Source organism: Drosophila miranda, chromosome 4, assembly GCF_003369915.1.
Source record: "Drosophila miranda strain MSH22 chromosome 4, D.miranda_PacBio2.1, whole genome shotgun sequence".
NCBI lineage: Eukaryota > Metazoa > Arthropoda > Insecta > Diptera > Drosophilidae > Drosophila > Drosophila miranda.
Window position 1 is genome coordinate 4,615,844 of NC_046677.1, and position 139,672 is coordinate 4,755,515.

Consider the following 139,672-nt stretch of genomic DNA (forward strand, 5'->3'; position numbering starts at 1 on the left):
CAGTGGAAGGAGTTGAAGGAGTAACGTGTAAAGTCCAGGGGTTTAAGTAGAAGAAATGTTGTTGAGGGGTAGTGGAAATATTCTCGAAAGTATAGGAATTTAAATCGATTTTATTTCCCCTCTCACATATTGTAATATGCCCCTACTTTATGTTTCTTAAAAGCATTCTATCCAAAAATAATTAAATAATATTTAAAAAACTTCTTAGTTGTTTTTTTCCTTAATATAATCGATTAAACTCTAGATAAAGATCTTAACGATCGTTTAACTTATTGTTCATTTATCAGAAATATATTTCCAATATATTTCCCATACGAGCATACAAGCCCTTAAACCCAATTGCAAAAGATCAGTCAAGTGTTTACCTTTTATTCAAATATTGCATGTGGGCACCTTGGCTTAGTCGCTGCAAAAATACTTATGACTAATATCTGTTCAAGAAACCTCTGCAAAAAAACTTGGGATACAACAAATGGTATTTCAGCAATGTCCCTACAACTTTTACAAGCCCACAATCAGGTATTAGTATGGAATATCATCCCAATCTACTAGAGAAATCTCTATAAGAAGAGTTGTTAAGAGGTACGAGGTTTTATTGAGAGAATATCCTCAAAAGTAGCATAATTCGAACTCCTTTCATATTTCCTTTTGCATTCTCCACCGAAAAAAACATTTCTAATGATTCACTTTTTCAAATTGTGCCAAAGAAAAGTCCTAGTCTTACAGAATAATAGTTTGGCAACTCTGTAAGCCACTTTAAAAACATTCAGACTACCATATCTTTCCTCTTGCATCTTACACCGAAAACACATTTCCAATGATTCACTTGCTCAAATTTGCCAAGTCTTACAGATAAATGATTTGGCAACTCTGTATACCCCTTTAAAAAACTTCCAGGCTAACATATATTGTTCCTACCTCAAAAGTGATTAAAAATCTATGAAAAATCGCCGTAAAAGAACCTGTACTACTTCCCAACTTTCCACTTTCCCAATTATTACCAGGAACCCCCCCCCCCCCCCCCTAGCAAATCACACACCACAAACAATCTGGCAACCCTGTCAAGCTCTTACGCAAATTTCGCACGTGGGCGTCTCCGCTTACTCACGCGTCAAAAGAAACACAAACGAAGACAAAATGCTGCCTGTTTGCCGCTGCGCTGCTGAGAGCGTTTCTCCCAGAAAACAGCAAAAGCATAAGCCAAGAGCAGCGACAAAAGCAACAAAAGCAACACCAAGAAAGAGCCACACAAAAGCAGCAACAAGTCAACGGCATCTCAACAGCTGAGAACAAAACAAACTGCAATCAGGCAACACGCCAATGGGAAACCGGGCAACAACAAGTTGTTTGTGCCGCTGCCGCTCTGCCACTCTGCCAGTGGCACTGCCTCTGCGGCGACTGCGACTGCGGTGTTCCGTTCCCTTCAGAGTCTCCAGTGCGCGTTTGCACGTTGAACAAGACGGTACGGTACGGATCGAAAAGATCAGCAGGTGAAGAAACGCAACGCATCGGGATCGGCATCGGCATCGGCATCGGCATCGTAATCGCTAATCGAGAAAATGCCCGCTATTTTGGCCCGTGATCTATGACGGCTTTTAAGTGTGTGTTTCTCAAATCATTGGGGTTGGGGCTCTTGTTAAATTGTCGCTGACAAAGTTTTTGACAGTTCCCCAATACCACCCAGAGCCAGAGCCCAGAAGCATCCTCAGCATCGTTCGTTTTCCATTTCCATTCCGCTGTCAAGGTGTCTCGTGTCCCGTGTCCCGTGTCCCCCCCATGTCCGTGTCCGTATCCGCGTCCGCGCCCGTGTCCGCGTTCGCGATGCTTCTGCCTTCTTGTTGTTAATAGCATAAAAGTGTTTTAATTTTTATTAGCACGAACACCACAGCCAGAGCCAGAGCCAGAGCCAGAGCCAGAGAGAGCCAGGCACCAGTCCCACACATCAAGTCAGTTGTGGAGCAGTTGCCGTCACTGGAGGATCGTCTTCTCCAATAGCCACCGATCGCGTCGCTGCGCGTTGCGTGTTGATTTTCGTTCTAATAAAATCAGCTCCCAAAGATCTTCGCGTGTGTCGTCTGGCCTGCCTTTTCTACCTCCATACCCATTCCCCTACCCCATCCAGAGACCCAACTCCATCTCCATCTCCTTCTTTTCGTTTGGAACGGATTTATGTGTGTCGCATTCGGATATTTTGAAAAGGGTTTAATTTATCTAATGCATCCGTTTCCTTATCCGATTCTTATAGTGTGAATTTGTTTGATCTTCGAAAAGAAAAAAAAATAATACAAAATAAAATACAAGTGTGTGTTCGAAAAAGTGTGGAAATAATCGTAAAAATAACTCAAACTCAAGTCCATTCCGTTTACATTCTGCACAACGAGCTGACAGCCGCAAGTGGCTAAGCAGCAAAAGGAGCTGCTGTCTGTCTCACTTCTCGAACGGAGAACGGTGGCCCACCACGGCGTTGGCGTGCAACGTCCTTGACTGAAAGGTGAGTGTGAAGGTTGCCCAGATCTCGCACAGATCTCTGAGCTCTCGGCCGGCAAGGCGCTCAAGAGTGTGCTATAAATAGTAGGTCGGTTGGCCTAGTCTCTGGGAAAGTGGGATAAGTGCCTGCTGCCAAAGAGTGTGGAAGTACGTTCCGATTTAATTGTTGCATGGCATACTGCTTGTGGAAGATTTGTTTGTGGGGTACGGGATAAAAGCGCTGAGAAAATAAGTGCAAAGAATATTGGGGAATATTGGTATTGGGAGTATCTTTTTGAGGTCACTTCGAAAGATTCAGTGCTTCAAACTATACGAAAGGAAACCAGTGTCATTTCGTTGAAATCTAGGGAATGATCTCATGTTTATATCGAAAATTCGGCTTTTAAATAAACAAAATAAGGAAATTAAATAAAAATGCACAATGATTAAAACATAAATGCATTAAAAAGTATTTTTAATACTGACCATATTTAAACTAAACATAAAAAATTTAAAATAAAATTAATGTTTTAAATTTGCTGGAAATATATTTAATTTAAATATGAGATATATATATTTTTTTAAATATATATTTAATCAAAACATAAAAATATTTCATTCTAATATGAAATATATTAAATTTTAAAACTATTTCATTTAAATATGCGAAATATTTGTTTTAAATATCTAAACGTTTTTTAAATATTCAAATGTATTTATTTTATAAATAAAATATATTTAAATCATAGATTTTCATATTAACGTAAAATATAAGTGCAATCATTCTTTTTTTTTAGCAATTTCCACTCTTGGTGCAGAAATAAACAAAAATAAATATCTTAGAGAATAATATTCAAATCCCAGTGCATTTTTTCTCTGAGTGTATGCCGCAGAAGTTGTTCTAACATTTACATAGTAGCAGAAAATAAGTTATAAACAAGTATTTACATCATTAAAATTAATAACTGGTATAGAGGAGGAAAGCAGAGATTTAACGACCCAAGCGCCATCTCCCCATAGGTTCTCAAGAGTCCAAACAGCTAAAATATCTATCAATACAATGAATCCTCTCTATCATATGTTACCCCGTTTATTGTCCAATGTCCAAAACTCTCTTTCATCTGTCTTTATGGCATGATAATCGCTGCGTTATTGATTGGGCCAAATTATGAATAGTTTTTTATAGTGAGCGCCTCATTTCACCGCCATTTCATATCTGATGATAAATCATGCTAATTGTTGTTGTAATTCAAATACTATCCGATACATATTAATTAGCCACACCCAATACGAAAAAAAACCACAGAGCAGCGGAGCGGAGGCCTGTGGCCGACACATTAATCTATTGGTAGATCTCTGGGTCTTATCTGCATTGGCGCCCATAAATACCACAGAGTCCAGTCATAATTTATTAATTACTGGACTTTCCACACATATTTTAGAGGTCCCATTTGGAGGCTGATGTCTCTTTGAGAACTATAATTATCCGAACTTATAGAGCCATGGTTTTTGGGGGAATACAAACAACAGCCGCAATTTGTTTACTGCTTTGCTGTTGACCAAATTCAGTCGGTCGGAGACAATGCCACAGATACGTATTGGTTTTGATTTGGTTTAAATACATTCTGTGGCAATATATTTCATTTGATTTCCCCCATCAAGTGGCCTGCTTCTGCGCAGAGGACGCCGCTCTACTGCTCTATTCCAAAGCGATTCAATTAAAAGACGCCCACAGCCAAAAGATCTCCATAACAATTTATAACTGCCTTTCCAAGAGATGTCTCGCTGGCGGAGACTTGCGGTTATTTTTTTTTTAATATTTGAATATATTACGATAGGCAGCGGCAGTGGCGTCGTGACCTGAGGGGGATCTTCAAGAAGGTACGAGCATCGTAATTTAATTTGAACTTGGAATAGAAAGAGTTACTCAACTGCTGGCTTGATTAAAAAACATCAAAAATTAAATATAAGCTCTGAATATAAGCCCTGAATTTTGGGTCTCACAAAGGAAGAAGATATCAAATATTTACTTTTATTTTTTATATATTATTCAACTAACTGATTACATGAGTTATGATGGAGCTCTTATAATTATTATATATTATTCCACATCATTAAAGATCAAAGGGCATTCCCTGAGCTAGGTTAATCATTCATCTACGTCTAAAAACTCTATAAATAAATGTCAAAAACCTATTTATTCGCCTGCCATTTAATCCATTCAAGTGACTCAAGATCTCTCTCTCTTTTGCTCGTTGTGCTGACCATATATAGATTGTCTCAGTTGATTATTAAAACATAAATAATATTGTTGCTATTGTTGGCATTGGAATTTCCGTTTGGCAGCGAGGCAGCCGAGTTATGGGTTCGTTAACAAATGTAAATCAAGTGGAAAATTGTTGCAGCAGCAAATTAGCGCATCGTCCAGTGGAAAGTCATTCGAACAACAATTTCCGACACAGGGCTAAACAAATTTTATAAATCGAAAATTTGCAATTCAAATAAACCCCGGGCTTAGTCACAATAAAAAGATCAGTCTTGTCTTTGTCTTTTTATTGTTACAATATTTGGACGCGGCGTCAAATGTGATTCAAATGAAAAGATCGCTTTAATGGTTCATCAGCATAAGTTAATGGGATTTCGACTTTTGGACTAATGATGGATTAAACATATTCTAAAGAGTTTTGACAGCCAACTGCCCAACACACACACACACACACACACAGAAAATTAGCGAAAATTTATACGCCTTGGCCAGGCATAAAATATATCATTTATAACCTGTTGATTGGGATTCGAGTGGAGCGGGGAAGATCTCTGGGTGGCTGTTTGGTTTGGCTATAATTTGATATTCTGCACAGATATGCAAATGTCGAGAGGTGTGGTCCGGCAAACACCTGAGACGATATCGCATAATTATATAGCCGCCATATATGTACAGGCATGTGGCATGTGGCAGATGCTTGTTTTATGGCAATATAATATGTTTTGGGACAGATTCTAGCTGCCGGCTACAGTTAATACGTATTTAAAGAAGGTATTTTTGTCTATATCTATCATTTCGTATTAGCATAGGCTGGAATGTATGACTGTTCATATTCTTTGTTTCTTTTTTTTGTAAATTACATCCCTCTATAAATAATTATACCCAACACTTTACACTTGGTTTTCCTTCGATTGAGCAACTCTTGTGGCAGGTGGCAATTACCATACCAGAAATCTCCATCACCCGCCAGCATTTAATTGACAGACCTTTCAATATTATGAAATAGGACTCCAACACCTGAATAACCAACATTTCAAGCTGTCAACTACTGCATTTTTGGGTGGGAAAATAAATGTAGAAAAATCCGACCCCAAAACCGAAACGAAACGCAACTTAAATCGATACAAATACAGAAATCAATGGAACTAGAGGACCGTCAAGTGCCGTTCGAGTGTCGCCATTGAACTCGACTTTGAATCGATGGGTCCCGTGGGTCTTGGTCTTGTCTTAATCTTGTCACTTTCACGCACTCCCCAGACACTCGCGGGCACACTCGACTCGCGCCGGAAGTTATACAAAGTCCCATTATGATGATGAAACCAATTTATCAGGCGGCACAAAATCAATTCAGTTCAGGCTGCAGCTCGTTTTTTTTTTTTTTTGGTCTCCAATTATGATGTGCCTGGAAAAATGTAGACAAAAGCTAAAGAAAGTTTTGCTGCAAATGAAAATCCGCTGAAGAATTTCCCTAAGTGGCTTACGCTCTCTCGCTGAGGCTCTCCCTGTCTGTATCTGTATCTCTTTCTTGATGCCGGGGATGCGTAGGCGCCGTCATAGATTTTTTCCATGTCAAACCAGCATCTGACAGCAGGTTTGCCAGCGGCAGCAGCGGCAGTACCCAGCCCCTCACCGCGACTTCATCTGTGGCTCGAACTGAAGTTTTCGGCTGAGCATTTAAGCGCGGCTGATTTGATTTCAGTGACACGACGCCTGCGGCACCAACGGCCAAAGCTGCGGCTACGGCTGCGGCTGCGGCGAAACTTGTCCTGCCCACACGCGACTGCAGCGAAGCGCAGCGTCAGCGTTAGCGTCGCCGGCAGCTGTGGCAGCAACAGCGGCAGTCGCGCATGCGCAGTAGCTCAGCCCAGCATTTTTTGCTTCTTTTCGTTATATTTTCCGCGCTGTTTTTAAACGCCCTGGGGGGACGTGGTCGCCGCTGAGGCTGCATGCTGCTTGCGACCAGCAAAAAGAGTCAAAATATTTGAATTTCTAATGCCACACGAGGGCCGTCACGAGAGTCCATCAATGAGTCATGTGAGAAGGGATCACTCTGCATTAATGTAGGGTGTTTTAATGGTATATAATTTATGTATATTTTATTTGTGGATTACCTAAGTTTCAAGATATCATGGGGGTGGATTCACGAAGTGTAGCAAAAACTTTAACTAACGAAAAACATTTTTATCAATGCTATTAGATAATTAATTACTTGGGAAATACTATTTTCTTAAGTTTTGGGTGAATATACAGAAGTTTTTAATAGGATTTCTGAAGGCGAAGTGTTTTCTCACTCTAATCTAATATAATTTCAAGAAGAATGTTCCTTTGTACCCAATAATTATTAAAAATCAATATATAAAAACATATCTCAAATTAAAAATAAATACAAAAAATATTAAGAAATTAAGAAACAAAATTAAATAAATAAAAACTAACTAAGATATAGATAAAATATAATTTTGTAAAATATTTCATTTAATTTGTTTTTCTTTTACTTAATTAATTAATTATTCAATATTTTGAATTTCTATTTTTTTTAAATTACTTTTTATATATTTTAAAAAATTTTTTTTTGTGTGTTGATTTATTTTAAACTTATTTTTTTTTTTTTTACGATTCTATTTAATTAAAAAATGCCAAATATTTTGTATACTTAAAAGTATCATATAATTCTATATGCTATTCGATAATATTCTCCAGGGTGTTTAGTGCATTGAAAACAGATTTTTCCTTGTAGTGCTAAAAATTATTCAAAATAAAATATGACAAATGCAAAATATCGCTTCCTCTTAACTGCGATATTTGTATAAGCCTCGACCAACCCTCGCTACCCAGAATACACACTCGTGAAGGTTCTCCAACTGCTGCCTTCCCCCAGGCAGGGGCTACGACTACGACTACGGCTACCCATTCGATCTGATGAAAATGACTTTTCCGATAAGCATCAAATTTCCTTTGATGATAGACCAGAAACGCCTTTTGTCACTGGCTGCAGTCACTCGTCGTCGGGTGATGACGCTAAACTCGTTCAATCGGCTCTGTCGGATCAGTAAGGGGTCCCGGCCGGGCTGGACTGGGTGACTAGTGGGTGAAGATCCCATCTCCTCCGCCTAACCCTCTGGCCTGGCCATCGATGCGGTTTTCGGTCGTCAGTTGTTGGCTTTGCGGCTTCCGTGTGCATTTGCCTTTTGCTTAATTAAATGTCAATCATTGTACGGAGGGTGTACTCCTCTCCACAATACGACTACGAGTGTATGCTCGTAAAGACGGACTTTGTTTTTGATTTGTCCGCTTTATTAACTTGATGTGGCATCGTCGCAGCGGCAGTCATCATCATGTGCTTGTGGTTGTGGATTTGGTTCGGCGTCTCCATGGCGCGAGGGGTCTTATGTTGTTGAATGCGTGGGCGCTGGACAGAGATACAGATACACAATACATATCTGTCTCTGTGTGCCTGATATATGCATGATCTATTCCAAAACCAATGGCATTAAAAAGTATTTAATAAATTTCAGGCCTGAGGATTATGTGTTTCGGTTCTCCATTCTCTGAAGGTGTCTCTCCACTTCTGGTTTTTTTTTTCTATTTTATGGTGTGTGTTGGGGGCGGATTATTCGGTTGACATTTGGTGGGAAATGTTCTGGTTGGTGTGGTTCGCGGTAGCCAGCGGTTGGACAACTTAACTGGCTATTAATAAACGTTTCACTGAATAGATCTTGGCACAGATCCGAGGCCCTGCCTTGGGGGTTAAGTTCTGGGTAACCTTTCACAGTATCGAACGACTTAAGCCTCCAAGAACTTATGGTTAATGGTCGGAAGAAGATGGGATTACTTACGCTTCAGTTTGTCATCTGTTGAGACGATATTTCAAGGGAAGAAGATCTGTGCTGTCTTCCTGATTAATCAAGCACATATAGATTTTGTTTTCAAGTGGAAGAATAATTGAAACGATTTAATTGATCCCTAAGAAGATTATAGGAAATCTGGAAGAGGTTTAAGGTATCTAAGAAGCTGTAGATATTCAGGAATAGCTATAACTCTTTGAATTTATGGATAATTATACTAATACTATCCGCCTATCGTAATCCTTCCGTCATATGGCACATAAAATCCTTAAAATACACCCGCAAACACTCTGCTCTCTTGGCCTCTGTCTTTCTACTTTTACTGCCTCAAGGAGGAAGAACTTGTGGTTATTGTGGTGCTGTGTGATCTCTGGTAATTGCGATTACACCCATAAACGGAATAGATCCTACTGCCCGCCCGACTTGTGACTCAGTGACATTGTAGCCAAGAGAACGAGCAACGAGAGCCAGCCAGCCAGCGGCAGCTGCCAAGAGGGGACTGCCAACTGCCACTATAAATCCATAACTGTCAGTCAACAATTTTTTGGACCAGTATCTGAGAAGTTGTCGTTGGGTTTGTCGGCTTGTATGGCCATAACGACATTTGCTTTTGTGCTTTCTGTGACTCTGTGGACTCTTCTGTGACGACCGTTACTACATTCCTGGGACACCTTTGAGCCGCAGGCCTGAAGCAAACAAAATCTTGGCCACATTTCTTGTGTTTATTTAAGCATGAAAATTGTGTAACTTCTTGAAGATGAGATCTGGGATTTGTATCTCACTTCTTGACGTTTTTGTGGGCTTCTCAAAAGCCTAATTGCAACCGGGTATCTTTTTTTGTGGGATTTTCCAATACATTTTACGATTTCCCCGCTCGTTATGCACTTGTTCCCCCAAGCAATCGTACTAAATTTTATTTTATTTCATAGATCGTTAAATTTGTGTATTACACTGAATTTATGAACACTGAAAAACGGAAAACTGTAGAACTACAGTTCCCCTTTGATCGCTAAAGATTTATGTGAGCGATAGAAAATGGTCGTCAATTGACAGAAGCCGTTGAGGAAGTACTATTACACACAGATTGATGGGGTTTTCCCCAGGGAAAACAGAAGAAGGCTAAACAGTGGTAAAAATTATTTTTGTGGGCAAAACTTGTTTGTGCTTAAAGATAATCTAATCAAAGCCAAGATATTTTAGCTATTCGAATAGTATATGTATCTTTCAACGGGGCTGAAGTAAGTTATTCTGCCATTCATTAGGCGATTACCAAACTGGAAAATGGCAGGCGGCATCTGTTTGAGCAACAGATAGGAAACCCGATCTTTAATTGCTTAATTTAGAGCTGGAAAAACTTTAAAAATTCAACTAAATTTTGAAATAAAATATAGAAGTACTTTTAGGGAACAACTTTGACCCTTCCCAAGGCAAGACATTAATTTCTCTCACTTGAGAGAACTGAGCACCATTCATAAATAAAATTAAAATATGGGACCCCACTCTCGCATTACACTTCCAGGAATTACATTTAAGAAAAGCAGAAAGCTTCCAGCGACCTTTCCAGCGAACTTCCGCTTGGAGGAAACACCTGAAAACACACAGAACAGTCTTAGAGAATTAAACAAACATTTATTTAAGTAAAAAACCAGGCGCACACAAGAGACGAAAGAATGATTGCAAAAATCCAACATAAATCTCGGGCAGCTCAAAGAAAGAATCCAGGCACATGGGGATTACAGAAAGAAATATACAACTTTTGCCCACGAAATGCTTTATTACGGATGACGCCCACAGATGGCCAAACGAGATGAAAGATATGTGGGGGGAGGGAGATATATATAGTCATCTAGGTGATACCCGACCAAGTACTTCCGGCAAAGTGGGGGGAAGGGGTGCTCTTTGAAATATTTCAAATATGCTGCCCAAACATTTCTGTTGGTCTTGGTCGTTTAATTCTTTTCTCGTTATTACATTTTTAATTTGAATTTTATTTATTATTTTATGCGATTTTATATGATGTCTGCTTGCCGTCGCCGCCGCCGTCTCACGATGCATTTTATCGGGGAATTTTATTTTTAAAACGAAAATAAACAACCACCGACCGACCGACTGATCTCTGAATTTCTGCTCGTTTTTCCCCCCGTTTTATTTCATTTCATTTCATGCTTTTATTTATATTACAGCGGACGACGGACAGACTTTTGTGGAGAGAAGAGCCACGGCCGCATCCCATCCAGTGCCGCACGTACAGATATATAGTCGCACCATCCCAGCCCACAGACCTGCCCAGATTGTGACGATGAATTGGACGCGCGTGCTGCTAATCGGGCTGACCGCCTTGGCGCTGACATTCGTGGAGGTTGCATCACTCTCACTGGATCCAGGTAAGTGCCAGAGACTATCCCCATGCTTTCCACTCAACTCTTTTTCCTCACGCAAATACCATTGTGCAAATGCACTGAAAGAAATGCTTTGCAAATAGTTTAAAATTGTTTTGATGGGTTGAAACAAGTTTTGAGCCGTTCTATGCCATAGAAAGTGTAATTTATAGAGAACCCCCACTGGTTCCTCTTTAGATACATAGTTGCAGATGCAGATCTTGTTAGAAAAGATACTGATACAGTACAGATACAGATGCAGATACAGAGGACCCGTTTATGGAACAATCTTTCGCATAACCTTTAGAAAATTAGGAGCGCAAATTTATATTAAATTTTATAATAATATCAAAGTATTCCTAAGATAAAATTTAAATATAATAATATTAATACATAAATTTATACAAAAATAATAAAAAAAAAACTAAATAAACAAAATAAAATAAATAAATGTAAAAAAAATAATAAATAAATATATCGAAGAATTTTTAAGGTTTTAGTAAAAAGTAATGATAATATTAATACATAAATTCATAAAAAAAAACCAAATACAATAGCAAGAAAAAATAAACAAATTAAAAAACTATTTAAATATAAGGGCAAAACATTTAAAAAACAATAATAAAAAATATACATTTAAAAAAAATGATAAAAAATAAACATTTTAAAAAAAAAAAAACCTTTAAAAAAAATAATAAAAAAATTATTTAAAAAAAAATTAAATATAAAAATATGTTAAATTCCAATCAAATTAAAATAACTACAATAATGTAATTTTATCAAAAAAATGTGAAAACAAAAAATTGTAAGTTCTTTCTGTCTTCAATCAATGTACCATACAGTATGTACCCAGTATAATATTCCAGCATAAAACATAGTCTCAAAGATGATCCAATAAAATTTATGGAAAGACATTCCCGCCAGTGTATGCATGTACACATTTTTACCGTTTCTTTTATGGTCACAAACATGCGAATGATCGGCCTGGCTCTGGCTTTGGCCCCAGTGTCAATATTTGCCGTGAACGACCGAAACACCATCCATACTGGTACTGGTGCTGGTATCGTATCCAACTTGGCGATTTATGTAAATCTCGGGCTCGAGCTGGAGCTTAAATCCCAATGAAAACGTCGTCAACTGTCAGATAGGTTCATTGGTTGTTGAGCTGGTGACCTCCCTGAAAGCCGTAGATGGCGTTGGCGGTGCCCGATCACGAGCACGACCAGAGACAGAGACAGAGAGAGAGAGAGAGACTCATTCGCTTTGAGCTCCAGCATGCAGTTGGCCAATGCGATTTCTGTATGTCCATGTCGTGAAGGTCACCCACCCGGCATCATGAGCCTGTCAAAAGTTGGACAAATAACCCAGCAAATGCGTGAAATTCTATATAGAGACGTCTCTTGATAGATTCTTTTGCCTGACAGTCCGCGGACTCGTACTCGTACTCGAAATGCGGATTGTGCAAATACGGACCGGACCCCAGGCCCCAGACCCCCGACTACGAGTATGTCTTTCGTATTTATTTGGGTTAACATGCCGCTGGATTAGAGACAGCAACAACCGCAGCGATCTCTCTCGGGGTGACCAAAATAAACAGTTCATGTTCCATGTTCCAAGTGTCGTAATCTTGTGGCAGGCGCAAAAACGCGATTGCCAATGTTTGGTGGATAAATAGAGCAAGTGGCAAAGTGTTTTGGTTTACTCTCTCGGTGAAGATTTACAAACATGACCCTACCCGATGTTATTTGGTCGAGTTTTTGGTATTTACTTAGCTGTTTATTTGGTAATCGATCTATTTGATTATCTGCTGGAGGAACGGAAGTTGTTCTAAACAGTTTTCTGATAAAAGGAAGTGCGATAAGGTGTGAGGGATTACTCGGGATGACACATAATAAATAAATAAATTTTTAGAAGATTAATATAATTAAATACAAAAAAATTATAAAAAAAGGGAATACAAAATAAATAAGTAAAATAAAAATTTCCGCATTCTTAAATAAATACAAAATAAAAATATAATAAAAATAGTCATAAAAAATAAATTAATTAAATAAAAATAAGACCAAAATATTCACACTAAAATTTGTAATAAAATATATATATTTTTTTATTTTTTTATTTTTTTATTATAATTAGGATTGTATTTTGTATTAATAAATAAATAATTAATTAATTAATAGTAAAATAATATTACTGGTACAAATATATCAATCAGGATTTAATTAAATTTTTAATTTCAAAATTAAATACAATTTATAATAGAATAAAAAATAAATATTTAAATTAATAAATTATAATAATAAATAATTTAATAAAAGAGCCTTAAATATAATTTCATCTTGTAGCACAAGACCAAAAAAAAAGAAAAAATAAATAATAAGAAAAAAAGATATTGCCCAAGGATCTGCTTAAACTAATCAGAACTCACTTAGCCCCTATATATACCCACTCCTATATTCCATATTCCTTGTATCTTCTTTTTCTATCTTTCCATAACAATATATTCCTTTTTTTCTTACCCACAGTTGCCTCCGCCGAACTCGAGCAGTTCATACGAAAAGGCGATGTTGTCATATCCACCAGACACATAAGGTAAACCATCTCTTACGGATCATATACACTTCAGAGTCTACAATATGTTGGCCCTTGCCCATTTAGACCACGTCGGAAGCTGCACATTTCGATAGAAGCTCTCTTCATGATCGATTTCCCCATGCTGAAGCACAAGATGTCCTTCTTTTTGGACCGCAAACAGCAGAGGGTCACCCTGGACATCAGTGCGAATGGAGCCACCGAGTCGCGCAACTTTGAGATACCCAACATCAATGAGACGAGCACCATTCGATCGCTGGCCCTGCAGTTCTCGAAGAATCGCATCACCCTCTATGTGGACTGCAAGGCGAGCACGCATCATGACATCGACATGAATCTGGCCAAACTCTACACACAAATGGACGATCCAGTGATCAAGCTGGTGAGAAGAGACGGGGATCCTTCTACTGTTCGAATGGGTTAGCAATAGCACTGTGCATCTTTCATTGACAGTTCCGTGAGCGAAAGTATCCCCTGCACTTTGATGCGGACATGGAGCACTCCCTGCAGCGGGCCAACTGCCAGAAGGGTCTGCATCGTCGCGGCAATCGGCGCATGCTGCGGAACAAGATCACGGAGCGTGGTAAGTACATCTGAGAGAACTGTCTGCTGCCAGTCAGTCCACCACAACACAACCCACCGATCCATTCCAGAGAAGAACAAGAAGCGCGATGTACGCGGCTGGTACGAGCCAACCATCTCCCGCGAAGGAGTCACAGATCATCGACACCAGGAGGTGCCCACAGACGTTGAGCGCGGCGATATACCCATTCTGCATGGCGATTGTGAAGGTAGGTAGCACCACCCATCGGTTTCCACACACAGTTTTTGTCAGCTGACAGCCGGTAGTCCTAAAGCAGTCAACGACTCTTGGCCCAGACCCAGAGGCGTGCCCTGATCTCTGACAACTCTCCCAAAAGTCTTTGGCTGTGGCTTAGATGCCGCGTTAATGAAATTGTTTGGTGCTTGTCTCTGGGCGTCCGTTGGCGTTCATGTCACTTGTGGAACATAATTCAATTAAGAAAATGTGGCAGAGCCATCGGTACCGAACCACAGAGAGTGTAGGTTGGGGAACTGATTTGAGGGATCGTTTGGTTTTGGTTTTGGCTTTGGTTTGAGTGGGGGCTTGAAATGTCAATGGCATGTGCACGAGACCTTGAAAACCAAGACCAATGAGAATCTAAGAAGGTAAGGTAAGATCTATAATGTACAATACAGGATTGTATTGATTACAGGACTTATTCGTAACAGAAAGCCCTTCAATCAGGACAGCTACCCCTAATGCACGGATAATCTAAAGGCAGAAACATAAGTAGAATCAATATATCCCTCATATATCTACCTCTTAAGCTGTACAACATCATGTAAGACACATGGCAACAACTAAACTAGTCCAACATCGTCGTCTCTGCACATCTGGCCTGCACAAATGTCTGACTTTGTCGGTTGCCTGCCTGCCTCGAGGGCTGCCTCCTGCCTCACTGGCTGGCTGCCTGCCTGCCTCACCGCCTGCCGGAGTGAGTTTTGTCAACATTGAAAACGCCGCCGCCGCCTTAACGCCCAAACGCATCCGTTCCAAGTCACAGATCTCTGGGGTCTCCAAGTCTCTCGATCTCGTTTTGGTTACATTTGGCAACCTTCGCTTCTATCTCTCGTCTGTCGTCGTCGTCGGCGGCACAGCCACGTAATTCATTCATTACGTTTTCTGGCTTTGCGATTTATATGCCGCCCCGTGCTGTACCCATGTCAACGGATAGAGAGGGCGAGTGGGGCACAGATCGTGGGTACAGATCGGAGCCTGCTACCAATTTGGTGTTGTTCTGCACTGCACTGAGCCAGATAAATAATAATTATGCTGGTCCCCAACGAGTGCACAACTTATATGCATGGGCTTTGTCATATCTTGGCGTTCATTAGCCGTCGTATCTACGTGGGCGCCCCACTCTCCCTCTCTCCCTCGCTCTTTCTGTGGAGCACTTAGCGGCGACTTATTGGCAAAGACAGTGAAATGTCTCGATGTGGGTACCACTAGGGTCTACATATAGCTGTCTGCAAGTGTTGTAATTAATTGCTGGCCAGATTTGTAAGGCCTAATGCCAGGTATAGCATTTGGGCCCTAATGAAGATCATAGACAGGCTTAGGCAAATTGGTAATGGCAGATAAGCGGATTGCAAGCATTAATCATAGGAATACTTTGCATATTGGTAATTCAATTAGCGAGTGGGATAGCCTGATCTCTGGTAGACTTACCTGCAGTCACATATGTACTAGGAAAGCCATAACTCTATTAAAATGTGGCCTAGTTACTATATTACTTACCTCTAAGATCTCTAGAATCTAGCAACTATGCCGAATCCCTGTATATTACCGAAACACGACCTGATCCTCTTATGATGTCTCATCTCTGCAGTGAGGTCATGAAATCGGTATTAATCGGCTTTAATTCGCAGTTTAATTAATGCCACAATACAATTTAATAAATCAGCCATATACTACATAAATATATGTACGAGTATGTGTGTTGATCGTGCTCCTTCGACTTCCCATCAGTGACTCAATCAATCAGGGTCCTGACTCATCATCTCTGTTGTAAAAGGGGTCGGGATGCTTGGCTTTTGTTGTCCCATTGCATTAAGCTGCACAAAGCTGTTCAAAGCGCCGAAGGAGTGCATTGGAGTGCGACAAAGCGGATTAGGTTGCAATCAGAGAGAGAGAGAGAGAGAGCAGAGCCTGTACATGCAACATGCGGTACACACGACGATGTGTGCGTTGTTGCATGGTTTAAAATGAGTGCGATTTTTGCATTGGTTAGACCTTAATCTTGTCAGACGCTTGAACGCTTCCCACACACGGGGAACCCAGAGCAACCCAGAGACCCTCTGTGTGTGCCGAGGGTGTTCATGAATTATTGTTGCTTTATTTAAAGCCTCAACGCAACGGAACTCTACCCTCGACTGTTGTTGTAACTCTCTGTTTTTGTCTTTTTGTTTTGTTTTTTGCTCATTGTTCCAACCCAGACGCCCTCGCACGATCACTGAGCGATTTACTGGCTTTGGTTAAGCTGCTCCGTGAAGATGTCGCCCACCAGCGCCAGGAGATTGCCTACCTGCGTATGCTCTTGGAGAACTGTGCCGGCTGCAAGAATCCCCTCTCCGGGGACAATCAGCTGCGACTGGAGCCCACTTGTCGCACGGCGAATCCTTGTTATCGCGGTAAGTGGCGCATTTATCGATAGTTCGATAGCTTAAAAGCTTCAATATTTGTCTACGAAAATTCTTTCAGGTGTCGACTGTCTGGATTCGGCCGCTGGTCCAAGGTGCGGCCGTTGTCCTGCTGGCTTGATTGGCGATGGCAAGATCTGCAAACCGGGCGTCTCCTGCGCCAACTATCAATGCTATCCGTAAGTCTTTACACAGTCCTTTTCCATCCTATCTCTCTCTCTCTCCCGCCCAAACAAAATTAACGCAGCTTGTGGAGCTCTTAATGGCGTCAAGGGCGTGGCCATTGCATTCACGTTAATTGTATTTGTCATGCTGGGAGCTCCAAGGGCTTGAAAAGCGCCGCCGCTTCTCCGATCCGGCCAAAAGGTTCCCTCCTTCGACTCTGACTCTGCAATTATTTGCATTTGGCCTTAATGGCAATTTGATGTTGTTTATGGTTTGATGATCTAGTCAGGCCACAAGCTCAAACAACTCCTTGACTAACACCTCAGTCCTCCACATCCCCATTCACATCCCCATCCATATCTACATGCATATTCTCGTTTATCTATATGTGTGATTGATAAGCAAGTGATGCCCATTGAGAGAGAGGATTCACATTTAGAGGTTTATTTACTTGGTGAATTCTACGAATAAATAAATGCCATAAGCAGGTTACACAGAACTGAACAGAACAGAACAGAACAGAGAGTAAGTGGAGTGGAGTGTGCTTACACGCAGAGAAAATAGGGCGACTTAAAAATACAAAAATGGTTTACTCGGAGAGTGAAAATTGTCAAAATAAAGCCTTTTCACTTAAAATTAAACAATAAAATGAACATATTTGATTTAAATATATTTCATACTTAAAATAATTAAACTTTTAAACTAAATTATATATTTTAATATCTAAAAAATATTTCCAAATTTAAAATAAATATTTTCATATTAAAATGAAATATATTTCATATTTTCATATAAAAATCAAATATATTTTAATTCAATATATATTTCGTATTTAAAATAAATATATTTTCAGTTTTGAAATAAATATATTTCATATTTAAAATAAATATATTTAATACTTAAATTAAATATATTTCTTATTTAAAATAAAATATTTTCCTTTTTGAAATAAATATATATATTTTATATTTAAAATAAATCTATTAAATATTTAAATTAAATATATTTCGTATTTAAAATAAATATATTTTCATTTTTGAAATAAATATATTTAATATTTAAATTAAATATATTTTTTATTTAAATTAAATATATTTCCCACAAATTTAAAATATTATATTTATTTTAAAGTGTTATATATTTGATTAAATATGGGATTTTTAAATACGAATATGAACATAATTCATATCAAAATATATTATATTCAATTTCCCTCTGTTTTTATTTAAAACCCAAACATTTAATTTAAAGGTGGATGTTTTTCTTTTTTCTTTGCCAATTTTTCTCCGCGTGTAAAAGTTGTGTGAGTCATTTGAGTGATTCCGAAACCAGTTTCCTCTCGCCTTTTCCATCTGATAAGCTCCGTAGATCGTAGATATGTCAATCCGAAGGCGAAGAAGACTTCCTAATCCCTTGTCGCTTCGAGACAGTTTAGTCCAATCAACCCGGAGCCGGGGACTACTATATTCAAATGATCTTTATGAAGCACATTTGCTATCTGGCAAAAGATCTCTTTGATATGTTTGCGATACCAAAATGGGAGTAAGTCCTATCTTGACGGCATATTTGTGGGCCCAGACAGGGAAAACCTTTCACTGCTCATAAGATAGACATCAAGCCACCCACAGCCCCCATATTAAGTTATCATTTTGAACAACCGGAAGTGTTCCCCACAGTCGGAAATCCATAAACTACTTAAAGATTGTTCTGGCTCTGTTCCAATGCCAAATTTGTGTCAATCTCAATCATCGAATTATGCAAAAGACCCACAGCGCTGGCGTCGGACCCTAATAAAAACATAAATTCCGGCACTGTACAATATCCATAAATATGTTAAACAAAACTATAACAAGCTATGCGATGTAACGGTGATGGAACCTCAAAGAATATTTGGTAGACACTATTGTCGAACAAAATGCAACAAAACCTTTGCAATACACAGACCTGCGACCCCAGATGTGAGGAGGTCTGGACCACAAATGGCACTTGAAACAGCCGCATAAATTAGTTTAAAAGAACCCGCAGCTATGCCATAAGAACCACAGACCCAGAGCCAACTCTCAAACCAAACTGAGGACTGACTGACTTCATTGTGTCAAAACACTTAAACTGATTTCTGTTATTTTTTCCCTTGGACTCGAACTCGGACTCGGGGGCCCTTTGGAAATGCGAGAAGTAAGCGCCTGGGCCACGCGCATAGGAAGCATTCGACCATAAATTTGTGTAAATTATTGAAAAGAGCCCCCACAGACCCTGGCCAGGGCCCAAAGAACCAGCCAGCGAGTGTTGTAGGTGTCTAGGGATCGGTTCGGATGGTTTGTTTGGGTAAGGTGCGCCTCTGGCCCGGGGCTGACCGTATTTTAATTTGCATAAAATTGTTTTAAATGTTGTCACGATGCGTCGGTCGCGGCCGCCGACTCTCGTTACTGTCATCTTTCATTATCGATGAAATGTGGCCCAATGCGTGTGGCAGCCCCATTCCCCTCCAATCATTTTAATTTAGAACCCACCAAATGTCATCCGAATCAAATGCGGCGGCGTCAGGCCTGGGCTGAGAACATGGTCAACGCTTTGTTTGTTTCCTCCCTTGATTCTAGAGACCATTCTTTATGGAATGGTCTTTTGGAGACCATCGATTCTATTAAAAGGCCATAAAACTTGTGCTAATGACATGCACACCTGTTGTTGCTGGATCCTTTTGTTGCGCAGGTTATCTACAATGTTGTTGTCTTTTTTTTATAGGGGTCACCATAGCCCATGTCACATAAAATATCCACACGGCCTCTCCTTTGTGTAGAAGCGCTCTATATTGATTGAAAATGGTACTCAGAACTTATTCCAAGAACTGGGAAGCAGAGATTTAGGGATCCTCTATCTGATCCTCTTTTTTAAACACGTTTATCTCTTCACACATTTCCCTCATCTTCCATTCGCATATTCTCCCAGCACTTTCCATTTCCAAGATTCCGAGAGAGCTGCTCAGGTGCTCCAACGATTGACCACCTGAAAGCCCAATCATAACTTGGCCCCAGGCCGATGACAGTCCGCAGAGGCGCCTCCGCCCCAAAAAAATCAGTCTTCGCTGCACACACTTCCACTTCTGTGGCTTACAAAATTATGCAGATGATGAAATAATCAGCAGTGCAATCAAGACCCACAGAGAGATTATATTACCTATCTAGGGAGATAGTAGATAGCAGAGAGATTCCGATTTGAAGACCGATTGCAGGCTGCAACATGTGTACGGGGCATGTTGAACACTTTTCGAGACAGAATTCCATTTGATTGTAGGCAACTTTCCCACAGAATCTCTCGAATATCTATGCATATTCCCCTACCCCCTCTAGTTTTTCTCTCTGGCCCAAACAAAACGTTTACGGCCATGGCTCGAACCAGGAAAAAGCAGAAAAAGAGGAAGCAACTGGAGAGGCTGGTTCACAGCTTCGAAAAAAACATCAAAGTTCGGTGGAACGGTGGAACGCATATCTCAGTGGGAATCAAGTTCGCCTACGCATCGGGGAAAAAGTGGATCCATTGATTCCAAGTCGTTGTCGTTGTTGTCGTTGTCGTTGCCGTCGTTGTTGGTGGGTTCGGTTCGGTTCGCTTTGTTGTTGTTGTTTTTGTTGTTGCTGTGGCTCTTGACTCTCTGGGGCCTGTGTCTGTGGCAGCGTTTGACTGCTTGGATTCAAATTAATAGTTGACTGGCAGCGAATCCAGCTCGGGCCACGTTTATACGTTCCGCATATCATGATATTCAGGGTGTGAATACATTAAATTTGTACTTACTTGGAGTTCCGCATAGTTTGGAATTTATAAGTGTTTTTTATTATATTTATTACTATTTATAATTATATAATATAATAATATTTATATTTCCAATATTTCTTCCCAGAAATATATTCTTTTTAATTTTTTTTTTTTTTGGTATTTTGTAATTTTTTCATGGAATAAAATCGTGAACAAATTTAAAATTTTTAATTTTCAAAATCGTGTTAAATCAAAACCGTGGAAAAAAATACCGTGTATTAGGTGTATAAATATTTCACAGCTAAATACTCATTAATATTAATTATTTTGTATTGTAATTTTTGCTACATAACTTGGAAATTCATAACTGTTTGGATAAGGCCATAAGGACCCATTTTATAAGGTTTTTCCTTATATTTTATATATTATATTTTATATATATTATATATATTTATTTTTACTTATTTTATATGGTTTTTCCAGTATAAGATTTTATCGTTACATTTCCAGAAAATCTGTTTATAATTAATTCTAAAATTATTTGGATAATTACCAGTATTTCGAATATTCAACATTTCAATGGAATTTTCTTGTTCCTTATTTATTTTTTATTTATTTATTACACATATGAATTTTTTAAAGCTATAGCCGAGACCTAAAGCTATACTTTTTTTCCCTAAATTTTCGCACCGCATAAACCCTATATCTTGGCACATTGCCGTTGTCTCTGCGGCTGTCTTGGCCATGCGCAGGCGCAGCCGCAGCAATGAAAACAAAAACAAGCCCAAGCCCAAGCCCGGGCCCGGGCCAAGTCGAGATCAGGCCCGAGCCATTGGAGGCAGATCCGAAGCCACAGCTGAAGTCGTAGCGTAGTCGTAGTCGGAGCCAGAGTCAAGCAACCTCACAGATAAGTGGCCTGTGGCAAAATAAACGCCGCTTTATGGCAGTTAGCTGCAGTTTGTCTAAAGCGTGCGCCACTTGGGAGGAGAGAGGAGGCTTCGGAGGAGTGTATGGAGATTGAGGATGGTGGCACATGGACGGATCCCCCTGCCTGCCTGCTCTGTCAAAAGGGAGCCCCAGATTGTACGAGTGGTGGCAGCCAAGTGTGTTTCTTTGGCTCTTTTGTTGTTAGAAGTAAGTGCTGGGGCATTTGCATGGCATGCGCGCTACCATTAGAAGCTATTTGGGTGGAGGGTTAATGGAAGCCACGTAGCGAAGTAGAGTTAGGGTTACGATCGATGATAGACCATTGAAAGAACTTAAAGAAGGACTCTTAGTGGCAAAATGAGTGGCTAAAATCAGTGATTAGTTGTCTGCCAAAAGCCCTGACAAATCTTGAATGTCTATCATATGTTAATTCCTTCCAGTGTAATCCCCCAACTGTAGCTCGACCAGAGCCCAGGCAGCCTAAAAGCCTTTGCATGCTTCAGAACCATGTTCACACATTACTCAGGTCCGGGCCCTGCTCCATGCTGGTGGAGCTCCCTTCTAAGGCTCCTTTGGGTGGTGTTTGAACTGGTCTCGAAAGGGAACCACAAGAAGAGCAGGGGCCAGGGCCGCAAGGAGGCAAGCCAGCAAATTGGAATTATGAATTATGAATGCGTGGTTAATAAAAAGAACGGCCAAGAAGCAGGCAGTCAAGACAGGGCCCAGGTCCAGCTCCAGCTCCAAAACTCCGAGTGGGTTCGTCATGCTAACTATGGGATAACCATAGGATAGAATGGGGGATAGCTGGACATTGGGCGGGGTCAGTGGCAGAAATGCTAATGCGTTCCTCGTTGCGCTCGACTGGATATTTTCCCAGCACTCAAACGATGCCGCACAGACACACAGACAATATGGTCGAATGAACTGAAACAAAGCAGAAAAGCGCAAAGTGTCAGTGCCAGTGCCAGTACCAGTGCCAGGAGGAGGCGTCTGGGAACGTAGCTAGAAAGCGAAAACCCCTACGCAATATCCAACATGGATATGGCCATGGCAGTGGACGGACAGCAGCGCGCCTTGACTTAGACCGCTTGCCACTTAAGTACTTAACACTTTTTGCTAATTGCGCGTTGCCGGTTGGAGGCAAGGTAGGCCTTTGGTCGAGTCGTCCCCCGTTGTGGCAGCCACAGCCGAATCCCCAAAATGCCTACGCACACACCCCGCGCACCCCGTACACCCAACAAGTGTGTTGTTGCCCGCCATGGGATATGCCAAAGTCAAGAGCGGAGCCCGCGGGCTGATGAGTCTCATCCACTGACAGCGCCAAAGAATAGAAAAAACAAAATTTGAATCTTTTTTTTTTTGCTACCTCAGGTTTGTTTTTTGTTGAGCCAACGAAAGAAAATGTTGTTATAATACTCTGCCTGAAAGGGGAGTAGGGCATGGGATATAAGACTTGGTTTAGAGGGCAATATTAATAATAATAATGAAGGAATTTATATGGTTTTTCAGTGCCTTGCCTTATTATTAATATATGTATGCATTCACGGTACACGTTGTCCGTTGTTGTTGCAGCCGCATGAGTTCTCAATGAAAAGAGAAGAGTACGTATGGATAAAGCACAAGGATAAAGCTATCTATAGTGGAATGCTATCCTAAATATTCATATGATCGTCCGCCTTCAGTGAAAGTTTATTTGGGTGGACAAATCCCTTGATTGGGTAAAGAAATAGAGATATTGAGCTATAAAAACACACATAAATTGCACTCACCATTTCGTCAAAAGTTCTTGAAAGAGAGAGAGCTCGGCTCTCTTCATTCTTCCCGCGCAACAATTAAGACGGACGAAGACGGACGCGTGAGAGCGCGAAAATTTCAAGGCTATGACGGACGAACGACGGACTCCGCATACGGGATATTACTTTCACACACATTTCTCATTTGTGTACATTCCTCTCTTCGATCTCCTTTTGTACGCACGATTGTTTTACATTGTTTACATTGGATTTGCACTTGGAATGAGTATATTTTGAGTGCATTAATAAAAGCTGAGGCGTTAGAGAATCCAATCCCACGATACTCGCATATTTTGGCGAAGTGTGTGTGTACAAGAGAGAATGCCTCACCTTTAATTGTGACACTTGGAACGAGAGCGGCGTCAAGACGGCAGCACTCGCTCTTTCCCTCTTGCTCTTCTCCATTTATGCACACACACACACACAAAAAAAAGACCGCGTGACCGAAAAAAAACAAAATGCAAGACACCCAGGCTTACTTGCCAAAAGTTAATCAATCAATTAAATAATTCCTCTGTACTTTCACATATTAATGAACATTTTTAGCAGTGATCTGCCATATTTCATTCCTTCGCCCCCGCACACGCACATTTTCTTAGATTTATATACTTCAAAGTCAGGATTATTGATATTTTTCACTGCACTGGACAAACACACCCTGCACGTAAATGTTTTCCGCATGATTTTCACAATTTTCCCGCTTTTCACGACCCGAAACCGGCAAAAGAACGCGGAGCGGACTCTAAACGCGTGCAAATGGAAGCTGGAAATGGAAGAGTGAAGAGAGGAGAGCGGTGTAAATGCGTATGCAGCTTAGTACTCTCTCATCTCGTTCCATGCTCTCTCCATCCCCCGCTCATTCCATGCTTTGCTTGTGTGTGTATAAAAGCATAATTTTTGTCTCTTTTTGCCCACACAAAGCCATTCATGGGTACCCGCAATTACAAATTAATTTATTTCTCAAAGATAATGTTGGGAAGCTTTTAATAATAACTACTTTCTATTTTAGAGTATTCACACTGTGACTATACCCCCCTTAGTGGCTTAAGCTTCCCTCCATGATTACTATTTACTCCCGGGCTATTGGCAAGCTGGGAAGCTGGGGCCAGGTCTAAGGGTCGTCTGACGGAGACTTCCGGCAAGCGAAAAAAGCCATTGTGTGCATAGTCGTAAAATATGGGAAACTATGGCTTCTGGGTCAGTTGGGCACGGTAGTTCTTGCTGATGGCTGATGCCCGATGGGTGATCTTCCTAGAAAATTGGACTGCTGTGAGTTATGGTCAGGCAAAGCGGGCCTGAAAATTAAGTTTCAACTGAGGAGACGAGGATGCAGATGAAGCATTGCCCAATGGGCAGGGGATAGCATGTAACGGGTAACTGTAACCTCCCAACAGAACTGAACCGAAGCGAACCGCAGAGACGATGCGAACTAATGACCATGTCATGATATGTAAATATTTTGCAAAGCCATAAGCAATCCCACACTCTTGAGCATAAATAAGGGGCAACAGGCCCCGGTCTTTTGGTGAAATTTACATGCAATGGAGCCTGGATTTACTTTTTTGCCATGGGCCATCATATCATATCATATCTCCCATCCTACACAACCTACACACAGTCGAAGTCTCTTGCCTCTTGCTCTCTCTCCTTTTTTTCCTTTATTTATTTGTGTTTCTCTGGGTTTTAATAAGATTTTCTTGTAATTGTAATTTGTTTTCTTTTGGGGAACCTGAACCGGCGTCGGCTCTTCCTGTACGGTTCCGAAAACAAACTGGGAAGGAGAGTAAGAGGAAGAGGGTACCGTTTACCCCCTGGCACATGTCTTGTCGCTTGTCGAACTCTGGGCTTTGTCGGTCCCATCAATGTTCCTCTCTGGAGGGGTAACCTTTTCTCTTTTCACAGATCTTTCTCTCCGCTGGTCAAGCACGGCCTTTTGTGTAGCCCTGTTTCCACTAAACATCATTAATAAATTTGCCTTTGTATGGGGTTTACCTTGCCGTGTCCCTCCATTAACATTAACAGTCTTTTGTTGCTGTTTGTTCCTGACTGTCAGTATTAATAATAATAAACAATATGTGGGTACCCATCCACACACAACACAACACAACACAACACATCCTCTGCCCGATCCACCATTAACCAACCGAATCTCTGTCTCTGTCTCTTTTCTGTTTCTGTTTCTTTTCTCTCTTGCAGAGGCGTTCAGTGTCACGATACCGTGAACGGAGCCCAGTGTGACTCCTGTCCGGTTGGCTACGAAGGTGATGGACGCACATGTTCTCTACGTAATCCTTGCCTGGACACACCATGCCCCTCAGGTAAGTCCCAGCACCCAGCCCGAGCCCAACCCAATCGAATCGAATGGAAGGGGAAATGGAATGGAAATGGGTTCTTTTCCTCTCTACTGTTTTTTCTCTCCCCACCACACCACCAGATCAGTGCTCAAGTGGAGTTTTGTTTGTGGCTAGAACTGTTTGGACATTTTGTTGATTTTATGGCTAATTTGAGACTGTCGTGCCACTATTCCGGATCGTGTTCTTGTGTGGGTTGATATAGGATCGTATAACTGGGAACTAAAAAAAGTCTCAGGTCTAATTTGATTAGAAGTTTTTGGTACTCAAGAAATTGAATGTGAAAATGCATCAATCAATCGATCGAGTTCTGGCAACAACTAGGGAAAATTGGGGTTAGGATATTTTATATTAACAACTTTAACAATTAACACTCTATTTTTGTAGCTAGATCATACAAATTTAAGTAAAAAAAGAAATTCCGTGAATTTTTAAAAGATTTACTTCTGAATTTTCTATTTAAAATATATTTATAATTAGTTTAAATTCAAATTAAATTCATTTAAAGTTTTCCGCAATAATATCATAAATTGCTTTAAAAATCCATAGAGATTTAGTTCTTTAAGTCTTTAAAGGTCTCAAAATGTCTTTTATTCTGTTTTATTAAGCCCAAATTCGCTGAACTTTCAGTCCATAATTTTCCATCCGTTGATATACCCCTTGAACCCGACTGTAGCGCACTCAATTCACACGACTATTTGATTTATTAAGAGCCCCACTTCGCCTGAACGAACCCTGGGACCGAGGAGACCGAGGACTCGCTCTGAACCCTTTTGATTGAATTAAAGACGAAAACCTTCGACAAATTATATGGTATGAAGGGGTAATTTCTGGCTTCCCGCGAATGTGTGAAACGAGGCAGCTAATTAGAGCTCAGTCCGAGACAGAGAGTCATCGGCGTGCTGGAATGTTGTGGGGGGGGCCCTTATATGTCAGGTTTTGCTTTGCTAATTGATTTTGGGCGGTAAATCTTCAAAGTAAATTCTTTTGGCATTCGGCAGTAGGTGGAATATATTATTACATATGCGATTAACTAATAAACAATTCTCATTTGTATTAGGCAACATTCACTATCAGAGGCAGAGCCAGTACACGGCCCGCAAATACTCGGTCATAACGAACTAATCCACAGAGCGGGAGAGCAGCGTTTCGACTAAGATATACGAGATATACATACAAATATGATTACAAGCAAAAACAGAACAAAGTGTGCACATAATGAATTACTACCTACCATAAAATAGTCATAAGTTGTAAGCTCTATTGATTGGCAAAACGGAGGAATTTTCAAGTATTAGCAAGCCCCTAAATCTTCAAAATAAAAAAAATAAACAATGATGCAAAAATATACCATGTACCGCTCCCTGTCCCCTCCCCCCATCCACCCCCTCTTGATAGAATGCCCAGAAAGTGGAGTCTATAAACGTGTAACGAGATCTGTTTAGCCCCTTCTACCGGCCCCGCCCTACTACTGTAATAAAATACGAATAGAATCTAATGAACAAACAAAAAATGTATGCTGTAATGTTTTGGTATTTAATAAATAAACTCAATCATTGGCTATATAATGTACATATGTATCTTTGAAACATCATCTTCCACCACATTCCCACATCTCAATGAATCGCATCATGTTTATACACTATCATTTTCTGGTCATGCTATGTGGACTTTTCGCAGAGGGTAAGTGAGAGTTGCAAGTGTAAATGGAGTTGCATTTTTAGAGGACTATCATATCGTAGTATCACACATGTACGGGCAAAGACAAAGAAAAAATCGTGTACCATTGAAATTTATGTTTTTTAATAGATTCCTGATGCCCTAACCTTAGTTTAAAACTCACTCTTCATCCAGATAACAAATACTTTCCATCACATCTTCAATCTTTAAACTATCTCAGCTCTCATCTCATCTCTCTCCCTCTCTCTCTCTCTTGATCGACTCAGGTGCCCAGTGCCTGCGTCTGGGCTTTCCGCCCTACTTCCAATGCATCTCCTGTCCGAAGGGTCACCAGATCAACGGCACCAGCTGCAGAGACGTGGACGAGTGTGCCATCTATCAGCCCTGCGATGATCTGACTGTCTGCACCAATCTCAATCCGGGCTTCAAGTGTGCGCCCTGTCCGTCCGGCTTTGATGGCATCCATGCTCATGGCTATTTTGCGGACCATCTATCGGTGGACTACAGGAAGCAGACCTGCCTGGACACCGACGAGTGCCAGTCGGGCTACTTTAGTTGTCCGCTTCATGCCACCTGCATCAATGAGATTGTAAGTGATGGACAGGTTTTTGGGAGTATTTTGTCATCCACAGTATCCTCTTTCTCCAGGGCTCGTACAGATGCCAATGCAATGATGGTTTTGTGACCAATGGCACCTACAGCTGTCTGGACAGATCCTCGGTGGCTGTCTGTCCGGATGGACGCATCTGTGACAGGAACGCCGTCTGCGTGTACTCCGACAGCGTGCACAATCAGTGCCGCTGCACCGTTGGCTGGGCGGGCAATGGCCTAGTCTGCGGCCAGGATCGGGATCTGGATGGCTGGCCCGACCAATCGCTGGCCTGTCCCGAGCTCCACTGCCAGCGCGACAATTGCCCGGATCTGCCGAATTCCGGACAGGAGGATGCCGATCTGGATGGCCATGGCGATGGCTGCGACGACGATGCCGACGGGGATCAGGTGCAGAACAACAAGGACAATTGTCCGCTGGCCTACAACACCGAGCAGCTGGACGCGGACGGGGATGGGGTGGGCGATGTGTGCGACAATTGTGGACACAAGTTCAATCCCCGGCAACTGGACGCCGATGGGGATGGAGTGGGCAATGCCTGCGACGAGGACATAGACAACGATTCCATACCGAACGAGGTGGACAACTGTCCGCTGCTGCTGAATCCCAATCAGTCGGATGTGGACAACGACGGGGTGGGCGATGTCTGCGACAATTGCCCCACTATACCCAATCCCATGCAGGAGGATCGCGACATGGATCTGGTGGGCGATGCCTGCGACAGTGGCATCGATGGCGACGACGATGGCATCCAGGACTCGGAGGACAACTGCCCCATGGTGAGCAACTCCGATCAGCTGGACACGGATGGCGATGGCAAGGGCGATGCCTGCGACGATGACATCGATGGCGACGGCATACCCAACTACAGGGACAACTGTCCCCTGGCCAAGAATCCCAAGCAGCTGGACTTCAACCGGAACGGCAAGGGCGACATCTGCGAGGAGGATGAGGACGTGGATGGTATACCAAACATCATTGACAATTGCCCCAACAATTCGATGATCCATCACACGGACTTTCGATCCATACGTGCCGTGCGCCTGGATCCCGATGGCGAGTCCCAGCTGGATCCCAATTGGGTGGTCCATGCCAATGGCACAGAGATTGTCCAGACCCTCAACTCCGATCCGGGTCTTGTCGTGGGCGACGATGCCTTTGGTGGCGTCGACTTTGAGGGCACTTTCTATGTGAACGATGACACGGACGACGACTATGCGGGCTTCATCTTCAGCTACCAGAGCAATCACAAGTTCTATGTGGTCCAGTGGAAGAAGGGCTCGCAGACATATTGGGAGTCCAAGCCATTCATTGCCTCTGCGGAGCCGGGCATTCAGATCAAGCTCATTGATAGCCACACGGGCCCTGGTTCCATGATGAGAAATAGTTTGTGGCGCGACAGTGACACTCCAGGGCAGGCGCGTCTGCTGTGGAAGGATCCCAGGAATGTGGCCTGGAAGGAGAAGACCTCCTATCGCTGGTCCCTGGTCCATCGTCCAGCGATTGGTCTGATACGATTGCAGTGAGTGATTGCCTCCAGGCCTGCAGCATTGCCTTTCCGGCTAATTCATCTTTTCTTCCCACAGAATGTACGAGGGCCAGAGTTTGGTCATCGACTCGGGCAACGTCTACGATTCCACGCTCAAGGGCGGACGTCTGGGCGTGTTCTGCTTCTCCCAGGAGATGATTATATGGTCGAATCTCAAGTACAAATGCAACAGTGAGTAGTAGGCCCTCAAAATGTTCTGTCATGGCATCATTTGACTTTGGCTTGTGTTTCGTTTCTCGTTTCTCGCTTCCATCAACAACAGACCACGTTGACCCTTTGATATACAAGGATCTGTCCGACCATCTTAAGCTGAAAGTGGAGTTGCAGAACTAATGGACTTTCACCAGCCATAAACAAAGCTTATCTGCCATGAATTTTAACCAAATTACAAATTAACTACGTAAAATCTATGTAAAACCTAATGCAATCTATGCTTAATAAAAGAGTGTTCGACAGAGTCGAAAGTTAATAACTAGATGCCCGTTTTTTATTGAATTTTTTACAATAATTCCAGAAGACAGATCTAAAAATTCCCATATCATTTTAGAACACTAAAACCAGTGTCAGACAACAAGGAAATAGCGTTGTGAAACACTAGAATGGACAAAACATTAAAAAGCCACAATTTCAATTAATTTAAAGGAACTAAAAGCTAAGATTAAGTTAAATATTTAAATACTACGGCTATAAAAACTATTAATTAAATAATTTATAATAAAATCAAATTTTATATTAAAAAAACGATTGTATTCTGCAGCCCTGAACAAATTGGCAAATATTCTCCTGCCAAGTAGGCCATGAGAATTATTCTTTGAAGTGGCAAGAATTTTTCTTGGAAGTGGCATACAACATTCAAAGTCCAGCCACACAACAGCTCGGGTAATTTTTCACAAAAATTAGTTTCTAAAACAAAAAAAAACCAGAAAAAATCACAGGGAAACTACGGTGTCAAAAAGAATTCAATTCGATTTAGTTGGGCTAGCAAAATACACTCTCTTACCCGTCCGGTCGTTTCGCGTAAGTCAGTCCCAAAATCAAATGTGCTAAAACTTAAAGTCCAAATTTATAGATTACCACGATGGGAGTGATCAATAGTAAACTGAGAGTGACTCCTCCAGCCGAGCAGGCCAAGGAGGAAGTAGACGCCAATACCATGGATGCAGTGATATCTAAGGCCATCGGTGCTTCCGTACGCAAGTCCAGTCGTATTCCTGTGTTGAGTGCCAGCTATAGCTACACCTATGCGAAGCCACGCAAGTATAAGAGGACACCCTTGAAGAAAGAGGCCTCGACTGAGAACTGCAGCAAGGACAACATCGGCCTCAGTTCCGGCCCACTCGCCTATGATTCTGGCCTTGGCTTGAATAAATCAACGGAAAACAGTGTGCTCTCGTTGGTTCGCTGATCATCTAAAGCTAAAAATTGTGTTGCAGAATTTACAGACTTTTCCGCCATCAATTTTAACAAAATAAACTACGTAAAATCTATGTAAAACCTAATTGAATCGGAGTTTAATAAATAAAAACCGATTTTATTGCATTTTTTTGACAATTTTCATAAAAGATAGATCAAATCATGATGCAATTATACAAGGTGGTCTCGTCGGCAAAAGTTAGTCCCTTAACGTATGCTAGCAATAAGTGCGAGTGAAGGGCACATAGTATAGTGAGTGTGAGTGAGACGGTATATGTTGATGTTGATTAACCCTTAACAGGCCCGTGGGTTTTAAATTTTTAAAATAAAATGATTTTACTGATATTTTAATATTTAAATTTTATGCAGCCATTAATAATTTTTCTTCAACATTTTTAGTTATATTAAAATGTTCTTTTACATAATATATAAAGATTACTTCTAATTCTGTGGTATTTTTTTTATATGCTTTTTATAATTTTGTTGTTGTCGGGACATAAGGGTTAAGAATATATCAAAAAATTCGTCCGTGAACAACCTTCATCATCAACAAGCAAGCATGCACTGACGATAAGGGACAACACGAAGGAACTTCGGCTCCCGACGAGACCACCTTGTATAATTGCATCATGGATCAAATGGCAGCCAAAACGAAAAATTTAATTAAATTTGACTCCATTATCGTTTTGCAGCACTGAACACAGGGTCAGGCAATATGGAATACACGTTGCGCAACACTGAAAAGGCAAAAATCTTAAAACCACCTTAATTGTATAATATATGACTGAACTAGTGGCTAAGATTAAGCTCTAAATTTAATAAATTCTAATAAAATTCAATTTATATAAAAAAAAAAAACCAACCATGAAGCAATTTTGTAAAATATTCTTTCGGCAGGGTAGGCCATGAGAATGATTGTCATTCACTTACATCGTTTGAACCCAGTCGACAGTGGGATTTAACATTCAAAGCCCACACAGCAGTACTGAAAATTTTCGACACAAAATAATTCCTAAAACAAAATAAGCAAAAAAAACAGAGCAACTGCGGTGTAAAAAATATTTCCATTCCATCTATTTGGGCTAGTAAAATTCATTGCCTTCAATCGACCCCAGGCGGCCATAAAAAAGTAGTCTCGTTCCATGTAAGTCAGTCAAACCTAAAATGAATATTAAATATTAATTAAATCAAAAATAGTTAGCGACAATGGCTAATGTCGCACAGAACGCGACTTCATCCGTGGAGGTCAAGGAGGAAGTAGCTGCCAATGCGTTGGGTGCCATTAAAGATGCGGGCAAGGGTGCTTCATCATCTATACTTAAGTCCAGTCGTATTCCTGTGCCCAGAGCCAGCTATAGCTTTAGCTATTCGAAGCCACGCCAGTATAAGAGGACATCCTTGAATAAGGAGGCTCCGGCCGGGAACTGTAGCAAGGAAAGCATTGGACCCAGTCCCGGCCCACCGACCGACGATTCCGGCATTGGAATAGACAACTCAATGGAGGACAGTGTGCCCTCGTTGGTTGGCTCGTCGAGTGGTCTGGCCGGGATTGGCCAAGCGGAGTCCCTGAGAGCTCTCCAGAATGCTGTGGCCGAGATGGAGGCGGATCTAAGCATCTTCGACAGTGATGGGGATACCACCATCAATACCAGTGATGATGCCGAGTTGACTTTCACGGAACTCGAGAAGGAGGTGGAGACCGCTGTAATAGAAAAGGTGCACCAACTGCTTCCAGAGTCATTGTCGCCGCTACAAGAATTGCTCGTGGCACCCGTGGGGCAAATGGTTCAGGAAAATCTAAAAGAACTCCAAGAGGAACCCCAGAACTCGCACAATCAAAAGGTGGAAGCTATGAAGGTAAAGGTGTACGGACAGCTCCAAGAACTGGCCATTGGATCATCGGAAGAGCAGGAACCAAAAAAGCTCCAAGCCGCAACTAATCCAGTCTCCGAAACTGAGGATCAACGTTATGTGAGAGAGAATTTTGAAAAAATATCAAGTATCTTAATTCCTACATCTCCCAAGAAGATAATGGAAGAACAGACCACGGCACAGCAATCTCATCAAAATGAAGATGGTGAACAGACCACGTCTAAGCCATTGGAAGGCAATATAGAGGAGCTACAGGAACCAGAATCTACCGAAAGGCCAGCTGAAGAACTGCAAGAAAAGACAGCAGTCGATATGCATCCATCAATATCAGTGCCAGTCGAAGAAACATCGGAAAAGCAGGAGCCGAAAGAGCTCAAAACCGAAACAAGTCCAGTCTCAGAAACTGAAGATCAACGATATGTGAGGGAGAATATTGAACAAATCGCAAGTGTCCTACTTTCGTCTACTTCTCCCAAGAAGACAATGCAAGAACAGGCCACGGCAAAGCAATCTGATCAAAATGAAGATGGTCTGCAGCCCACGTCTAAGCCAAAAGACAAAGTGGTGGACAAAGTGGTGGACAAAGTGCCATCATTGATGTCAATGCCAGTCAAAGAGAAGCTACAGGAACCACAGGAGCTGGAATCCACCGAAAAGCCAGTGGAAGAACTGCCAGAAGAGATAGTAGAGCCAGTCGAAGAACTGGCCATTGAAGCACCGGAAGACCAGCTTAAAACTGAAACGAATCCAGTCTCAGAAACTGACGATGAACGATTTTTAAGAGAAAATTTTGAAAGAATCGAAAGAATCCTACGTTCTACTCCTCTTACTTTGACAATGAAAGAACAGACCATGGAACAGCAATCTCATCAAAATGAAGATGGTCTACAGTCCACGTCTAAGCCATTGGAAGATATAGAAGACAAAGTGCTACCTTCGATGTCGGTGCCACTCAAAGAGAAGCTACAGGAGCCACAGGAGCTGGAATCCACCGAAAAGCCAGTTGAAGATATAATGACAGAGGAGCTGCCGGAAAAGATAGCGGTCGATGTGCTAGAGGAGCCACATGACCAGACTCTAGCAGTATCTGTACAGTCAGTGGAACAGAAGCAACATGAGGAGATTCTACAATACCTACCTACCTACAATACAGTGGAAAATATTATAGAGGCACCACAAAAAGAGCAGGACAAGTCAGTAGAGGACACAATGCCACAGGAGCTGCCAGAAGAGATAGCGGTCGAGGTGGTGCCATCGATATCCGGAGCAATAGGGGAAATTCAAGAGAAGCAACAAGAGGACCAGGATCTAACCGTCACGTTGCAGGTAGCAGAAGAAGGTAAGCAACATGAGGTGAAACACCAGCAGTTTGATGAGCCATACCATCTTCTCCTTCCAATACAGCAGAAGAGCTTGCACTCGCGTCGGAGACCGCGGAAGCCAACCAGGAACCTCTGGCGGAGGAGGGGCAGTCTGCTCTGCCTCCTACAAATGTTCTTTCTACAGCAGAAGAGGAGATGCATGAAGCGCCACTTGAGGATTCACAGGCGACGTTGGTGGAAGATACCAAAGAGCTGGAACAGAATCAGCCCAACCACGCCCAACTGCAGTTCAATGCGAATGCAGTGGAAGGATCTCCTCGGGCAGAACTAGAACAGGAGAAAATTGAAGTTCTACCAAGTACTTCCACGTCTAGATCAGGGCTGCTTGAAGATTTCATGCAGACGCTGGATGATGAGAAAAATGGCGAGCAAATCAAGAAGCTAGTAGAAGAGATCATGAAGCTGCAAAACGAGCAACCCGACGAGACACTACCCAACACGATCCACCAAGAAAAAGAGATCCCAGACAACCAGGAAGAACAGCAAGACAAGGATGAGGATCTACTATCTACTACGTTCCATGAGATGGAAACTGGGAGTCGTAGCCACAGCCCCTTGTTGGGGATGGCTGGGCTTAGAGCTTTGGAAGGATATATGGAGCACGGTATACTGCGCCATCTGATGCCCAGAGATGTAAGCCCAGACGAAGTAGTTCCGGTTGAGCAGGAGGATGATACCCACCGCAGCGCCTTGGAGATGGAGGAAGCACCGGCTGAACAGGTGGAAAATGTCGTGGATGAGGAGACGAACCAGCCATTCAGCAAGACGTTGAATCGCTTTCGCCAGCTCCTGATTCAGCTGCGGGCTTACACGAATCCGATGGACTGTATACCACTTGCGCTGGTCGGCACGGCATTTTTGTTGATCTATTTCCGCAAGTTTTAGGCGCACAATAATTGAAAATGAAAAAAGACAATAATCCAAAAAGTGCAAATACAATATTCCCAGATCGAGCGTTACAAAATCGCACAACGCATTGTTGTTGAGTTGCTAAATTAAATTACATTTCAAAATAAATATTCATTCAAATACAACCCATTGCAAGTATCAATTTTTAATTTGAAATGATCGCGCCAAACTATAGCAGTGTTGCATTGAGACCTTGTATTACGCTAGAAGGCGCCAAAATGAATCTAAAACGAGGGGGAACGTTGTGAGTTGCTGCGGACACCGCAACTCTACGGTTATACCCGATACTAAGTCAGTATAACTCTCCTCCGGCAGACGCCGCTAATATTAAACGACACGACAAAGAGTGCGTGCGAGAGAGACAGAAAATCAGTATGAGCGTGACGGCGGGCGCTGCGTAGCCACTGAAAATTGATTTCTTGCTTTTGGCTACAAAAATAATCCGATCTGATCCAGATTCAGCAATCTGATAGATATGGTCATTATCTATGATTCTGCGTTTTTAGTTTTCTCGAATGTGCAATATTGTGGATGCAACAGATTTTCGTTTTTTGTGGGGGCGGAAGGGGGTGGGGCGAAATTCTGAGATATACGTTTTATAGTGAGATCTAACAGAAGTGCGGATACCAAATTTGGTTACTCTAGCCTTAATAGTCTCTGAGATTTGTGGATGCCCCAGATTTTCGTCCTTTGCGGGTGCGGAAGGGGGTGTGGCGAAATTTGGGCACGAAACGGTCAAGGTCCGATATCACAGGAGTGTGGATACCAAATTTGGTTGCTCTGGCTCTTATAGGTTCTGAGATCCTTGAACTCATATTTTGCAATTGACAAAACCGACCATGAAACCTGTGTGTTAGAGAGAGACAGAGCGAGAAAGAATGAAATTGTTTTCTTGATTCTGGCTATAATCATTATTCGATCTGGTTCAGATTTTGCACTGTAGAAGATATGGTCATTCTGACCGATTCTGCGTTTTTGAATTTATCGTATCTTTAAAAATGTGGATGCCACAGATTTTCGTCTTTTGTGGGGGCGGAAGTGGGCGGGGCGAAGTTTTGAAATATTTTTGTAGCAGTGACATATCACAGAAGTCTGGATCCAAAACATCGTTGCTCTAGCTCTTATAGTCTTTGAGCACTAGGCGCTGAAGGGGACGGACGGACGGACGGACGGACGGACGGACGGACGGACGGACAGACGGACAGACAGACAGGGCTAAATCGACTCGGCTATTGATGCTGATCAAGAATATATATACTTTATGGGGTCGGAAACGATTCCTTCTGGACGTTACACACATCCACTTTTACCACAAATCTAATATACCCCAATACTCATTTTGAGTATCGGCTATAAAAAGGACGAAAAATCAGAAACTGCTGATAAATAAAAACACCACAAATTAACCCGCCTTAAAACCGCTCAAGAAGCGATAAAACAAAAAATAAAATAAAAAAAACAGAAGCCTATTTATATTTACAATCAATGCCGGCATTTTCATGTTGCATCCCGTCATCAAAATGTTATTTACAATATTGGTATAGGCTCGAGGACTTGTTGAAATTATTCCTGGAGCTAGTGTAATGTGGAATTTTCACAATTTTACGCTTACTTTTATAGCAGATGCGGTGCGGGTCCATCGATTTTGGCTGCTCAATAAACTTAAATCAAATTAAGGGGGGAGAGAGCACATATTTGGAGTGTATTAATAATAGGCGGGGCGTTAGAGGATAAACTCCCACAATACTCGCATAATTTGCTCACGTGATTGGCACATACTTAACGAGAGAGAATCACACACCTTCACAAACATTTGGAATGCCCCACCCCACTTGAAACTTGGTACAAGAGCGAATGCGCGGGAAGCTTAGAACCCGCTCTTTCCTCTTCGCTCTCTCCTTTAGGGACAGCGACTTTGCGCCATTTACGCTTTTTTCGCACACACACATACATACATACATATACAAACAAAAAGACCGCGGGGCCGAAAGAAAACAAAATGCAAGACACCTGTGACACGCATGCGACCCAGGGCTTATTTATGTACATACGAAAAATTAATAAATTAATCAAATAAAAATGCTTACACATAGTAATTAGCTACGCTACATATATCGCGATATGCAATTTTTCTGCCATTCCATTGTTTACATTCTCACGCTCTCAATAGACGCACGCTTATTTTCATAAATTTAACACTTTAAAGCCAGGATTTTTTATATTTTTCAGCGCCCTACACTAAAACTTATTACACAATTTTTCCGCTTTTCGCGACACGAAACCGGGTAAAAGAACGCGGAGCTGATTGTGAACGCGTGCAAATGGAAGCTAGAACTGGGAGAGAGGAGAATGGGAAATTGTATTCTTTTCTGCTCCTCTTCCACGCTCTCTCCTAATGCATAAGACATTGGATTGGCAATTCTTATTCCAAATGAAATTCCAATGTAATTCTCACGTTCCCGAGTCTTCGTCCGTCGTAATCTTTCAATATTGTCGGAATTGTGTTTAGTAAACACTCTGTACATATGTAGATATGCATGTACATACATATGTATGTATATGTAGTATGTATACATATATGCAAATCAGCTTTACAAGTGAAACCGTTGGTTTAGTTTTTGAGGCAGGAGCACCGATTTTCGATTTGGACACTGGGCACTGGATTTTCCGTCAGAATCAATCAAACAAATAGTGAATTATCATAGCTCTTCAGGCATATAAATTGTAAGTCTATAATCCCCCCCAATTCTCTATGAAATAAGTTGACAATCAACTTGTTTTTGGTATAAAAATATATAATTATTAGTATCAAAATATAGTATAGTACAGTTTTTCACTCGTGCTCGTGCTTGATCGCGTATATGTATATCCGTTGGACTCCGAGGACGACCTCCTGCCAGCTGATGGGCGCAACCCTATAGAGTCTGTTGGATCGGTAGATATTGTTAACTGGACTAATAAATAGTTTCGTACCAAACAAACCTTTTTCGCAGTTTTTTCTTTGATTGTTGTTTAATGCTGTAAGAGCGTAGGTGTTGATTGGTTGTTGTATTATTCGTCTATGATACAGCATCCGTAGGACCCCGAGGAAGAGCGCCTGCCAGCTAAAGTGAGACCCCAATAGCGTCTGTTGGATCGGTAGATATTGTTAACTGGACCAATAAATAGTTTCGTACCAAACAAACCTTTTTCGCAGTTTTTTCTTTGGTTGTTGTTTAATGCTGTAAGAGCGTAGGTGTTGATTGGTTGTTGTATTATTCGTCTATGATACAGCATCCGTAGGACCCCGAGGAAGAGCGCCTGCCAGCTAAAGTGAGACCCCAATAGTGTCTGTTGGATCGGTAGATATTGTTAACTGGACCAATAAATAGTTTCGTACCAAACAAACCTTTTTCGCAGTTTTTTCTTTGATTGTTGTTTAATGCTGTAAGAGCGTAGGTGTTGATTGGTTGTTGTATTATTCGTCTATGATACAGCATCCGTAGGACCCCGAGGAAGAGCGCCTGCCAGCTAAAGTGAGACCCTAATAGCGTCTGTTGGATCGGTAGATATTGTTAACTGGACCAATAAATAGTTTCGTACCAAACAAACCTTTTTCGCAGTTTTTTTTTGTTGATTATTGTTTAAAGTAGTAATGGAGTAGAAGGTGTTGATTGGCTGTTGTATTATTCTTCTAAGGAAGATAGGTAGATAGAGTGAACTTATTACTCGAACCGGAACTAAATACTTTCTTACGAAACGAACATTTTTGTTTTGTTTGTTTTGTTTTACTGTCTTTTGTTTGTTGGTTGTGTTTTTCACTTTTTGCTTAAATTAGTTTAAAAAAAATATCACTTTATTCTTAATATCTAGTCAAAAAATATTGCCGAAAAAAAAAACTACAAAATTTAGAATTTATTTTGCTCCCGAGCTGTGAACTCTCTGCCACTCCGAATAACACTGATACTTTTTCAGTATTCTCACACGTTCACGAATTTGACAACTGGGGTTTCGATGGGCTTGGATTGCTTGTTTCTGTTTTTTTGGGGATACATATATTTAAAAAATAAAAAACAAAGTATTCGGGTAGAAAGTTGTGTGTTACTAATCGATTTATATCATATAATTACGGCGATATAGCATCCATAGGGCTTATACTCCCGAAATTTGGTGCGAAATAAAAGCACTGACTTCAAATAGTTTCATTTGTTTTCATGTTGTTTTTATTTTATACAAGAGAATTTCATAAAATTAATTGTCATACATACATACATAATATTTAAATAGATTTTTGTTTTTATTAAATTACAAAATAACGACTATATTTGATTTGCTTTTTACAGCACTCGCGGAATTTGTTCAACAAGTTTTGGACACACAATCCTATATTGGTTGGAAAAATCTATATTTAAATGTATATAGTATAGCATATAAGTATAGTAAGTATGTATTGCAATTTGGTGGCTTGTCTGTCAAGCAAAGATGGTTTTCGATCCGAGTTGTATTTTGTTGTGTTGTTTTGTGGTATAGGTAAATAATACTTAAGATTAAAACAATATAATTTCTTTATTATATTATGTTAAGTTATGCATATAAGTTCGACTTAATTTAATTTAGTTTGCATACCTAAAGAGCACATATTGGAGTTTTACTTATTTAAGATTTCAGATTTCTCTTTGCGTTTCGTTTCGAGCAGCTCTCTCTCTCGCTTAAAGCCTGGCATTAAGCCTCGTAATTGCTGCTGTAATTGGCTGACATTTGGACTCGGATTCGATAGATGATTTTGTTCACAGCAATTACGTTGATTCAATGCAAGGCTCTCCCTCCAATGAGTATTTTGGGGGGCAGTTTTGGAACATTCCCTTGATCTGTCTGTGTGTGTGTGTGTGTGTGTATTTTTTGTTATATTTTTTTATGACCACATTTTACATTAAAGCAGCTTTTAATTACATATTCTTCTCGTTGTTTATTGTTTACTGCACTTCGCTATCACTATCACTCTTTTCTGGAAAAAAAAACAAAACAAAATAAATATTTAAAGATAATAAATAAGGAAATAAGTACATACCCTTCTTGCCCGTGTAGGCATGACGTTTCAGTCGATCGTATAAGTCTTCTTTAGTTCTATAAAGCGAGGCATTCGACCTGGCCAATGTGCTCATCTTGCCCCCATGCAAAGCTGCACAAAATCAATTTTATTTTAAGGAAAAATGTGATGAAAAACAATTCTATCGCATACCATCCTTCATATACGTTTCGTTGTAGAAATTGGGCATCTCCCAGCCATCCTCCTCGTCGTCGTAGTAGTGCGCATAGGTGCTGTGGTGCGAGGGCGCTATGGACTCCGCGTAGGGTGTGTGGGCGCCATAGTAGAAGTTCACCTGCGAGCCCGTTTGATCGATGGCAGGAGTTAGCATCTTCTTGGGATCGCGGCGCTTCGTCGAGCGCACGCATATCATCCAAATGAGCAGTACAATGATGATAATGAAGATCACTGCACCGGCAATGCCGCCCGCGATGTACGCAAACTCCGAACGCTCGGCGCAATGGGGTCCGGTGAAGGAGCCGACGCAACGGCAAGAGGGTGTACCCTTCAGATCCTTGACACAGGCGCCCGAGTTCTCGCAGAAGCCGTCGCACACATCCGTGCAGGCCATGTGGGGTTTGCCCTCGGCTATGTGCTCGCAGGGATTGGTGCATTCGCTCTTGGAGGTGCTGCCGGTGATCTTGGTGCTGTGATTGTGCGGGCACTGGATGCAGGCGGTCTGCTGCGACTCGAACTGATAGAAGCCCTTTCTGCACTCAATGCACATATTGAGGGTGGCATTCAGATAGGTTCCGGGCGAGCAAACAGGCAGGGTGCACGCCTCCACGGAACTGGCACCCACCTTGGGTGTGGTGCGTCCCAGGGGACAGGCGGCGCACGAGGGCTGTACGCCCTGCAGGCGGTAGGTTCCACGCGGGCAGGGCTCGCAGCGACCATCGGCGCCGAGCTGCTGGCCAGAGCTGCACTCGTCGCGGCACTCCTTGCGCGAGTTCGCCTCCGTGGAGCGGGTGGTCTGACCGAGGCCGCACAGATCGCAGCCAAAGGCTCCCTCGTTCGACTGATAGAATCCATGGCCACAGGAGCGGCACAGACCCGTCTCCGCATCGAAATACTTGCCAGCCGGACAGCGTTCCTTGCAGTCGGCCGCCGACCGGGCTCCAGGTCCAGCCGTGACTCCAGGACGTCCTGCAATCACCGGACACTTGCTGCACTGCTGCTGGCCCGCCTCCGACTGATAGGTGCCGCGCGCACAGGCAATACACGTCTTGTTGGCACTGTCGTAGTAGGTGCCAATGGCACAGGGCACACAGTCGGGTATCATCACCACCTGACCCACGGGACAGGCGTACTCCGAGCCGAGCTCCAGGGAGGCCGGATCGGGCACTGTGTTGGGCAGGATCTCCTGCACGGCAAACTGATCGTCCTCGAGGATGAGTTTCTCCAACAGCTGCTTGACACTCGAGCGTTCGCCCGTCGATGTATGGACCACAGGATCGCTAAAGAGGCAGCAGGAAAATTACAAGTTACTACGTGGGTTTTTAATGGATTTTCATTTGTATATTAATACAATTAATCTTAATGGTGGATTTCTCGGACTCTAGTTAAAGTTCATGAGATAAATATTACTTGATTTGAGCAACAGATAGATAAACCTTCAGATATCCATGGTATTCTATTGAAATATCTTTGTGCAAGTAATATTTTTCGTCTATTCTTTAAATAAACCAAGAGAAACCCACATCGAGTGGTGTTAGCACGCATAGACATGTAGTATGGTATTAGAAAAAGCATTAGAAAGTGTTTTTGCATGGCGATTGGTTTGGTTTCTTTGGTGGATTGGTGCTGGGCAGATATATCGGGGTGCATGAACCGCAAAACGAATGGAATGCTAAGGACATGGACATACTTTACAGCCGGGAAGGCTATCTCCAGGGTGTATGTATCACCGCCAGTTTGTTGGCGTCCCTGGCGACCCGTCAATGCCAGATCGTCATCCTCATCGCTGTAAGTTTTTGTGGGTTAACGAACAAATACAATACATAAAACATATAACATATACACAGGAAGTACACACAAAATATATATATAATACACGACATGCTGGACCACTGAGGGTCCAGACATCGGTCTGAATGTCCTTGCACTCTCTATCCGAAAACAAAGATTAATTGGATATCAAAGCTTTCTTTCATGCAAAAACAAACCTCGTTCCCTCGATGGCATACGAGCAGAAGTTCCAGTCCCTGTTCAATCCATTCACAGAGTTCGTCACCTTCTGCCGCAGCACTGCCTGTCCCGCCTTGTTGCACAGCACATCCGAGGGGAAGAGCATCTTGATGCGGAACACACGCTGCGCGGGCTTCGAGGGCGAGCAGGATGGATAGACCAGAGGCATCGAGGGTTCGCGCGTGGGACGCCAGAAGCCCTCGGCTCCGCAGGTGTAGAATTCGGGCACTTTTTCGGAGAAGCGTAGACCAGCATTGCAGGCAATCTCACACACCTTGAACTGTCCGCCTGCGCCCCAGTCCTTGCAGACCTGCGAGCCACCCACGGGATCAGCCAAGGCAGGGCAGAAGTCAGCTAAAGAAATACATTTCAGATGTAAATAAATGATATTCAATAGCAGGATATTTTGTGGTGGATACTTACTCAACAGCGAAACCTTAAAGCTGCAGGAAGCCGTATTGCCAGCCGCATCGGAGGCAATGTAGGTGATATCGTAGGTGCCCCAGAGGAGGGTCGTGCCCGAGCGATGTCCATTGCGTTCGTAGATCTTCGTGACGCCAATATTGTCGCTGAAGTGTGGCTCATCCCAGGTGACGACGGCCGAACCGTTCTTGGCTATGACCCAAAGATCGCCAGGGCAGTGCTCGACGACTGGTGGCTCCTTGTCCACAACCAGCTGCTGGCAATTGCCGCCGGTATAGCCCACAGGACACTTGCGTTGTCCGCACAGCGAGGGTACATTCCGCTCCACGCCCCCGGAGGTGACCTCATAGCCGGCCCAGTTGAGAATAAGACCGGGATAGAGTACTGGTTCCGAGCGACAGTCGCGCACTTGCTTCTGGATCTCGGAGGTGATGTCGAGGGCGCGGGCCCACACCTGGGTCTTGGTCACGGTGCCCTGGAAGCCGGCATCTGAGTAGGCCAACTCATGGCTGACGCCGCCATAGGGCTGTGGACGACACAGCACCGACCAGAGATACCCAGGGAGGGCTCCTCCAGCGCCGTACTCCATTTTGCTGGCAATCAATCCTTCGGTGATGAGCTGCAGCTGTCCGCTGACGCCGTCCCAGACGACAGCCACATGATGCCACTGTCCATCGTTGACGGAGGTGTACTCGCCGAAGCTCAGGAAGGCATCGGATTGGTCCTCAAACAGCGAGACCTGCACGCCACTGGAGTGGGCCTGCAGCAGGAGGCGACGGTGTTGCGTCATGCGTGCGGATTCCACTCCGTACAGCGAAAAGAAGATGCCGGGATCGTCCTTCTGGGCGAATTGCACCCACATGGCCACCGTCAAGCTGTTGGCTCCGCCCGTGGCGAAGGGCACCACTTGGGCGGCCGTAGACCTCGAGGGATCGCTGAAGTACAGATCGTAGTCCACTTGGATGGCCTTGCGGCAATCATCGCCGGTCATGTTGAAGGGGCACTGGCAGTAGAAGCCGTTGGTGAGGTCCACACAGCTAGCCCCAGGCGGACACGAGTTGTCCTTGCAGTCGGCAATGTCCTGTTCGCAATCGCGGCCCGTAGCCCGCGGGACACTAGCAGCTGTAGCCAGCGCCATTGTCCACACATTGTCGTACTCGTACTGGCAGCCAATGCCGGAGTAATCCGCCGGACAGCTGCAGTTCAGGCCGGAGCCAAAGTCCTGGCACTTGCCGCCGTGCATGCACGGATCGCCGATGCAGCGTTCGGGTGCGGTCTCGCAGTTCTTGCCATCGGTGCCGCTGGGGCACACACAGAAGTAGTCCTGGAACAGGTCAATGCAGCTGGCATCGTTCTGGCATGGCGCCTGGAGGCTGCAGGTCGTAACCTGCTGCTCGCAGCGCATGCCGCTCCATCCGGGCTCACAGCCGCACTCGAAGCCACCGACACGATCGCGACAGATGCCGTTGTTAAGGCAGGGCTGCGCCTCGCAGTCATCGATATCCGTCTCGCAGAGGATGCCCTTGAAGCCATCGCGGCAGACGCACTCGTACTTGTTGTCCAGATCCAGGCAGCGTTCGGTGCCCACGGGATTGCACGGATCGCTGAGGCACTCATCGATCTCCGCCTCGCAGCTGAGGCCCGGGACGGCACTTGCACGTAAAGCCATCGATCTGATCCACACAGGTGGCGCAGGGTCGGTTCTCGCAGTCGTCGATATTCACCTCGCAGGCGGCACCCGTCCAGCCGGGATGGCAGACGCACTCGTGATCGAACAGTCGGTCCACGCAGGTGCCATGTTTGCAGGGTTCCGACAGGCACAGGTCGATCTTCTGCTCGCAGCGTTTGCCCGTAAAGCCGGGCGGACAGGCGCACTGGAAGTCATCGACCAGGTCCGTGCAGTTGGCGCCCAGCAGGCAGAACTCGCTCTTTCCTCTTCGCTCTCTCCTTTAGGGACAGCGACTTTGCGCCATTTACGCTTTTTTCGCACACACACATACATACATACATATGTAACCTTTGGAGGTTCGGCCACGAGAACTCGCCGAACTGCTCGTGGTGCGGCGACGCCACTGAAGACGCTGAGCACATCATTTTTCAATGCGGGCGCTTCTCACTTATTAGGGAGGAGTTGTGGCGAGCCGCCGGCGGGCAGCTCACGCCGAACAACCTGATCGAGAAGATTGTGGAAGACCCCATGGTATGGTCGGCCTGGAGCAACTTTGCAGCCGGCGCCATGAAGGAGCTGCGTAGGTGCGAGCGCCGTAGGAACGAGAGTGGCTAGGAGGAACCATGGTCCCTGCGAAGCAATGCTTTGCGGCCGTCCCGCAGAGACCCGGAACTTCCTGCCGGTCTCTCCAACTCAATACAGCTCCCTGTCTAGCTTTAGTTAAGTCCCAGGCTTATAAAATTTAATAAAATTAAGAGTTATAGCATCAAAAAAAAAAAAAAATATGTACATATACAAACAAAAAGACCGCGTGGCCGAAAGAAAAAAAAATGCAAGACACCTGTGACACACATGCGACCCAGGGCTTATTTATGTACATACGAAAAATTAATAAATTAATCTAATAAAAATGCTTACACATAGTAATTAGCTACGCTATATCGCGATATGCAATTTTTCTGCCATTCCATTGTTTACATTCTCACGCTCTCAATAGACGCACGCTTATTTTCATAAATTTAACACTTTAAAGCCAGGATTTTTTATATTTTTCAGCGCCCTACACTAAAACTTATTACGTGACAATATATTCTGAATTATTTACACAATTTTTCCGCTTTTCGCGACCCGAAACCGGGTAAAAGAACGCGGAGCTGATTGTGAACGCGTGCAAATGGAAGCTGGAACTGGGAGAGAGGAGAGTGGGAAATTGTATTCTTTTCTGCTCCTCTTCCACGCTCTCTCCTAATGCATAAGACATTGGATTGGCAATTCTTATTCCAAATGAAATTCCAATGTAATTCTCACGTTCCCGAGTCTTCGTCCGTCGTAATCTTTCAATATTGTCGGAATTGTGTTTAGTAAACACTCTGTACATACCCTCTAGTACCAGGCAACTAGTTCCGCACTGGTGCCGCACTAGCTACCATTCTCACCTCCCTGGTTCCAGATCGATTACCCGCAATGTATTTCAGCGGAGAATTTAACACATGCATGTCCTAGGGCGGAACCACCCCTGGTTCCCGCTCGATTACCCTTCGATTACCCGTAGCTAGTTGCTCAGGAGGTAGTTCCGAACCAGTTCTACCAGTAGAAAGCCAGCAACTAGTTCTCCACTCGACTACCCTTCGATTACCTGTAGCTAGCTCTGACCTAGTTACCAGTAACTAGTTCCGAACTGACTATTGGTAGTAGTCAATCTGGCAGTCTGGAATAATACAAAAATAAAAACACAATGTCTTTCATTATAACGAATAATTTTTAATTATATGATGCTTAGCCTACTCCTGGTTTTTGGCGAGACACTTCTTCTTTAACACCCTTTTCTTCATCCTTTGCATTGCCTTCCGCACAGTGTTTTCGGGGGGCTCATCGCCAGGCGGAATACATTCTGTAATTAATATTTGTTTTAATTTATATGAAAAATTTTTAAATCTCTAGAAGTGTAAATGGTATTTTACCTAGCAAAGCTGCAAAAAATTCTTTGTGGGTCCTAAGGGCCTTCTTCCCTTACGTTATAGGGTAGAACAATTTCCTCACTCAAAATAAAGTTTAAGCCGCTCAAAACGCCAGCTGGCTGGAGAATCGATTTCATTGCTGTTATCTGTTATCTTTCCTGCACAACGCTAACTTTGCAATGTTAGCTTCCCTTTCACTCTTACGGAGTCTACGCAAATGCCTTTTGCTCATCATTTTATTTGAAATATATAATATATATTTGCACGTACCTGTTTATATTAATTTGATTTATTTATTAATTCTTTTCCACTTTTTTAATAAATGTTTACACAAAAGACTCTTCCAGCGATTAGATGTTGTACAGAAGTGAACAAAATCAACGCATAAAGCAAACGAGGAAAACAAATTAATTTTGTTTGTGTAAATTCTTGTCTCTTTCATTCCACGAGCGCAACTACAGTAAAATATCACGATTAACTTACCATTTCGATGCTTATTGCATGTCGTGGCTCGGTAAAAACTAGCTGAGTGGGCACTGTAACTCCACGGAATTGCGGTTATTTGCCGCCTTCAAAAACAAACCGAAGGCGGCTTCGTTTTTCGTTTCTTTTTCGACTGGTCCGCGTTCGCTTCCCGCGTAACTAGTTGCAGAACTAGTACATTGTAGTCGACGAAGACCTGGTCCGCGTTCACTTCCCGCGTAACTAGTTGCGTAGCTAGTTGCGCGGTAAACAGCGCAGAACTAGTTCGAGAGGGGTCAATTGACCCCTTTGGTTCTACAGGGTATGTAGATATGCATGTACATACATATGTATGTATATGTAGTATGTATACATATATGCAAATCAGCTTTACAAGTGAAACCGTTGGTTTAGTTTTTGAGGCAGGAGCACCGATTTTCGATTTGGACACTGGGCACTCGATTTTCCGTCAGAATCAATCAAACAAATAGTGAATTATCATAGCTCTTCAGGCATATATAAATATAAGTCTATAATCAATCAATCAATCAATCTGACAATCATTTGTTTTTGGTATAAAAATATACAATTATTAGTATCAAAATATAGTATAGTACAGTTTTTCACTCGTGCTCGTGCTTGATCGCGTATATGTATATCCGTTGGACTCCGAGGACGACCTCCTGCCAGCTGATGGGCGCAACCCTATAGAGTCTGTTGGATCGGTAGATATTGTTAACTGGACTAATAAATAGTTTCGTACCAAACAAACCTTTTTCGCAGTTTTTTCTTTGATTGTTGTTTAATGCTGTAAGAGCGTAGGTGTTGATTGGTTGTTGTATTCTTCGTCTATGATACAGCATCCGTAGGACCCCGAGGAAGAGCGCCTGCCAGCTAAAGTGAGACCCCAATACCGTCTATTGGATCGGTAGATATTGTTAACTGGACTAATAGTTTCGTACCAAACAAACCTTTTTCGCAGTTTTTTCTTTGATTGTTGTTTAATGCTGTAAGAGCGTAGGTGTTGATTGGTTGTTGTATTATTCGTCTAAGATACAGCATCCGTTGGACCCCGAGGAAGAGATCCTGCCAGCTAAAGTGAGACCCCAATGGCGTCTGTTGGATCGGTAGATATTGTTAACTGGACCAATAAATAGTTTCGTACAAAACAAACCTTTTTCGCAGTTTTTTTTTGTTGATTATTGTTTAAAGCAGTAATGGAGTAGAAGGTGTTGATTGGCTGTTGTATTATTCTTCTAAGGAAGATAGGTAGATAGAGTGAACTTATTACTCGAACCGGAACTAAATACTTTCTTACGAAACGAACATTTTTGTTTTGTTTGTTTTGTTTCACTGTCTTTTGTTTGTTGGTTGTGTTTTTCACTTTTTGCTTAAATTAGTTTAAAAAAAATATCACTTTATTCTTAATATCTAGTCAAAAAATATTGCGGAAAAAAAAAACTACAAAATTTAGAATTTATTTTGCTCCCGAGCTGTGAACTCTCTGCCACTCCGAATAACACTGATACTTTTTCAGTATTCTCACACGTTCACGAATTTGACAACTGGGGTTTCGTTGGGCTTGGATTGCTTGTTTCTGTTTTTTTGGGGATACATATATTTAAAAAAAAAAAAAACAAAGTATTCGGGTAGAAAGTTGTGTGTTACTAATCGATTTATATCATATAATTACGGCGATATAGCATCCATAGGGCTTATACTCCCGAAATTTGGTGCGAAATAAAAGCACTGACTTCAAATAGTTTCATTTGTTTTCATGTTGTTTTTATTTTATACAAGAGAATTTCATAAAATAATTGTCATACATACATACATAATAATTAAATTGATTTTTGTTTTTATTAAATTACAAAATAACGACTATATTTGATTTGCTTTTTACAGCACTCGCGGAATTTGTTCAACAAGTTTTGGACACACAATCCTATATTGGTTGGAAAAATCTATATTTAAATGTATATAGTATAGCATATAAGTATATAGTAAGTATGTATTGCAATTTGGTGGCTTGTCTGTCAAGCAAAGATGGTTTTCGATCCGAGTTGTGTTTTGTTGTGTTGTTTTGTGTTATAGGTAAATAATACTTAAGATTCAAACAATATTATTTCTTTATTATATTATGTTAAGTTATGCATATAAGTTCGACTTAATTTAATTTAGTTTGCATACCTAAAGAGCACATATTGGAGTTTTACTTATTTAAGATTTCAGATTTCTCTTTGCGTTTCGTTTCGAGCAGCTCTCTCTCTCGCTTAAAGCCTGGCATTAAGCCACGTAATTGCTGCTGTAATTGGCTGACATTTGGACTCGGATTCGATAGATGATTTTGTTCACAGCAATTACGTTGATTCAATGCAAGGCTCTCCCTCCAATGAGTATTTTGGGGGGCAGTGTTGGAACATTCCCTTGATCTGTCTGTGTGTGTGTTTGTGTGTGTATTTTTTGTTATATTTTTTTATGACCACATTTTACATTAAAGCAGCTTTTAATTACATATTCTTCTCGTTGTTTATTGTTTACTGCACTTCGCTATCACTATCACTCTTTTCTGGAAAAAAAAACAAAACAAAATAAATATTTAAAGATAATAAATAAGGAAATAAGTACATACCCTTCTTGCCCGTGTAGGCATGACGTTTCAGTCGATCGTATAAGTCTTCTTTAGTTCTATAAAGCGAGGCATTCGACCTGGCCAATGTGCTCATCTTGCCCCCATGCAAAGCTGCACAAAATCAATTTTATTTTAAGGAAAAATGTGATGAAAAACAATTCTATCGCATACCATCCTTCATATACGTTTCGTTGTAGAAATTGGGCATCTCCCAGCCATCCTCCTCGTCGTCGTAGTAGTGCGCATAGGTGCTGTGGTGCGAGGGCGCTATGGACTCCGCGTAGGGTGTGTGGGCGCCATAGTAGAAGTTCACCTGCGAGCCCGTTTGATCGATGGCAGGAGTTAGCATCTTCTTGGGATCGCGGCGCTTCGTCGAGCGCACGCATATCATCCAAATGAGCAGTACAATGATGATAATGAAGATCACTGCACCGGCAATGCCGCCCGCGATGTACGCAAACTCCGAACGCTCGGCGCAATGGGGTCCGGTGAAGGAGCCGACGCAACGGCAAGAGGGTGTACCCTTCAGATCCTTGACACAGGCGCCCGAGTTCTCGCAGAAGCCGTCGCACACATCCGTGCAGGCCATGTGGGGTTTGCCCTCGGCTATGTGCTCGCAGGGATTGGTGCATTCGCTCTTGGAGGTGGCGCCGGTGATCTTGGTGCTGTGATTGGGCGGGCACTGGATGCAGGCGGTCTGCTGCGACTCGGACTGATAGAAGCCCTTTCTGCACTCAATGCACATATTGAGGGTGGCATTCAGATAGGTTCCGGGCGAGCAAACAGGCAGGGTGCACGCCTCCACGGAACTGGCACCCACCTTGGGTGTGGTGCGTCCCAGGGGACAGGCGGCGCACGACGGCTGTACGCCCTGCAGGCGGTAGGTTCCACGCGGGCAGGGCTCGCAGCGACCATCGGCGCCGAGCTGCTGGCCAGAGCTGCACTCGTCGCGGCACTCCTTGCGCGAGTTCGCCTCCGTGGAGCGGGTGGTCTGACCGAGGCCGCACAGATCGCAGCCAAAGGCTCCCTCGTTCGACTGATAGAATCCATGGCCGCAGGAGCGGCACAGACCCGTCTCCGCATCGAAATACTTGCCAGCCGGACAGCGTTCCTTGCAGTCGGCCGCCGACCGGGCTCCAGGTCCAGCCGTGACTCCAGGACGTCCTGCAATCACCGGACACTTGCTGCACTGCTGCTGGCCCGCCTCCGACTGATAGGTGCCGCGCGCACAGGCAATACACGTCTTGTTGGCACTGTCGTAGTAGGTGCCAATGGCACAGGGCACACAGTCGGGTATCATCACCACCTGACCCACGGGACAGGCGTACTCCGAGCCGAGCTCCAGGGAGGCCGGATCGGGCACTGTGTTGGGCAGGATCTCCTGCACGGCAAACTGATCGTCCTCGAGGATGAGTTTCTCCAACAGCTGCTTGACACTCGAGCGTTCGCCCGTCGATGTATGGACCACAGGATCGCTAAAGAGGCAGCAGGAAAATTACAAGTTACTACGTGGGTTTTTAATGGATTTTCATTTGTATATTAATACAATTAATCTTAATGGTGGATTTCTCGGACTCTAGTTAAAGTTCATGAGATAAATATTACTTGATTTGAGCAACAGATAGATAAACCTTCAGATATCCATGGTATTCTATTGAAATATCTTTGTGCAAGTAATATTTTTCGTCTATTCTTTAAATAAACCAAGAGAAACCCACATCGAGTGGTGTAAGCACGCATAGACATGTAGTATGGTATTAGAAAAAGCATTAGAAAGTGTTTTTGCATGGCGATTGGTTGGTTTCTTTGGTGGATTGGTGCTGGGCAGATATATCGGGGTGCATGAACCGCAAAACGAATGGAATGCTAAGGACATGGACATACTTTACAGCCGGGAAGGCTATCTCCAGGGTGTATGTATCACCGCCAGTTTGTTGGCGTCCCTGGCGACCCGTCAATGCCAGATCGTCATCCTCATCGCTGTAAGTTTTTGTGGGTTAACGAACAAATACAATACATAAAACATATAACATATACACAGGAAGTACACACAAAATATATATATAATACACGACATGCTGGACCACTGAGGGTCCAGACATCGGTCTGAATGTCCTTGCACTCTCTATCCGAAAACAAATATTAATTGGATATCAAAGCTTTCTTTCATGCAAAAACAAACCTCGTTCCCTCGATGGCATACGAGCAGAAGTTCCAGTCCCTGTTCAATCCATTCACAGAGTTCGTCACCTTCTGCCGCAGCACTGCCTGTCCCGCCTTGTTGCACAGCACATCCGAGGGGAAGAGCATCTTGATGCGGAACACACGCTGCGCGGGCTTCGAGGGCGAGCAGGATGGATAGACCAGAGGCATCGAGGGTTCGCGCGTGGGACGCCAGAAGCCCTCGGCTCCGCAGGTGTAGAATTCGGGCACTTGTTCGGAGAAGCGTAGACCAGCATTGCAGGCAATCTCACACACCTTGAACTGTCCGCCTGCGCACCAGTCCTTGCAGACCTGCGAGCCACCCACGGGATCAGCCAAGGCAGGGCAGAAGTCAGCTAAAGAAATACATTTCAGATGTAAATAAATGATATTCAATAGCAGGATATTTTGTGGTGGATACTTACTCAACAGCGAAACCTTAAAGCTGCAGGAAGCCGTATTGCCAGCCGCATCGGAGGCAATGTAGGTGATATCGTAGGTTGCCCAGAGAAGGGTCGTGCCCGAGCGATGTCCATTGCGTTCGTAGATCTTCGTGACGCCAATATTGTCGCTGAAGTGTGGCTCATCCCAGGTGACGACGGCCGAACCGTTCTTTGCTATGACCCACAGATCTCCAGGGCAGTGCTCGACGACTGGTGGCTCCTTGTCCACAACCAGCTGCTGGCAATTGCCGCCGGTATAGCCCACAGGACACTTGCGTTGTCCGCACAGCGAGGGTACATTCCGCTCCACGCCCCCGGAGGTGACCTCATAGCCGGCCCAGTTGAGAATAAGACCGGGATAGAGTACTGGTTCCGAGCGACAGTCGCGCACTTGCTTCTGGATCTCGGAGGTGATGTCGAGGGCGCGGGCCCACACCTGGGTCTTGGTCACGGTGCCCTGGAAGCCGGCATCTGAGTAGGCCAACTCATGGCTGACGCCGCCATAGGGCTGTGGACGACCCAGCACCGACCAGAGATACCCAGGGAGGGCTCCTCCAGCGCCGTACTCCATTTTGCTGGCAATCAATCCTTCGGTGATGAGCTGCAGCTGTCCGCTGACGCCGTCCCAGACGACAGCCACATGATGCCACTGTCCATCGTTGACGGAGGTGTACTCGCCGAAGCTCAGGAAGGCATCGGATTGGTCCTCAAACAGCGAGACCTGCACGCCACTGGAGTGGGCCTGCAGCAGGAGGCGACGGTGTTGCGTCATGCGTGCGGATTCCACTCCGTACAGCGAAAAGAAGATGCCGGGATCGTCCTTCTGGGCGAATTGCACCCACATGGCCACCGTCAAGCTGTTGGCTCCGCCCGTGGCGAAGGGCACCACCTGGGCGGCCGTAGACCTCGAGGGGTCGCTGAAGTACAGATCGTAGTCCACTTGGATGGCCTTGCGGCAATCATCGCCGGTCATGTTGAAGGGGCAGTAGAAGCCGTTGGTGAGGTACACACAGCTAGCCCCAGGCGGACACGAGTTGTCCTTGCAGTCGGCAATGTCCTGTTCGCAATCGCGGCCCGTAAAGCCCGCGGGACACTGGCAGCTGTAGCCAGCGCCATTGTCCACACAGGTGGCACCGTTCTGGCAGACATGCTCCTCGCAGGCATCGTACTCGTACTGGCAGCCAATGCCGGAGTAATCCGCCGGACAGCTGCAGTTCAGGCCGGAGCCAAAGTCCTGGCACTTGCCGCCGTGCATGCACGGATCGCCGATGCAGCGTTCGGGTGCCGTCTCGCAGTTCTTGCCATCGGTGCCGCTGGGGCACACACAGAAGTAGTCCTGGAACAGGTCAATGCAGCTGGCATCGTTCTGGCATGGCGCCTGGAGGCTGCAGGTCGTAACCTGCTGCTCGCAGCGCATGCCGCTCCATCCGGGCTCACAGCCGCACTCGAAGCCACCGACACGATCGCGACAGATGCCGTTGTTAAGGCAGGGCTGCGCCTCGCAGTCATCGATATCCGTCTCGCAGAGGATGCCCTTGAAGCCATCGCGGCAGACGCACTCGTACTTGTTGTCCAGATCCAGGCAGCGTTCGGTGCCCACGGGATTGCACGGATCGCTGAGGCACTCATCGATCTCCGCCTCGCAGCTGAGACCCACGTAGCCGGGACGGCACTTGCACGTAAAGCCATCGATCTGATCCACACAGGTGGCTCAGGGTCGGTTCTCGCAGTCGTCGATATTCACCTCGCAGGCGGCACCCGTCCAGCCGGGATGGCAGACGCACTCGTGATCGAACAGTCGGTCCACGCAGGTGCCATGTTTGCAGGGTTCCGACAGGCACAGGTCGATCTTCTGCTCGCAGCGTTTGCCCGTAAAGCCGGGCGGACAGGCGCACTAGAAGTCATTGACCAGGTCCGTGCAGTTGGCGCCCAGCAGGCAGAACTCGCTCTTTCCTCTTCGCTCTCTCCTTTAGGGACAGCGACTTTGCGCCATTTACGCTTTTTTCGCACACACACATACATACATACATACATATACAAACAAAAAGACCGCGTGGCCGAAAGAAAAAAAATGCAAGACACCTGTGACACACATGCGACCCAGGGCTTATTTATGTACATACGAAAAATTAATAAATTAATCTAATAAAAATGCTTACACATAGTAATTAGCTACGCTATATCGCGATATGCAATTTTTCTGCCATTCCATTGTTTACATTCTCACGCTCTCAATAGACGCACGCTTATTTTCATAAATTTAACACTTTAAAGCCAGGATTTTTTATATTTTTCAGCGCCCTACACTAAAACTTATTACGTGACAATATATTCTGAATTATTTACACAATTTTTCCGCTTTTCGCGACCCGAAACCGGGTAAAAGAACGCGGAGCTGATTGTGAACGCGTGCAAATGGAAGCTAGAACTGGGAGAGAGGAGAATGGGAAATTGTATTCTTTTCTGCTCCTCTTCCACGCTCTCTCCTAATGCATAAGACATTGGATTGGCAATTCTTATTCCAAATGAAATTCCAATGTAATTCTCACGTTCCCGAGTCTTCGTCCGTCGTAATCTTTCAATATTGTCGGAATTGTGTTTAGTAAACACTCTGTACATATGTAGATATGCATGTACATACATATGTATGTATATGTAGTATGTATACATATATGCAAATCAGCTTTACAAGTGAAACCGTTGGTTTAGTTTTTGAGGCAGGAGCACCGATTTTCGATTTGGACACTGGGCACTGGATTTTCCGTCAGAATCAATCAAACAAATAGTGAATTATCATAGCTCTTCAGGCATATAAATTGTAAGTCTATAATCCCCCCCAATTCTCTATGAAATAAGTTGACAATCAATTTTTTTTTGGTATAAAAATATATAATTATTAGTATCAAAATATAGTATTGTACAGTTTTTCACTCGTGCTCGTGCTTGATCGCGTATATGTATATCCGTTGGACTCCGAGGACGCCCTCCTGCCAGCTGATGGGCGCAACCCTATAGAGTCTGTTGGATCGGTAGATATTGTTAACTGGACTAATAAATAGTTTCGTACCAAACAAACCTTTTTCGCAGTTTTTTCTTTGATTGTTGTTTAATGCTGTAAGAGCGTAGGTGTTGATTGGTTGTTGTATTCTTCGTCTATGATCCAGCATCCGTAGGACCCCGAGGAAGAGCGCCTGCCAGCTAAAGTGAGACCCCAATACCGTCTATTGGATCGGTAACTGGACTAATAAATAGTTTCGTACCAAACAAACCTTTTTCGCAGTTTTTTCTTTGATTGTTGTTTAATGCTGTAAGAGCGTAGGTGTTGATTGGTTGTTGTATTATTCGTCTATGATACAGCATCCGTAGGACCCCGAGGAAGAGCGCCTGCCAGCTAAAGTGAGACCCTAATAGCGTCTGTTGGATCGGTAGATATTGTTAACTGGACCAATAAATAGTTTCGTACCAAACAAACCTTTTTCGCAGTTTTTTTTTGTTGATTATTGTTTAAAGTAGTAATGGAGTAGGTGTTGATTGGCTGTTGTATTATTCTTCTAAGGAAGATAGGTAGATAGAGTGAACTTATTACTCGAACCGGAACTAAATACTTTCTTACGAAACGAACATTTTTGCTTTGTTTGTTTTGTTTCACTGTCTTTTGTTTGTTGGTTGTGTTTTTCACTTTTTGCTTAAATTAGTTTAAAAAAAATATCACTTTATTCTTAATATCTAGTCAAAAAATATTGCCGAAAAAAAAAACTACAAAATTTAGAATTTATTTTGCTCCCGAGCTGTGAACTCTCTGCCACTCCGAATAACACTGATACTTTTTCAGTATTCTCACACGTTCACGAATTTGACAACTGGGGTTTCGTTGGGCTTGGATTGCTTGTTTCTGTTTTTTTGGGGATACATATATTTAAAAAAAAAAAAAACAAAGTATTCGGGTAGAAAGTTGTGTGTTACTAATCGATTTATATCATATAATTACGGCGATATAGCATCCATAGGGCTTATACTCCCGAAATTTGGTGCGAAATAAAAGCACTGACTTCAAATAGTTTCATTTGTTTTCATGTTGTTTTTATTTTATACAAGAGAATTTCATAAAATTAATTGTCATACATACATACATAATATTTAAATAGATTTTTGTTTTTATTAAATTACAAAATAACGACTATATTTGATTTGCTTTTTACAGCACTCGCGGAATTTGTTCAACAAGTTTTGGACACACAATCCTATATTGGTTGGAAAAATCTATATTTAAATGTATATAGTATAGCATATAAGTATAGTAAGTATGTATTGCAATTTGGTGGCTTGTCTGTCAAGCAAAGATGGTTTTCGATCCGAGTTGTGTTTTGTTGTGTTGTTTTGTGGTATAGGTAAATAATACTTAAGATTAAAACAATATAATTTCTTTATTATATTATGTTAAGTTATGCATATAAGTTCGACTTAATTTAATTTAGTTTGCATACCTAAAGAGCACATATTGGAGTTTTACTTATTTAAGATTTCAGATTTCTCTTTGCGTTTCGTTTTGAGCAGCTCTCTCTCTCGCTTAAAGCCTGGCATTAAGCCTCGTAATTGCTGCTGTAATTGGCTGACATTTGGACTCGGATTCGATAGATGATTTTGTTCACAGCAATTACGTTGATTCAATGCAAGGCTCTCCCTCCAATGAGTATTTTGGGGGGCAGTGTTGGAACATTCCCTTGATCTGTCTGTGTGTGTGTATTTTTTGTTATATTTTTGTATGACCACATTTTACATTAAAGCAGCTTTTAATTACATATTCTTCTCGTTGTTTATTGTTTACTGCACTTCGCTATCACTATCACTCTTCTCTGGAAAAAAAAACAAAAACAAAATAAATATTTAAAGATAATAAATAAGGAAATAAGTACATACCCTTCTTGCCCGTGTAGGCATGACGTTTCAGTCGATCGTATAAGTCTTCTTTAGTTCTATAAAGCGAGGCATTCGACCTGGCCAATGTGCTCATCTTGCCCCCATGCAAACCTGCACAAAATCAATTTTATTTTAAGGAAAAATGTGATGGAAAACAATTCTATCGCATACCATCCTTCATATACGTTTCGTTGTAGAAATTGGGCATCTCCCAGCCATCCTCCTCGTCGTCGTAGTAGTGCGCATAGGTGCTGTGGTGCGAGGGCGCTATGGACTCCGCGTAGGGTGTGTGGGCGCCATAGTAGAAGTTCACCTGCGAGCCCGTTTGATCGATGGCAGGAGTTAGCATCTTCTTGGGATCGCGGCGCTTCGTCGAGCGCACGCATATCATCCAAATGAGCAGTACAGTGATGATAATGAAGATCACTGCACCGGCAATGCCGCCCGCGATGTACGCAAACTCCGAACGCTCGGCGCAATGGGGTCCGGTGAAGGAGCCGACGCAACGGCAAGAGGGTGTACCCTTCAGATCCTTGACACAGGTGCCCGAGTTCTCGCAGAAGCCGTCGCAGACATCCGTGCAGGCCATGCCAGTGCCATTGAAGCCCGGTTTGCACTCGCACTTAAAGTCCGAGGTCTCTGGTACCATGATGCAGTAGGCATTCGCATCGCAGTGGGGTTTGCCCTCGGCTATGTGCTCGCAGGGATTGGTGCATTCGCTCTTGGAGGTGGCGCCGGTGATCTTGGTGCTGTGATTGGGCGGGCACTGGATGCAGGCGGTCTGCTGCGACTCGGACTGATAGAAGCCCTTTCTGCACTCAATGCACATATTGAGGGTGGCATTCAGATAGGTTCCGGGCGAGCAAACAGGCAGGGTGCATTCCTCCACGGAACTGGCACCCACCTTGGGTGTGGTGCGTCCCAGGGGACAGGCGGCGCACGAGGGCTGTACGCCCTGCAGGCGGTAGGTTCCACGCGGGCAGGGCTCGCAGCGACCATCGGCGCCGAGCTGCTGGCCAGAGCTGCACTCGTCGCGGCACTCCTTGCGCGAGTTCGCCTCCGTGGAGCGGGTGGTCTGACCGAGGCCGCACAGATCGCAGCCAAAGGCTCCCTCGTTCGACTGATAGAATCCATGGCCGCAGGAGCGGCACAGACCCGTCTCCGCATCGAAATACTTGCCAGCCGGACAGCGTTCCTTGCAGTCGGCCGCCGACCGGACTCCAGGTCCAGCCGTGACTCTAGGACGTCCTGCAATCACCGGACACTTGCTGCACTGCTGCTGGCCCGCCTCCGACTGATAGGTGCCGCGCGCACAGGCAATACACGTCTTGTTGGCACTGTCGTAGTAGGTGCCAATGGCACAGGGCACACAGTCGGGTATCATCACCACCTGACCCACGGGACAGGCGTACTCCGAGCCGAGCTCCAGGGAGGCCGGATCGGGCACTGTGTTGGGCAGGATCTCCTGCACGGCAAACTGATCGTCCTCGAGGATGAGTTTCTCCAACAGCTGCTTGACACTCGAGCGTTCGCCCGTCGATGTATGGACCACAGGATCGCTAAAGAGGCAGCAGGAAAATTACAAGTTACTACGTGGGTTTTTAATGGATTTGTAACATTTCCACGATATATTTCTATCCGTGAGTAGGGGATGGATTGGAGGGGATGTCGAGGTCACGGCCGGGGGGGATTCTTTGGTTCCGTGCTCATTCGGTAACTTGGGGGGGGTTCGTTTGACCGCGTCTCGACTCCTACTACATAAACTTTAAATTTTTTAGAATCCCGTGACTCTACCGGGAGCGAACTCCGAAAACAACACTATGCCTATTCCGAGCATAACGGACATTAAATGGCACAATCATAGGGCTTACCCGAAAAGTACTAGTGGCTTTCGTCGGCGTGTTCCAAACTCTCGCGGGCGTGAGGTCTTGCGATGGAAGTCGACCCACACGATTCTATACCCACCCTTCCATGATTTCCAGTGGTGCGAAGGTTCTGGAAATCCCTAAAATTCTTACCCTACTCCATTACGTCACCCTGTCCCTTGGAAATTATAAGTCTACTCCATGTTCATTGCTAATAACATTCAATATATTTCGTTGTACTTCATCATAGACATGTTGCTTCAATCAAAATCTAGCAAACCAAGTTTCACTTCCAAAAATAACACAAGTATTAAACTACAATCAGCAGGCAACTCAAAAAAAAAATTTTTAGTTATAGGTATATATAAACGGTGGAGTATAAATAGAAAAGATAGGAATATAATATAGGATATTCGAAATAAGTAAACTAGGTATGTATAAAGGAAAAAAAATAAAAATCAAAAAAATTTTCAAAAGCAGCGGGGGTCATACCAGCGATCAGCAATGGTGAGCCAAAACGAAATTTAATTAAACATTATAAATTTATTTTTTTTTTTTTTTTCTGGGTTGAGGAGATGTTTTTTTCTATGTTGGTTAGTGTATAGCTTGGCTACGTTTCCATGCATTAAAAGAATGCAGGGAATGCGAGCAAGGCAAGCTTAGCAGAATGACACCGAAGAGACCGAAAAGCTTCGAGCGTGTGGAACGCAAGCGTTGCGCTCTCTTATCAGCAGCGGCTGGCCGCTGCTCATGCGTTTTAGGTTTTGACGAAGACAGGCGCAAAGGAGAAAATTAAAATTGGGTCACTTACGGCTTTAATACAGTGGTCCCTCGCTGAAAGGCGCCTTTCGTTGTGGAGCTGTGGAAACCATGTTAATGTGTGCCCAGGGCGAAGGGGGATCGGTAAATAGGGGGGGTATGAAAAAGGTTTTTTTTTTGTTTTTTTTTTTGTTTTTTGTAGTCTGTTACTTTATGATTAAGTTTTTCGGTCCCCAACCCGAAAAAATAAATTCCGCTTTGAGAACTTTCACATTCCCGCCTATCGAGGTAGGACTGTGACGCAGAGTTAAGGAAAGTTACATAGTCAAATAAGTGCTCAGAAGGAACCAAAAAAATTACAATTAAAACTACACTATGCTACGAAATCTGGGTCCGGATCCGTGGCGGCGTCTTCTAGGCCGTCGCAGACAGCGAGTTAGCGGCGCATAGGGGGGGGGTGATCTCTATGCCCTCTATGCGCGTACGTTAGATATGGCGCCAGGGTGATGGCCGGTGGAGGTTATGTCGCCGGGCAGGTGGATGCTTCAACGACTCCAAAAGGGACAAAAAATCTCCGCCCCACACCAAGGTCGACTCCGAAGAGTACTCCCGTCAAGGGTGGGAGTTTGGTGTGGGTGGGGCAGAACTTTGGGGAGAGCCGGGTGGCTACCGCTCGGGGCCAGGGCCCTATGGGCGAAACAGAACCAAAACCACGAGGGCTAAGAAAAAAATCTAACTTTTCCCTACAGGGCACTGTAACATACCAGTTTTTCGGACTTTTCCACGGAGACACGAGCGTTGGGTTCTCCTGGCAGAGCTGCGGGACGCACGGGTTTGCAACAAGAACAACACTTGCTGGCGAGGCGAGGCAAATATGCACTTTTCGCCAGGGTAGTTTCTTGCCAGTTTTCTCGGCGCACGATTATTAATTTTCGACCGATTTTTGCGGCGCGCCCACCGTGTGGGATTTTCCCCGTTCCGTTTTATTTCTTTTCGGTTTGTCTTTGTGGCACTTATTTGGGTTACTTTTCTTTTCTTTTGGGCTTACACGTGGTCGATTTAGTTATATATTTGCTACCGACGCGGAGATAGCCACCGGCTGCACAGATTCAAATTTTCGAAAGAGAACGTTCTGGTGCTTTTGCACTGCTTAAATAAGAGCTTACCGATCTTAAAGCTCGGCTTCGAAAGCTCCGTTGCGATGCTCTGCACAGCACTTACGGCAGCTCAGCTCAGCTGTTCCCTACCTCGAGCTTGCTTGCACCCACCCCAACTATACTATGCCCTGCAGCGATAATTGGCCCAAGGTTATTGCATGCGATATCCGAGCACCATAGCGATAACCTATTTTGAATCGGTATTGTCCAACCGCAACCGTTACACCACCCGATAATATGCCACCGTTAGACGGAATATTAGCGGGAATCAGGATCGAATGTCTTTCGCATGAAAGGTTCCTATTTCTCGGCCCTGCAGATTTTCCAGGAGGTAGAAACAATTACCCAGTTTTTTCCGCACGCGACATTTCAGAAATTTAGGAGCCAATTTGGCATTCAAATTTTGCGTGAATTTGCTCAAGGAAAAATTTCGGTGAAATACTTCCTGACCTTCTCGGAACGACACAGGCTTGGCTCGTAAATTGTATTGAGCAACGTTGCGCTCATACGCTTTCTTAATATTGCCCTGTATATCTTTTCGTATTAGAGCTAAATTGTCTGACCTAGCTACCGGGACAACGGGTTCTTCCAGCAAGTCTAAATCCTTCAGAAGCTTATAATCCGTCCCATGAGTGAGCATATCTAAGCCAAACAGGGCTCGATATGGTGAACAACCTAAGGACTGATGTAGTGACGATCGCAGCGAACAAGATATACTTGAGAGATGCTGATCCCAGTATGTCTGATCCTGCTGAAGATATGCTCGCACGGCAGCTAACAATGAACGATTTACTCGTTCCGCCGCATTACTTTGGGGAGAGTATAGTGCCGTGTACATATGTTTAATTCCCAGCTGTGTCAAGAATGCGTTGAATTCTGTAGCTTTGAATTGTTTTCCATTGTCGCTTACAATAGTTTCAGGCACCCCATATGCATGAAAGATATGCTTTAGCAGAAATTCTTGGATTACTACGGAAGTAAATTTCTTCAGGGGGTGTAGCCAATGGTATTTACTAAAGTGATCCAAGACAATTAGCAAACCAACATGTCCATTTTTGCTGCGTGGATAAGGTCCAAGCAGATCTATGTATAATCGTTGAAATGGTCGACAAGTTGGTATGTGGTTTCCCATGGGTGGCCGCAGAGTATAATTAGGAGCTTTGCATGCTTTGCACACCTCACAACTACGAGTATACTCTCGAACATCTTTAGCTAAGCCGGGCCAAAACAGACTTCTTCGAACTTTTTCTATGGTCTTTTGCATGCCGGCATGCGCTGAAGTAGGATTGTCATGAGCTTGTTTAAGAACGTCGGTCTTCAATCGCTCGGGAACCCATAACTTCCAAGTTCGACTGTCTTGCTCCGCCTTTCCATCTGCGTGTTCGGTTCGAATGTACAGAAATTGGTCGATAATCTTCAGATCGGGCAGTTGAGAGGAATTTTTCTGATACTGTTCTTTTAACTGTTGGTAGCTCTCATCCTGAAAGGCATCGGATTCGAGATCTATCACAGGACTCATCACTACTGCGGATACTTTAGGTTCATGTAATCGGGAAAGAGCATCGGGGACAATGTGATCTTTTCCTTTTCGGTGCGATATCGAGAATTTAAATTGCTGCAATCTAAAAATCCATCGAGCTAACCTCCCCGACACGTTTTGCTGGCGCATTAGCCACAACAAACTGGAATGATCAGTAACCACTTCGAATTCCTGCAGTTCCAGATAGCAACGGAACTTTTCGATGGCCAGAATTACGGCCAAGCACTCGCGCTCCGTAACGCTATAGTTACGTTGCGCACGACTTAGTTTTTTCGACATAAACGCTATTGGCTTTTCCTGCAGATCCACCAATTGCACGAGCACGGCTCCTATACCAAAATCACTAGCATCACAGTGGAGGAAAAATTTCTGTTCGAAGTCTGGGTTTTCAAGCACTGGAGCAGAAGTCAACACGGTTTTTAAAGAGTCCATTGCGACTTGTGCTTCCGGGGTCCAAATAAATTTCTTTTTGTTGGAAAGAAGCTCGGTGATAGGACAGGATAGCTCAGAGAAATTCTGGATGAATCTCCGGTACCAGCCACAGACCCCAAGAAAACCGCGAACCTGTTTTAGATTCCTTGGCGGTGGCCAGTTCACTATACAAGCTACTTTGGAGGGATCAGTGCAAATACCTCCATTACTGATGACGTATCCAAGATAATTTACGCTGGTGACACAGAACTGACTCTTCTTAATATTCAGAGTCAGGTTGGCTTTTCTGAACTGTTCAGCAAGTCGTAACAGCACGGCTAGATGGGAAGAGAAATCTGCTGATACGATGCAGAGATCGTCCAAGTATCCAAAGACGCAGTAACGCAAATCCGGGGAATGATCTCATCCATCAAACGACACATAGTGGATGGAGCGTTACACAGGCCAAAAGGCATAACCTTAAACTGATATAAAGGCCTTCCCGGGACCGTAAAAGCAGTTAGTGACTTGGAATCCTCAGAGAGTTCGATCTGCCAATATGCATCTTTTAGGTCCAGCTTGGTTATGATATTTGCCTTGGGCAACCGGGCAAAAATACCATCGATACTTGGTAATGGGTAGGCATCCTTACGGGTGACTTCATTCAGTCTTCGAGCATCGAGACACAGACGGACTTTGTTGGGCTTGAGAACCAGTCGCATTGGCGAACTCCAAGCACTGGATGACGGTTCGATAACGCCTAGTTGGAGCATGCGATCTACCTCAGCATAAAGCAACTTTTCCACCGCTGGGCTAACCGGGTAAAAGCGTTGTTTTACGGGGGCGGCCTGACCTACATCGATATGATGCTTAAGCAAGGCCGTACGCCCTAGTCCCTCCGTCGCGTTGGGAAATAACTGTTTAACTACCTCGAGTTGTTGGTTTTGCTGCCTAGTTAAGGGATACCGTAAGGGATCTGGTTCGGCTGCCTCATCGTCTTTCGAACTTATCTCGACAGCTGCAATGATGTCTGGGGCCAGCGAAAAGGATCTCCAAAAATCGTGACCTAGGATTAGATTTTGTGTCAGGGATGGAATTATATATAACTTCATGGGTTTCTCGATAGTTCGATAACGCATGATGACATTTAATACCCCCAGTATCTGTTGACTTTGGCCATCTGCAGTTTTTGCAGTGGCTTTTATTAGTTTATATTCAGAAAAGGATGAAAAATCAGTCTGAGCTACTTCAGCACCTATACAGCTGATACTTGCGCCGGTGTCTAACAGCCCCTGTTCTGTTCGACCCAGAAAGGATACTTCGGCATAACTGCGCATATCCTTGGGACTATTAATAATAGCGGAAACTAACAGTCTACGGTTATTTTTGACATTATCATAATATTTTCTTAAACGCTGGATTCGTTTTGGGGCTTCATGTGGTTTTTCATTAAAAATTCTGTTTCGAACCTCTAAATATTTATGAATCCGTTCGGGATAGGGTAAAAACCGACAACCTCTCTTTACGATCGTATTCGTTTCCTTTCTTTTCTCACAACAAGAAGCCAAACTCTTCTTGTCTCGCTCTAAGTCAACGGGCAAGATTAATGGTGGTTTTTTGGGGGCATCCGGCTGTTGTTGGATGCACCCTTCTGACGGTTTTCCGAAGCTCTACGAATGCATGTTTGGCACTGCGGCTTATAGACATTCGGAGCTCCACAGCCGTAACAAAATATCCGCCTATCTGCCATACAATTTTCCCACACATGTCCAAGCTCCTCACAATTCCAACAAGAACGCTTAGCCGTCGAACTTTGAATGGCCTCTACGCTGATATCCTCATACTCTTCTTGATCGCTTTCAGGGCGCGATTCCTCCAGACTATGTATCGAACGACGGCCGACCGGTGGCCGAGACTTGTCAGATTTCTGTAACTCCTGCACTAGATTTTCATGCATCTGTACTAATCTTCTCAATTGACCAACTGAGCTAATGGACTGATATAAGATTTTGTGACGGGTTTCGGGAAGCAAATTTGCTTTTAATATTTCTATTAATTCCTCTTCCGCCATTTTAATGCCAAATTTATCTATAAGACCAGCCACGGCGTCGTGAAAAGCGACGAAGGGTTCTCCGACGTGTTGCTTTCGAGCTCGAATCAATTCCTTGCTCATAAACTCCGAACGATAGTCTTTATATTGTTGTCTAAGAGCTGCACAAAATTCTGTCCAAACGATGCGATCTACCTGCTTGTGGTATCTCCAATACCAATCGCGCGCTTTGCCAACCAGCAAGATGTGCAAATGTTTGCAAAGGCCGAGAAAATCGCGATCCAAGGTTTCATCGGTTAATGTTTTGACTCGGTAAATGAATTCTTCTACCCCTAAACCTTCGGTAGAACCATCAAAAGGAACATTCCACTTTTGCATAATGTTGGCCGTCTTGGCCGTTCGCAGGCTAGTCATGCTGTTTATACATGAAACTGGTGTTGGGATATTTGGCCTCGCATACCCTTCCTGCGGACTCGCTGGCGGCTGAATCTGCAAAGTGGATATGGCTCTGGCCACAGTGCGCTCAATTATCTGTTGGAGGACATCCAAGTCCAACCCCTGGCTTAGAGGGGCTGTCCGTGCGTTGGTTGCTTCCCAAGGGCTAGAGTGAGTGGCGACATTAGCTGCCGGAGCTTCAGTCTGGTTGGAGCTACGGCTAGCATCCAATCCCGACAAACACACTACTTCCGGACCGGAAGATCGACCTGGCGGGAACTTCGGGACCTGCTTTTTGGCTGATGCTCGAGTTCTTTTGGAACGAGTTGGCCTAGTGGTTCGTTCTACCGGGACTGAACCTACAGTTGGAAGTTGGCTCAATTGGGTATTCTTGCCATTTCCCTCGGATATCTTTCCCGTCTCTGGCTGACAATGTCCATTTGCCGGGGTCTGTACGACCTCCAAAGCTTTGGCAAGACTTCGAGTAGTAATTCCCGAGGGACCGGGTAATTCTGTTGGTTCCGGCTGCGGCTTGTTTGGAGAACAATTGCCAACAACTAGTTTTGCTTGAGATAACGTACATACTCGGCTACAGTTCGGACAATCATCGTGATGAGGGAACCATTCTTCCAGACATGCTTTATGGAAAACGTGATTGCACGGAGTACAAAAACACGGCTGAGTATTGGACATTTCGGAGCAACAAATGCCGCAAAAGTTTTCCGAACTCAGCGGATTGTTTTGCTGAGGACTATGTCGCAGCGGCATTTTTATTAAGTTTTTTTTTTTTTTATTTTTTTTTTTCTATATTCTACCAAATTTTTCCTAGGGTGACATTTAATGGGTGACATAATAAGATAGGGATAGGAGTTGCGAATCTTTGGAACAGCGACAAAAGAATTGATTTTGTTTGGGCTATGGTTTCTAATTTGCATTGTCTTAGTATCAGTGCACTGGTTTAAGTTTCCACATATGATTCGGCAAGGATACGCAAGCAGCATACGCGCTAGTTCCAGACAACCATATGCAGCCACCGCTGCCGCTGGAATAATACCCGCCAATGGTAAGGGTATGAGTGAAGACCAAATCTGGGACCGCCATCTCTGTGCTCCCATCACCCGTACAGGGACAATCAGTACTGATATCCGGCCGAAACCAAATATGCAATATTCTGCAATTGTATGCAACCGTATGCTATGCGCAAAGAGTAACAATACCAAATCCGAATCAACCGCACAGTTCAATCTATTGAAACTAATATCCGCTGAATTAACTGTAGCTTGGAGGACGCGACCTAAACCAATCTCGCTTGTTCGGTATGAATACGCAAGCAGCATATATACACATTCCAGACAACAAGTTTGACTAGCCCGACAGGATGCGTCAACATGGGAAGTACTTTCTCCATTCCGGATGATCACTTAAGCTTCCCTTCGTCGTAGACTCGACAACTTCCCCATAAAACTCAGAGGAACAACCAGTATTAGGATCCAAGCAGAATCCGCAATATTCTGAAATTGTATCGGAGCAATGACCAGATCGTTTAGAGAAAACTAAAGTCAGCATTAAGCATATGAATACAAACGAGCAATAGGTGGGACGAGCCAATAGCTGATTTTGTTGCTAAAGTTACCAATACTTTTTACTGTCACTATAACTTTGGCTAGGGACCCACGTTGGGCGCCAAAAAATTTATGTAACAACGTTACACCCTCGCGTCCAACTGGGTATAGACAGTAGCTAGCATTGAAAAAAAACCTGCCCCACGTTGGGCGCCAAATATTTATGTAAAACTTCCACGGTTTGTCTTTGTGGCACTTATTTGGGTTACTTTTCTTTTCTTTTGGGCTTACACGTGGTCGATTTAGTTATATATTTGCTACCGACGCGGAGATAGCCACCGGCTGCACAGATTCAAATTTTCGAAAGAGAACGTTCTGGTGCTTTTGCACTGCTTAAATAAGAGCTTACCGATCTTAAAGCTCGGCTTCGAAAGCTCCGTTGCGATGCTCTGCACAGCACTTACGGCAGCTCAGCTCAGCTGTTCCCTACCTCGAGCTTGCTTGCACCCACCCCAACTATACTATGCCCTGCAGCGATAATTGGCCCAAGGTTATTGCATGCGATATCCGAGCACCATAGCGATAACCTATTTTGAATCGGTATTGTCCAACCGCAACCGTTACACCACCCGATAATATGCCACCGTTAGACGGAATATTAGCGGGAATCAGGATCGAATGTCTTTCGCATGAAAGGTTCCTATTTCTCGGCCCTGCAGATTTTCCAGGAGGTAGAAACAATTACCCAGTTTTTTCCGCACGCGACATTTCAGAAATTTAGGAGCCAATTTGGCATTCAAATTTTGCGTGAATTTGCTCAAGGAAAAATTTCGGTGAAATACTTCCTGACCTTCTCGGAACGACACAGGCTTGGCTCGTAAATTGTATTGAGCAACGTTGCGCTCATACGCTTTCTTAATATTGCCCTGTATATCTTTTCGTATTAGAGCTAAATTGTCTGACCTAGCTACCGGGACAACGGGTTCTTCCAGCAAGTCTAAATCCTTCAGAAGCTTATAATCCGTCCCATGAGTGAGCATATCTAAGCCAAACAGGGCTCGATATGGTGAACAACCTAAGGACTGATGTAGTGACGATCGCAGCGAACAAGATATACTTGAGAGATGCTGATCCCAGTATGTCTGATCCTGCTGAAGATATGCTCGCACGGCAGCTAACAATGAACGATTTACTCGTTCCGCCGCATTACTTTGGGGAGAGTATAGTGCCGTGTACATATGTTTAATTCCCAGCTGTGTCAAGAATGCGTTGAATTCTGTAGCTTTGAATTGTTTTCCATTGTCGCTTACAATAGTTTCAGGCACCCCATATGCATGAAAGATATGCTTTAGCAGAAATTCTTGGATTACTACGGAAGTAAATTTCTTCAGGGGGTGTAGCCAATGGTATTTACTAAAGTGATCCAAGACAATTAGCAAACCAACATGTCCATTTTTGCTGCGTGGATAAGGTCCAAGCAGATCTATGTATAATCGTTGAAATGGTCGACAAGTTGGTATGTGGTTTCCCATGGGTGGCCGCAGAGTATAATTAGGAGCTTTGCATGCTTTGCACACCTCACAACTACGAGTATACTCTCGAACATCTTTAGCTAAGCCGGGCCAAAACAGACTTCTTCGAACTTTTTCTATGGTCTTTTGCATGCCGGCATGCGCTGAAGTAGGATTGTCATGAGCTTGTTTAAGAACGTCGGTCTTCAATCGCTCGGGAACCCATAACTTCCAAGTTCGACTGTCTTGCTCCGCCTTTCCATCTGCGTGTTCGGTTCGAATGTACAGAAATTGGTCGATAATCTTCAGATCGGGCAGTTGAGAGGAATTTTTCTGATACTGTTCTTTTAACTGTTGGTAGCTCTCATCCTGAAAGGCATCGGATTCGAGATCTATCACAGGACTCATCACTACTGCGGATACTTTAGGTTCATGTAATCGGGAAAGAGCATCGGGGACAATGTGATCTTTTCCTTTTCGGTGCGATATCGAGAATTTAAATTGCTGCAATCTAAAAATCCATCGAGCTAACCTCCCCGACACGTTTTGCTGGCGCATTAGCCACAACAAACTGGAATGATCAGTAACCACTTCGAATTCCTGCAGTTCCAGATAGCAACGGAACTTTTCGATGGCCAGAATTACGGCCAAGCACTCGCGCTCCGTAACGCTATAGTTACGTTGCGCACGACTTAGTTTTTTCGACATAAACGCTATTGGCTTTTCCTGCAGATCCACCAATTGCACGAGCACGGCTCCTATACCAAAATCACTAGCATCACAGTGGAGGAAAAATTTCTGTTCGAAGTCTGGGTTTTCAAGCACTGGAGCAGAAGTCAACACGGTTTTTAAAGAGTCCATTGCGACTTGTGCTTCCGGGGTCCAAATAAATTTCTTTTTGTTGGAAAGAAGCTCGGTGATAGGACAGGATAGCTCAGAGAAATTCTGGATGAATCTCCGGTACCAGCCACAGACCCCAAGAAAACCGCGAACCTGTTTTAGATTCCTTGGCGGTGGCCAGTTCACTATACAAGCTACTTTGGAGGGATCAGTGCAAATACCTCCATTACTGATGACGTATCCAAGATAATTTACGCTGGTGACACAGAACTGACTCTTCTTAATATTCAGAGTCAGGTTGGCTTTTCTGAACTGTTCAGCAAGTCGTAACAGCACGGCTAGATGGGAAGAGAAATCTGCTGATACGATGCAGAGATCGTCCAAGTATCCAAAGACGCAGTAACGCAAATCCGGGGAATGATCTCATCCATCAAACGACACATAGTGGATGGAGCGTTACACAGGCCAAAAGGCATAACCTTAAACTGATATAAAGGCCTTCCCGGGACCGTAAAAGCAGTTAGTGACTTGGAATCCTCAGAGAGTTCGATCTGCCAATATGCATCTTTTAGGTCCAGCTTGGTTATGATATTTGCCTTGGGCAACCGGGCAAAAATACCATCGATACTTGGTAATGGGTAGGCATCCTTACGGGTGACTTCATTCAGTCTTCGAGCATCGAGACACAGACGGACTTTGTTGGGCTTGAGAACCAGTCGCATTGGCGAACTCCAAGCACTGGATGACGGTTCGATAACGCCTAGTTGGAGCATGCGATCTACCTCAGCATAAAGCAACTTTTCCACCGCTGGGCTAACCGGGTAAAAGCGTTGTTTTACGGGGGCGGCCTGACCTACATCGATATGATGCTTAAGCAAGGCCGTACGCCCTAGTCCCTCCGTCGCGTTGGGAAATAACTGTTTAACTACCTCGAGTTGTTGGTTTTGCTGCCTAGTTAAGGGATACCGTAAGGGATCTGGTTCGGCTGCCTCATCGTCTTTCGAACTTATCTCGACAGCTGCAATGATGTCTGGGGCCAGCGAAAAGGATCTCCAAAAATCGTGACCTAGGATTAGATTTTGTGTCAGGGATGGAATTATATATAACTTCATGGGTTTCTCGATAGTTCGATAACGCATGATGACATTTAATACCCCCAGTATCTGTTGACTTTGGCCATCTGCAGTTTTTGCAGTGGCTTTTATTAGTTTATATTCAGAAAAGGATGAAAAATCAGTCTGAGCTACTTCAGCACCTATACAGCTGATACTTGCGCCGGTGTCTAACAGCCCCTGTTCTGTTCGACCCAGAAAGGATACTTCGGCATAACTGCGCATATCCTTGGGACTATTAATAATAGCGGAAACTAACAGTCTACGGTTATTTTTGACATTATCATAATATTTTCTTAAACGCTGGATTCGTTTTGGGGCTTCATGTGGTTTTTCATTAAAAATTCTGTTTCGAACCTCTAAATATTTATGAATCCGTTCGGGATAGGGTAAAAACCGACAACCTCTCTTTACGATCGTATTCGTTTCCTTTCTTTTCTCACAACAAGAAGCCAAACTCTTCTTGTCTCGCTCTAAGTCAACGGGCAAGATTAATGGTGGTTTTTTGGGGGCATCCGGCTGTTGTTGGATGCACCCTTCTGACGGTTTTCCGAAGCTCTACGAATGCATGTTTGGCACTGCGGCTTATAGACATTCGGAGCTCCACAGCCGTAACAAAATATCCGCCTATCTGCCATACAATTTTCCCACACATGTCCAAGCTCCTCACAATTCCAACAAGAACGCTTAGCCGTCGAACTTTGAATGGCCTCTACGCTGATATCCTCATACTCTTCTTGATCGCTTTCAGGGCGCGATTCCTCCAGACTATGTATCGAACGACGGCCGACCGGTGGCCGAGACTTGTCAGATTTCTGTAACTCCTGCACTAGATTTTCATGCATCTGTACTAATCTTCTCAATTGACCAACTGAGCTAATGGACTGATATAAGATTTTGTGACGGGTTTCGGGAAGCAAATTTGCTTTTAATATTTCTATTAATTCCTCTTCCGCCATTTTAATGCCAAATTTATCTATAAGACCAGCCACGGCGTCGTGAAAAGCGACGAAGGGTTCTCCGACGTGTTGCTTTCGAGCTCGAATCAATTCCTTGCTCATAAACTCCGAACGATAGTCTTTATATTGTTGTCTAAGAGCTGCACAAAATTCTGTCCAAACGATGCGATCTACCTGCTTGTGGTATCTCCAATACCAATCGCGCGCTTTGCCAACCAGCAAGATGTGCAAATGTTTGCAAAGGCCGAGAAAATCGCGATCCAAGGTTTCATCGGTTAATGTTTTGACTCGGTAAATGAATTCTTCTACCCCTAAACCTTCGGTAGAACCATCAAAAGGAACATTCCACTTTTGCATAATGTTGGCCGTCTTGGCCGTTCGCAGGCTAGTCATGCTGTTTATACATGAAACTGGTGTTGGGATATTTGGCCTCGCATACCCTTCCTGCGGACTCGCTGGCGGCTGAATCTGCAAAGTGGATATGGCTCTGGCCACAGTGCGCTCAATTATCTGTTGGAGGACATCCAAGTCCAACCCCTGGCTTAGAGGGGCTGTCCGTGCGTTGGTTGCTTCCCAAGGGCTAGAGTGAGTGGCGACATTAGCTGCCGGAGCTTCAGTCTGGTTGGAGCTACGGCTAGCATCCAATCCCGACAAACACACTACTTCCGGACCGGAAGATCGACCTGGCGGGAACTTCGGGACCTGCTTTTTGGCTGATGCTCGAGTTCTTTTGGAACGAGTTGGCCTAGTGGTTCGTTCTACCGGGACTGAACCTACAGTTGGAAGTTGGCTCAATTGGGTATTCTTGCCATTTCCCTCGGATATCTTTCCCGTCTCTGGCTGACAATGTCCATTTGCCGGGGTCTGTACGACCTCCAAAGCTTTGGCAAGACTTCGAGTAGTAATTCCCGAGGGACCGGGTAATTCTGTTGGTTCCGGCTGCGGCTTGTTTGGAGAACAATTGCCAACAACTAGTTTTGCTTGAGATAACGTACATACTCGGCTACAGTTCGGACAATCATCGTGATGAGGGAACCATTCTTCCAGACATGCTTTATGGAAAACGTGATTGCACGGAGTACAAAAACACGGCTGAGTATTGGACATTTCGGAGCAACAAATGCCGCAAAAGTTTTCCGAACTCAGCGGATTGTTTTGCTGAGGACTATGTCGCAGCGGCATTTTTATTAAGTTTTTTTTTTTTTTATTTTTTTTTTTCTATATTCTACCAAATTTTTCCTAGGGTGACATTTAATGGGTGACATAATAAGATAGGGATAGGAGTTGCGAATCTTTGGAACAGCGACAAAAGAATTGATTTTGTTTGGGCTATGGTTTCTAATTTGCATTGTCTTAGTATCAGTGCACTGGTTTAAGTTTCCACATATGATTCGGCAAGGATACGCAAGCAGCATACGCGCTAGTTCCAGACAACCATATGCAGCCACCGCTGCCGCTGGAATAATACCCGCCAATGGTAAGGGTATGAGTGAAGACCAAATCTGGGACCGCCATCTCTGTGCTCCCATCACCCGTACAGGGACAATCAGTACTGATATCCGGCCGAAACCAAATATGCAATATTCTGCAATTGTATGCAACCGTATGCTATGCGCAAAGAGTAACAATACCAAATCCGAATCAACCGCACAGTTCAATCTATTGAAACTAATATCCGCTGAATTAACTGTAGCTTGGAGGACGCGACCTAAACCAATCTCGCTTGTTCGGTATGAATACGCAAGCAGCATATATACACATTCCAGACAACAAGTTTGACTAGCCCGACAGGATGCGTCAACATGGGAAGTACTTTCTCCATTCCGGATGATCACTTAAGCTTCCCTTCGTCGTAGACTCGACAACTTCCCCATAAAACTCAGAGGAACAACCAGTATTAGGATCCAAGCAGAATCCGCAATATTCTGAAATTGTATCGGAGCAATGACCAGATCGTTTAGAGAAAACTAAAGTCAGCATTAAGCATATGAATACAAACGAGCAATAGGTGGGACGAGCCAATAGCTGATTTTGTTGCTAAAGTTACCAATACTTTTTACTGTCACTATAACTTTGGCTAGGGACCCACGTTGGGCGCCAAAAAATTTATGTAACAACGTTACACCCTCGCGTCCAACTGGGTATAGACAGTAGCTAGCATTGAAAAAAAACCTGCCCCACGTTGGGCGCCAAATATTTATGTAAAACTTCCACGATATATTTCTATCCGTGAGTAGGGGATGGATTGGAGGGGATGTCGAGGTCACGGCCGGGGGGGATTCTTTGGTTCCGTGCTCATTCGGTAACTTGGGGGGGGGTTCGTTTGACCGCGTCTCGACTCCTACTACATAAACTTTAAATTTTTTAGAATCCCGTGACTCTACCGGGAGCGAACTCCGAAAACAACACTATGCCTATTCCGAGCATAACGGACATTAAATGGCACAATCATAGGGCTTACCCGAAAAGTACTAGTGGCTTTCGTCGGCGTGTTCCAAACTCTCGCGGGCGTGAGGTCTTGCGATGGAAGTCGACCCACACGATTCTATACCCACCCTTCCATGATTTCCAGTGGTGCGAAGGTTCTGGAAATCCCTAAAATTCTTACCCTACTCCATTACGTCACCCTGTCCCTTGGAAATTATAAGTCTACTCCATGTTCATTGCTAATAACATTCAATATATTTCGTTGTACTTCATCATAGACATGTTGCTTCAATCAAAATCTAGCAAACCAAGTTTCACTTCCAAAAATAACACAAGTATTAAACTACAATCAGCAGGCAACTCAAAAAAAAAAATTTTTAGTTATAGGTATATATAAACGGTGGAGTATAAATAGAAAAGATAGGAATATAATATAGGATATTCGAAATAAGTAAACTAGGTATGTATAAAGGAAAAAAAATAAAAATCAAAAAAATTTTCAAAAGCAGCGGGGGTCATACCAGCGATCAGCAATGGTGAGCCAAAACGAAATTTAATTAAACATTATAAATTTATTTTTTTTTTTTTTCTGGGTTGAGGAGATGTTTTTTTCTATGTTGGTTAGTGTATAGCTTGGCTACGTTTCCATGCATTAAAAGAATGCAGGGAATGCGAGCAAGGCAAGCTTAGCAGAATGACACCGAAGAGACCGAAAAGCTTCGAGCGTGTGGAACGCAAGCGTTGCGCTCTCTTATCAGCAGCGGCTGGCCGCTGCTCATGCGTTTTAGGTTTTGACGAAGACAGGCGCAAAGGAGAAAATTAAAATTGGGTCACTTACGGCTTTAATACAGTGGTCCCTCGCTGAAAGGCGCCTTTCGTTGTGGAGCTGTGGAAACCATGTTAATGTGTGCCCAGGGCGAAGGGGGATTGGTAAATAGGGGGGGTATGGAAAAGGTTTTTTTTTTTGTTTTTTTTTTTGTTTTTTGTAGTCTGTTACTTTATGATTAAGTTTTTCGGTCCCCAACCCGAAAAAATAAATTCCGCTTTGAGAACTTTCACATTCCCGCCTATCGAGGTAGGACTGTGACGCAGAGTTAAGGAAAGTTACATAGTCATATAAGTGCTCAGAAGGAACCAAAAAAATTACAATTAAAACTACACTATGCTACGAAATCTGGGTCCGGATCCGTGGCGGCGTCTTCTAGGCCGCCGCAGACAGCGAGTTAGCGGCGCATAGGGGGGGGTGATCTCTATGCCCTCTATGCGCGTACGTTAGATATGGCGCCAGGGTGATGGCCGGTGGAGGTTATGTCGCCGGGCAGGTGGATGCTTCAACGACTCCAAAAGGGACAAAAAATCTCCGCCCCACACCAAGGTCGACTCCGAAGAGTACTCCCGTCAAGGGTGGGAGTTTGGTGTGGGTGGGGCAGAACTTTGGGGAGAGCCGGGTGGCTACCGCTCGGGGCCAGGGCCCTATGGGCGAAACAGAACCAAAACCACGAGGGCTAAGAAAAAAATCTAACTTTTCCCTACAGGGCACTGTAACATACCAGTTTTTCGGACTTTTCCACGGAGACACGAGCGTTGGGTTCTCCTGGCAGAGCTGCGGGACGCACGGGTTTGCAACAAGAACAACACTTGCTGGCGAGGCGAGGCAAATATGCACTTTTCGCCAGGGTAGTTTCTTGCCAGTTTTCTCGGCGCACGATTATTAATTTTCGACCGATTTTTGCGGCGCGCCCACCGTGTGGGATTTTCCCCGTTCCGTTTTATTTCTTTTCGGTTTGTCTTTGTGGCACTTATTTGGGTTACTTTTCTTTTCTTTTGGGCTTACACGTGGTCGATTTAGTTATATATTTGCTACCGACGCGGAGATAGCCACCGGCTGCACAGATTCAAATTTTCGAAAGAGAACGTTCTGGTGCTTTTGCACTGCTTAAATAAGAGCTTACCGATCTTAAAGCTCGGCTTCGAAAGCTCCGTTGCGATGCTCTGCACAGCACTTACGGCAGCTCAGCTCAGCTGTTCCCTACCTCGAGCTTGCTTGCACCCACCCCAACTATACTATGCCCTGCAGCGATAATTGGCCCAAGGTTATTGCATGCGATATCCGAGCACCATAGCGATAACCTATTTTGAATCGGTATTGTCCAACCGCAACCGTTACAGATTTTCATTTGTATATTAATACAATTAATCTTAATGGTGGATTTCTCGGACTCTAGTTAAAGTTCATGAGATAAATATTACTTGATTTGAGCAACAGATAGATAAACCTTCAGATATCCATGGTATTCTATTGAAATATCTTTGTGCAAGTAATATTTTTCGTCTATTCTTTAAATAAACCAAGAGAAACCCACATCGAGTGGTGTTAGCACGCATAGACATGTAGTATGGTATTAGAAAAAGCATTAGAAAGTGTTTTTGCATGGCGATTGGTTTGGTTTTTTTGGTGGATTGGTGCTGGGCAGATATATCGGGGTGCATGAACCGCAAAACGAATGGAATGCTAAGGACATGGACATACTTTACAGCCGGGAAGGCTATCTCCAGGGTGTATGTATCACCGCCAGTTTGTTGGCGTCCCTGGCGACCCGTCAATGCCAGATCGTCATCCTCATCGCTGTAAGTTTTTGTGGGTTAACGAACAAATACAATACATAAAACATATAACATATACACAGGAAGTACACACAAAATATATATATAATACACGACATGCTGGACCACTGAGGGTCTCTCCTTAGGGGCTCTACTTACTTGACCACCGGCAGTTCCGCCTCCATCACATAGACACCACCGTCCTTGGCCTGGCGACGCACGCGATTGTTCTGCGCCCCTCTATAATGATCGCACTTGACATCGATCTGAATGTCCTTGCACTCTCTATCCGAAAACAAAGATTAATTGGATATCAAAGCTTTCTTTCATGCAAAAACAAACCTCGTTCCCTCGATGGCATACGAGCAGAAGTTCCAGTCCCTGTTCAATCCATTCACAGAGTTCGTCACCTTCTGCCGCAGCACTGCCTGTCCCGCCTTGTTGCACAGCACATCCGAGGGGAAGAGCATCTTGATGCGGAACACACGCTGCGCGGGCTTCGAGGGCGAGCAGGATGGATAGACCAGAGGCATCGAGGGTTCGCGCGTGGGACGCCAGAAGCCCTCGGCTCCGCAGGTGTAGAATTCGGGCACTTGTTCGGAGAAGCGTAGACCAGCATTGCAGGCAATCTCACACACCTTGAACTGTCCGCCTGCGCCCCAGTCCTTGCAGACCTGCGAGCCACCCACGGGATCAGCCAAGGCAGGGCAGAAGTCAGCTAAAGAAATACATTTCAGATGAAAATAAATGATATTCAATAGCAGGATATTTTGTGGTGGATACTTACTCAACAGCGAAACCTTAAAGCTGCAGGAAGCCGTATTGCCAGCCGCATCGGAGGCAATGTAGGTGATATCGTAGGTGCCCCAGAGGAGGGTCGTGCCCGAGCGATGTCCATTGCGTTCGTAGATCTTCGTGACGCCAATATTGTCGCTGAAGTGTGGCTCATCCCAGGTGACGACGGCCGAACCGTTCTTGGCTATGACCCAAAGATCGCCAGGGCAGTGCTCGACGACTGGTGGCTCCTTGTCCACAACCAGCTGCTGGCAATTGCCGCCGGTATAGCCCACAGGACACTTGCGTTGTCCGCACAGCGAGGGTACATTCCGCTCCACGCCCCCGGAGGTGACCTCATAGCCGGCCCAGTTGAGAATAAGACCGGGATAGAGTACTGGTTCCGAGCGACAGTCGCGCACTTGCTTCTGGATCTCGGAGGTGATGTCGAGGGCGCGGGCCCACACCTGGGTCTTGGTCACGGTGCCCTGGAAGCCGGCATCTGAGTAGGCCAACTCATGGCTGACGCCGCCATAGGGCTGTGGACGACCCAGCACCGACCAGAGATACCCAGGGAGGGCTCCTCCAGCGCCGTACTCCATTTTGCTGGCAATCAATCCTTCGGTGATGAGCTGCAGCTGTCCGCTGACGCCGTCCCAGACGACAGCCACATGATGCCACTGTCCATCGTTGACGGAGGTGTACTCGCCGAAGCTCAGGAAGGCATCGGATTGGTCCTCAAACAGCGAGACCTGCACGCCACTGGAGTGGGCCTGCAGCAGGAGGCGACGGTGTTGCGTCATGCGTGCGGATTCCACTCCGTACAGCGAAAAGAAGATGCCGGGATCGTCCTTCTGGGCGAATTGCACCCACATGGCCACCGTCAAGCTGTTGGCTCCGCCCGTGGCGAAGGGCACCACCTGGGCGGCCGTAGACCTCGAGGGATCGCTGAAGTACAGATCGTAGTCCACTTGGATGGCCTTGCGGCAATCATCGCCGGTCATGTTGAAGGGGCACTGGCAGTAGAAGCCGTTGGTGAGGTCCACACAGCTAGCCCCAGGCGGACACGAGTTGTCCTTGCAGTCGGCAATGTCCTGTTCGCAATTGCGGCCCGTAAAGCCCGCGGGACACTGGCAGCTGTAGCCAGCACCATTGTCCACACAGGTGGCACCGTTCTGGCAGACATGCTCCTCGCAGGCATCGTACTCGTACTGGCAGCCAATGCCGGAGTAATCCGCCGGACAGCTGCAGTTCAGGCCGGAGCCAAAGTCCTGGCACTTGCCGCCGTGCATGCACGGATCGCCGATGCAGCGTTCGGGTGCCGTCTCGCAGTTCTTGCCATCGGTGCCGCTGGGGCACACACAGAAGTAGTCCTGGAACAGGTCAATGCAGCTGGCATCGTTCTGGCATGGCGCCTGGAGGCTGCAGGTCGTAACCTGCTGCTCGCAGCGCATGCCGCTCCATCCGGGCTCACAGCCGCACTCGAAGCCACCGACACGATCGCGACAGATGCCGTTGTTAAGGCAGGGCTGCGCCTCGCAGTCATCGATATCCGTCTCGCAGAGGATGCCCTTGAAGCCATCGCGGCAGACGCACTCGTACTTGTTGTCCAGATCCAGGCAGCGTTCGGTGCCCACGGGATTGCACGGATCGCTGAGGCACTCATCGATCTCCGCCTCGCAGCTGAGACCCACGTAGCCGGGACGGCACTTGCACGTAAAGCCATCGATCTGATCCACACAGGTGGCTCAGGGTCGGTTCTCGCAGTCGTCGATATTCACCTCGCAGGCGGCACCCGTCCAGCCGGGATGGCAGACGCACTCGTGATCGAACAGTCGGTCCACGCAGGTGCCATGTTTGCAGGGTTCCGACAGGCACAGGTCGATCTTCTGCTCGCAGCGTTTGCCCGTAAAGCCGGGCGGACAGGCGCACTGGAAGTCATTGACCAGGTCCGTGCAGTTGGCGCCCAGCAGGCAGAACTCGCTCTTTCCTCTTCGCTCTCTCCTTTAGGGACAGCGACTTTGCGCCATTTACGCTTTTTTCGCACACACACATACATACATACATACATATACAAACAAAAAGACCGCGTGGCCGAAAGAAAAAAAAATGCAAGACACCTGTGACACACATGCGACCCAGGGCTTATTTATGTACATACGAAAAATTAATAAATTAATCTAATAAAAATGCTTACACATAGTAATTAGCTACGCTATATCGCGATATGCAATTTTTCTGCCATTCCATTGTTTACATTCTCACGCTCTCAATAGACGCACGCTTATTTTCATAAATTTAACACTTTAAAGCCAGGATTTTTTATATTTTTCAGCGCCCTACACTAAAACTTATTACGTGACAATATATTCTGAATTATTTACACAATTTTTCCGCTTTTCGCGACCCGAAACCGGGTAAAAGAACGCGGAGCTGATTGTGAACGCGTGCAAATGGAAGCTAGAACTGGGAGAGAGGAGAATGGGAAATTGTATTCTTTTCTGCTCCTCTTCCACGCTCTCTCCTAATGCATAAGACATTGGATTGGCAATTCTTATTCCAAATGAAATTCCAATGTAATTCTCACGTTCCCGAGTCTTCGTCCGTCGTAATCTTTCAATATTGTCGGAATTGTGTTTAGTAAACACTCTGTACATATGTAGATATGCATGTACATACATATGTATGTATATGTAGTATGTATACATATATGCAAATCAGCTTTACAAGTGAAACCGTTGGTTTAGTTTTTGAGGCAGGAGCACCGATTTTCGATTTGGACACTGGGCACTGGATTTTCCGTCAGAATCAATCAAACAAATAGTGAATTATCATAGCTCTTCAGGCATATATAAATATAAGTCTATAATCAATCAATCAATCAATCAATCTGACAATCAATTTGTTTTTGGTATAAAAATATACAATTATTAGTATCAAAATATAGTATTGTACAGTTTTTCACTCGTGCTCGTGCTTGATCGCGTATATGTATATCCGTTGGACTCCGAGGACGACCTCCTGCCAGCTGATGGGCGCAACCCTATAGAGTCTGTTGGATCGGTAGATATTGTTAACTGGACTAATAGTTTCGTACCAAACAAACCTTTTTCGCAGTTTTTTTTTTTTTAATTGTTGTTTAATGCTGTAAGAGCGTAGGTGTTGATTGGTTGTTGTATTATTCGTCTATGATACAGCATCCGTAGGACCCCGAGGAAGAGCGCCTGCCAGCTAAAGTGAGACCCCAATAGCGTCTGTTGGATCGGTAGATATTGTTAACTGGACCAATAAATAGTTTCGTACCAAACAAACCTTTTTCGCAGTTTTTTTTTGTTGATTATTGTTTAAAGCAGTAATGGAGTAGAAGGTGTTGATTGGCTGTTGTATTATTCTTCTAAGGAAGATAGGTAGATAGAGTGAACTTATTACTCGAACCGGAACTAAATACTTTCTTACGAAACGAACATTTTTGTTTTGTTTGTTTTGTTTCACTGTCTTTTGTTTGTTGGTTGTGTTTTTCACTTTTTGCTTAAATTAGTTTAAAAAAAATATCACTTTATTCTTAATATCTAGTCAAAAAATATTGCCGAAAAAAAAAACTACAAAATTTAGAATTTATTTTGCTCCCGAGCTGTGAACTCTCTGCCACTCCGAATAACACTGATACTTTTTCAGTATTCTCACACGTTCACGAATTTGACAACTGGGGTTTCGTTGGGCTTGGATTGCTTGTTTCTGTTTTTTTGGGGATACATATATTTAATAAAAAAAAAAAACAAAGTATTCGGGTAGAAAGTTGTGTGTTACTAATCGATTTATATCATATAATTACGGCGATATAGCATCCATAGGGCTTATACTCCCGAAATTTGGTGCGAAATAAAAGCACTGACTTCAAATAGTTTCATTTGTTATCATGGCATTAAGCCACGTAATTGCTGCTGTAATTGGCTGACATTTGGACTCGGATTCGATAGATGATTTTGTTCACAGCAATTACGTTGATTCAATGCAAGGCTCTCCCTCCAATGAGTATTTTGGGGGGCAGTGTTGGAACATTCCCTTGATCTGTCTGTGTGTGTGTGTGTATTTTTTGTTATATTTTTGTATGACCACATTTTACATTAAAGCAGATTTTAATTACATATGCTTCTCGTTGTTTATTGTTTACTGCACTTCGCTATCACTATCACTCTTTTCTGGAAAAAAAAAACAAAACAAAATAAATATTTAAAGATAATAAATAAGGAAATAAGTACATACCCTTCTTGCCCGTGTAGGCATGACGTTTCAGTCGATCGTATAAGTCTTCTTTAGTTCCATAAAGCGAGGCATTCGACCTGGCCAATGTGCTCATCTTGCCCCCATGCAAAGCTGCACAAAATCAATTTTATTTTAAGGAAAAATGTGATGGAAAACCATTCTATCGCATACCATCCTTCATATACGTTTCGTTGTAGAAATTGGGCATCTCCCAGCCATCCTCCTCGTCGTCGTAGTAGTGCGCATAGGTGCTGTGGTGCGAGGGCGCTATGGACTCCGCGTAGGGTGTGTGGGCGCCATAGTAGAAGTTCACCTGCGAGCCCGTTTGATCGATGGCAGGAGTTAGCATCTTCTTGGGATCGCGGCGCTTCGTCGAGCGCACGCATATCATCCAAATGAGCAGTACAATGATGATAATGAAGATCACTGCACCGGCAATGCCGCCCGCGATGTACGCAAACTCCGAACGCTCGGCGCAATGGGGTCCGGTGAGGGAGCCGACGCAACGGCAAGAGGGTGTACCCTTCAGATCCTTGACACAGGCGCCCGAGTTCTCGCAGAAGCCGTCGCACACATCCGTGCAGGCCATGCCAGTGCCATTGAAGCCCGGTTTGCACTCGCACTTAAAGTCAGAGGTCTCTGGTACCATGATGCAGTAGGCATTCGCATCGCAGTGGGGTTTGCCCTCGGCTATGTGCTCGCAGGGATTGGTGCATTCGCTCTTGGAGGTGGCGCCGGTGATCTTGGTGCTGTGATTGGGCGGGCACTGGATGCAGGCGGTCTGCTGCGACTCGGACTGATAGAAGCCCTTTCTGCACTCAATGCACATATTGAGGGTGGCATTCAGATAGGTTCCGGGCGAGCAAACAGGCAGGGTGCACTCCTCCACGGAACTGGCACCCACCTTGGGTGTGGTGCGTCCCAGGGGACAGGCGGCGCACGACGGCTGTACGCCCTGCAGGCGGTAGGTTCCACGCGGGCAGGGCTCGCAGCGACCATCGGCGCCGAGCTGCTGGCCAGAGCTGCACTCGTCGCGGCACTCCTTGCGCGAGTTCGCCTCCGTGGAGCGGGTGGTCTGACCGAGGCCGCACAGATCGCAGCCAAAGGCTCCCTCGTTCGACTGATAGAATCCATGGCCGCAGGAGCGGCACAGACCTGTCTCCGCATCGAAATACTTGCCAGCCGGACAGCGTTCCTTGCAGTCGGCCGCCGACCGGGCTCCAGGTCCAGCCGTGACTCCAGGACGTCCTGCAATCACCGGACACTTGCTGCACTGCTGCTGGCCCGCCTCCGACTGATAGGTGCCGCGCGCACAGGCAATACACGTCTTGTTGGCACTGTCGTAGTAGGTGCCAATGGCACAGGGCACACAGTCGGGTATCATCACCACCTGACCCACGGGACAGGCGTACTCCGAGCCGAGCTCCAGGGAGGCCGGATCGGGCACTGTGTTGGGCAGGATCTCCTGCACGGCAAACTGATCGTCCTCGAGGATGAGTTTCTCCAACAGCTGCTTTACACTCGAGCGTTCGCCCGTCGATGTATGGACCACAGGATCGCTAAAGAGGCAGCAGGAAAATTACAAGTTACTACGTGGGTTTTTAATGGATTTTCATTTGTATATTAATACAATTAATCTTAATGGTGGATTTCTCGGACTCTAGTTAAAGTTCATGAGATAAATATTACTTGATTTGAGCAACAGATAGATAAACCTTCAGATATCCATGGTATTCTATTGAAATATCTTTGTGCAAGTAATATTTTTCGTCTATTCTTTAAATAAACCAAGAGAAACCCACATCGAGTGGTGTTAGCACGCATAGACATGTAGTATGGTATTAGAAAAAGCATTAGAAAGTGTTTTTGCATGGCGATTGGTTTGGTTTTTTTGGTGGATTGGTGCTGGGCAGATATATCGGGGTGCATGAACCGCAAAACGAATGGAATGCTAAGGACATGGACATACTTTACAGCCGGGAAGGCTATCTCCAGGGTGTATGTATCACCGCCAGTTTGTTGGCGTCCCTGGCGACCCGTCAATGCCAGATCGTCATCCTCATCGCTGTAAGTTTTTGTGGGTTAACGAACAAATACAATACATAAAACATATAACATATACACAGGAAGTACACACAAAATATATATATAATACACGACATGCTGGACCACTGAGGGTCCAGACATCGGTCTGAATGTCCTTGCACTCTCTATCCGAAAACAAAGATTAATTGGATATCAAAGCTTTCTTTCATGCAAAAACAAACCTCGTTCCCTCGATGGCATACGAGCAGAAGTTCCAGTCCCTGTTCAATCCATTCACAGAGTTCGTCACCTTCTGCCGCAGCACTGCCTGTCCCGCCTTGTTGCACAGCACATCCGAGGGGAAGAGCATCTTGATGCGGAACACACGCTGCGCGGGCTTCGAGGGCGAGCAGGATGGATAGACCAGAGGCATCGAGGGTTCGCGCGTGGGACGCCAGAAGCCCTCGGCTCCGCAGGTGTAGAATTCGGGCACTTGTTCGGAGAAGCGTAGACCAGCATTGCAGGCAATCTCACACACCTTGAACTGTCCGCCTGCGCCCCAGTCCTTGCAGACCTGCGAGCCACCCACGGGATCAGCCAAGGCAGGGCAGAAGTCAGCTAAAGAAATACATTTCAGATGAAAATAAATGATATTCAATAGCAGGATATTTTGTGGTGGATACTTACTCAACAGCGAAACCTTAAAGCTGCAGGAAGCCGTATTGCCAGCCGCATCGGAGGCAATGTAGGTGATATCGTAGGTGCCCCAGAGGAGGGTCGTGCCCGAGCGATGTCCATTGCGTTCGTAGATCTTCGTGACGCCAATATTGTCGCTGAAGTGTGGCTCATCCCAGGTGACGACGGCCGAACCGTTCTTGGCTATGACCCAAAGATCGCCAGGGCAGTGCTCGACGACTGGTGGCTCCTTGTCCACAACCAGCTGCTGGCAATTGCCGCCGGTATAGCCCACAGGACACTTGCGTTGTCCGCACAGCGAGGGTACATTCCGCTCCACGCCCCCGGAGGTGACCTCATAGCCGGCCCAGTTGAGAATAAGACCGGGATAGAGTACTGGTTCCGAGCGACAGTCGCGCACTTGCTTCTGGATCTCGGAGGTGATGTCGAGGGCGCGGGCCCACACCTGGGTCTTGGTCACGGTGCCCTGGAAGCCGGCATCTGAGTAGGCCAACTCATGGCTGACGCCGCCATAGGGCTGTGGACGACCCAGCACCGACCAGAGATACCCAGGGAGGGCTCCTCCAGCGCCGTACTCCATTTTGCTGGCAATCAATCCTTCAGTGATGAGCTGCAGCTGTCCGCTGACGCCGTCCCAGACGACAGCCACATGATGCCACTGTCCATCGTTGACGGAGGTGTACTCGCCGAAGCTCAGGAAGGCATCGGATTGGTCCTCAAACAGCGAGACCTGCACGCCACTGGAGTGGGCCTGCAGCAGGAGGCGACGGTGTTGCGTCATGCGTGCGGATTCCACTCCGTACAGCGAAAAGAAGATGCCGGGATCGTCCTTCTGGGCGAATTGCACCCACATGGCCACCGTCAAGCTGTTGGCTCCGCCCGTGGCGAAGGGCACCACCTGGGCGGCCGTAGACCTCGAGGGATCGCTGAAGTACAGATCGTAGTCCACTTGGATGGCCTTGCGGCAATCATCGCCGGTCATGTTGAAGGGGCACTGGCAGTAGAAGCCGTTGGTGAGGTCCACACAGCTAGCCCCAGGCGGACACGAGTTGTCCTTGCAGTCGGCAATGTCCTGTTCGCAATTGCGGCCCGTAAAGCCCGCGGGACACTGGCAGCTGTAGCCAGCACCATTGTCCACACAGGTGGCACCGTTCTGGCAGACATGCTCCTCGCAGGCATCGTACTCGTACTGGCAGCCAATGCCGGAGTAATCCGCCGGACAGCTGCAGTTCAGGCCGGAGCCAAAGTCCTGGCACTTGCCGCCGTGCATGCACGGATCGCCGATGCAGCGTTCGGGTGCGGTCTCGCAGTTCTTGCCATCGGTGCCGCTGGGGCACACACAGAAGTAGTCCTGGAACAGGTCAATGCAGCTGGCATCGTTCTGGCATGGCGCCTGGAGGCTGCAGGTCGTAACCTGCTGCTCGCAGCGCATGCCGCTCCATCCGGGCTCACAGCCGCACTCGAAGCCACCGACACGATCGCGACAGATGCCGTTGTTAAGGCAGGGCTGCGCCTCGCAGTCATCGATATCCGTCTCGCAGAGGATGCCCTTGAAGCCATCGCGGCAGACGCACTCGTACTTGTTGTCCAGATCCAGGCAGCGTTCGGTGCCCACGGGATTGCACGGATCGCTGAGGCACTCATCGATCTCCGCCTCGCAGCTGACCCCCACGTAGCCGGGACGGCACTTGCACGTAAAGCCATCGATCTGATCCACACAGGTGGCGCAGGGTCGGTTCTCGCAGTCGTCGATATTCACCTCGCAGGCGGCACCCGTCCAGCCGGGATGGCAGACGCACTCGTGATCGAACAGTCGGTCCACGCAGGTGCCATGTTTGCAGGGTTCCGACAGGCACAGGTCGATCTTCTGCTCGCAGCGTTTGCCCGTAAAGCCGGGCGGACAGGCGCACTGGAAGTCATTGACCAGGTCCGTGCAGTTGGCGCCCAGCAGGCAGAACTCGCTCTTTCCTCTTCGCTCTCTCCTTTAGGGACAGCGACTTTGCGCCATTTACGCTTTTTTCGCACACACACATACATACATACATACATATACAAACAAAAAGACCGCGTGGCCGAAAGAAAAAAAAATGCAAGACACCTGTGACACACATGCGACCCAGGGCTTATTTATGTACATACGAAAAATTAATAAATTAATCTAATAAAAATGCTTACACATAGTAATTAGCTACGCTATATCGCGATATGCAATTTTTCTGCCATTCCATTGTTTACATTCTCACGCTCTCAATAGACGCACGCTTATTTTCATAAATTTAACACTTTAAAGCCAGGATTTTTTATATTTTTCAGCGCCCTACACTAAAACTTATTACGTGACAATATATTCTGAATTATTTACACAATTTTTCCGCTTTTCGCGACCCGAAACCGGGTAAAAGAACGCGGAGCTGATTGTGAACGCGTGCAAATGGAAGCTAGAACTGGGAGAGAGGAGAATGGGAAATTGTATTCTTTTCTGCTCCTCTTCCACGCTCTCTCCTAATGCATAAGACATTGGATTGGCAATTCTTATTCCAAATGAAATTCCAATGTAATTCTCACGTTCCCGAGTCTTCGTCCGTCGTAATCTTTCAATATTGTCGGAATTGTGTTTAGTAAACACTCTGTACATATGTAGATATGCATGTACATACATATGTATGTATATGTAGTATGTATACATATATGCAAATCAGCTTTACAAGTGAAACCGTTGGTTTAGTTTTTGAGGCAGGAGCACCGATTTTCGATTTGGACACTGGGCACTGGATTTTCCGTCAGAATCAATCAAACAAATAGTGAATTATCATAGCTCTTCAGGCATATATAAATATAAGTCTATAATCAATCAATCAATCAATCAATCAATCAATCAATCTGACAATCAATTTGTTTTTGGTATAAAAATATACAATTATTAGTATCAAAATATAGTATTGTACAGTTTTTCACTCGTGCTCGTGCTTGATCGCGTATATGTATATCCGTTGGACTCCGAGGACGACCTCCTGCCAGCTGATGGGCGCAACCCTATAGAGTCTGTTGGATCGGTAGATATTGTTAACTGGACTAATAGTTTCGTACCAAACAAACCTTTTTCGCAGTTTTTTCTTTGATTGTTGTTTAATGCTGTAAGAGCGTAGGTGTTGATTGGTTGTTGTATTATTCGTCTATGATACAGCATCCGTAGGACCCCGAGGAAGAGCGCCTGCCAGCTAAAGTGAGACCCCAATAGCGTCTGTTGGATCGGTAGATATTGTTAACTGGACCAATAAATAGTTTCGTACCAAACAAACCTTTTTCGCAGTTTTTTTTTGTTGATTATTGTTTAAAGCAGTAATGGAGTAGAAGGTGTTGATTGGCTGTTGTATTATTCTTCTAAGGAAGATAGGTAGATAGAGTGAACTTATTACTCGAACCGGAACTAAATACTTTCTTACGAAACGAACATTTTTGTTTTGTTTGTTTTGTTTCACTGTCTTTTGTTTGTTGGTTGTGTTTTTCACTTTTTGCTTAAATTAGTTTAAAAAAAATATCACTTTATTCTTAATATCTAGTCAAAAAATATTGCCGAAAAAAAAAACTACAAAATTTAGAATTTATTTTGCTCCCGAGCTGTGAACTCTCTGCCACTCCGAATAACACTGATACTTTTTCAGTATTCTCACACGTTCACGAATTTGACAACTGGGGTTTCGTTGGGCTTGGATTGCTTGTTTCTGTTTTTTTGGGGATACATATGTATATTTAATAAAAAAAAAAACAAAGTATTCGGGTAGAAAGTTGTGTGTTACTAATCGATTTATATCATATAATTACGGCGATATAGCATCCATAGGGCTTATACTCCCGAAATTTGGTGCGAAATAAAAGCACTGACTTCAAATAGTTTCATTTGTTTTCATGTTGTTTTTATTTTATACAAGAGAATTTCATAAAATTAATTGTCATACATACATACATAATAATTAAATTGATTTTTGTTTTTATTAAATTACAAAATAACGACTATATTTGATTTGCTTTTTACAGCACTCGCGGAATTTGTTCAACAAGTTTTGGACACACAATCCTATATTGGTTGGAAAAATCTATATTTAAATGTATATAGTATAGCATATAAGTATATAGTAAGTATGTATTGCAATTTGGTGGCTTGTCTGTCAAGCAAAGATGGTTTTCGATCCGAGTTGTGTTTTGTTGTGTTGTTTTGTGGTATAGGTAAATAATACTTAAGATTAAAACAATATAATTTCTTTATTATATTATGTTAAGTTATGCATATAAGTTCGACTTAATTTCATTTAGTTTGCATACCTAAAGAGCACATATTGGAGTTTTACTTATTTAAGATTTCAGATTTCTCTTTGCGTTTCGTTTCGAGCAGCTCTCTCTCTCGCTTAAAGCCTGGCATTAAGCCACGTAATTGCTGCTGTAATTGGCTGACATTTGGACTCGGATTCGATAGATGATTTTGTTCACAGCAATTACGTTGATTCAATGCAAGGCTCTCCCTCCAATGAGTATTTTGGGGGGCAGTGTTGGAACATTCCCTTGATCTGTCTGTGTGTGTGTTTGTGTGTGTATTTTTTGTTATATTTTTGTATGACCACATTTTACATTAAAGCAGATTTTAATTACATATGCTTCTCGTTGTTTATTGTTTACTGCACTTCGCTATCACTATCACTCTTTTCTGGAAAAAAAAAACAAAACAAAATAAATATTTAAAGATAATAAATAAGGAAATAAGTACATACCCTTCTTGCCCGTGTAGGCATGACGTTTCAGTCGATCGTATAAGTCTTCTTTAGTTCCATAAAGCGAGGCATTCGACCTGGCCAATGTGCTCATCTTGCCCCCATGCAAACCTGCACAAAATCAATTTTATTTTAAGAAAAAATGTGATGGAAAACAATTCTATCGCATACCATCCTTCATATACGTTTCGTTGTAGAAATTGGGCATCTCCCAGCCATCCTCCTCGTCGTCGTAGTAGTGCGCATAGGTGCTGTGGTGCGAGGGCGCTATGGACTCCGCGTAGGGTGTGTGGGCGCCATAGTAGAAGTTCACCTGCGAGCCCGTTTGATCGATGGCAGGAGTTAGCATCTTCTTGGGATCGCGGCGCTTCGTCGAGCGCACGCATATCATCCAAATGAGCAGTACAATGATGATAATGAAGATCACTGCACCGGCAATGCCGCCCGCGATGTACGCAAACTCCGAACGCTCGGCGCAATGGGGTCCGGTGAAGGAGCCGACGCAACGGCAAGAGGGTGTACCCTTCAGATCCTTGACACAGGTGCCCGAGTTCTCGCAGAAGCCGTCGCACACATCCGTGCAGGCCATGCCAGTGCCATTGAAGCCCGGTTTGCACTCGCACTTAAAGTCCGAGGTCTCTGGTACCATGATGCAGTAGGCATTCGCATCGCAGTGGGGTTTGCCCTCGGCTATGTGCTCGCAGGGATTGGTGCATTCGCTCTTGGAGGTGGCGCCGGTGATCTTGGTGCTGTGATTGGGCGGGCACTGGATGCAGGCGGTCTGCTGCGACTCGGACTGATAGAAGCCCTTTCTGCACTCAATGCACATATTGAGGGTGGCATTCAGATAGGTTCCGGGCGAGCAAACAGGCAGGGTGCACTCCTCCACGGAACTGGCACCCACCTTGGGTGTGGTGCGTCCCAGGGGACAGGCGGCGCACGAGGGCTGTACGCCCTGCAGGCGGTAGGTTCCACGCGGGCAGGGCTCGCAGCGACCATCGGCGCCGAGCTGCTGGCCAGAGCTGCACTCGTCGCGGCACTCCTTGCGCGAGTTCGCCTCCGTGGAGCGGGTGGTCTGACCGAGGCCGCACAGATCGCAGCCAAAGGCTCCCTCGTTCGACTGATAGAATCCATGGCCGCAGGAGCGGCACAGACCCGTCTCCGCATCGAAATACTTGCCAGCCGGACAGCGTTCCTTGCAGTCGGCCGCCGACCGGGCTCCAGGTCCAGCCGTGACTCCAGGACGTCCTGCAATCACCGGACACTTGCTGCACTGCTGCTGGCCCGCCTCCGACTGATAGGTGCCGCGCGCACAGGCAATACACGTCTTGTTGGCACTGTCGTAGTAGGTGCCAATGGCACAGGGCACACAGTCGGGTATCATCACCACCTGACCCACGGGACAGGCGTACTCCGAGCCGAGCTCCAGGGAGGCCGGATCGGGCACTGTGTTGGGCAGGATCTCCTGCACGGCAAACTGATCGTCCTCGAGGATGAGTTTCTCCAACAGCTGCTTGACACTCGAGCGTTCGCCCGTCGATGTATGGACCACAGGATCGCTAAAGAGGCAGCAGGAAAATTACAAGTTACTACGTGGGTTTTTAATGGATTTTCATTTGTATATTAATACAATTAATCTTAATGGTGGATTTCTCGGACTCTAGTTAAAGTTCATGAGATAAATATTACTTGATTTGAGCAACAGATAGATAAACCTTCAGATATCCATGGTATTCTATTGAAATATCTTTGTGCAAGTAATATTTTTCGTCTATTCTTTAAATAAACCAAGAGAAACCCACATCGAGTGGTGTTAGCACGCATAGACATGTAGTATGGTATTAGAAAAAGCATTAGAAAGTGTTTTTGCATGGCGATTGGTTTGGTTTTTTTGGTGGATTGGTGCTGGGCAGATATATCGGGGTGCATGAACCGCAAAACGAATGGAATGCTAAGGACATGGACATACTTTACAGCCGGGAAGGCTATCTCCAGGGTGTATGTATCACCGCCAGTTTGTTGGCGTCCCTGGCGACCCGTCAATGCCAGATCGTCATCCTCATCGCTGTAAGTTTTTGTGGGTTAACGAACAAATACAATACATAAAACATATAACATATACACAGGAAGTACACACAAAATATATATATAATACACGACATGCTGGACCACTGAGGGTCTCTCCTTAGGGGCTCTACTTACTTGACCACCGGCAGTTCCGCCTCCATCACATAGACACCACCGTCCTTGGCCTGGCGACGCACGCGATTGTTCTGCGCCCCTCTATAATGATCGCACTTGACATCGATCTGAATGTCCTTGCACTCTCTATCCGAAAACAAAGATTAATTGGATATCAAAGCTTTCTTTCATGCAAAAACAAACCTCGTTCCCTCGATGGCATACGAGCAGAAGTTCCAGTCCCTGTTCAATCCATTCACAGAGTTCGTCACCTTCTGCCGCAGCACTGCCTGTCCCGCCTTGTTGCACAGCACATCCGAGGGGAAGAGCATCTTGATGCGGAACACACGCTGCGCGGGCTTCGAGGGCGAGCAGGATGGATAGACCAGAGGCATCGAGGGTTCGCGCGTGGGACGCCAGAAGCCCTCGGCTCCGCAGGTGTAGAATTCGGGCACTTGTTCGGAGAAGCGTAGACCAGCATTGCAGGCAATCTCACACACCTTGAACTGTCCGCCTGCGCCCCAGTCCTTGCAGACCTGCGAGCCACCCACGGGATCAGCCAAGGCAGGGCAGAAGTCAGCTAAAGAAATACATTTCAGATGAAAATAAATGATATTCAATAGCAGGATATTTTGTGGTGGATACTTACTCAACAGCGAAACCTTAAAGCTGCAGGAAGCCGTATTGCCAGCCGCATCGGAGGCAATGTAGGTGATATCGTAGGTGCCCCAGAGGAGGGTCGTGCCCGAGCGATGTCCATTGCGTTCGTAGATCTTCGTGACGCCAATATTGTCGCTGAAGTGTGGCTCATCCCAGGTGACGACGGCCGAACCGTTCTTTGCTATGACCCACAGATCTCCAGGGCAGTGCTCGACGACTGGTGGCTCCTTGTCCACAACCAGCTGCTGGCAATTGCCGCCGGTATAGCCCACAGGACACTTGCGTTGTCCGCACAGCGAGGGTACATTCCGCTCCACGCCCCCGGAGGTGACCTCATAGCCGGCCCAGTTGAGAATAAGACCGGGATAGAGTACTGGTTCCGAGCGACAGTCGCGCACTTGCTTCTGGATCTCGGAGGTGATGTCGAGGGCGCGGGCCCACACCTGGGTCTTGGTCACGGTGCCCTGGAAGCCGGCATCTGAGTAGGCCAATTCATGGCTGACGCCGCCATAGGGCTGTGGACGACCCAGCACCGACCAGAGATACCCAGGGAGGGCTCCTCCAGCGCCGTACTCCATTTTGCTGGCAATCAATCCTTCGGTGATGAGCTGCAGCTGTCCGCTGACGCCGTCCCAGACGACAGCCACATGATGCCACTGTCCATCGTTGACGGAGGTGTACTCGCCGAAGCTCAGGAAGGCATCGGATTGGTCCTCAAACAGCGAGACCTGCACGCCACTGGAGTGGGCCTGCAGCAGGAGGCGACGGTGTTGCGTCATGCGTGCGGATTCCACTCCGTACAGCGAAAAGAAGATGCCGGGATCGTCCTTCTGGGCGAATTGCACCCACATGGCCACCGTCAAGCTGTTGGCTCCGCCCGTGGCGAAGGGCACCACCTGGGCGGCCGTAGACCTCGAGGGATCGCTGAAGTACAGATCGTAGTCCACTTGGATGGCCTTGCGGCAATCATCGCCGGTCATGTTGAAGGGGCACTGGCAGTAGAAGCCGTTGGTGAGGTCCACACAGCTAGCCCCAGGCGGACACGAGTTGTCCTTGCAGTCGGCAATGTCCTGTTCGCAATTGCGGCCCGTAAAGCCCGCGGGACACTGGCAGCTGTAGCCAGCACCATTGTCCACACAGGTGGCACCGTTCTGGCAGACATGCTCCTCGCAGGCATCGTACTCGTACTGGCAGCCAATGCCGGAGTAATCCGCCGGACAGCTGCAGTTCAGGCCGGAGCCAAAGTCCTGGCACTTGCCGCCGTGCATGCACGGATCGCCGATGCAGCGTTCGGGTGCCGTCTCGCAGTTCTTGCCATCGGTGCCGCTGGGGCACACACAGAAGTAGTCCTGGAACAGGTCAATGCAGCTGGCATCGTTCTGGCATGGCGCCTGGAGGCTGCAGGTCGTAACCTGCTGCTCGCAGCGCATGCCGCTCCATCCGGGCTCACAGCCGCACTCGAAGCCACCGACACGATCGCGACAGATGCCGTTGTTGAGGCAGGGCTGCGCCTCGCAGTCATCGATATCCGTCTCGCAGAGGATGCCCTTGAAGCCATCGCGGCAGACGCACTCGTACTTGTTGTCCAGATCCAGGCAGCGTTCGGTGCCCACGGGATTGCACGGATCGCTGAGGCACTCATCGATCTCCGCCTCGCAGCTGAGACCCACGTAGCCGGGACGGCACTTGCACGTAAAGCCATCGATCTGATCCACACAGGTGGCTCCATGCTGGCACGGATTCGAAGCGCAATCGTCGATCGTGTGCTGGCAGTTCTTGCCAGTGTATCCAGGCTCGCAGTTGCAGCTGTAGCCATCCACGAGGTCCACACAGATGCCGTCGTTGGCGCAGGGTCGGTTCTCGCAGTCGTCGATATTCACCTCGCAGGCGGCACCCGTCCAGCCGGGATGGCAGACGCACTCGTGATCGAACAGTCGGTCCACGCAGGTGCCATGTTTGCAGGGTTCCGACAGGCACAGGTCGATCTTCTGCTCGCAGCGTTTGCCCGTAAAGCCGGGCGGACAGGCGCACTGGAAGTCATTGACCAGGTCCGTGCAGTTGGCGCCCAGCAGACAGGGATTCTCCGCACAATCGTTGATGTTCTGCTCGCAGTGGAGTCCCTCCCAGCCCGGCAGACACTCGCACTTATAGCGTCCCTGCTGCAGTGCCTGGCAGCTGGCTCCGTTCCCACAGGGATTGCCGTTGGCCGTACAAGGATCGATGGTGACGTCGCACTGGTCGCCCGTGTAGCCGCTGCGGCACAGGCAGGTCACATTCTTGAAGCCGGGCTCGTTCTTGCACATGGCACGGGCGGGGCAGGTGTCGTTGCCGCAGTCGCTGGCCTCCTCCTGGCAATTGATGCCCGAATATCCGGCGGGGCACTCGCACCGATAGCCCTGTGGTAGGTCCTTGCACTGGCCGCCATTGAAGCAGGGCTGCGAGGCGCACTCGTCAATGTCCTGTTCGCAGCGACGTCCCGAGAATCCAGCTGGGCAGAAGCACTGGATGTCGTGGCCCATGGGCACACACAATCCTCCGTGCTGGCAGGCTCCCTCTCCACAGACCACGGGCTTGCACTGCTCCCTTCCCTTGGAGCCGGCGGCATCCGTTCTCATGTTGCTGGGACACTCGTTGCAGCTCTGGGATCCGGCGGCGCTCTGGTAATGATGCAGGGGACAGGGCGAGCATGGCGCCAGTCCCGTCGCGGAGTAGGTGCCGGCTGCACACTTGGCGCGGCACAGATCCTTGTTCGAGGCGGCTGGCTGGTACGTGAAGGTCTGTGCCGCACAGGCCTGACAATCCTTGAAGCCACCCGTTGGGGGTTCGGCGGTGAAAGAGTTGCGCGGGCACTCCAGACACGGCACGAGGCCAGTGGGCGAGTAGGTGCCATATCCACAGACGGGTATGCAATCATTTAAGGACTTGGAGCCCTCCTCCTTGGTGTAGGTTCCGGCCGGACAGCGCAGACACGTGCCCTGGCGATCGCGATTCTGGTAGTAGCCTCGGGGGCAGTAGGTGCAGCTGTTCTGACCCTCGGACACATAGGTGCCGGCAGGACAGTGCAGACAGCGTGGCACATCGCTGGTGTCCATATTCAGGACCTCTCCCACATTGCAGTTGAATCCTCGCGAAATCTGCGACTTCAGGGCACGCAGCGGTGGACATTGATTGCCAATGTTGGAGATGTTCAGCAGGGAATCGATTACGGCACTGGCATACGGCACACTCAGGTCAAAGATTAGGTTCAGGGTGGATCCGCACAGGTCGTACAGCTGGGGCTGTCGCACCGCTGGCAGGATGGATAGGATGAAGTCCATCTTGACCACGTTCTCCTCCAGCAGCATGGGCACCGACTTGATGAACGTCACGTTCATGTTCACATTCACCGCCGAACAGCGCTGCGAGAGCAGAGCATTCAGTCCCGTGTAGTGCTGCGAGAGCACATCCTGGTACTGTCCAAGACAGGACTGGGCCACGGCACCGTTGGCGCGATAGGTAATAGTGGCCGTCACATGATAGGCAGCCTGCTCGGTGTTCTCGGAGACACAATCGGGCACCACCGAAGTGGGCCGCCAGAGGCGTGAGGTCTCACAGGAGAACGTCTTCAGGGGTTCGCCGTCTGTGAAGCGGAAGCCGGGCTTGCAGGTGGCTATGCACTCGAGTCCCCGGTCTCCGGGCAAACAATTGATGGCTCCGTTGGCTGGCGGCTGCAGCTCCCAGTCCACACAGGGTGAGGCCTGCACAGAGACCTGGAAGTGACAGCTGGCACGATTGTTGAACTTATCCGTGGCCGTCACTGTGACGTTCTCGAAGTTTCCTATTTTGATCACGGCCCGCTCTGGCGTAAACTGCAGACGCACCTCTCCTGTTTCGTCCGACACCTTGATCCGCTTGCGCGTGTCGTTGAAGTTCACATTGTAGCTATCCTGACGGTCCACCAGTTCGATGACATAGCTCTGCGGGCACTGCAGCAATGGAGGCGTCACGTCCGGGACTGTGATGTTGATCTCACAGATGGCCACGTTGCCATCGTAATCAAAGGCCACATACTTGACCACCGTATCCTTGAAGATATAGCTGGGCGAGCGGAAGTTCTGTGGCTTGATCTCCAGCCTGGCTATCGACCCGGAGTTATCCACGGCCGTGGGCTCGGTAAAGTTCACGGGCAGCACACCGCCGTTCTCGTCGCGACGCACCACAATCGGCTGCTGGGGGCAGTTCTGGAAGATCGGTGGCTCATTGTCCACACAGGGCGAGTATCCATAGTCGTAGCCCAACAAGGGCTCGTTCTTTGGCTCCTCGCAGCCCATCAGCTCGAACTTCAGGCACGCGTTGTCCATGTAGCTGACGATTCCGAGGATCACAAAGCGCGCCTGGACGTACTTGGGCAGCGTGATCATGGCCAGTTCTCCGTAGTTTCCTGGGTCGCGCATCGTTAGGTTAAAGTTGGGGAAATACACCACGTAATTCTCGCTCTCCGACTGCTTGTAGAAGAAACGGATCTCCGTGGGGCGACCCACAATGTCGTTGGTCACCACGCCCTTCACTAGGATGGCCTTGACGCGATAGATCTGACCCAGATCGACGCTCACGTACGTGAAGGCCTCCTGCTTGCCGCACCATCCGGTGGCAGAGTTCAGGCGTATATTCTTGGCCTCGTAGTTGGGGCGCTCCGATGTGGCATTGATGGCCGAATCGGGTATCCTGCCAGAGCTCAATCCCAGAGGTTTGATGACCTTGCACTCTGGCTCGCGTATGCACGTGATGGGCCGTGGGTTAATCAGGATATAACCAGGACGATTGCAGCCAAAGTAGACCTCCGAGGACTGCTCGTAGCTGCGTGCAATCTGTCGACCATCGGCCGGTCTGCCTGGGTCCTCGCACACGGGTCCCTCGCACCGGAGATCGCCAAAGTCCCAGATGCCCTCGGCACCGCAGCGCACGACATTGTCGTGACGGCCCGTCTGTCCGGCCAGCTTGAAGGTGTTCTGGCAGCCAAAGAAGAAGCTGCTCTGGAAACGGGTGTCCACAAACTGTCCGTATTCCGCTCCGGGCGTGGGCATGGGCGGATAGCAGTCGACGCGCGGGCAAGAGGGCTGCATGCCCGACAGCCAGTAGTCGGGCAGACCCGGTTTGGGATCGTACACGCACTGCCTGAAGCCCGAGGAGGCGGTGGCACGCAACTGACGTCCCGCCGAGCCACACGTAATGGTCACGTTATCGCGGAAGGGCACCAGCACAGACTCGGGATCAGGACGGGCCACAGTCAGACCCTCCAGCTTATCATCGGGCAGGGACACGCATTTGGCATCTGTAAAAAAAGGGAAATTCGTTTAATAAGTGTCAAAATATCTTCTGTTTTCCGGGGACTTACAATTGCACTCGGGCACACTGGCATTCCATTGACCGCTGGACAGGCACAGGGCCGCCGAGCTGCCGCTCATTATGTATCCGAAATGGCACTGGAAACGCACCACATCTCCAAAGTGATACTCGTTCCGTTCGCTCAGCAGTTGACCATTTTCCGGGGCCTCTAGGTCGGGGCACATCAGAGGCACACAAGTCTTGTTCCTTTGATAGGAATCGCCATCCCGTTCGCCCGTTTCCGAGCGTTCAATGTGGTAGCCGGCCGTGCCGTTCGAGGTGTACAGCTGGTAGCCCGTGTTGCAGCCACAGGCATAGCCTCCAGGGGAATTGATGCACTTCTGGTCGCAGCCGCCGTTGTTCTTGCTGCACTCGTTGATGTCCACGCAGTCGAGGCGCGTGCAGCCCATCAGTTCCATGCGCAGACAAGGCGCACCCACATAGTCCTGTATACGGAAGCGTATATAACGCGCCTCGATCGGGAGCGGGAGGTTCAGTATGGACAGAGTGGGCTCTAGGATCCTGAACTCCACGGCTGTGCCGTCGGGATTGGCATAGTCCTTGAACACATCCGTCAGATCGTTGGTATACTGCAGACGCACAGCCGAGCTGAAGGCCACATTGCCATCGGGCCGTTGCACGGACATGGTGCGGAATCCCCGCAGAATGGTGGGTGCCTTCAGGTCAATCAGTATCCAGTTGGCACCGGGCTCCGAGGAGCCACCGCACCAGCCCATCGTGTTCAATCTCAATTGGGTTTTGCTGTAGCCTGGCTCGCTGATTGAAGTCGTGATGCTGTCATCGGGTATGCCGCCATTTCCCAGACCCAAATCGGCCACAGGACGGCACTCCGTGGTGGCTGTGAATCCGCTGCGGCACTGGCAATGGAAGGAGCCATTGGTGTTCAAGCACTCGGTGGTGGTCAGATCACATTGCGAGGAGCTGCACTCGTTGATGTCCTCACAGGTGGGGGGCTGCTCAAAACGCTGGGCCTCGCTGCAGCGCATGATATTGCTGCCGATCAGCTTGTATCCCTTGTAGCACTGCACCCTGGCCTCGTCTCCGTACAGATATGCACGCGACGCATCCACCACAAAGCCATTTTCGATCTCTGGGAACTCGTGGCAACGCTTGCGCGTGCACTTAGGCACATCCCCGCTCCAGGTGCCATTCGACATGCACGTAAGCACTGGATGGCCATTCCTCTCGTAGCCCGGTTCGCATTCGTATTGGACAATGGTGCCGTAGCTGCGTCCGCCTCCGTTCAGTAGCGTGACATTGGCATGAGCTACTTCTGTGAGTGGAGCGCACTGCGAGGCCATGCAATGGGGCTGGCGCTCCCAGCGGCCATCGGGCAGGCAGGAGATCTTCTCAATGGGTGCGCTGGAGGCAAAGGCAAAGCCCGCATAGCACTGGTACATGGCAATGCCGCGATACGTCACATTCGAGGAGCCAATGGAGAAGCCATTATCGATTTGTGGCACAGGACCGCAGTAGACCTCTGCAAGAAGGGATAAAACAAACATTAGTACACCGTTTAAACCATTTTCCGGGGTTCTTTGATGGACTCACCCTGACACTTTGGTATGTAGGAGACACTCCAGTTGCCACCGCGCAAACATTCCGTTACCAGGCGCGTCTTGCCGGTGGCAAACTCCTGTCCAATGGGACATGTAAAGCTGACCAGCGTACCGAAAGCGGTGTCGCGACTGGAGGCCAAGGCCCCAATGCCTGGCTGCAGTTCAGGGCAATCTGCCGAGAATGTAGCCGACCATCTGGCAAAGGAAAGAGCAAAGATTAATGGAGGATTCGATTGGTTTAAGGCTCAGGAGCTTACCCCGCAGCATTGTGCAATGCATCCGATGTAAATTTGATGAGCATCTCACCCGATGACGCTGTCAGGGTCAATTTGGGAGCCGCTGTGCCCGTAAAGCCGTTGCCCGAATGCAGGCGCAAACCAGACGTGGAGGAACCATCAAACACCTGCACATTGTCGCTCTTGTGGACCGTAAACTTGTCAAACTTCAGGGACAGTGGTGCACGAGCACTGTTGCGGATGGTGAAGTAGCACTCCTGATTCTTTGGGTAGTCGGCCAGGCCGAAGGCGGGCGAGGTGACAGTTCCATTCCTTGCCGAGATGGTGGCCTTGCAGCCCTGAATATAGCGCAGACTGAAGCCCTTGCCTGCCTCTCCCAAACTGGACTTGAAATACAGATACAAAGCATTTCCCGTGGAGATGATAACGCGCTCGTTTTGGACTGTCTTGCCCGTCAGCTTGGCAATGGTGCGGCTCATGGGTGTGTCGCCATCGCGTATCAATAGGTAGTCCCGTCCCTCGGCCACATCCAGATCGTCCACTTCAATGGAGATGATGCGTCCCGGCTGGGCCTTGATCACATACAGACACTCCAGACCGCCAGGGTATTGCTTCGGATAGTTGGGGCTCGTGAGGATCTGGCGCTGGAGCGTGGCCTTCAGCGTGCCGCCACAGTTCTTGGCCTCCGTTTTCCAGGTGGCACGGAAACCCTTACGCTCCACACTGCCATCGGTGGTGAATTTGACAATCATGAAGTTCGAGGCAGACACAAAAGGCTGCGTGGTCAGATCCTGCTTGCCACTGAGCGTGGCCAGGGACACGGACTTATCCTCTGTGCGTCCTCCCACCAAGATCTGAACGGTGTCGAAGGTCTTCTCCGTCTCAAAGTCCTGGAACTGCAGGATGATGTTGCTGCCCAGCGGTCCCTCCAGCGTCCACTTGCACTTGCTCAGGGCTCCGTATTTGTGCGGATAGTTGGGCGTCTCGATCACATCTCCACCGGACTGCATGTGGAAGTGGCATTGTGCTGGGCAATCCAGCTCATCCGTACCATCGCCACAATCATCGCTGCCATCGCACTTGAAGGCCTGATTGACGCACTTGCCATTCGCGCAATGCAGGGCTCCCTGGGGACACGCGGGCGAGCGACACATGAAGGGAAGCAGCGACTCGCAGGTGCCCAGATCCCAGCTCTGCGATTTGCCAGCAAAACCAGCGGCCACACACTCTCCGGAATCGGCACTGGGCTGATGCAACGACCAGAAACCCGAGTACTGGGAGATCAAGGCCCCGGAAGCAGACTCCAGAGTGTTTGTTCTCAAATCATCGAGGGAGGCCAGGCCCAGCCAGTACTTGTCGGAGGCCCTTTGGTTGGGATCACTGGCCCGCGCAATAGACAGGGTGTCGTTGTTCTCCGCATAGCTATCGATGGCCACCAGCTCGGCGCCATATCTGCAATGAAACACAGAGAAAAGAGAGGATATAGACGATTAACACAATTGCTTATGCAGCTCTTGGCCAACGATTGCTTCCGTTTTGTTAATGCAATTTCCATTATTATGCAGCTGCGCTTTACTTTCTATTTTTCATATGTTTCTACCCCAATTACACGACTAAGTAACCCGGGGATTAGTGGGGAATCCAGTGGCACCAGAAAAAAACTTTCATTTCCAATCGCTAAGCTCTCTTTGATTTCCAATCTCATGTTTCCCACATAATTTGGAGTTCTGCCATTATTTCAGTTGGGGGAAAAGAAAAGAAAAACAAGTTTTTCCCTTGCAGCCATTGCCACATTACGCATACGACGCGTGGGCCCTGGCTGTCTTTGGCAATTTCTCGCAGCTGTGGCATATGCCAAAAAATGCATGCAATATATGTAAAAATTATATATGAAAGACACACCCTTGTGAGTATCCGCCTTGCCCCCTGCTGTAACGACAATTGCCCCCCACGTGTGCGGCATGCCACACACAAGAGTGAAAACTACAGACGCAACGCCAAAAAGAAATATCTTTTTTTTTTCGTTTTTTTTTGGGTTTATGTAAAAGTCTGGGGCGGGTTTATGTGATGCAATGCTTCAATACGTTAGAGATTTCACTTCACATTTTAGATTTACTGATTTGTAAATTTATAGCTCTTAATTAGATTTTTAATTTAATTTTTTTTTAATTTGAAATAAATATTTTTTAAATTTGATACGTGCAACTTTTTTAATTTTGCATGTAAAAATTGTATATGTTTAAAATGTAAATGTAAAAATTGTTTATTTTAAAATGTAAATGTAAAATTTAGTTTAACATAAATTAAAATCCTTTTTTTTTTAAATTTAATTGTAGTCTTTTTTTTTTAAATGTTACATATTATTATTTTTTTTTATTATACATTTTTTAGGTTTTATTTTATTAAGACTTTTTTAAATGTTTTTTTTTTTATTTTTTTTCTTTAGTTTATGAGGTATTTATCTTATTAGTGGGCGAATTTTCAGTCACATTTTTGAACGAGTACTTTCGGTATTGGTATAAAAAAAAGTGATCAAATATTTCACTGAAGCAGAAAATCGGGCAAATGAAACCCCTCAAAAAATATATTTCCAAGACAGTGCTTCAATTGCTTTACTTTTCTGCCAGCCAAAAATGTAAACATGTTTTTTCTTTTTTTAATTTTGTTTTTGGTAACAACTCCGTTAACTCGAAATGTTAACGCCTTGTCAGGGAGGCTCTCCTTCATTCTACCGCATTTCGCATGCTGCACACGCCAAAAAGAAATTTCACCAACAAAAAAATAAATAAAAAAGAAAAAAGAAAGAGGGGAAACAAATAAAATCGAGAGATATTTCACAAATGAATGGAGTGGAGTCTCTGTGGGTCTCTGTCTGTCCCTGACGGGCAACGACACCTGTCAACGCATGTGTGTAACGTTATTTTTGGCAAAGAAAAATAGTGAAACAATTGTTGCCGTCGCCAGAAGCTAACGTTTGTTGAACTTCTCTCCTCTGCCCATCGAAAGCCACGTTACAGGCATTCAAATGGGCCTGAGACTGGCTCTGGGGCGAGGCGAGGTCTATGGCATGTAAATTACTTGGACGCACATTAGGAGCAGGCAGACAGGTAGTCCGTAGTCTTCGTGGAGCAGTAGTTGATAGTTGACCATGTGCCGGGCATATTTAAGTGGCATTTAACGCCGCCGCCGATGGCAAAGAGAAATTGCTGCGTAGGGCATTGACATTCAGCGTTCAGTTCATTCAGGAGTTAATCATCCCGCCAATAACATTATTAATATTTTCAGCTCAACCCAAACCGAAAAAATACACAAAACCGAAAAGAAACTTTCACCTGACATGCCCTATGGGTCAGCGGGGCTCTTCACAAGCTCGTGATTCTCACGTTCATTAAAACAGAGAGACGCAAAGAAGAAGAGGGGGTCTCTATCTGGAGAGTCTCTTATCAAAACACTCTCAATTTTCCCAAAGATATTCCTGCTTTGGTCAGGTGATTGCTATACAAAATATTTGGGTCATCGGCACAGGTTAACACCCAGAAAAAAAACAAGTCGAGTCGGGAATAACTCTGCCGGAAGCGTTTCAGCGCGACTTTCTTTTCGCTTCGAACAGAAGAAGAAGGTGGAGCCACAAGAAATTATGTATGAATCATTCACGTATCGATTCGGCTTGATACGGGCCCTGCCCTGCCCTGCCCCATCCAGTCGGCGACTGCAAAAGTAATTTCAAACTTGGACAGTACCACCCATAGCCATAAGTCCATAGCCGGCAACTTGTTTTCTTTTCTTCGGTATTCAGTTTTTGGCTTGGGGTTCGAGACCACTTTGGCATTGACAGTTAACTGTCGGCGAGCGGAAATGCAATGCGGTGCTGTAACGGCAATCGATGGAATCAGTACATATACATCTCTCTAGCAGCAAACCAACCAACCATCCGTTCATCCGTTCATCCATCAATCTATCAATACCTCTCCCTGCATCTCTCTCTATCAAGAACAACAGGTAGCACATTCGCTCAAGCGTAAAGCTGGCAAAAAACTTGATTAGCTTCTCCGCTCAATCGTCGACAGGAGAGAGAAGTCTCTCTCCCAAAAACTACACCATCTCGGAGTGAAAGAGAGGGGATCTAGATATTATCATATATATATATGCAGTTATGGTTATATGATTCCACTCACCTTCGACACAGTTCCGCGCTTTTCTCCCACGAATGTTTGATATTGAAATATTTATAACAATTTAAGCCGCGCAGTTCCCAGCCTGGAAAAATAAAAGAACAAAAAATTACATCAGATTAGACAAGGTCATAAATGGTTTAGATTTAAATTTGAATTTAATTTGTACTTTTTGGAGTGTAAAAAAAAAGTCTTAGAATTCTGAAACGTAAAAATTACAAGCAAAATAATTAAGTGCTACGAGTGTACAAATAGGAAATATTTTAACATTATTTGAGTAGATATTGGACTTAAAATTTACCCCGCAATCTATCGGAATGGTTAATAATGGTTATAATCACAGAAAAGGAGAGTACACGATAGATTTGTACCAGATCGAAGTGCATATATGCAAATGTACCTCTAAAAACATTTATATCGCCAAAAATTACTTTAATACATTTTTTATTCATTGATATTTAAAATTATATGCTGCCAGAAATGTCCCTCAGCCCTCAGATGATCGTTGAAGATCGTTGATTACTAATCCTCGTCATCCTTCTCCTCCGAAGACGAATCACTCATTGCTGAAACAGAATCTGCCTCTGAAAAGGACTCATCTGAGTCCCAGTCCAGTTCTGTCGCGATGTCTTTGTAATGAGTGGCAGCATAATAATGGCCATGGCATTTTTTAACAAATCCCCATTTCACAGCCATTGCCAGGACGTTCTTTATATTTTTGTGGGCATCACGTAGCTCCTGCTTAGTGAGCTCGGTGATCTGATTGTTCACTAAAAGCTGCACCAATACGTTCAACTTGATGGGTTGGTTTACAGACTTTAGAGTCTTGATTAGCTCGGTACCGGTGAATGTTGTTTTTGCCATATTTTCAAAAATTCCTAATACAAATTAAGGGACAGTGACAGCGCAACAAATTGAGGGATGTAAATCTGTATAAAACAATTAACTTTTTACAAATGTACACCCTTTTTTTGGTGAGGAAAAACTAAAATTTACTCGTGGAATGTTTAGACGAAACTGAATCTTTTACAAATAAAAGTATGCTTACTTTGATCAATCACTGCGATCTTTATAAGAACCTAAGAACCACCTTAAAAATAATTTAAATATTATTATTCAATAAACATTTAGGACACAGTTTTCTCTAGGTAAGAATCTTACTAAATTAATTCCTTGAATTTCTTTCGCTTTTTCTCATAATTTAATTCAACATATAAAAGATTGATCATCAGAAAAATTTGTTGTAATTCTTTAAACATTTCTTTTAAATATTAATTTTTTATAAACATTTAAGTAAGACACAATTTTCTCTAGATAAGTGACCTCTATTAATCGCTTGAATTTCTTCCGCTTTTTGTCATAATTTAATTTAACATTGCGGAGATTGCTCTTCAGAAAAATCTTTTTTCAATTTTCTTTTAATTCTTGTAAAAATGTCTTTTTAATATTATAATTCTGTAAACGTTTAAGAATTTCTTCCGCTTTTACCCATAATTTAAATACACCTTTCAAAGATTGCTCACCACAAAAATCTTTTTGTAATTCTTTAAACATTTCTTTTAAATATTATTATGCTCTAATCATTTAAGACACAGTTCTCTCTAGACAAGAGTCTTACTGTATTAATCCACTGAATTTCTTCCGCTTTTTTCCATAATTTAATTAAACATTTCGAAGATTGCTCACCACAAAAATCTTAATACCAGCTTCTTAATATGTAAATGCGTTGCTCTAAAGCTTAAAGCCGCTTACAAATAAAAGAGATACCCAACCAAAAAACCCCTCGACATGGAAATTTCATGGAAATTAATTTTTGAATGGTCTTAAGCTGTAAATATCCCCCCGGCGACCGGCAGCGGACTCTGGGATGTGTGACCCCAATCGACGGAGTTTAACTCGTTTTGCATAATTTATGGCCCAACATCTTGACAAACTTTCTGAAGAACAAGAATATCAAGAGTATCTAAGCTAATTGCGTTGTCTTACAGATACATAGATACATTGCATGGAAAGAAATGTGACTGTGACTGTGACTGCGACTGGTCTTTAGAGATGATCCGTGTTTGGGTCTGGGGCCTGTGACGCTTTCATTTTCCGCCGCATGCTAAAAGTTTTCCTGGTAAAATGGGAAAGTTGCCGGGCTAAAAAAAGCACCGCCTTGCGCATTGCGCCTTGCGCCTCGTGGCAGCTTGATTGACAGCTTTCATTTAAAATCAAATCGACTGAAATATGCTGCTGCCACATGCTGCACTCTTTCCGTAGGTGTGTGTGTGTGTGTGTGTGTGTGTTCGAAGCAAACCGAAGCCGAAACAAAAAGCAAAAGCATTTCAACCATTTTTCTGTTCGAAGCACGCGCAAACATTTAAAATTCAGAGACACACAAATGCGCTGTCTCTGTGGTCGGTACAGTTGCTACAGATTTTCCAAAAAAACAACAACAGCACAAAATAAAATAAAAGCCACCCGATAAGTATGGGTGTTGCATGGTCATGGACTTTCACGATTTCCGTGTCCAATTGAGTCGCAAATTCGATTGAAAGACAACTGCAATTATGGTCGGGGTTTTCTCATAGATGACACACTGCATCCTGTCGATAAGGCTTTTGGGAGACAGCCAATTGCTTTCATTATTCAGTCGGGGGGGAAATTAGAGATGAAAAGTTCAAGATTACTATTCAATTAAAGTCTCATAGGTGGGGGGCGGGGGGGGGGCAAGGCTTGTCATAAGACTCTCCCCATAGGATGTTGAAGTCAAACCTTGTACTGTCTGCTGCATTCTCCTTGAACGTTCAACTCTTTTTGGCGACCTGCGGTTGTCTTTTGAGCCCTCATATACAGCGACTTGAACCACAAACTTTTGTAACCTTTCGCTCTGTTGCTGCATCAAAATTTGAAAAAGTTATATAATCATGACACAAGACTCTCATAAAATGTATATAATAAGATCAAGTGCATAAAAAACCATCAAAATGTCATTTAAGATTATTATTGTTTAACATTTTACCATAATTTTTTACCAAAAAATATTAAAATATTTTTTTAATTTTTCTTTGAAAAAAATAAAATAAAAATGTTAATTAAAATATTTTCCTACACAATGAATCTTTTTTTAATTCGCATATCCTTTTATAAAACTTGAATAAAGCAAAACTTGAATAAAGTAAAACGTAAATAAACAAGAAGATTAAAATATATTTTTTAATAATTAAGAAAGATATTAATTACGAATATTTCTTAATCGAAAAAGATAGATAGAACTCAGATCAATAATATGTGTTTCGAATAGAACAAAAATGAATGGAAAAACATTGGAATCCATAGAGAATATAAAGGATTTTCTGAAAGGTGTTTTTTTACATTAAGGAACACTTTTTGGTAGCCCAATCGATCACGCAGTTGGTAATATTTTCTCTGAGTTTCCCTGGGGTTTTTCCTCTCAAACATAGCCCCCCATTCGAGTTTTGCCCAGTCTTGTTATTTTCTTTTAACCCAATTCTTAGACCGGAACCCAATCTGTAATTGCATCTTTCAATCCATGGCAATCCATGGCCAGTCTTGTGGTCAAATGTAGCCCCATTCCATTTCATAGAACGAAGAACCCACCGACCAGCAAAAATAAAAATAAAACCCCACCCAATCTACAGGTACAGTTAGCTAACGTTCTTTTCGCGGCTTATTTGCTTACCTTACTGCTGGACTGGTAGACTGATAGACTGTGGCTAAGTGAACCGCTATTTGCCACACAATTTGTTCGAATTTATTTATTGTTTGCACATTTACCGCACAATTTATGCTTCAATGCCCCGAAATACACACCCCGCCTCCCCCCGTGACAGACTCGGTTAACTGTAAGATGTTCCACTTTAGCAGGGAGATGGATACTACAGAAAGAGACAGATTCTTGGAGTTACCCAACATACACACATGCAACAATTGAAATTGGAGTTGCTCCGAATGGCCATTCGGTTAGAAGAAGTCTCAAGTAATTGATTTTAATGGTTGGTGATTTATTCCATCGGTTTTTTTTCGTCGTTTTCCTACACCACCTTCTACCGTTGGCCATGTCACCATGACAGTCAAAGAGCGCCTCAGACCCAGCCTCAGCCTCAGTCTCAGCCCCTGCCTCAGAGCATTCAATTCGCTGGGAGAGCGACAGCAATTAAAGCCACGTAACTGCCAATTGGCTTTGGAAATTCTTTTGCTCTTCGACTTGGGTGCAGTCACAATCCGACAAGGTTAGCCGGTTTCTGGTCTCTGGTCTCCGGCTTAAGCTTAAGCTTTACTTTTTATTCTCTGTGTCTTCCATTCGAGTCGCAGCGAGTCTTGTTCCTCGACTTTTATTGAATTTGTGTGCCAGATTTTTGAAATTCTTGCCAGGAAGTTTTTTTTTTTTGCTCTCTGTTTTCTTGTCTCCTATGCAAATGCTTTTGCTGCGTGACTTGGCCAAGTGTTGCTCCGTATCGTATCTCCGTATCTGCAGCTGCAGAGCTTTTGCCTGCCCGATCATTGTCTATATAATTTGCAGGGCGAAGCGCACTCAAGGCGATTGCAGCATACTCACAAACGAAAAGATCTTGTGTGTGAATACAATACATTAATTAATTAATAATGTGAGAATTTCTTACGTAAAGAAAACCATGTAGTAGGGCAGTCTTTAGCTATATGAAAGATATATACCTATTTTGCATATGGGATATATGTATTTCTGTGCATTTTTAACACTTTGTCAAAGTTAATGGCTGTGAAGAGTGCCAGCAAATGGCTTGAACTAGATTTTTGAAATGTCAAGTTGAGATGTGGGAACTTTTAATTGGTTTATTAGTTTTAACGACAATCTGTACTTGTTGAAGAGTCTCTTGGGACATGGGAATATAATTTGTAGTGGAAAAATGCTTGAAAGATTATGGGGATTATATTTACGGGGATTTTGGATTGGGAAATCCCATTTAAAAGCTTATTAGACAACAGATTTACACTATTCGAAGAACTTTTATATGAAAATAAAGTATAAATGTTAAAAAGATACATCTATAAATCAAGATACATATTTCCTTCAATTTATTCCCTTCTTAAATCGCTTACCTTCTCCTTCCCAAAGAAACGCAAACGATAACAAGTCACGTATTAGATTGTGGTTAAGCCACTAGCCCAATTTTTGTAGCCCAATTTCGTAACACTCTTGGCACACAATTATCTTGATCTCATACTTTTGCTTTGCTCAACCTCAAAAAATGTACCCACTTCCCTGCCCAGGCCCTGTTTCAAAAACTTCTTTTATTATTATTTCCCTTGGTTCTTTGAAGAGAGAAAAAGTGAAAACTTGGTTGCGGTTTGCCATAAATCTTCTTTACTTTTGTGCTCATTTCATTAACCCCATTCTGTGTGCATTTCCAGCGATGTTTTACTCGTATCTTGAGCATAAAATCTTTTCGAAAAACGAAGCTGAAAGAAGAGACAGACCTTCGAGGAGAACTCAATCTCCGGCGAGTGCGTAGAAAGCTTGAAGAAAAAAACCAGCAAGTTCTTGTGGGGTTCTCGGAATAACTGGTTGTTTGTTTAATACTTGTATTAGCCTTTGATTGGAGTTTAATCTGCAACTAAATCCAGCTCTTTTTTCTAGGTTTTTTCGAGTTCCCACAGAAATCAGTCAAGTGAAAAAGTGTTGACTTCCCTCAACCATCACATGAGTCCACCGGAAAATGTACAAAAATTTGTTTAATTCGTTATAAACACACGCGCATTTCACGCTTTGTGATTCACTAAAGGCTTCAAATATCATAAATAATATCTACCAAAAATACACAATATAAAGTGGTGGATCCATAAATCACTTGAGTTGCTCCACTCCATGTGTGATATGTGTGTCTGTGGTGCTTGACGACCCAGAAAGTTTGATCTAATCTTTATATCTAATAGCTGAACTTTTCTTGCAGTGTATGCTTGAGTGGCAGCCGAAGAACTGTCCAAGAGAACAGCCAGGGGAGATGCTCATTTAATTAGCAGTAGCCTCCTCTTCGACAGACGGCCTTTACTCAAGCGTGCCCAAAAATGTGGAAGTTGCTGTTCTAGGTCTTCTCTACTCTACTCTCAGCTCTCAGATCTCGGCGCTCGGCTCTCTGTGTTTGTCAGTCTGTCAATGTCGGGGTTTGTTTGTTCATCGTTTGGTTCATCAATTTGAGACATTTACAGTTAGGCACAGTCTCAGGCGCGTGATTCTTAAGTGGCCGCCAATGGCGGTACAACTTTTGACGGACTTTTGGTCTGCCTTTTCTCTGTAGCTCTGGCTCTAGCTTTGGGCATGGGTTGTGGCTGTAGTTTTTGGAAATGTTCCATAACACGCAAGGAAAATTGATTCTTTTGGTCTAGTATTTTGGGTCTTGAAGAATGTGGTTCTTAAAGAAAATTATTATATTTACATAAACTGTTCTCCAAAATTGCATTTATGTAAGAAAAAGTATAAGCTTTCAATTGATTAGAGGCCCCATATACCTGATGATTGAGGAATAGGGAAAATTCACAAAATATCCTTCATGTTTGTAATCCTTCAGATTTCGCTTTATGGTCCAAGCATTCCAGGAATACACTGAAACCACTGTCTTAAGCTATTTGAATATTGTAGAGATCTTTTTTTGAGTCCTAATTGTATTAACCGGATATTTATCATACATTACTTGTACATCAGGATCGTACATCACGGACCGTAAAGTTCCATTGAGGAATCCATGTTAATTAAAAATTTACTACTTATATTATGACCAACCTCTAATTCTAATTAATCAATAAACTATACGTAGAGTAAAGAAACATTTTATAAAAAAAGACAATCAATTTTATTCTTTATTCTTCTGTACAGTTCTCTTAACGAAAACATCAATAGAATCAGTAAAAAATCCCCATCCTCCGACTCCACTTTAATTAAAACAACTTGTAACGCTATCTAGCCTTGGCTTAACCCCATATCGTCATCATCTTCATCATCATTTGGTTTGACACCAAAAAATACTTGCTTCTAAGATCTCTGACATCTCCGTCCGACAGCTAAACTAATGGCTGAGCATCATTGAGCCATTAGTTGAGTCATAAAATCCCAAACAAAATAAAAAAATAAAAAAGATATCTAAAAATTTTAGCCCATATCTGTGTCGTGGTTTTGGGTTTATTAACAACCATCAATAGCCACGAAAGGAGGGAAAACGGAGCGGGAAAAGCGGGAAAAACTGCAATAACTGGCAATAGTTTGGCCTATTTTTTAGGCCCGACTGTGTGTGTGTGTGTGTGTGTGTAACCAAACCCAAGCGAACGACTGCACCTAAAACAAGTCATCGACACACCGACAGACACCTGCATATGGAAAAAGCCTTAATGCAATGCACAGAAAAAAAAGAGCATATTTATTTATGGAAAAATAAACGAAAGGAAGGCGCACTGAAGTAAACGAAGTGGAAGATACCCTTCCTAAACGGAATTTATAAGAGATATGCCGATTTCGATGAAAATATATAAAACTACAATTTCTAATGTTTGTTTCTAAGAAGTTCAGATTCTAGATAAAGGAAATAGCACCTAAAAGACTCTGTACCATAATTACACCTTGAATATCTAAAAAAGTAACTATAAAAAACAATATTTTATTTAACAACTATCTTCAAAACCATTAGAGTACTTTTCCAAGGAAAAAACACACAGATATGGCTATATAGCATATGTATGCTGATCCAAGACTTAATCCCACCTTTTCTATATTCCAAACACCTACAAATCCCCACGTAACCCCCTTCTAGGGTATCAAAATAAAAGACTTAGGCAACGAACTTGTTTGGCAGCCATGGTCTCAGTGTGTGTGTGTGTGTGTCTGCGCCCAGGCAGCCACAAGTGTTAATCAGCACAGCACACACGCTGCAGCTAGTTAGGAGATGGACGCATGGAATCCGCGCCAGCCAGTGGCACAAGTGGCACAACAGGTAGAGCTACTACTGCCAGAGCTGTAGGCAGGAGCTCGTCAGTCATTCAGTTAGTCAGTCAGTCAGTCGCTCAGTCAGTCAGTCAGTTAGCGCAACAAATACAGCAGCGAAAATAACCGTTAAGAAATCTCGTTTCCAAAGCCCAAGTCTGGAGTTGGAAATTCTTTTTATGGAGTACCCCCCATACCCAGATTGTATTCTATATGCTGTCATGGCATGGCATTCTATGGAGCGGGACAGCCGGGAGAATGGTAATGGAGGAAGGCTTAAACAAGTTTTGGCATATGTAATAACCGTTATCGGTCTCCGGCTCTCTGGCTCTCCGCCAGCCATATAGATCTGGTTGTAGGTGGCAAAAAAATAACTCAAGTGAAAGGCCTGCATATCTGTGTATATATTACTCATCTCTATGAGATGATTGATTAACTTTTGTCATAACTTCCGTCATATTCTCCAGTTTCTGCACACTTTTCTTCAGCCTTCCCTGAATTGTATTTCATTTCAGATTGCGTCTCTTTTTTGAGTGCTGTGTGTCTCTTTTTTGTCGTGTGTTAACTCGTTTAGCAGGTTGCTTATTGGCTTTTGTGGATTTTGTCATTAGCTAAAGAATTTTTATAGCACAAAAAATGTATTGCCATGTCTATGACACAAGTCTTAACGACTGGCGGAACAGGGAGTGAGAATATGGACATGAAATATGCATTTTACTTAGGCTGAAAGCTTGATAAATGATGCAAGTATTTCATATCTACATAGATAATCGAAATTCTTGGCTTGGCAATAGGAATGCTTTTCTATTTCCCTAATGATCCCATTTTGATTGATCTCATGGGCTTTTTCTTGGCTTATCATCCAGGAAATAGTCTTATTTATAGAGCAAACGGTGAAAAAAAACGCCCAGTCATCATCTTTCATTTAAGCGCCTGTTAAGCAGCATGAAATCCACATTAATTGGATGAAAAATGGTTCACAAAGATGAAAGACTTTTCATTAATTTGATTCTAAATTTGGGTCAAACAACGAGATTTGGTTGCATGTTTTTAAGTGTTTTTTTGTCTATGAGTCTTGAGTCTGTTTTACCGACACTTTAACAACCGGAAATCATTAAACGGCGATCAAAGACAATTAATTATATAATTAGAAACTCTTAGAGTTGCCAAGACAGAGAATTCTTAAAGAAATAATTGGCAGGCCAGTAAATATTTCCAGCTTCAAGCACACCTAAACAGCAAAAAACGAGTAAGAACGATAGGATTATACTCTGAGAATATCGCCTAAAAGATGCCTCGTATATGGGGTATGGAATGGATTTGGGATACAGGCTTCGGCTTGGCCACATAATGGTGCAGTCATTGCATAATGCATATCTTTGTGCGTTTAGATACCTTTCTTTTTAAGTGAATTTATGAGTAATACAGCTCTAGCAACTGAAACCTCTGGGACCTTATGGCGTAAGAACCCCCTCATTCTATCAGTAGCATTCCATGAATGAATATTTATCGAATTGCGTTCTTATATTCTGGAAACTATGGCTAAAACAGATTCTTAATCCGTTTTATATACCGAAAACATTTTCGTCTACCTCTTACATATTTCTTTTAAAATACCTTACACCCCTATAATCCACTAGAACCAATTATAATCGCAGAAACACCCAAAACCAATTGGTACCCACTTGCCATTTGGTACACTCGTACACTCGTATAATTATATGCGCTTTTGATTTATGCGCTAAGCTCTTGTTTTGGCTTGGTTTCTGTGCCACACCTGCGTCCGCATATAACCACGCACACGTGTTCCCAATGTTTATCCCCCATGCAATACGGAATTCAAGTTTAATTTTTGGGCTTGGGATCGGGCTTGGGGTTTGCTTACCATTTGGGCAGGAGAACGCCTCGTCGGCGGTGATTGTGTGCAGCAATTGGCACAGCAGCAACGACGACAGCAAAGCGGCCAGCCAATGCGAATTGGCTGCCGTCGAATGGTTCATGTTGGCCCGATTAAATGACCAATTGGGCGCAAAGTCGTCTGGTCAACAATCTGCAATGAAAAAAAGTAAAAAGTAATGTCAGTAGGGTTCACATTTTTCTCCTTATTTGGTCTACGAATATTCTCTACGCTCTCAAATCGAACATACAATAATCGAGTGGAAATTGGTTTATGGCCTCGCCTAAATACAAAACTGGTTGCCTCATTCACACCTCTCTTGCACATACATGCTCTTGGACTATGATACAAAATAAATGATTAGCAAATTTATTCCCCCCCACTGACTCAGACTCTGCTCGGAGCACGTGTTTCTCTGCGCCTGAATGCGGTTTTAGAAAGTCTTAGACCGCAGTGTGGCAAAAGAATTTGCATACTATATTTGGCGTCCCAGTCCCCTCATTGCCTCTTTGCTCTCCGGTTGAAGGTGAGCCATTAATTTAACTAATGTTCGCTTTAATGCATTTGCTATATAAAATTTGGAATTTCTGAGAGATGACTTTCAGACAAGAGAAAATCAGTTATTGGGGGGAACTTTTAACAGTGGAATTTCTGAGAATAGCTTATACACAGAGCTTTTATGTGGTTTGCTTTGGAAACTGATTCATTTCATTCAGAGATATACTGAAAATTGTTACAGATGTATTTGTATTAAGCCAGACAGAGCTCTTGAACGATGGAGGCACAATAAACAGGCAGAGAGACTCATCTTTCTTTTGTCCACAGATCTTTCCTTGGAATTGTAGCTATCTAGTCCTATTTTAAGTGATCCTCTCATAGAGGTTCAAATCTGTTATATGTATTTAATTTTTCTTTGAATTCTAAAAAATTCGCAAAAATATTTAGGTTTAAATTTTGTATAGAGTTAATTTTTTTACTCATTTGTATTATTTATTCTACCTCAAATTTCTACCTCATTTATAGGTTTTATTCCACTTTACAAACCGCCTAATAAATATTTCTTTGAATAATAATGACTCATAATGAATTAATTCAATTGCCAGCTTGAATGTTCAACCGAAAAATACTTCATCATGAACTTGTTTAACATTTTTAACACTCGACACACACAAATACTCGTATGTTACCAACAAAAGTCAAGAGTCGAAATGTTTAAGGTTTTTCTTCTACGATATATGCATATTTCACGATTGCGTTTCTCTGTCTTTGCGTCTGAACTTGTTTGCAGGCACTGTGTCTGTGTGGGACTTTTCATTCATATCTAAAGCTAAACTAAATACAGTCTGTCTGTGTCTGGGGCGGGGTCTGTTCGTGCGGCTTGCCCCTGGCACCTTCTACCGTTTTGTAAACGGAGATCGAGGCGCAAGGTTGCCGTTATTGTCAAGTAATTACAGCCTGGCCAACACGAGATTCACTGTTACGGGTGCATTTGAATTTGTTTGTATTTGTTTGCTAAATTAACTTGTTTTTTTTTTTTGGGGTGGAGGCTACTTGAAGTCAAGTATTTTTGGGGGTTTAGACGCTAAAGATAAGGTCAAGTTTTCTACCCTTTAATAAACATTTTTTTTGGGATTTACTGAATTTTTCAGAAACTTTCGCACTTCATTTTGTCCCAAAATTTTGACATTAATCAATTTATATTTTTTGGGAATTTTTTGATAGGCTTTCTATTACCAAAATTACGTTGCGATTTTTGACATGAATGAGTTAACAATTTTGTGAGATTTACTGAGCTAATTAATAGTCATTTTTTTAACCACAATTTTTTAAATGAAAGGGTTTGTAATTTTGTGAAATTTCTGTGCCATTTCTTTCTCTATTTTTGTGTGCATTTTTTTTTGTGAATTTTCTGAATTAAATTGATTAATGTTTTGTTCACTTTTTGGCTGGAGATTTCAATATAAAAGATAACTTCTATTGAGATTTGGTTATTTGCCATAGATATAAAGGCGCTCTAAATTTAAGAAATTTTTTAATTATTTTTAGTCATATTTTTCACCAATTGTAGATTTACCCTTTTTGGGGATATTTAAGAAATTTAAAACGGTTTCAGTCCCTTGTTTTAGTTTAATTACCGCAAGACAAGGTTCGATTCGTTGGAGGTATTGAATGAGAATTTTTATTTAAATTGTTTTGAATCTTATCCTAGGGTACAATTGTTTTTATGTTTATCGGAGAGCGAGATTTCTCCCATGCATATTATGAAGAGAGTACCCCTGGATTAGTATTAGAGCTAGCGGTCTCCGCCTGAGTCTATGGAAATGCATGATCAGCATTAAGTGGCTTGTGGAAAGAGGCCCACAGAATCATCATGAGTGCGTTTGGGTTCTGCCTGAGTTTTGGAGAAATGACTGATCAGCAGTTAGCTGATCCGCGCTCAGAGGCCGATCATGTTGTTGTGCAAAAGGAATGTGCAACATAAGCAATAGACGCACTTATAGATGTATTTATGTATAAAACAGACTGTTACATATGTATGTGCACGCAAGGATTCACTACATTAGGTACATTTTTACCACACAAAAAACCCTGTTAAAAAAGCATTGAAATATTATCAATGATAGTCCCAATGTTTTTCCATTTTTATACAATTTTCATAAAATTATTTTGCTTACATCAGACATTTTAAATATTTCCCTCCCCAGAAAATTTCTTATATAAAATTTCGTTTCCATTGGACTTTTTTCATATTTAAATATCATTACTTTTCTTACAAGTTTGCTTTTGTATGCCCGGGTCCAGAGCCAAAGCTGACATCATGTACGATTTTTCTTTTCCACTTTATTTGTAATGCAAAACCTTCAAAGAAATCCCAACAGAGGGACAGACAGCAAATCAGACTCCGACCAGTTTCAAAAACCCTGTCCATTACCAACTTCCGCAAATTGTGTTTGAAAGAAATCTCAATCCCAGCTTAAAATTTAGTCAAACGCGAAGGCAAACGCCCTGCCTGCCACTTGTTTCATTTGCAATGGGATACCTCTCGTACCTACTCTCAAGAAATATTAGATAACTTTGTTGCATGCGAACACCGAACACCAAAGGCTTAAGACCGAAAAAAACATACACATACAATATGTATATAAAAATAAATGAATAAAAGCCATTCAAAAGCGGCTTTGGCCCGGGGACTGAATCTGGTCTTGGCGGCTTTTTATTGAGGGAAAAAAAGAGACGGGTGAAAATAATTTGCAAGTAAGCCCAGCCAGCGCATGCACGCACGCACCAGCAGCACCAGCACCAGGCCCAGCCCCACTCAACGCTAATTAAGAAAAATAGAGAGATGCCTGACGATGCCAGAGAGCTCTTGTCTACGTTTGGAATACCCTTTAAGGGGGCATGAGGTTTAGAAGGAGAAGTTTGGAAGGCAGGAAAGGCGGTAGCATTGATCAGCAGTCAAACATGTTGCTATGAAGAGTCTAGGGAATAAATCTTTGAAAAGAACCTTCTTTTAAATGGATGCATATTTCATACAGCTTATATTGGAAAAATTGGTCCAAGACTATCAAAGATTGCATTATAATAAAATTGTAAACAATTTATCCAAGTTTTATTGAATTTTCCCTCGTGTGCCTCGACAAAAACCGCGCCTCCAACTGCTTAAATATAATATTACACAACACAAAGGAAAATCGAAAATTCTATCTGTTAGAGCATCTTAGTCTTCGACTACCCCTTCTTTTTATTCAATTTTATATTTGTAATTAAAAAATCTTAATATAAGCAAAAAGGGCATTGAATTATGCAATGCGTTTGCTATGTTGTTATTTTCTTTGGCGTGGAATTTTCTCAGTTTAAAGTTTGAAACTCTTGTTGCAGCTGCTGCTGCCACAAGTTGCAAGCCGCAGGCTTTGAGCCAGCCGCATTTTCTGTGCAATTAGCTGGCTATGCGGTTTGGCCCAGAAAGCAACTTGCAGCAGCCGCCACAGCCGCTGTAAAACAACAAACTTGTTCGATACCTAACTGTTTTCCCCCTGTCCTACCTGTGTGTGTGTATGCATTGTTTATCTACCTGTCCGACCGCGTAAATATTGGTGTGGCATGTGTGGGTGTACTAGCCAAAGCATTGTTTGGCCAAAACGCAAAGCAAAGTCTGGTATAAAGTCGGATAAACTAAAATAAACTCAAGTCAAACCTAAAGTCAAGTCTAAACTCTTGACAGTAGTCGGCGGAAAGGCGCCAAAAAGTATATACATTTTGCAGGCAAATGTCGTATTTACTTTGCTGTTTAATGAAGCGCCGCCGTCGCTCACAGCGCACCGGAAAAAGGGGGGCGTGGATGTGGGCGATGTGGAGGCTATGACCTACCCATACCCGTGCCCATACCCATACCCACAGACCCGTAGACAGCATTGTCATTAGCCCATAAGCTGACTGTGAAATCTGTGAATTTGTGAATTCATTGAAGGTTAGATGGCATCTGTATTCACATTAAAATTTTTGGTTTATGATGAATTTAAATTGATTTTTTAACTAAATTAAAAACACAGCAACTTGAGTTTTGAAATGGGACAGGTGGTAATTTATAGAAATGTACTATGTATCTACGAGTTAAATGTTGTAATATATATAAGTAATATTTTTGCCACTTAAAACAATTAAAGAACAAACATTTACTGCATACAAAAATTAAACAAACATCAAAATCACAAAAACACACACTAATAATTTAACTTAAGAAAATGTGCTGGATTCATACAAAAATGATTTAAAAAAAAATTTTTTTCATGAGAAAAAATAATTAAATATATTTAAAACTTTGTATTCAAATAAATATTTAATAAAAGAACAAATAATAAAAAAATAATACTATTAAATAAAAATAATAAATAATATAATAATAAATAATATAATAAAAAATAATATAATAATAAATAAAACAATAACAATTCTTAGTATTTTATTTATTTTTATTTTGTTTATTATTATTTTATTTATTATTGTTTTATTTATTATTATTTTATTTATTATTATTTTATTTATTATTATTATTATTTATTATTTCCTTTATTATTTTATTTCTACTTAACAATTGTTCTTCATCAAAATTATACGTTTTTTTTCTTTTAAAAAGTATTAATATTAATACAAATATTAATAGATTTATATCAAAATGATTACTTTCAATAAACAAAATTTTGTTTCATAGAAGAAAATAACATTTGTAACATTTTTCACTCTTTTTTTAATTCCGAAGGAAAGACCACATTTTGTTATATATTAAATGTAGACACATGATTTATAAATTGTACTCCAACTAATATATACCGCTTCCCTTTTTCATTAAAACCCCCCTTCAAGTGCTTTAACTGTCTAATAACGGGTAATATCTGAGAATTTTCATTCATTCAGGGGACTAATTTCTTGATTGATAGCCGCCAGCGCAGCAATATTAATTTAGCCAAAAACAGTTAGAAGTCAACACCCTGGCGAATATTCGGCTGACAGGGCATTATATAATCACGGCTAATGAGCATTTGGACAGACTGACAGCCGACAGCAGCACGACAAACCATCCAAAACCGATTCGAGCAGCACGAACTAAGCCAAGAGGCTTAAAACTCAAAAATAGACAAATTGGCCAACAAAACATTTTCGAATTCTCTCCTGAAAGCCGAGAAATGCAAAACTTGCAGCCGATGGATGCACGCTGCATACCGCGCAAATATGCAAATATGTTTGCGCGTTGGCCAATAAATAAATATACAAAATGGTAGGAGGAAAAAAAAAGGAAAATTAAAAGCTATTTAGCATGTAAATAAAAAGTAAGCCACCGATCGACGAGAGTGAAAGGTCCAACCCCGTCCTCGTCCCGTACCGTCTCTGGGTGTGTGTTGATTTAGTGGCTTCGGTTTATTGGCCATTGATTCGGCTTTGATTATGCATCATGATTATGCAGACACCCATCGAATGGTTAAACAATCATTTCGAAAGATTCACAAAACTAATTTGCATGAAAATGGGCGGCATGGGAAGTCGCCAACGGCAGAAAGGCGCAGTGGATTTTCGTAATTCCCATGACTGACACCGATTAAACGTTGATTAGGGTTTCATTTATGGATCTAAAGCTAGATTTAAATGCATGGAAAATGATTGAGCAAGGTGTTTATTATAGGGTAACATAGTCTAGGGTGTTAGGTGCTTCGTATAAAGGTGCTTGCCTCAAAACTATCTATCCATACTAAATCCATGGAAATGCATTCAAAAAGCTGGCAGGAGTATCCCAAAATGGAATCAAAAGGCAGTTTCAATCATCTTGAAGGTTGCAATAAAATGACGAATGCTAAGGCTAAGGTTCCTAAACAGATGATAGCCTATGGATATTGATTAAGCAATTGATTAAATCTCATTTTAATCATCTTCCTAATGGATTTCTTTCATATCCATCATCGTTTGATACAAATGGCATCATTAATGGACCTTAAACTTGATATATAATATGAAAATTGATGGCTTAGGTTCGTTAAAGCATCTGAAACCTATTCAATAATCATTCGACTCCAGATTGAACCAATTTACACCCCAAATATAAATCCAATAGACCTTCTACTATTAAAAGATCACTTAACATTTAAAGGTTAATTATGCCTTCATTTAGGTACCTCTAAATGGCTAGAACTCGTGCTAAATTATGGCTCAAGTTTATTTTATTATCCCCATTCTAATGCCAATAAATCTTTCAATCACAAACCAACAACTTGTGGCACATTCAACACTTTGCACTCCAACAGAAACACAAATGAAAGACTTGAGCAACGAACTTGACAGCCGCCAGACAAGAGAACGAACCACTCATCATCATCATCATCAGCAGCAGCAGAGGCATCGGCACCATCTGCATAATGATCAGAGCCTTCAAACAGAACAAAAGACTTGTGCAACTAACACAGCAGCCGCAAAACGAGAAAAACCTTTTCCATTTGCATCGGAGGCTGAAAGTTTCGCAATCGGAATTGAAAAACTGCAATCAAAATTCAAATATTTTCCTGTATGCAAAGCGGAACGTGGATCTCTGTCGTCTCGGCGGCGTCGAACCGGTTTCCCCTCTATGGATCCCAAAGAGCTCGCCGTTATTGATGACACCTTCGACATTTAGCCAGCAGCAAAGCAGCACAGCACAGCACAGCAGAGCAAAGAAAATCAAAACCAAAATCAAAATCAAAACCTTATAGAGAGATGACTAACCCGGCCGCACAAAATGGTAAAAGTCAAACGGGGTATATAATTTCTGTTGAACTTTTTGTTGCTTCGACTTCTGCTGCTGGTTTTTGGTGATTGGAAATGCAGCTGGCTGCTGGCTGCCGGCTTGCCTTTTACGGACTGCGTTTAGTTTTCCATTTTCATTCCATCCCGCAGTGTTTTCCACCAAAAGCCCAAGACGGCAGGCAGGCAGGCCAGGCAGAGACTTTCACTTGCGCACTTGTCTGGGGAGCATTTGCAGTGCTTGTTTTTCCCTCCAGCCTTTGGTGTTTTCCTTTTGGCGTGTTTTCTTTTTGCCTCTCTGTCAATATTGGCCACACAACCAACACACTGCAGCAGCGGCAATCCAACACGTTTCCACTTTTTTGTTTAGTGTCTGCCCAACTAATGACCAAATATTATTTTACTTTGATTTTTCTGTTGTTGTTTTTCTTGACTTGAAGGTCAATTGGTTTTTATGGGATTTCTTACAAATTGAGTTAGTTTTTTGGTGTCGATTGGTGGATCGAGTCGTAAGAGAGGAAGAGTGGAGCATGCAGAGGAAGTTGTTATTGCCAGAGAAACTGGGACATCCATTAAGGATCGAGTATTGAGGATCATCAAATGGTTAAGAGAAATTCATGCTGTGAAGAGATCTGTGCGATTTCTGTGTCTGTGGTTGATTGAGGTTTAAGGATCGTTGAAAGATCACTTAAAGAAGCATTTAGCTTCACATTCAGATCGCCACAGTCTTAACCACTTTACACAAGATAAAAGACAGCTCTGGGATTTGCTTTTAATTTAATTGAATCTCAAGGAGAAACTATTGGTAATTTAATCATTTTCTTGTCTAGATCAATCGAATCATCGTTGATTGACTTTTGATGAGGTTTCGCTTGGAATTATGCTAAATGATCAGTGAATTTATTTCAAAATGGAGAGAAATAAGAAAAAGAAATTGATATATTACAAAAGATTTCAGTTTAGGTTTGTTTAAACTATCATTCGAATTAAAGAATGTGTTACAGGCATAATTAAAAAATTTTCTATTCAAATATTTATCAAAAATCCCAAAAATTTGTCTCAAGAAATTATTATAGATATATAATCGTTACTAAAATATTTTTAAATTCAATAATGTGAATTATTTGTTTAAAATACATTCTTAAAAATTCTATAAAAACCATTAATACTTTATAAAAGTATTTGATCAAAGATTTAATTAAAAACCTCATACCAAAATTCTTCTATAAAAAAACAGATCTATAATAAAGTCATAAAATGTATCCCAAGACTCCCAAGTATCTATCGATTGATCAAAACGTGTGGTTAAGGAAATATTCAAAGAATGAGAATATGAATTATTAAAACTGATAGTATTACCATAGAAGCATAAATGGTTGTCACGAAGATCTTTTTAAAAATTTATTCAAATATTCGTTTAAATATTAGAATATGATCTAAGATTGCCCAAAAGTTGTGCTCAAAGAACAAAATCACGTTCCTAAAAAGAAACAAAATCAGAGAACAACTCTGAAGTTCGTTAAAAAATAGGCTCAAAGATATATTATTCAACTTTAAATGGATCATTAAGAAACAGTTCACTCAATTAACCAAAAGATACAGCCAAAGTACTCATTGAACGCCAGCAAAAGATATGATTAACGATCTGTTGATGTACTTATTAATCTCTTATTAATTCAATGGATATTTCAGTGCCCTGAAGATCGGTTTACCCCACAAATCTAAGCACTAGAACACCACTGAGAGAGACCCTTTTACGGGGCGGCTTTCTTTGTTCTCCAATCAGACTCACTCTCACTCATTCGGCTGGAACACCGCTCCTCTCCGCCATAATCCGATCGATTCGATTCCATTCCGTTATGAGGTCTCCCTCCCGTGGGGAGTGGGAAGTGGGTAGCGAGAGGCAGAGAGACCAAAACCAGATTTTTATGTAAATTTATGTTCTTTCTTGGGGGCTTCGTGATTTCTTTCCCCCTTTGGCTGTTGCTATTGATCTTTGGGGTTTATAGCAGCAAATTTTTGTCTTTAATTTCGATGGTCAGGTAGCCTGCTGCAGCAGCCGCCACGGGCAGCACTGGAGAGCAGAGTGCGGACTGTGGAGTGTGGAGAGAAAACCAGCTGGGGCAGCTGTCCGTTCCGCGGAGAGACCCATTGAACTAGTTTCGGGCTTGTGGCATGTAAGTTTTTATTTTTTTTTTTTTGTGAATGCTTTTGGTATTTGGGTTACATGAATTGTTTGTGGGCAAAGTTTTGCGGCTGGGGCTATTGAGAAGGTATTGGGGTTTCGATAGGGCACGAAAAATAAAAGGGTTTAATGAGCTATGAAGGTTGCCAAGCGGTTTGCAGGCACTTACGAGTTATGGAAACACTTCGTTGAGACGTAGGAATGGATATCATTGGCTTGAAGTAAAGGTAAAACTTTAGTTTTGTTGGTCACACAAATTGGCAGCACTTTTATCAAGAGAGCCGTCAAGTTGGTAGCACTGGAGGAAGATACTGCCTTTAAGCAGCGTTTCAATAGGTTTTTAATTAAATACATGTAGAATGGGGGTATCTTTGGATAAGTTCTCAGCACGTAAGGGTAGCACTAAAATTAGAGAATAGATTGGCAGTCCTGCAGAATGACCTACGATATAGAAGCTATTCAAGCCGTTTAAACAAAGAGAATTACTGAAATTTTTGAAAGGAATCCTTGCCAAAGCACAAGTTGTCAGCCCCACGGGAAGATGTGCCACTTTGTGGCAAGATTCTAGTAGAATAAAGTCAAATTTGTATCGCAATAAATCAAAAATATATGCCTTTATCGAAGGCCTAGATTTAATATTAAAGTTTCCAATTGAAGTTGCACTTTTATTAATTTTTTTCAATCCCAAAAACATACTTGCCTACCCCTATTTTATGGTCACAAAACCCACTAAAACATATACACCAAGTGTAAGCCATAAAAGCCGATTTGTTGAATTTCCTTTTAGGCAATTCATTCACTGGAAACTGTTTTCCTCGAGCAAGCAATAGCCAAACAAAAACTTTTCACTATACGAGTATGTACTCATATTTGTGCGAGTATTTATGTTTCTTTTGGGTAACTTGCCACTGCCTCGGCAGCCGCCAACATCGAACAACATTCATTTGTTTTCATGTACTCGAACAGCAAAACCCGTCGAAAGCTTGGCATCAAAATGGTCAAGTGATTTCTACTGGCCAAACACTTTCACGAGCTGGAAAAACGAAGCAAAGAAGCAGTAGCAGATGCGCCCAGTGGGTGCCGACCGACCGCAATTAATATTTAATTCCCAAATAGACTTTGGAAAAAGTGGTGTGTGTTTTCTTTTGTCTCAAGTTGGAGATTTTGTAACTGGAATTAAAAATGACTTGCTGCGGCCAAAGCAGAAGAGTAGATGCCGCTGAAATGCTAAAATATGCAACGGGCCGCACCTCTCAACGCCGCACACAGACGGATACATCCACGACGAGTGGATGATGTCCAAAATGAAGTCAGCGGCTCTTGTCAAACAGAAAACACAGCTACAACACTAAGGGAATTGAAGACACGCCCGTAGTATTTGAAGCCATCATTCAAAACAATGAGCGGTGGGGAAATTATATCATCGGAAAGCGAAGTGGAAATGCTCTCAAGAAGCAGTAGAGAAAATCTGAAAGATTTGTCAAACCAAAGGCTCTGTTATGTGCACTTTTGGTTTATCTTTTCAGGATTGGGAAAGAACTCTCTATAAACGCCTTTTTCATTCAATATATTTATTTATAACAAATAATTTTTTTTTTTTATAGGTTTCTTCTATGAGTTTTAGGTAAATCTACCAAGTGGAAATTATTATTATTTTTTTAATATAAATTATGCAGCGTAAAATATTATAAAAATATGTTTAAGAAATAATAAATGGATCTATTTTTAGGTGAAACATTTATAAAGAACGGTTTTATGATTTAAAAAAAAAATAGTTACTTATTTTTTTGAAGCAAATACCTTTCCAAACTACCCAATGAATCTCTCTCCATACCTTCTTCACAAGCCTAACAAGGGTTCCACCTCCACCTTCTATCCCAAGACATTAGCTAATGGAATAACATTAATTGTGAATTTTAACCACAAATCCCCTTTGTTAAACCCAAAGAAAACCCTTTACACATATTCTTACCCTGCAAAGAAAAAACAACCATCAAACTCCAACATGCCTTCCTCCCAGAGTGTATCAATATCACACAGACACACCACCAAGGCAGCAACAGAGTACGAGTATCAGTATTCTTTTTTGTTGGTTTTTGTGTTTGTTAGTGACTTTTGAAATTGAAGACGATGACTGCGTGGCTGAAGAGCCACGAGTGAAGCCAGCCGTCAAGAATGCAGCCAAAAAGGCAAAAGCAACAAGTAAGAGGAGACCCAAAACAGGTTAACACAAAAATATGCACACCACAGAGATAGAGAGACAGACAGAGACAGAGTCAAGAGTCAGACAGACAGACAGTCTGCTCAAGAGTTAGGGGGAGATCATTGTGTTCGTATTCGTGTGTGAAGCAGTCATGTGAATTATATTTTTTGAGCCAGTATTTGTTTGAAAACCAAGAAAAAAAGCTAAAGATAATCTTGAAAGTGAATGCTGGAGGGGGTGCGCGGAAAAGCCAGCTGAAAATGTGAAAATGCCAAAGTTTGTGGATAGAGAAGAAGTTTGAAGAAAGAACTAGTAAAACAGGAGGGTACCGATTTTTGTAGTAAAATTTTGTAAGAAAAAATAAAAAAAAACCCACCGATTTGTATAAAATATAAAACTAGTTCTTAAATGGTTTTAAAAATAATAAATAGAAGCATTGAGAAATCGAATTATTCCCAATACTCACAGAAAACAATAAAATGTAACTCTCTTCCAGTGTGGCTTAGCAGTAAACCTCCACTGATTGCTATCTCCCAGTGAGACTCGTACTCGTACGGAAACTAAATCTTCTTAATGGAAAAACTTGCTCTAAATATAATTATTTTAACCAAAAAAGATCATACAAAATCTCCAAATAAATCGTCACCTTCCTATAAACTACATCTACCAGCCCATACCGTTTTTGTTTCTCTTCCACCAGTCTAGTACATAAAATATCAACATTACCTTGTATCGTCTCGACTCACACAAAGCTTAATCATTTTTCTTTTTCGCTGCAACAATCGTCGACAATGACAGCGTCAAATTTTTTTATTTTTTTGTTGTTTTCTTTGGCCAGAGAGCTAGCTCCACTTTTCCATACAATTCTCACAATTATATTTATAAGAAGAAAACGGAAAAACGCACACAGAGATGGTGAAAAGTAGAGATAGATAGATAGTACTTGTAGAAAAAATAAAGAAAATTTGTGGCAATTGTAACTAATCGACGGACGGACGATGCCAGATGGCGCCGTGAAAGCGCCCACCTTGGAAAACTTATGAAATTGTCAACTGCTTTTCAACATGATTAGGCTGCTTTTTTCCCATAAAGAGAGGGAGAGATGACCATTAATTCGCTTTTAGAATGAGTTTGGAAATTGTCAACACTTTCACTGCCACTGCCGCTGCCACTGCCACTGCGCCACTGAGACGGAAGTTGAGAATTTACAGCAGACTGAAATCAAAATCAAAGACACTTTCGTTGCAGTGAAAGAGTTTTTTGATTGATGGATTGATTGGGGAAAACTGATTTAAAAACCAAGCAGGCTTTGGCCTATCTTTGACATTCGAATCAGTATACTTTTAATATTCAAACAATAGAATTGAACATTTACACAATGCCATGTCGGTTTTTAAAAACTGTTTACATGAGTAAACATCAACTTCTATGTATGAATGGACCTGAGAAGGACAAGGAGGTGGAAGAGGTGGTGGAGAAAAAGAAAATAAAGAGAAAGAAACTCTTGAAAAAGCATGGGATTAACCACTACCGCCTGGAGCATGAGTACAACCTGGAAACGAAGCAGATTGGAGTAAAGGCAATACGATTCTGTGGAACAAGGACATCTTCGCAGCCGATAGTCCGTGAGGGGGAATGCCTCTACGAGCGGCCTGTGTTGGACCACAATGGCAATGTGCTGTACACCACTCAGTTCTTGGCGAGCAGCAACGGTAGAGTCACGGCCAAACTGGTGGCCAGTTTCAAGCACAAAACTCGAACCGAGAAGACGGACAATCTACAGGAGGTTCAGGACAAGGATGTGATTAATAGCAGCCACAATGAGGAGAATGGCGATCCGGAGATAAAGTTCGATCCGGAAATAAAAAAGAGCGATTCGGAGATAAAGATCGATCCGGAAATAAAAAAATGCGATCAAGAGACAAAAGATTGCGATCCCGAGATGAAGGAGACCACGGGGGAGCCAACACTCAGCGAAATGCCACCAGAATCGGCGTCCTTGGTCGTCGCAGATCATGACTGTTCAACCACTCAGTGCTTAGAGAATCTACAGAGCTTGGACAGCTATTGCGAGGAGGAGGAGACAAAAGACACCGAGGTGAAGTTACAACTCAATGGGAAGTGTTCACCATCGATGCCAATGGTCTTAGAAAGTGGCAAGTACCCTTTCAAGCAGAGAGCCACTGTGATTTTCGTAGGTTATGAGTGCTCAGAGAGCGCCTCCTCGTGTAGTCTAATGTAAGGATCCTCCACCATAACTACCAGCTTCCTCAACCACCCGCTAGACCCGACTTGGCCTCTACTTAGCCAGGCGGCTAAACAGTACGATTAAATATTATATTAAATAAACAACAGACAAAAGTATTCAAGAACTCTGTTTCTTTTCGTCGGTAAAGATCTTAGCCCAAGCCTTGGACATTCCAATGGCATCAACCATTTGATGGATGTCTCTTACGATCATCTCTGACACGCCCTCAAATTAGTTTTCTTACGTTTTGTGGCCAGCGATTTGTCATTCCTGTTTATCGTGTTCAGTGTAGCCCTTTAAAAACTGGCTCCAAAATGTATCTGATCTTTCCCACTGACTTCTCGCACTTTCCAGTACAGGTATTAAAACATCTCGGATTCGATGTCTTTTACCTGTGATTTTTTGTGAATTGATTCTAGATACTTTTTTGAGGCTCTTAAGGGTTTGTTTGTGTCGCTCTTTCTACCTGCCGCGACACTTTGGCGTCAGCTGCCAATTATCCATCCACCTTCAACAAAAAAAGGTCACTCCTAGAATGACTTTCTGGCGTTTCTGTTCCAATCTTTGATTCCTGTGAAACGGTGGAGATGGTGGATTATAGATGATCTAAGAGCAGCACTTTTCAGAAACCCGAAACTAGGAATTCCGTATTGAAATCGAGTTGGAATTCAAATGGGTTTCCTAATGGCATCGAAACTCTATGAAGGAGAAAAGTAGCCATAAATGTAGGTTCTTTTCTACTTTTTGTAGGATTTTGTGTAATCTTTTAGAGAACAAAGCATTTCATTTGTTGACGAATACTTCAAACAATTGTAGAAGAAATTTCTTTTAGGTTTCGAAGAGACAAAAGATGAAATTGTTTAAGGAATATTACTAGCAAATGTGGGAACTATTTAATCTTTTAAGAGGATAAAAGACAGTAGAGTAATGTGGAGAAATATAACTCCCTTATGAATCACTTTGCCACAACCACAGCCATTTCGATATGTCTCCTACAATACCCTGTTAAATTCATATACAAGAAAACACTAATAATACCCATAAACATTTCCAATCAATCACCCAACTATTTCCTAGCCCATGACTCATTCCCCTGTTGAATGCAATTGCAAAAACCATTCAAATCCAAAGACTTAGACAACAAACTTGATGTAAAGACTTGAGCAGCAAATAACTTTTGCCACCATACGACCCTCTACTTCCGTTTGGCTGCCGCCACCAGCGACCATCAATATACAAATTATGACTAAGCCATAACCCATCCTGAACCATAAAGCACACGCTTCAAACAAGTTTTACTCGTTTCAAAATTGGTATGGAAATGATTTTAGTAGAACTCACATCTCTCTTTCGAGATGAATTCTTCGTTAATCATGGCACAAATTTCCCTAAAGAAACGAGTTTATTTGTATTTGGCAAATAGCTTTGCCAAAAAATAAAAAAAGAGACCAGAAAGTAAAAATTTGTTGTTTGATGAGTGGGATTTTTGGTCTGTCTTGGGCACGTCATTTGTTCTGCTTTTCACTTGAAGTTTCAGTGAAATTTCTTTCTACTTCTTCTATACGGATTGGTACAGCCGTCTGTTTCTGTCTCGGGGAGAATGCGGGAGAGTGCGTCTTGTCTTGAAATTGAGGTTAACTGTTTTGGTAGCTCTCGCTTTTCGTGTGAGAGAGACCCCAGCTTTTTATGGGGGATCGTCAAGGGGCGGCCCCCACTCTTGACTTGGCCTTTATTGAATGAATGCGACAACAAAGGCGCGTCAGACACAGTCGTGTTTCTAGGTTTTTATTTATTTTTTTTGTATTTTTTGTGTGTTTGTTTTGTTTAATAGAAAGTAAAAGAAATTGTTCTGTGTGCTACTTTATGGAGAGCAAACGGGTATCGGGCCTGGCTTTATATGGCCAGCCATATAGCATAACCGCCAATTGTCTGCTCAATCAATTGAATCAATCAATTATTTAAGCACAATTATAACAACATTTTTAATTGTAAATTGTTGGCTAAAACGAAATCATGCCATTGTTTTTATAGATATTTGCACAATGACTGGGGCGTGGCATCATATTCAGTTTTTATTTCATTATTTACTGATTATTGATTGATGTGATTGCGGATAATGATGTCAGCCAGATAGCGTATAGATATCGTCATCGATGGCTGGCAGGCAGGGGTATCCATAAGCTTCCACAATATGAAATATTAAAAGTCATTTTCCATAGATGGATTCCCTTTAATCTTCTTAAACCACTTTCCCTTCCACTGAGACGGAAGCTCAGAATTTAAAGAAAATAAAAACAAATTCAAACAACAACAATAACGAAACTGGAATGAAAGTTTCTTGAAAAATTTGTTGATTAGAAAATGATGGATCCAATCGGATTTGTTGTAATTATTTAATGATTGCCAGACACGACACACCACAAGCAGGGGAGGTCAATTTCTTTTGCTTTAATAAGCTGCTGGAAAAATGGAAACTGACATTGATATTGATGTTATTATAACGTCAGCCAAAGAGCACATAAATATGGGTTTGATGGGTCGAAGAGCAGGAAAGTGAACATTACTTTCAGTGAAAATTTCGCCACATTATTTACAATTTTAATTTCCAAAAACAATTATAATAATAATAAATTTACTCCCTGGTTTCGATCTACCAATTTGATGGGTCGGAGAGCAGGGAAGAGAACATTTCTTTCAGTGAAAATTCCGCCATATTATCTACAATTTTAGTTTCCAAAAATACCTATAATAATATTACATATTCTCCCTGTTTTCGATCTACCAATTTGATGGGTCGAAGAGCAGGGAAGAGAACATCACTTTCAGTGAAAATTCCACTCCATTATCTTCAATTTTAATTTCTAAAAATACCTATAATAATATTACATAGTCTCCCTAGTTTCAATCTACCAATTTTACATTATTTTCTGACGCTGCAAAGCTATGTATATTTCTTATAAATTCATCTGTATATATTTCTCTAGTTATCACTCCTTTATTCACCCTTTTGTTCCGCAGTTTCATTGATTAGTCATTCTCCGTGGCAGCTCTTTTGCTCTTTCCACTCCACTCTTTCTGTGGCATATTCGCCGTGTCCATTTCAATATGCAACTCACCTCGTGTTGATGCAGCTGTAGATATACCCTCTATATAGGTATGTATCGTTATATATCGTTTCGCGAGTGTTTTAATAATCCAATTTATGTGGCATGTCAGCTGGTTATCCTTGGGGCCTTCCAACAAAAGCAACAACGTTTCTTTCCCTTTTTTCGTTATTCCACCGACAACTGCGGTGTCGTTTCTTTAGCGTTATTTTGTTTTTATGGCAACTTTTTTTGGTTTTTATTTTTTCCGTTTATTTAAAAACTATATATGTATATATATATATGGACAAGGCCAACGTTGCACTAAAGAGAGATACATATTCAGAGTTGATTAAAAAAGATTCCCAAAAATATAAGGAAGAAAGAAAGAAACGTAACTATAATTTATGATCGGTTCTGCGGCTATGGTTCGACCATCTATCTATAGTTTCTCTAATGGGGTTGGGTCTCTGTTTAATTATGCATGCCATGGCAGTAGAAACCCAAAGAATTCTGTTTGAGAAGTCCAAGCACGTCTTCGAAATGTGTTGGGAACATTTAAGTTTTTGGCTTTGGAGATCTTCGAAAGGGGAATATTTATGCTAATGAAATGGCGGCTCAAGGAATTCCAAGACAAATGACTTAGGCCACAAACTTTGGTTTAGTATAGGGTTTAAGTTTAGACAACGATTTGTTGCACTTTTTTTCAACCACCGAAAGCTGCAATTTATTTTTTTCGAGCACCTCTTTTGTGGTTATTTTGTGGCTGTTTTTTTCTGGCAGAACTCCATTTCTTTTGGCCATTGCGCAAAACACTTGCTGGTCTGCGCTGGCGTTTATTGTTGCCTTCTTGTTGTTTTTTGTTCAACCGTATGTCGGTTATTTCTACCCCGGTTAATGGGAGCGTAAATGCGCAGCTGGCATGAGAAGAAGTACCACCAGAGTACGGGTCTCTCTTTATTTGTGTGTCTGTTTCTTGGCTGCTATTCTAATGCCAGTTAAAAATAAAGTGCAAAAGGCACAGACAAGTTAATGGAGTGGTAAAAACCGAGCAACAGCACACAACAATATCGTACACTGAGGCTGAAGCATATGGAAAGAAAGAGCAACAAAAACAGAAGAGGGAAAATTACTACAAGTTCAACTAACTTGCGATGGCTAAACACCACACGGTAGCCGCAACGGTTTGTTCCACTTGGAAATTGTCTTCCTATGTGCTCATCGGATGTTTCTTATGCAAAATGCGCCATTTATTGGATTTATTATTCATATAATAGGGGGTCTTGTCAATACGTTTCTTGCAGATACATATTTCTAGCCGATTAAGCTCTGGAAAACATAGGTCTTGTATTTATAAAATCTTCCTTTCTCCTAAATAAAGATTTCTACGAATCAGTATCATTTCTTCGCAAGATAATTGTATGAAGTTCTTCTTTAGGAAATCTCCCTATAATATATGTTGCCCTCAATGGAATGATATTTAATAGAGACATTTTTCATATATTTAATTGCAAATTTTGGAATCTTTTATAGGTTCTTCTTTCATGGCATTCTTTAGGTTCAAACCGTGTTCCTTTAAGAATTTTATGATTAAATGATTAAATTCATTTAAAAGTTCATTTCTGATTGAGCTACTCTTCCTATTTTCTTTTATTTCATTTATTAGTTTAATTTTCCATTTTAAACCGATGAATATCTACGTTTAATTTATTTAAAATCAATTTAATATTCCTCGTAGATTTATCTGTCATTCATTTTCTTTAATTTGGTTCACTTTTAATGCTGGTCCTTAAAAACAAGCATCATTAATCCGTCAATAAATCACTAAAACCATTTAAATTCGTTTGAAAAATTCCTCGTTTTTTGTACATCGATTGCAATTTAAAGATCATAGAGCACACACGATCCCAGCACGCGTTTCCATTAAAAATCCTTGTATTTTTTTGTGTTTTTTGCGAACCCACACACACACTCACACACGAGGAAATGGCAAGAAAACAATTGAATAAAATCCAGTTTCGAGGGTGAATACATTCACAAAATGCACAAGCACTGAGATTCTTAAGAGACAGAGTGAGAGATCTATAAATCCGTGGATAAATTCCGTTTACTGTACCATGCCACACGAAGGCCAGACTCAGACTGAAACTTGTTCAAGAAAAATCAACGACGGGCCACCGCCTGCACCTGAAGTTTCAGAGACCACGCACGCACACACAGATGCGACCACACAGATACTCGCGTACCACAAGACACGACAGCAAAAGAAACAAGACGACAGAAAAAGAGGCACAGCAGGCAGCAGAGAAAGAAGGTAGAGAAGGCAGAGAGCAGCCGATAGGTAGAGATGTAAGACAAGAAAAGAAAATAAAACAGTGCTCTCCCCGTTCCCCCTGCAACCGTTTTACAGATTTTCTTTTGGCCTTCTCAGACTTCTTAACGGCTTTCACGCACACACATACAGTCACACCCAAACACACACTCAGAAGCGATACATACACTTGTCTAAATCGATATTCTGTGCCCGTTCCGCAGCGTCTCAACGTCGTCCACAACGCGCCACAGTTGAAAGCAGACTGAAAAAGCTTCCGATTTCTCGCAATATAGCGGCTAACCGGCATACCGATCGTCGCCGTTTCAGTTGGCATTAAAAACACGGCCTGGAAATGCCGGCAACAACAGCGAATTCGCCGCAAAAATGCTAACCCAACAGTGTATGTCTGTATGTCTGAACGTGGGCTCAAACGCTGAACGGGGATTAGATGTCCTTTTTTCTTTGGAAATTTCAGCTAATTGCACGGCCGGCACATGTGCCTCTAAGGCAGGGTTTTACCCTCCTCCTGCTGCCGCCTGTTGCTGCTTACAAATATTTACTACACCGAAGAAGCAACGGTTCGGCCATAAAGTGTGCAAAATGTGCGAAATGGCAAACGGAAGCGGAATCTATTAGTGCCCAAAAGCGAAAGACTTAAGCAACGAACTTGTTAAAAGGGTTTGCTACTCCCACTACTCAGCGGGAAAACGAAAGACTTGGCCAACGAACCCCTGCTAAAAGGGTTTTGCGGCAGCAGGCCATAAAAGTAGGGGTAATAAAAGTAGGAATGTTGCACTTACTCATACCGGGCACCTTTTATTCTCCTTTCCAATTATATAGGCCGTTTGTTATTCCTTCGTTATCCTTCAGAAGATCGAGTGCTCTGACGCCAGTGGAAATATAAGGGCCTTTGTCGTAAGATTCCATGATTTCCTTCCATCAATCAATCAGTGTTACGGCTTCATATCCGTTTCCATTTCGCATCATTTGTGTAGGAGACACCTAAAAGGAAGTTTATGATTAAAGAAGGTTATGATTAGGTGCGAGTATTTTTTACTTTACGGGGAATAATCCCGGGTTATTCCTGCCATTCAAAATTATAGGGCCAAAGTGTAAGATTCCATCATTTCCCTATATCAATCAATCGTTTGTTGAAGGTAAGGTGTTACGGTTTCATTTCCTTTGATTCAGGTTTAATCATTTGTGATGGCTGAAAGCCTTAAAAGAGGTTTTAAAACACTGATTAAGTACGAGTATAATATTAGGAGATTTTTACAGGTACTTCGTGTGCTGCTTATCCCTTTCTTGTCTCTGGTTATTCCTGCCATTCCAAATTATAGGGCATTGGGCGCAAGATTCCATTAATCACTCTCTTGTTGAATGTGGGATGTTATGGTTCCACTTCCTTTGATGTAGGTTTCCATTTCCATTGCTCTATATCATTTGTGCTGGCTGAGTGCATAAAAAGATGTTTTAGGACAATGATTAAGTGCATGTATAATATTAGAACAGATTTTATACTCCTTTACGGGTTATGTGCTGGTTATCCCTTCGTAATCTTGCCATTCGAAATTATAGGGCCATAGGGCGTAAGATTCTATCAATCAATCTCTTGTTGCATGAGGGATGTTAGGCTTCCACTTCCAGAAATGCTCATCATCATTTGTCATGGGTGAGTGCCTAAAAGAGGATTTAAAGAAATGTTTTATGTATGTGGGAGAGGTTCTTCAGATGGAAATTATTATTTTGTTAGTTAGTTTTAATGGACTATTAAGAGAATAGAGGGATGACCTTCTGATGTACTTACTATTACTCATCATTTACGCTGCATCAAGGATTATCCGCACATTGCTGAGGATCTGATTCTGTTTCAGATGTTTGTACATATATGAACGTCTCGACGCTCGACACCCCAATGAGCTAAATCGATGACGGTGTCTACGCCCAATGCTTTAACGGCACCGGGTTAATTTCCGGTGGACTAGACTCCGCCATAGCACCCAGAACGAGACGGTAACTATTGCTCCTCCACCAAGAATTCCATGTCGGAGTCGAGCACGCTCATGCAAAGACGACATATGTCCACAATGACCACATTCATTGCACAGATTGGCAGCGTGCGTGAGTAAAGGCGGCCCACGACTAAGCCTTGAGTAGATCCATCGGCACCTCCTGCCGACTTCTGGGTCTGGCCACCGTCAGGGCACGGCAGTAAGTACCTAAGAAAATAATTGAAGATGTTGTTTAAACATTTTTTATGGATTTTAATTGAAGAATTTTAGAAAAAGATCTTCAACAGAAAGACTATAATGCTAGAAATAGTACATCGTGAGAAAAAATGTACACCAATAATTATAATAATTACATTTAAAATACTTCAAACTCTGGGGAAACTCAGCAAACCCCATCGGGAAGGAACCCATCCTTTTTACGCTCTGACAATCATCTAGCAGAGAAAGACATTTCTTGAGGCCAAATTGGAACCCACATTACCGACCACAACCTCCCTCAGAAGTAGGAAAACGTAAGCCAATTATAGAATTGTGACAATCAGACGGCGAGAGGTTGACGAAATCCAATGGCTGTTGGTTGTTGGCCAACAGAACGGAAGTGCCATATAGGGCACACGCACTCAAATATTCCACCGGCAGCGACACCGACCACGCCACGCATGCCCAATGAGGAGGAGCAGGAGAAAGAGGTGGTGGTTCTTGAGAGGCTACGATCCATTTTGGTTTGGTGAAAGTTTCGACATTTCCATCAGAAATTTGTAATAGAAAAATTCTAAATTTTCAATGATGAATTTCCTGAAAACGGAGATATTACAGCTGCTGCAAAGGTTTCAAAGGCCCTTCAGACGCAGACCCAAAGACGTATCGAAATCTTACTACAAATGCGGAGGACTCAAGCCAAAGCCAGAACAGGATCCAATGTCGGTGGTCCTTATACTGGTGAACGTCGTACCCGGAATACTGCTGGGCACTTATGCGGGCAAGAAGTTGGCATATTATCTGGAAGTCTGTGAGCTCTTTATGCCCGATCTATTGGACGAGGATGACTAGAAGAGGGACCAGCGACGGAGGCACAGATTGAACAACGAGAATTTGGAGCAGGGCCTCCGCCTCAGCCTCAGTGCCCCATATCCTGTTCGTACAAGAATATATGCTAATGTGCCACATCCATGAAACTGGCCAAACAGGATGCTGGCTGAGCAGACCATACCAGACCGGGCGTTGGCTCTTAGCAAATTAGCGTAGTATGCTATTCAATTAGTTCTAAAGAAGTCGTAACATTACATTTTCTGGTTTAGTATTTAGTCCAATTCTTTCGGCACTCCCTCGACTGTAAAACTCATACTGTTGGATATATTTGGTTTAGAATAAAACTCATATATGTTATATATATACATTGAAATTATGACCGAGAACTAATTTCATTTTCCAATCGATATAGAGCATGAATGGGTGCTTTGAATTGCAGATGAGTTTCGCTCATTTTCAGATTTGGTCCAACGCCAATGGGTGGCAGGAGGGGATACATAGGAGTAGATTGTTGTGCATTCGTATCTCTGCAGAAAGACCGCTTCGTTATGGATGTGGGCTGTGCATTGATTGGGGGCCGACACGCATTAGAAAACTGAAGCACACACGCTTCTATATTTTTGTACTCTTGCAGAGGGTATAAGGGTTTTGATAATGGTTTAGCTCGTTTCTATCAGAGAAAAATTAGCCAGGGTATTAACAGCTTCGACAGGTAGCCTGAATGAATGATTGTTCTCCTTCGCGCTTCAAAACGTCTTAATATTTAGCTGTTTATCTACTGTCTAATAAATGTGCCATTTTATACGTACCACTGCGTTTGTAGGCTGGAAGATTCCCTTTTTTTATCGCCGAACATCGCTTCTCCGTAATTTAGTCTCAAAACCACAGTACACGCCAAGAAACGTGCTAGAAACACCTCAATGTGCATATTCGATTCCAATAGTTTCCAACATTTCCAGTCTTCTGTACGCATTTGTGGTCATCCATTGGCGAATTAAGTACTTCCAGTGCAAAATACGCATACATACGAACAGTAAACTGAGAAAAATTTGCGGCATTCCTGTTTTTTAGTACACGGAATAGTGGTAATTTGTATGAATTAGTGCGTATAATATCAGAAAAAATACATAATATTAAAACAGATGATTACGATTGGTCGAACTCATATTTTTTTCATCAATAAGAAGGAGCAGCATTCCAGCGCTTCCAATAAATAAATATGTACATGCATGCATTCCAACGGTAAAATGTGTCTGTGTAATGGCTGACGAACTTGGACTGATTTACAGAAAAAAACACAAATTAAATAGTTATCCTGCAATCATATATAGTTGCGAATAGTTTGCATAATATTATGTACTATATTAAATCCAGAGGGCCAATATTTTCTTCGATTTAAATAAGTTGCCGTCCATAAAATTGTACATGTGTATACAAATATGTACGGAAAACTGTGCCTGTGTATTAGCTTCGGCGTCTTTTGCTGTGCGTTTTGCAGAGACAATCACATTCAAATTGCATTAATTTCATTCCATAGCATCAACATTTGTATTATTAACAAATAAACACTCAACTTACTTGTCAAAACCGTATTTTTATCTATGAAACACACAGTTTTAATTAAAATGGCGCCAAACGCAGCTTTGTTTATGATCATCAGTGTGACCGCGGATTTATACCGTCTGACCCTCAGAAATCTACCAAAATATATCGTAAATATACTGACGAATTATCCAAGTTCCATCAGTATTCCTCGTTTTTGATATTCCGTCGAATATTTCTAGCTAAATAGAACTCTCAGCCTTGCCCGCACAATTGTACCCGATTAATGAATCAATTTTCTACTTGACTGGCTCATTCTTAATACTTGCTTTTATTGGATTTTGTGTAAAAAAAAGATTTTAGCACTATAGGTCAAACAAAAAAAGGTTTTAGCGAAATAGGTAAAAAAAAAAACAGAGGATGGTCGTTAAATTGCTCAATTTGTAAATTCCGTTGAATAATGCTGGCTTACTGAAATCGACAGCCATGACCACATAGTTTTATTCTATTGATGAATAAATTTTCTACAAGATTGGCTAGTTTTTAGTCCTTGCTTTTATTGTTTTTTGACTAAAACAAGGTTTAAACGAAAAAGTTCAACAAAAAAACAGTCGCAGTTTTGCGTGTAAGCCGTAGTATAGGCCTTTGTAAACCCTATTTACAAACCCCTAAGGAATACATTTATTTCGAATTTTTCCGGGTTTTCAAAGTCAAAGTTTCGCAAAATTATACCGCAAAAATGCGGCATTTGAAGGTTTTGTCAAACGGCTGCCCTTTAAAAGTTTATCTATAGATTTTTACAAACGATACCTTAAAAGACGCGTAATTAACGTACCTATACCAAAATTATACAAACCCCCAAGGAATAAATTTATTTAGAATTTTTCCGAGTTTCCAAAGACAAAATTTCGCAAAACTTTACCGCCAAAATGTAGCATTTGAAAGTATGGTCAAACGGCTGCCCTTTAATAGTTTATCTATAGATTTTTACAAACGATACCTTAAAAGACTCGTAATTAACGTACCTATACCAAATATATACAAACCCCCAAGCAATAAATTTATTTCGAATTTTTACGAGTTTCCAACGTCAAAATTTCGCAAAACTTTACCGCCAATATGCATCATTTGAAGGTATGGTCAAACGGCTGCCCTTTTACAGTTTATCTATAGATTTTTACAAACGATACCTTAAAAGACGCGAAATTAACGTATCTATAGCAAAAATAAACAAACCCCCAAGGAATAATTTTATTTCGAGTTTTTCCGAGTTTCCAAAGTCAACATTTCGCAAAACTTTACCGCCAAAATGCAGCATTTGAAGGTATGGTCAAACAGCTGCCCTTTTATAGTTTATCTATAGATTTTTACAAACGATACCTTAAAAGACGCGTAATTAACGTATCTATAGCAAAAATAAACAAACCCCCAAGGAATAAATTTATTTCGAGTTTTTCCGAGTTTCCAAAGTCAACATTTCGCAAAACTTTACCGCCAAAATGCAGAGTTTGAAGGTATGGTCAAACGGCTGCCCTTTTATAGTTTATCTATAGATTTTTACAAACGATACCTTAAAAGACGCGTAATTAACGTATCTATAGCAAAAATAAACAAACCCCCAAGGAATAAATTTATTTCGAATTTCGCAGAATTATACCGCAAAAAAACGGCATTTGAAGGTTTGGTCAAACGTCTGCCCTTTAAAAGTTTATCTATAGATTTTTACAAACGATACCTTAAAAGACTCGTAATTAACGTACATATACCAAAATTATACAAACCCCCAAGGAATAAATTTATTTCGAAATTTTTCCGAGTTTCCAAAGTCTAAGTTTCGCAAAACTTTACCGCCAAAATGCATAATTTGAAGGTATGGTCAAACGGCTGCCCTTTTACAGTTTATCTATAGATTTTTACAAACGATACCTTAAAAGACGCGTAATGAACGTATCTATAGCAAAAATAAACGAACGCCCACGGAATAAATTTATTTCGAGTTTTTCCGAGTTTCCAAAGTCAACATTTCGCAAAACTTTACCGCCAAAATGCAGCATTTGAAGGTATGGTCAAACGGCTGCCCTTTTATAGTTTATCTATAGATTTTTACAAACGATACCTTAAAACACGCGAAAATAACGTATCTATAGCAAAAATAAACAAACCCCCAAGGAATAAATTTATTTCGAGTTTTTCCGAGTTTCCAAAGTCAACATTTCGCAAAACTTTACCGCCAAAATGCAGAGTTTGAAGGTATGGTCAAACGGCTGCCCTTTTATAGTTTATCTATAGATTTTTACAAACGATACCTTAAAAGACGCGTAATGAACGTATCTATAGCAAAAATAAACGAACCCCCACGGAATAAATTTATTTCGAGTTTTTCCGAGTTTCCAAAGTCTAAATTTCGCAAAACTTTACCGCCAAAATGCAGCATTTGAAGGTATGGTCAAACGGCTGCCCTTTTATAGTTTATCTATAGATTTTTACAAACGATACCTTAAAAGACGCGTAATGAACGTATCTATAGCAAAAATAAACAAACCCCCAAGGAATAAATTTATTTCGAGTTTTTCCGAGTTTCCAAAGTCAACATTTCGCAAAACTTTACCGCCAAAATGCAGCATTTGAAGGTATGGTCAAACGGCTGCCCTTTAATAGTTTATCTATAAACACGCGAAAATAACGTATCTATAGCAAAAATAAACAAACCCCCAAGGAATAAATTTATTTCGAGTTTTTCCGAGTTTCCAAAGTCAACATTTCGCAAAACTTTACCGCCAAAATGCAGAGTTTGAAGGTATGGTCAAACGGCTGCCCTTTTATAGTTTATCTATAGATTTTTACAAACGATACCTTAAAAGACGCGAAATTAAC

The 139,672-nt window shown here is 43.5% G+C and overlaps 10 protein-coding genes, 4 long non-coding RNA genes and 2 pseudogenes across 42 annotated transcripts; 4 read left to right on the forward strand and 12 right to left on the reverse strand.

Annotated features, from left to right (window-relative positions):
* The first annotated feature begins 1,381 nt into the window (after window positions 1–1,381).
* LOC108163627 (cartilage oligomeric matrix protein) lies at window positions 1,382–30,068 on the forward strand. 5 transcript variants are annotated; one of them, XM_017299028.2, is made up of 14 exons: window positions 1,382–1,462; window positions 2,246–2,491; window positions 10,761–10,961; window positions 13,481–13,547; window positions 13,614–13,929; window positions 14,001–14,130; window positions 14,201–14,338; window positions 16,566–16,760; window positions 16,831–16,948; window positions 25,598–25,719; window positions 27,699–28,021; window positions 28,081–29,564; window positions 29,629–29,762; window positions 29,854–30,068. In XM_017299028.2, the coding sequence occupies exons 3-14, from the start codon at window positions 10,877–10,879 to the stop codon at window positions 29,922–29,924; spliced, it is 3,183 nt and encodes a 1,060-aa protein (XP_017154517.1). In that variant the 5' UTR covers window positions 1,382–1,462; window positions 2,246–2,491; window positions 10,761–10,876; the 3' UTR covers window positions 29,925–30,068. The 5 variants fall into 5 exon arrangements, with proteins under 5 accessions (XP_017154517.1, XP_017154516.1, XP_017154520.1 ...); XM_017299027.2 differs by having other exon boundaries at window positions 1,392–1,490; XM_033393198.1 differs by having other exon boundaries at window positions 1,439–1,599.
* Window positions 30,069–30,423: 355 nt separating this feature from the next.
* On the forward strand, window positions 30,424–31,087 carry LOC108161458. The gene is made up of 2 exons (XM_017295721.2): window positions 30,424–30,608; window positions 30,661–31,087. The coding sequence occupies exon 2, from the start codon at window positions 30,670–30,672 to the stop codon at window positions 30,994–30,996; it is 327 nt and encodes a 108-aa protein (XP_017151210.1). The 5' UTR covers window positions 30,424–30,608; window positions 30,661–30,669; the 3' UTR covers window positions 30,997–31,087.
* An 871-nt stretch (window positions 31,088–31,958) lies between these two features.
* Window positions 31,959–35,302, forward strand: LOC108163989 (enolase-phosphatase E1-like). 4 transcript variants are annotated; one of them, XM_017299558.2, is made up of 4 exons: window positions 31,961–32,148; window positions 32,202–32,975; window positions 33,033–34,215; window positions 34,281–35,302. In XM_017299558.2, exons 2-4 carry the CDS (start codon window positions 32,211–32,213, stop codon window positions 35,141–35,143), a joined length of 2,811 nt encoding a protein of 936 aa, XP_017155047.1. In that variant the 5' UTR covers window positions 31,961–32,148; window positions 32,202–32,210; the 3' UTR covers window positions 35,144–35,302. The 4 variants fall into 4 exon arrangements, with proteins under 4 accessions (XP_017155046.1, XP_017155044.1, XP_017155045.1 ...); XM_017299557.2 differs by having other exon boundaries at window positions 31,959–32,148; window positions 32,202–34,215; window positions 34,284–35,302; XM_017299555.2 differs by having other exon boundaries at window positions 31,960–32,148; window positions 32,202–34,215.
* A 2,671-nt stretch (window positions 35,303–37,973) lies between these two features.
* LOC108162150 lies at window positions 37,974–39,114 on the reverse strand. Of its 3 annotated transcripts, none has more exons than XR_004472761.1 (5): window positions 38,759–39,114; window positions 38,556–38,700; window positions 38,353–38,474; window positions 38,150–38,294; window positions 37,974–38,091 (listed from the first exon to the last, which is right to left on the reverse strand). It is a non-coding gene; the product is annotated as an uncharacterized LOC108162150 (long non-coding RNA). The 3 variants fall into 3 exon arrangements; XR_004472759.1 differs by having other exon boundaries at window positions 37,975–38,091; window positions 38,353–38,497; window positions 38,759–39,111; XR_004472760.1 differs by lacking the exon at window positions 38,150–38,294 and having other exon boundaries at window positions 38,353–38,497.
* Window positions 39,115–40,053: 939 nt separating this feature from the next.
* On the reverse strand, window positions 40,054–46,007 carry LOC117188671 (sushi, von Willebrand factor type A, EGF and pentraxin domain-containing protein 1-like). The gene is made up of 9 exons (XM_033392862.1): window positions 45,948–46,007; window positions 45,820–45,845; window positions 44,525–44,789; window positions 42,843–44,469; window positions 42,398–42,773; window positions 42,100–42,195; window positions 40,386–41,689; window positions 40,215–40,325; window positions 40,054–40,151 (listed from the first exon to the last, which is right to left on the reverse strand). Exons 1-9 carry the CDS (start codon window positions 46,005–46,007, stop codon window positions 40,120–40,122), a joined length of 3,897 nt encoding a protein of 1,298 aa, XP_033248753.1. The 3' UTR covers window positions 40,054–40,119.
* A 300-nt stretch (window positions 46,008–46,307) lies between these two features.
* On the reverse strand, window positions 46,308–47,092 carry LOC108162151. 2 transcript variants are annotated; one of them, XR_004472762.1, is made up of 3 exons: window positions 46,740–47,092; window positions 46,473–46,678; window positions 46,308–46,402 (listed from the first exon to the last, which is right to left on the reverse strand). It is a non-coding gene; the product is annotated as an uncharacterized LOC108162151 (long non-coding RNA). The 2 variants fall into 2 exon arrangements; XR_001775552.2 differs by lacking the exon at window positions 46,740–47,092 and having other exon boundaries at window positions 46,473–46,733.
* Window positions 47,093–47,426: 334 nt separating this feature from the next.
* On the reverse strand, window positions 47,427–48,656 carry LOC117188630. 8 transcript variants are annotated; one of them, XR_004472754.1, is made up of 5 exons: window positions 48,259–48,513; window positions 48,106–48,184; window positions 47,903–48,047; window positions 47,704–47,848; window positions 47,427–47,645 (listed from the first exon to the last, which is right to left on the reverse strand). XR_004472754.1 is itself a non-coding variant. In XM_033392686.1 (5 exons), the coding sequence occupies exons 1-4, from the start codon at window positions 48,639–48,641 to the stop codon at window positions 47,734–47,736; spliced, it is 336 nt and encodes a 111-aa protein (XP_033248577.1). In that variant the 5' UTR covers window positions 48,642–48,656; the 3' UTR covers window positions 47,427–47,645; window positions 47,704–47,733. The 8 variants fall into 8 exon arrangements, 5 of the variants coding, with proteins under 5 accessions (XP_033248577.1, XP_033248578.1, XP_033248576.1 ...); XR_004472753.1 differs by having other exon boundaries at window positions 48,106–48,187; XM_033392686.1 differs by lacking the exon at window positions 48,259–48,513 and adding an exon at window positions 48,625–48,656 and having other exon boundaries at window positions 47,704–47,825; window positions 48,106–48,187.
* Window positions 48,657–49,402: 746 nt separating this feature from the next.
* Window positions 49,403–54,420, reverse strand: LOC117188674 (annotated as a pseudogene).
* A 661-nt stretch (window positions 54,421–55,081) lies between these two features.
* LOC117188631 lies at window positions 55,082–56,062 on the reverse strand. 7 transcript variants are annotated; one of them, XR_004472756.1, is made up of 5 exons: window positions 55,822–56,040; window positions 55,681–55,759; window positions 55,478–55,622; window positions 55,285–55,429; window positions 55,139–55,226 (listed from the first exon to the last, which is right to left on the reverse strand). XR_004472756.1 is itself a non-coding variant. In XM_033392690.1 (5 exons), the coding sequence occupies exons 1-4, from the start codon at window positions 55,830–55,832 to the stop codon at window positions 55,315–55,317; spliced, it is 336 nt and encodes a 111-aa protein (XP_033248581.1). In that variant the 5' UTR covers window positions 55,833–56,040; the 3' UTR covers window positions 55,139–55,226; window positions 55,285–55,314. The 7 variants fall into 7 exon arrangements, 4 of the variants coding, with proteins under 4 accessions (XP_033248579.1, XP_033248580.1, XP_033248581.1 ...); XM_033392690.1 differs by having other exon boundaries at window positions 55,285–55,406; window positions 55,469–55,622; XM_033392691.1 differs by having other exon boundaries at window positions 55,285–55,406; window positions 55,822–56,038.
* A 454-nt stretch (window positions 56,063–56,516) lies between these two features.
* LOC117188675 lies at window positions 56,517–79,381 on the reverse strand (annotated as a pseudogene).
* Window positions 59,932–60,805, reverse strand: LOC117188632. The gene is made up of 2 exons (XR_004472763.1): window positions 60,514–60,805; window positions 59,932–60,436 (listed from the first exon to the last, which is right to left on the reverse strand). It is a non-coding gene; the product is annotated as an uncharacterized LOC117188632 (long non-coding RNA).
* Window positions 74,723–75,595, reverse strand: LOC117188633. Its single transcript, XR_004472764.1, has 2 exons — window positions 75,304–75,595; window positions 74,723–75,226 (listed from the first exon to the last, which is right to left on the reverse strand). It is a non-coding gene; the product is annotated as an uncharacterized LOC117188633 (long non-coding RNA).
* Window positions 79,382–81,227: 1,846 nt separating the features above from the next.
* On the reverse strand, window positions 81,228–86,343 carry LOC117188676 (sushi, von Willebrand factor type A, EGF and pentraxin domain-containing protein 1-like). Its single transcript, XM_033392868.1, has 6 exons — window positions 86,291–86,343; window positions 84,107–86,097; window positions 83,662–84,037; window positions 81,566–82,953; window positions 81,395–81,505; window positions 81,228–81,330 (listed from the first exon to the last, which is right to left on the reverse strand). The coding sequence occupies exons 1-6, from the start codon at window positions 86,341–86,343 to the stop codon at window positions 81,299–81,301; spliced, it is 3,951 nt and encodes a 1,316-aa protein (XP_033248759.1). The 3' UTR covers window positions 81,228–81,298.
* A 651-nt stretch (window positions 86,344–86,994) lies between these two features.
* Window positions 86,995–87,969, reverse strand: LOC117188629. 2 transcript variants are annotated; one of them, XM_033392681.1, is made up of 4 exons: window positions 87,938–87,969; window positions 87,415–87,496; window positions 87,212–87,356; window positions 86,995–87,157 (listed from the first exon to the last, which is right to left on the reverse strand). In XM_033392681.1, exons 1-4 carry the CDS (start codon window positions 87,952–87,954, stop codon window positions 87,042–87,044), a joined length of 360 nt encoding a protein of 119 aa, XP_033248572.1. In that variant the 5' UTR covers window positions 87,955–87,969; the 3' UTR covers window positions 86,995–87,041. The 2 variants fall into 2 exon arrangements, with proteins under 2 accessions (XP_033248572.1, XP_033248573.1); XM_033392682.1 differs by lacking the exon at window positions 87,938–87,969 and adding an exon at window positions 87,559–87,768.
* Window positions 87,970–88,079: 110 nt separating this feature from the next.
* Window positions 88,080–132,469, reverse strand: LOC108161190. 5 transcript variants are annotated; one of them, XM_033392677.1, is made up of 14 exons: window positions 132,401–132,469; window positions 129,935–130,225; window positions 112,908–113,072; window positions 103,075–103,156; window positions 98,921–100,351; window positions 98,656–98,858; window positions 97,094–98,584; window positions 91,709–97,030; window positions 91,264–91,639; window positions 91,081–91,206; window positions 90,848–90,943; window positions 89,050–90,437; window positions 88,879–88,989; window positions 88,080–88,814 (listed from the first exon to the last, which is right to left on the reverse strand). In XM_033392677.1, exons 3-14 carry the CDS (start codon window positions 113,020–113,022, stop codon window positions 88,783–88,785), a joined length of 10,773 nt encoding a protein of 3,590 aa, XP_033248568.1. In that variant the 5' UTR covers window positions 113,023–113,072; window positions 129,935–130,225; window positions 132,401–132,469; the 3' UTR covers window positions 88,080–88,782. The 5 variants fall into 5 exon arrangements, with proteins under 5 accessions (XP_033248568.1, XP_033248567.1, XP_033248570.1 ...); XM_033392676.1 differs by lacking the exon at window positions 132,401–132,469 and adding an exon at window positions 132,018–132,047; XM_033392679.1 differs by lacking the exons at window positions 90,848–90,943; window positions 132,401–132,469 and adding an exon at window positions 132,018–132,047.
* Window positions 132,470–134,957: 2,488 nt separating this feature from the next.
* Window positions 134,958–135,629, forward strand: LOC108164282 (essential MCU regulator, mitochondrial). Its single transcript, XM_017299931.2, has one exon. It carries the CDS (start codon window positions 135,011–135,013, stop codon window positions 135,275–135,277), a length of 267 nt encoding a protein of 88 aa, XP_017155420.1. The 5' UTR covers window positions 134,958–135,010; the 3' UTR covers window positions 135,278–135,629.
* The last annotated feature ends 4,043 nt before the right edge of the window (window positions 135,630–139,672 follow it).

What these genes read in the sequence shown, in the direction of transcription:
- LOC108163627 (XM_017299028.2), top strand. Translation starts at nt 10,877, where the DNA reads ATGAATTGGACGCGCGTGCTGCTAATCGGGCTGACCGCCTTGGCGCTG. An exon ending in ATCACTCTCACTGGATCCAG is followed by an intron (nt 10,962 to 13,480) that starts GTAAGTGCCAGA and finishes TCTTACCCACAG; the next exon opens with TTGCCTCCGCCGAACTCGAG. An exon ending in GGCGAATCCTTGTTATCGCG is followed by an intron (nt 16,761 to 16,830) that starts GTAAGTGGCGCA and finishes AAATTCTTTCAG; the next exon opens with GTGTCGACTGTCTGGATTCG.
- LOC108161458 (XM_017295721.2), top strand. Translation starts at nt 30,670, where the DNA reads ATGGGAGTGATCAATAGTAAACTGAGAGTGACTCCTCCAGCCGAGCAG.
- LOC108163989 (XM_017299555.2), top strand. Translation starts at nt 32,211, where the DNA reads ATGGCTAATGTCGCACAGAACGCGACTTCATCCGTGGAGGTCAAGGAG. An exon ending in GTTGCAGGTAGCAGAAGAAG is followed by an intron (nt 34,216 to 34,280) that starts GTAAGCAACATG and finishes CTTCCAATACAG; the next exon opens with CAGAAGAGCTTGCACTCGCG.
- LOC117188671 (XM_033392862.1), bottom strand. Translation starts at nt 46,007, where the DNA reads ATGCATGTGTTAAATTCTCCGCTGAAATACATTGCGGGTAATCGATCT. An exon ending in ACGGACGAAGACTCGGGAAC is followed by an intron (nt 44,790 to 45,819) that starts GTGAGAATTACA and finishes CTGTCCCTAAAG; the next exon opens with GAGAGAGCGAAGAGGAAAGA. An exon ending in CTTTAAGGTTTCGCTGTTGA is followed by an intron (nt 42,774 to 42,842) that starts GTAAGTATCCAC and finishes GTATTTCTTTAG; the next exon opens with CTGACTTCTGCCCTGCCTTG.
- LOC117188630 (XM_033392683.1), bottom strand. An exon ending in AAAAAAAAACTGCGAAAAAG is followed by an intron (nt 47,849 to 48,105) that starts GTTTGTTTTGTA and finishes CCGATCCAATAG; the next exon opens with ACGGTATTGGGGTCTCACTT. An exon ending in AAGAAAAAACTGCGAAAAAG is followed by an intron (nt 47,646 to 47,703) that starts GTTTGTTTGGTA and finishes CCGATCCAACAG; the next exon opens with ACTCTATAGGGTTGCGCCCA.
- LOC117188631 (XM_033392688.1), bottom strand. An exon ending in AAAAAAAAACTGCGAAAAAG is followed by an intron (nt 55,430 to 55,680) that starts GTTTGTTTGGTA and finishes CCGATCCAATAG; the next exon opens with ACGGTATTGGGGTCTCACTT. An exon ending in AAGAAAAAACTGCGAAAAAG is followed by an intron (nt 55,227 to 55,284) that starts GTTTGTTTGGTA and finishes CCGATCCAACAG; the next exon opens with ACTCTATAGGGTTGCGCCCA.
- LOC117188676 (XM_033392868.1), bottom strand. Translation starts at nt 86,343, where the DNA reads ATGGAATGGCAGAAAAATTGCATATCGCGATATAGCGTAGCTAATTAC. An exon ending in AGCGTAGCTAATTACTATGT is followed by an intron (nt 86,098 to 86,290) that starts GTAAGCATTTTT and finishes CTGTCCCTAAAG; the next exon opens with GAGAGAGCGAAGAGGAAAGA. An exon ending in CGAAACGTATATGAAGGATG is followed by an intron (nt 81,506 to 81,565) that starts GTATGCGATAGA and finishes GATTTTGTGCAG; the next exon opens with CTTTGCATGGGGGCAAGATG.
- LOC117188629 (XM_033392681.1), bottom strand. An exon ending in AAAAAAAAACTGCGAAAAAG is followed by an intron (nt 87,357 to 87,414) that starts GTTTGTTTGGTA and finishes CCGATCCAACAG; the next exon opens with ACGCTATTGGGGTCTCACTT. An exon ending in AAGAAAAAACTGCGAAAAAG is followed by an intron (nt 87,158 to 87,211) that starts GTTTGTTTGGTA and finishes CCGATCCAACAG; the next exon opens with ACTCTATAGGGTTGCGCCCA.
- LOC108161190 (XM_033392677.1), bottom strand. Translation starts at nt 113,022, where the DNA reads ATGAACCATTCGACGGCAGCCAATTCGCATTGGCTGGCCGCTTTGCTG. An exon ending in GGCGTTCTCCTGCCCAAATG is followed by an intron (nt 103,157 to 112,907) that starts GTAAGCAAACCC and finishes TTATTTTTCCAG; the next exon opens with GCTGGGAACTGCGCGGCTTA. An exon ending in GCATTGCACAATGCTGCGGG is followed by an intron (nt 98,859 to 98,920) that starts GTAAGCTCCTGA and finishes TTCCTTTGCCAG; the next exon opens with ATGGTCGGCTACATTCTCGG.
- LOC108164282 (XM_017299931.2), top strand. Translation starts at nt 135,011, where the DNA reads ATGATGAATTTCCTGAAAACGGAGATATTACAGCTGCTGCAAAGGTTT.